We start from the raw sequence: 144,179 nt of genomic DNA, 5'->3' as shown, positions 1-144,179 counted from the left end.
TTCAAATTATGATTGCATGCATTCATTGTGGCAACCAGGGACGGATTATGACTTGCAAAGACCCCGGGGCCAATTATCTCCAAGGACCCCCCTTCCCACCATTTTTTTTACATAGCAACAGGCCCAAAAGTTGTTTGGGGGGGGGGGTTTCCGTTTTCATTGTTGATGGGTTTTCGAGTGGGTGGGAATCGCCAAATTGGATCGCGCAACCACAAAGACCCAGGGACCACTGCAAGATTTATGAGCGTTAATATTGTAATGTCTAATAAAGACTACTAAAAGTGCGACTAAAAGCTAATACCAACATAATGTTGTCCATAAAGTCTCAAAAAATACCTTGTGTGTTTGAATAAATACATTTATCTAAAAAAAAATTACAGGACTGCTCCTTCAATTCATGCAAAGTAAACCAGAAATTTGAATGGTTTTAATGGGAATTATATTGATTTTAATGGGAACAATAATGTCCCTGTGGGTCGCTATTGGCGGCATCTTATGTCTAGTGGATACCATTAGGGACTAATGGCAACAAATACAAACCATTAAATCCTAATGGAATATGCCCCAAAACACTGCACTTATAATGGTATTTGTAGTGGAACCCATTACAATTTCTGTTGTTTTCTTCAGCAGGGATGTACAGCAAAAAATTTTGACACTCCGAAATGCTGAATTCAGCATACTGGAGGTTCTGTTCAAAGAGCCACATTAAAGGTCTGTTCCAAAACTTAGTGAGCTGCCTACACAGGCAGCTGTCTTCTATGGCAGCATCCTTACTGAAATGATGCCTAATAAGAGAGCAATTTGGAACGCTCTACACAGGCGACATCATTCAAAAAGAGTTCCTCACGTGCAGCACATGAGATTCAACTCACAACTGATTTCAATACAGGTGACTCGAGAGAAATGACGCGATTCTCTAATGAGCCTAAATACGCACGACACACACACATTTTGTGTAAAATCAGGGCCGTAGCATGTAATTCTGGGCCCCTTTACTACATATTGCCCTGGTCCCCTTACCAATTAAAATAATGCAGTTTTGAATTTGTCGTGGGCCGCCCTGGACTTTTGGGCCCCTAGAATTGTTACCACCTTTCACCCCACTAGCTATGGCCCTGGGTAAGATAGTTGGTTTTGAGGCATATTAAACTGTTATTTATCAATACTTTTCAATATTGAATGGATTATAAGGATATTTATAATCTAAATTTCTCTCGCTTCTTCCGCCATCTTTGACTTATTTTATCCACCGAGCTAATCACGGTGCAATCTGGGATCGCCTACATGGGGAAGGATACATAGATGCTATCTTCAAATTTGGCCAAAAAGAAATATCGTAAGAGGCAGCATAATTAAGATACCTACCTTTTGGAACAGACTTTGCATCGGGAGCGTGCCTATGATGTCTTAAAATGCTACATCAGGAGGACGCTCACTAGGTTTTGGAACAGACCCATAGTTCTCAATTTAGAACCCTGTAGATCAGAGAATAAAGCTGGTTTAGAATCAACATTTCATACCAAACATTTTTACTTATTAAGACTAGTTAGGGGTTGGAATTTGGGCTGCAGTTAAATCTTGCATTAATGTATTTATACTGCCATATCAGTTCACGTACAAGCAACCTGCCCTAAAGTGAGACATCTTGTTTGTTCATGACCAATTTAAAAGGCAGACTCTTCAGACCTTGCCAAAGCTTTGTGTATAGAAGACACTAAATGGTAATCTTCCATAATTGTGAGAAATTAATTGGCCCACAAAAAACTATTTGCTACAAAAGCTGTGCACAAACAGCCATTAATGTCCAGCACAAGTACAAAATAAACAGCATTAATAAATAATATAATTATAAAAAAAGATCAAACATTCATGTTTATATTTTAAATAATAAAAGTAGTTACAGTACATATATGGATACATTGACAAAGAGCTTTAAAACACTAACTTGGAGTATCCAGTTAAAAAGCAAATAAATAAATAATCTCACTCACTTGTCCATGAGTCCCATGAACAAAAAAAATTATGATGAATGAATGATGAATATGAACTAAACTGTCTAACTGGCCACCATTTTCTGCATTCTGTTCAAGTTGGATGTCCCGAGATAACACGCTTGCACTCTCACCACCAAATGTTCCTGCTAGTGTGATACTGCCATCTGTAGTATGGTGAATATGGATTCTCTCTCCATAAATATTTAATCTCTCTCTCTCTCTCTCTTTGCCACAGACACGGCCGGCTCTCTGACACCTACTGCGAGTCACAGATGGTCCCTTAATGACTGAAATTGCTGTAGGATCAGCCCAATTCATTTACAGCCTATTTTCTGGCCGGGGTGCAGCCCTTTCGTTAGAGAACTGGAGAGCTCTGACCGCACGGACCACCTGGATCTCATTTAGCCAAGAGAGAGAGAGCCAATGAAATTGATGACAGTAAAACATATATATCCAGACACACTCCCAAGTATTCACTGCTCAGTTATGGGAACCTTGCAGTTACAAAAACTATTCAGAAGTTTTCTTTATAACCATATTATACTTTTGTGTTTGTCTGCCATATAAGTCACCCTGTAACCTTCTCGTACCCTTCAAATGAGGGCATAAAGGGGCATTAAATGACTAGTATTGACCTTGATAGTGCATGTATGTCACAAATACATCTGATGTGTGCATTTTCATCCCTGTTGGGTGTTAGAACGACATTCAGCGCAACATTTTTGACTAAGAATTGATGTGAATCTGCTCATTTTAAAGGACTGTTCTCTCAAACATTTAAATTCTGCCATTATTTATCTACCCTCATGTTATTCCAAATACTTATGACTTTCTCTCTTCTGTAGAACACAAAGTGAATGTTTTAAGAATGCCCTGGCCGTTCTTTTCCATAAAATGAAAGTGAGTGGTGACTCAGTGACACTGTCAAGCTCAAAAATGACAAAAGGATCATAAAAGACTATAGACCTTATTCACGCTAGCCATCTTAGATTTTTAATGGGAATGACAACAAGGTTGTGAGGGATAGACTTACCATCTCTTCAATAGCACGAATGGTATAAAGCTGTATAAAACTACTAGATCACATCTGATTTTCCACAACTCATGTTGTCTGTAGTTCTTTGTATACTGAATGTTCTTGGACAGATATTTTATCAATGTTTTGTCTGTGGAATGATCCAGAAACACTCTAAACTGCAGTACAGCCCATTGAAGAGACTGTAAGTCTATCCCTCACAGCCTCGTTGTCATTCCCATTAAAAATCAAAGATGGCGCTAGCGTGAATAAGGTCTATTGTGTTATATTCCAAGTCTTCTGCAGCCATGCGATAGCTTTGTTTAGCTTAGTTCCTTTGAGATGTTTATCAGAAGTTTGTACACAAATATGATGTTTTAAATAAGAATATCTGGGATGCTGCTCATAAGAATGTGATGCCTTGTCAAACGTCTCGGCAACATACCTGATTGGATTAATTATATGGTGGGGCTCCAATCTGTCAATTAAAGGAATAATTCACCCAAAAATATTATTTCTATTATCATTTACTTACTCTCATGCCATCCCAGTTCTTTCTTCAGCAGATCACAAATAAAGATTTTTAGAAGACATGGATTTAATCACTGGAGTCCTATGGATTACTTTTATGCTGCCTTCATGTGCTTTTTGGTGCTTCAAAGCTCTGGCCACCATTCACTTGCATTGTATGGACCTACAGAGCTGAGATATTCTTCTAAAATTTTTCACTTTCAGTCTACAGAACCATGAAAAGTCATATTCATCTGGGATGGCGTGAGGATGAGTAAATGATGAGAGAGTTTTCATTTTTGGGTGAACTATTCTTTTAAATGTTGCCAGAACAACATTTATTAGCCACTTAGCATCATGGGTGTGTGTAAAACAAGAGAAGAGATTATGAGAAAAAGCCATCATTTAACCAGTTTTAAGTTCAGCTGCTTCATGAATGCCTGAAGTCATCGATATCAAAGACCCCCTCAGACTAAGCAGCTTGCTGCAGTAGCTAAAGAGTGTATGGCTTATTAGCTGAGCATATTAGAACATTCATAAACATAAACATAAAAAATGTCAGTTGCTCAAAACCTTTAAAAGCTACTAATGAAAGAAGAGGAATGCATAGAGTTTACACTTGCAAGTTGCCATTAAATGTAACACTTTGTTCTATTATCCGTGAATGGACGTCAAATACCATCATGCCTGTTCATGACCAACCACACCAACTGCCGGAAATAAAATGGAGAACTATGGAAAAGTAAGGATGTTTTCACACTGGAACGTGATGTCGACCCGAATACCTGCAGGGTCAGGGGGAGGGAGTTTGAATCAAACCTGAATCTAACAGGTTCCGACCAAGCGATTGAGCAAATCTAAGAGTGAAAACAGCCAAACTGTTCTGAACACAAAGACCAACATAAGGATATATATTTAAACAAATTCCATAATGTCTCCCTGCAATGCCATGTTACTGCTAATTCGAGGTAAGCCAAAAGCAAAATGCAATAAATGTATCACATACACGTATGTCAGCAGAATGGACATTCTTTCCAAAACATTGAGCGACAACTTCCAAACACATCTGGTTAGGAGAATAATTAATATGGTTGTAAAGGCTAAAACCTGAGTTATTCAAAATAGTTCATTAGAAAGACCACGACAATATACACTGAAAAAGTAAATTGTGTACCATTGACATTTAGATTATTTGCATGACTATAGTTACTCTATATACTCATAAAATGTATATCCTGTTAAGTATACCGATATATTGTTATTTCATATATGACCATTTCTGTGTTTTCTTATACGTTTCGTTAAAGGCAACCTGATATTGCAGGCATGACTCTTTCGTAAACACAACGGTCTCTGCTTGTGATTGACAGCTTGTGATCGACAGCTAGTGATCACTGCGAGCAATATGTTACTTAAAAAATGACAAGTTGACGACTGTTTGTCAACAAGAAAAAACTATTTTACAGAATCAAAACATGTCCTATTTGTCATCTTCACAATTGTTTTAGTACATCTGGCATCTGTTGTATTCACTTGTTTTCATCTCTTGTGTGTTACCACTTGGAAGTGGTCTAACTCCACCACAGAGAGTTGATAAACAATAGTTGGGACACAACAAAGGCAGCGAAGTGGCTGTTCGTCTCCTCTCATTGTCCTCCTGTTCCTGTCCTCCGAAATGAAAGCTGTTTTGGTGGAGTTTTACAGTGGGACGTTCTGCCCGCAATGCTACACCCTGACCTACATAGGGTCACAACAGATCTTCATAGTCGAGGAGTTTTGAGTGCTGCCTTGTTTTCCAGAGTCGAAATAGACGGAAGTCAAAGTACATTTCAATCATCTCTTTGCCTGAAAGAGAAAGAGAGAGTTGAGACAGGGAGGGATAGAGAGAGAGAGAGAGAGAGAGAGAGAGAGAGAGAGGAAAATATGATTCTGGACCACACCAGGTGAATTAAATGTGACCATTGCCCTCTATGCGATGTTCATCAAATTCAGATGAACACACATAGATTTGCTCAGGCGGTTATTGAAAAACTGCATGCAGAAAGAGACAATACAGAAAGATCTATCTATCTATCTATCTATCTATCTATCTATCTGTCATTGTTACAAAACTATCAAAAGTCATATATACTGTATATATATACTGTATATTACTTTAGACTATAAATTCTTATTTCTTTCATCTGATTTTGGAGTGAAATATGATCACATGTTCTTGACAGGTGGCATGAGATTTACCATTAAAACGTGCACTGTGTGTGTGTCCGTATACTGTACCTGTATATTTCCTCTACTGACAACCATTCGATTTCACAACAAGCAAGAGTGTGTGTGTTTACATGTTTGTGTGTAGGCGTGTGAGCATAAGCACATTTCTGCAGTTTACTGCAGACTGTCTCACCCTGAGCGGAGAGTTCCAGCGGTGACTCAAATGTGACAGAATAAGGCCTCATCAGGTTCTTCAGTTTCTGGAACAGCTGTTGGCACATGATAAGCCAAGACATTAATAATCCCCTCACCCCGCTCTCTTTCTCTCTTTCTCTCTATCTTTGACTTGAGGAGGTTTGTTAGGGATAAAGGCAGCCTCTGTCTTTATGGCCCTAAACAAATCTCACACCCCTTTCTTCTCAGATAGGTTACTGGCAAGGCAAAAGCAAGAGCCTTCAAAAGAACCCAGTTAAGATCTTTCCATCCATGCTCTGCTATAAGTGGCTTTAGAACCCGGAGAGAGAGAGAGAGAGAGAGAGAGAGAGAGAGATTAAGAGGCGGTGCACACCACACATTTTCCTTTCCAGTTCAATCTGAAAGACAAATGCCTTCCCATGTGAATAATGATAAGAACATGAGAACGTGACCACAACGCTGAGGACCGCAGGGCAAAGTCTGGACTGGAGGATCACTGTATAATACAAATGCGGCATATTTATAGACCTCAGCTTTAAGCTTAAAGGGATAGTTCATCCAAAAATGAAAAGTCTGTCATCATTTAGTCAATCTCATGTTGTTTCAAACCTGTATTACTTTCTTTCTTCAATGAAACACAAAAGGAGATAAAAGGCAGTATGTTAGTCTCAATCACCATTCACTTTATTTAGAGCTGTCAAAATTAACACGTTAACGCATGCAATTCCTTTAAAATGCTTAATGAGTTCATTTTTCTTAATAGCGATTAAAGCATTTACTGATTTGACATTTCATTCAGCTCCATGTGTGCTCTAAACACTGGTTGGAAAAGGGATGTGTCCATCCAGGGTCATTACACTGAAATACACACCACAACACACATACAACAGTGATTCTGTGTCAATGATCAAGTGATTGAGAAAGCACATCTTTACTGTATTTTTGGTACAAAACAAACTCAGATGGAACCTGTGAAAAGCTGCATTCACATGACTCACTGGAGTGAAGTATCAGAGTTTCCCTGGCACTGTGTTGCACTTCTGTCTTACCGGACAATTTGGATAAAGTATAATTTACGTGCGCAATGCCAGTGCTAAAAGCAAATCAAGATGTTCTCTGGAGTTCAAAAAGGCAGGAATCATGTGAATGCGACTTCATAATTGCTGTAGCAAAGTGGATAGCCGTGATTAATATTGTGGGGAATGAGAGTTTAAGAGATTTAATGCCTATTGCAATGAATCCTTAACCTAGTTTTTTCAATAAGTCAGCCTCCCACTTTTACTTTGGAAAATGTTGAAATATATTGGAACTTGTGCTATTTTAGTGCATTTCTGTCTTTATATTGTGGAATATTTTGTTTGAAAAATGTCAGTAAAACATTACTGTTAAATATCTTTTCTAAGAATGAACTAGATGCATTTTGACAGAAAAAGAAGTATATATAGAGTAAAATTTTCACTTTCGAAATCTGCGATTAATCAGGATTAACTATGAAAAATCATGCAGTTTATCACCATTAAATATTTTAATCGACTGACAACACAACTTTTATTGCATTTGTTTTTTTCGATACAATGAAAGTGAATGGTGACTGAGGCTTATTCTTTATAACATCTCATTTTGTGTTCCACGGAAGGAAGAAAGTCATACCTGTTTGGAACAACATTATTGTGATTATATAATGACAGAATTTTCCTATTTGGGTGAACAACCCCTTTAAGCTGTACATTTCATCAGTATGTGCATTCAGCAGGAATTCAACCCAAGACCTTGGCATTACTAGCCTGAGTACACTTGAAAATGTTTTTTTAAATTTTTCAAATTTAATAGATTATTATTATTTTTTTGTTTCATTAAAAAATAATATCATCAGCATAACATTTTGAATGAGATGTTGAATTAAAAATTTCAGAATTTCTTAGTATTTGATATGACCCCCTTTTGCTTTAATGACAGCATGCACTTGAACTGGCATGGACTCCATAAGAGCAAAACCTGATGATTCATGTTATCCAACATTGAGAAAGTTCCAAAGAACATCTTGTGTGTTTCAATAGAAGCAATGAAATCTGACATTTTGTACAAAGGAGTCACCACAGTCACCTATACTGCAGAATCGTAAATATTTCTTATTCATTTTACATCATAATACTTCGTTGTTTGAAATTTGTCAGATTCCTAAAACGTTCAGTTTATTTCCAGGTTTAAATCAGATTTTAAATTCCAGATTTTCAATGTGGACTCAAAGTTTTAATCCCCTTGTGAAGACACAAATGCTTTCGACTGATAACCCAGCATGCGTTCACAAACTCTCACAAGTCTGTTATCATCCACGTGTCAATCACACAAATGCACTTCTTGGGAATGGCGGCACCTCTTAGGCACAGTGACGCACAGTGAATGCTATTTACGCCAAACCCGTCTCCATAGAAACGGATTTGGAGGTTCCAAGGGCGCTATCAAAGTGTCCTTGCTGTGAAATCTTGGGGCTCAGTGGCTACAGGGCTCTTTCATATAACACTCATCATAACAAGAAACAGATGTAATGTGCCGAAAGTCAAGGCCAACCCTAGAGGATAGTCAATGATTTGCCTTTTTAAAGTATTAAGTCCAACATTTAGACAGCATACGACATTACAAAGATCAGAGGTTGATGATCAGTGTTCCTATAGCTCAACTAGTTACGCATGGAGCTGGCAATGTCAAGGTTCAGTTCCTAGGGAATGCATGTACTAATAAAATGTACAACATGAGTACACTATGCTATTCAAATTAATTGTACAGCCTTATATACACTTTGGGCTCTATTTTCGTGAGCATGCAAAACACAACACTATGTGCAACGATGGTGTGCAACATCTTATCCAATTTTCGTGAGAGCGCTAATTCTAATCGCAATTTTCGTGCCAGCGCAAAGCGCAAGTGGGCGTGGGTGGGAGTGTTTGCGCTTTTGTGGGTGTATGCGCGAAACTGTGGGTGTATTGTTTGTTAATTGAAGTGGCACAAAGCGCAATTTGCTATTTTCCTGAGAAATAGGTCGTTGCGCTAAGAAGACATTTGAAAACCACGATTTAAACTCAGTTCCTGCATTTGCAGTTTGGAGATTCCAGCAGCAAGTGGTAATAAAGTATAGTGGAACATCAAATTATTTCCCTGACAATCAGAGTTCTTTTTATATATATATATATATATATATATATATATATATATATATATATATATATATATATATATATATATTAAGAAAAAAGTATGAGATTTGTGTTAAACTATATATAGGTCATTGTTTATTTTCATTTAGTTTGAAGTGTAATTTCAGTTTCGAAATATTTTTGGTTTACTTTTATCGGGTTTCAATAAATTAATTTAATTGATCAAAATCGACCGGTAGAAGTGAAGTGCATGCCGATACAATCACTGTTAATACCAGCCATGATCTGTGTGTCAGTAGATGAAAATGATTAATAATACTTACATTCCCTATAATTTAACTGAGCGTACATCCAAATTCAGATGAGAATCACATTTTCTATGCGTATAAAAGGAGCGTGTCACATCAGAAATATGCCTGACATTCATCAAGGTCGCAGTTAATGTACAATTTCTGTTCCTCTAATTCATTGCATTCAGTCCATTTACACTACCAAATTCTTATGAATGTGCTGCTTGTGTTTATATCACTGCTGTTTGTCAGGGTATGGACTATAATAGGATGCAGACAGTGGAAATCCCAGAGAAGAACCTAAGAATTCAATTGCACTTAATCTAGCCCATTTGCATGTTGCGCGGGCGATTTCGCCAAACCTACTTGCGCCTAGACTTAGCGCATGCTTGTAAAATACCAAAATTTCATGGCCATGCCCACTTTGCGATTATGACTTATGGCATAGCACTGCGCTTAACGCTAGCGATCTTAAAATAGGACTCTATATGTAATAATTGGTCTTCTTTGTGATTATTTATAATATGATGTGATCATTTTTAAATGACTGATTTTTAAAGGGAATTGTGGAGAAACATCTGAGACAAAGTTGAAAAACACTACTGGCAATGCCATTAAATGAAAGCACTATAAAAGAGCAACATTTGAGCAATAACATTTTCCTCAGGTTATATATCTCCAAAGAAAGGAGAACAGTACAAGAAAGAGTTATTATAAGTTACATAACTGGCAGCAAAGCTTGTCAGGCATGATGGCGATAGACAGAGAGGTGTGATATAGAAAAATGGAAAGATGGAGTTAGTGCATGTCTGTGTCTAAAGAGATTAGAACTGAACATGGCAACTGCAGGCCCAAGAGGACCCTTTTCTAAATATAACGCTGAAACTCAAGGTTTAAGCATTACGTAAATACAGACAATCCTAGGCCTGGCTGCTTCAGTATTTGACGTACCTTTTCTCCATTTGGATTGCCCAGGACATAGCAGCCCATGATGTGGATCAAGTTTGGCTCTGGGTTCACTTTGCTCATAAACCGGCTTAGTCTTTTCCAAAACCTACAAGTGCACCACACATACAGTAGAATATATAAAAAGCATAAAACATGCAAAAGCACAAACACACACACACATTGAAGCTAGTCAGTAAAAAGTTCCTCGGGGCAAATGTGCATTCAAATTGTCCTTGATCTTTTGAGATACAAGAGCTTGATGTACAGTATTATGAAAACATACTGTAACTTTTAGGACTCAAAACTTCCTAAACGTCCAAATAGAATGCCATTAAAATGCCAAGATTATGCCGTAATTAACCCTTCACTAAGCCCCGCCTTAAAAGTGTCTCAATCCTGTTTTAGAGACTGTTGCAAAACTGTTGACGTGTGCAAGGGTTCTCTGACAAGCGCTTGCTTTTTTTCCAACAAGAGCCTTAGGGGGTGATGCACTTTTGAGCAGTTTTAAGTGGAATTTTACAGAAATTATCCACAAAATGTAAAACACATTGTTGCTGGGTCTCTTGTAACAGTTAAACAAGGTACCTAGAGAGGATACACAGTGTTTTTTCATTCTTTTTTGCAAAAATCTTTAAATAAATCTTGAGAGGAGCATGCTATGGATTAAACTGTCATTCCTCATTCCCAAATGAACATGTATAACATCAGCGAGGACTCCTACATTTGCTCTGAGGTAAATTAACGTTAATTGATTTACATATTGATTCAAGTCTTAGTAAAGGTGACAGTAAATAAACAGTTCACAGCATCATAGTGTGTGTGTTATGAGATGTCAGGGGCATTACTACAGGAAGGGCAGGGTGGGCAGCCACCCTAGGGCCCGGGGTGAGAAGGGGGCAGCAATGGTTGACCAAAAGGAACCATAAAAACGACCGCATGCCCGACAGACGATAAAAAATGACTGAGGTCCTCCTAGGAGGGGGCCTGTAAGATCCAAGTTATGCCACTGCGTGATGTTATAAGCAGTTCTGTTCACTTACACTAGCTTTTCTCATTTTATGTGACTGTGATGCTCATTTGTCTTAATTCTGATTCACAGTCTCCACAGTCTTCAATCAAATCACTGTGTAATTTAATTTCTTTTACAGAAAAACGTCATAAATATGCTTTACAATGTCACTCTTCATTCCAGCCCACGTAAGAATATTGTCAATTCCGTTTATGAGAATATTTTCCAAAATATTCACGGCAATCTCCCATTCAATCCTATGGGGAGTTCTGCAAAGCTTGTCAGAGCAAGCAACCATAACCAACAGGGGCGGAGCTTAGCGAAAGGTTAATTAGAATACTACTTATAATATTCAATAATAATGAATTAGGTCATGGTGATGGTCTGGGAGTTGAGAGAAAGATTTGATTTGGCAAAAATTAACCATGGTTTTACTATAGTAATATTGTAGCAACCATGTTTTTTTGGCGGAAGCCATAGCTTTAATGCAATTAACCATGGTGTTAGCACAGTAAAATGGTGTTAATATAGTAAACCATGTTTAATTTTGTGGTTACTGTGATTTTACTACAAAATACCATAGTGATACTATGGTTACTGTAGTAAAACCATAGTTAATTTTTGTAAGGGAAGGTTAGGATTAGGTTTAGGGGTAGGTGTAGGGTGTCTGTCTGCCTATACTATATGTTAATATTTAATTAGGAGTGCAAATAGTATCTGCCACTATTTGCACTTAGTGCAAAGAAAAATGTTTTTGTTGCAATTTACACTTATAGCATCTATCTGTCAAATAGCCTCTGCCTAAAAAAATGTAGGAAATTACCCAATTAAAAAAAAAAAAAAAAAAAAAAAAAAACAACATTGAAAGAAAGGAAGTAGAGAACTGTTAATCATACTCACTGGCTCATGTCCTCCTCTTTCTCGACTTTGGCAAAAGTGGCTACTTTATTTTTCAGCAGGTACAAGTGCCCTGGGCCACCCTGAGAGAGAAAATTCACACACACACGCGTGCACACACACACACACACACACGTTGGTGCGGATTCTCCATAGACATAATGATTTTTATACTGTACGAACTATAGATTCTATACCCTAACCCTACCCCTAAACCTAACCCTCACAAAAAACTTTCTGCATTTTTACATTTTTAAAAAACATTGTTTAGTATGTTTTTTAAGCGATTTTAATTATGGGGACACTAGAAATGTCCTCATAAACCACATTTATAGCATAATACCCTTGTAATTACCAGTCTGTAACCTAAAAAAATTTCCTCGTAAACCACCCAAACCCACTCACACACACACATATTTGAACCGTTATGTAACATCAGCACACACACACACACACACACACACACACACACACGATTGATCACACAACCATTACACAACATCAAAGCCAAACCTTCCAGTATTATTGTCCTTTGTTGTACAGACACTACTAATTCACTCTGATGCTCTCACAGTCTCACTGCTTGTCCTTGTGTGTGTATGTGTACCCATTTGTTCTGTCCTTGTCTATCTCTGTGCTGTAACTCTCACCTGACAGAAGATCAGCATGCGCCAGATCTTGGAGCCTCTTCTATAGGCCGTCAATCTCTTCTCAATCTCCTCTGCATACAAGATACACACACAGTCAAGACAACCAGCACTGCAAGTAACATTAAATGTGTTTGCATGCATGATCTTACACTTATGATGCTTAATAAGCTGTGTAAGGTCATGTAAACACCTTGAACCGTGTTCTTTTGTTGAGGTACAGTAAGGTCATAAACTTCTAAACAGGTAGATTTTTGCCAATAACCCTGATTTCGCTCTGCATGTAAACACCTCTACTGGCATTCTTTTCAGCTTTCAGCATGCCCGTTTACATTTTAACATCAAAAGCAGAAAATAATCTAAAGATTTCAAGGCTTATGCACTATAAACTCAGATTTTTTTAATAAGCTGATTTTTGGTGGTTAAGAGAATAATCGTGTGCATGTAAACATGCCCATTATCATTACCATAATCACCTCTTGATGTAAAAAAAAAAAAAAAGAAAGAAAAACGAACAAAAATTATTTGATGCAGGTGATCTCATTTATGATATCAAAACACAGTGGGGCAAAATAAACTTCTAAATTAGTCAGCATAGCATCCACAGATAATCTTATATACACAGCAACTGTTAACTGCTTTAGAAAATATAAGAGGTGCTCTGATCCAGCATCATTTATCAGGAATCCAATTGATTTTTGTGTTCCTAATGCTGACTGGTGCAAAAATCAATACAAAGTCCACCATCATTCCACACTGAAATAATCAGGCATGGAGAAAAGGGCTCAAACAGACCAACAAACACAAGGCAAATGGCAAACACACAATGGACAACACACACACACAAAGCTACATACCCAATATATCGTCAAACGTAGCATGCTCATGATCCTGGAAATAAAAATTATAAAAGCAATCAATAGAAACACACAGATAGGACTGAACCAGATTGCAAGACTAATTCTGAAGGGAAAATGTTCTTTGTATCATGCTTACAGTTTCCAGATAACAATACTTACTTTGTGTTGCTGAGGACATGTTGTTATTTGCCTTTCTGCTTGCTATCAATTTGGTCATCACTTGTCGATCTAAACCTCTGGATGTTATTTTGAGAAATGCCTTGCTGTATCTCATCCTACACAGTGGCCTGAATTTGACTGCGCAGGACACAGCGAACTTTTTATACTGTACTGTACTTTGTCTTTTTTTATTAATTTAATGTTCCTTGAGGTTCACTTATAGCAAAGTTTTTTGTTTTTTTTGCACAGAACTACAGTCATATATTTGTAATACATGATCATTTTCCACCCTCATTCTGACCCTCTGTCAGAAACGCTTTGTTAGAAGACTGAGTGGTGGTGGTGTAATGTGCTAAAGCACATAACTGGTAATTAGAAGAATGCTGGTTCAATCCCCACAGCCATCACCATTGTGTCCTTGAGCAAGGCACTTAACTCCATGTTGCTCCAGGGGGATTGTCCCTGTAATAAGTGCACTGTAAGTCGCTTTGGATAAAAGCATCTACCAAATGCATAAATGTAAAATGTAAATGTAAGACTTGACAGTAAACGCCCAGTGTTATGATTGGCTCTCTGCTTTTAGCTGACCTGCCATCTCACAGCTCACCACTACTGGGTGGGGCTACAAAAGTAATAAGACACAGTAGGCATTTATATGTTGTTGTGGAGGCGGTCAGATGCAAATTTCTACCACAGTGTGACATCACAATGTGGAGGAAGTAGAGAGCGAGTAGTTTTGGCAGCTTGGTTTCAACAAATGTTAATTTTGCAGTGAGAAGGTTTTTTTTTTCTCCCCTTTTCTCCCTAATTTGGAATGCCCAATTCCCAATGCTCTCTAAGTCCCCGTGGTGGTGTAGTGAGTCACCTCAATCCGGGTGGCGGAGGACGAATCTCAGTTGCCTCCGCGTCTGAGACCGTTAATCCGTGCATCTTATCACGTGTCATGTTGAGCACGTTACCGCGGAGACATAGCGCGTGTGGAGGCTTCATGCTATTCTCCGCGGCATCCACTCACAACTCACCACACGCCCCACTGAGAGCAAGAACCACATTATAGCGACCACGAGGAGGTTACCCCATGTGATTCTACCCTCCCTAGCAACCGGGCCAATTTGGTTACTTAGGAGACCTGGCTAGATTCACTCAGCACACCCTGGATTCGAACTTGTGACTCCAAGTCAGCGTCTGTTAATAAGAAATGTCAGCACTTTTGGAACGCTGCTTGTCTAATCAATTTAGAGGACAGGAATTACGGTTTAACTGTCAGATTGTAAAATTATCATTAATTAATTATTAATTAAGTCATAGCAGTATTTATGTAGATCTCTATTAAGGCGACAGAATTCAACTTAGATATACACTGAATACTCACACACTCCAGTGAACGAGTTAATTGAAATAAACCTAAACAAATGAACTGTCTCGCTAAATTAATCTTGAGAGTGAAATTAATTTAGCTTTGTTTAACTGCTTGAGAGACACATTGTAGGAGTGTGTGTCTCATTATTCCCTCTGCTTGCTCAGTTATAAGGCTGCATGTGCAATTATATGTGACTTAAAAAAGCAATGTAGTGTTTTGTCACACTTCACTGCTACTTGTTGGGAAAAAAATAGCTCATTACTCAAAAAGCTACACAGCTTTTGAAAACAGCCGAACTACTGTAACAAAGCACTGAGAAATGTTAAATGTACAGTACCGAAAACTGTAAAAGTGTAATGTTTTTATTGTTATTCACCGGCACTGGTTCCTATAGGGTCTGTTCTAAGAAAACTTGTAAGCAATGAAATCAACCCATTCTCATTCCCTAAGCGTCCAATTGTGACACTTGTGCAGAAGCCATCCGCGTCTGCATGATGACGCCAAAGGTGCCCCCGGCGTCCTCTCACTGACACGGTGAGAAACCCCATTGTTTTCAATGAGAAAAATGTTGTCGTCAGTTATCAATCTTTGAATATTATTTTATGTGTTTAACCTGAATGTTTTATTATACTTCTAAATACTGTATATTAGTGTGATATTACAATATACAATCATATATAATATTTTAGATCCTCTTACGCAACCCCATATCTAAACCTAACCGATAATCAACAATATAAAACATGAAAGAGACACTTTGATATACATAATTTGATAAACATTACACTATTTATAGATATTTTAAGCACTCAACCGCACATTTATGCCTAAACCTATCCAGTTCTCAACAATAGAAAAGACGTAATAAGATAAAGTACAGTCACGATCATTTAAAAAAAAAAAAAAAAATGCACTACAATAATATTCCAAACCATACGATGGCATTGTGTGAGTAGCAGATTGAAACTGAAGGTTTTAATCGGTGAAAATATTCCTCCTCCGTGAAGGCATCCTGATCCTGTGTCATCCTGATTCTACCGGCATGTCTCATTCAAAAAATACATGTACATTCGAATTTAAGGTCGTTGTAATTGGTCACAAGACATGCGAGAGCCAGTAATCGCTGAGTCTCTGATGTCAAACACGTGTCATTACGCTTGAGGCGGCAAATTTTGAATGTGTTATAACGAAACTTGTGCAGGATGTGTTACGGTGGATGCCGGGTGACTGTGATCGGTGACTAAAAACGTACATTTAGGTTTGTTCTTCACATAAAATTATTGTAAGACTCGGAATACACCCGGAATGAAATGGGTCACTTCAGCAGGGCAGGAGGAGTACAGACAGATTAAATAGAAAGATAAACAACTAACCACTGTGAATAAATGTTGCTGATTTCAAATGAAATGAAAATCATACCCCCAACATGTCACAATGACAAAATTGTACCCCAACCTATAATTAAACCATGCTAAAATTCTAATGCCAATCAAGTCAGTCAGTTGACGTCAAAGGGTTCTCGTTGAAAAGAACGCACTTGCCAGATGCATTGCAAACTGACGCCAGAGGGCACCTTTGGCGTCTGTAGATTGACGCACTGGGCTCTTGCACAAGCGTCAGTCTTTGATGCCTTGGCAGTGAGAACATGTTGATGAAATGGATGTCCAGAGGTTTAGATAGCAAGCTTAGCATAGAGTTTATAATATACATTTATTCACTAGTCATTCTCTGTTATAGCAGATAATCCACTTGTAATGATCTAAAAAAATTTTGAAAGCAGTTCAACAGAGAGCCCCCGTCTCACTATCAGCTGTAATAATAGTACTAGATGGTGGAATCGTAAGTAATTGTACGAGTTAGAATGGACAAAAACATACAACTTTTACTCTTACAGAGATAAACAAATGAACGGACAACGTTATTAAGATTTTTCCTAAGTTTAACCTCTACCCAAACCTAACTATAAAGTATAACCCGTGCCCAAACCCTAAACCTAACAATGATTTTAAAAGAAAAAATTTAAGAAAGAGAAACATCTGGGTTTTTTAATGAGCATTTACTCCCTTAACCCAACCCCAAACCTAAACCTAACCATAAAGTTTAACCCCTTACCTAAACCCTAAATCTAACTATGATTTTACAATGAACATTTTTTTTGTGTACCACATAAAAGGGAAAATATTGGGGTTTGAAACGAGATGAGGGAAGCGTATTACAGGTTATTGACATACATCAGTCTTTTGTATTGCATAAATAATCTGATGCCTGTATTATATTGATTTAAAATTCTGTTTGTTGATTGGTTGGTCTCTATGGGAATATAAGTTGTCCCTTTTTGTATGAGCCAAGTTGTAAGATCTCTTATGATTTCACCATCTTGTATACATTATTACAAGTTGTCATGAGACTATGTTGGAGAGCCCTACAATACATGCACATGTACAACAATTAGTGGTTGATTTTGAAACAACAGTATGCTTTAGGATAGCTAGATGACTGGGTTTACTTACGTAGAGAATAGGTATAATAGAAGGATCATTCCTTCGAATAATGTTGGGGACGTATTCTGCTTTAGGGACTTTAGATGATATCAACTAAAAGATGCAACAATCACAGATATAGAGATGATTAATAGAATAGAACAGAATAGCATAGAGTAGAATAGAATGTCTGAGACAAGCGCTGTGAAACTGACAATAATTTTAGGGGGTATGAAGTCGCCCCCCTCACACGCCAGTCTCTCCATCTCTCTCTCCTCCTCCCAGTCCAGGTCTTCACATCCACCCTCATCTGGAGTGCAACAGGTCATCTGCAGATCACCACCTGCAACACCACACAACACAATACAGATAGACAGTTCAGCAGTGGACAAAGAGAAAATGGGAGAAAGAAGACCAATAGGAAAATGAGGGAAATATTAACATGGGCATTTGTTTTGACTGTTGATTATATACACCGATCAGCCACAACATTAAAACCACCTGCCTAATATTGTGTAGGTCCCCCTCGTGCCACCAAAATAGTACCAACCCGTATCTCAGAATAGCATTCCGAGATGCTGTTCTTCTCACCAAAATTGTACAGAGCGGTTATCTGATTTAACGTAGACTTTGTCAGTTCAAACCAGTCTGGCCATTCTCTGTTGACCTCTCTCAACAACAAGGCATTTCTGTCCACAGAACTGCCCCTCACTGGATGTTTTTTGTTTTTGGCACCATTCTGAGTAAATTCTAGAGACTGTTGTGTGTGAAAATACCATGAGATCAGCAGTAACAGAAATACTCAAACCAGCCCGTCTGGCACCAACAATCATCCATGCGATTATCTAATTAGCCAACTGTGTGGCAGCAGTGCAGTTCATAAAATCATGCAGATACGGGTCAGAAGCTTCAGTTAATGTTTGATCTCAGTGATTTGGACCGTGGCATGATAGTTGGTGCCAGACGGGCTGGTTTGAGTATTTCTGTAACGCTGATCTCCTGGGATTTTCATGCACAACAGTCTCTAGAATTTACTCAGAATGGTGCCAAAAACAAAAAACATCCAATGAGTGGCAGTTCTATGGATGGAAACGCCTTGTTGATGAGAGACGTCAACAGAGAATGGCCAGACTGGTTTGAACAGACGATGTTTACGGTAACTCAGATAACCTCTCTGTACAATTGTCGTGAGAAGAATAACATCTCAGAATGCTATTCTGAATGCTATTCTGAGATGCGGGTTGGCACTGTTTTGGCAGCACGAGGGGGACCTACACAATATTAGGCAGGTGTTTTTAATGTCGTGGATGATCGGTGTGTATATATATATATATATATATATACACACACACACTGCAATTTGTTTAATAATATAACTAGCTAGTGTTATAAATGTATTGTCAAGTGAGAGAGAGCTAAGAGGAGGGACAAAATCCAGACAATACCAATCTTAACATCATTTCACCACAAAATATCAGGCAGCTAAAGAGAGAGAGAGTAAATAAACAGAACAAAGCCAACATACAGATAATATGACTGTAAATTACACATTCACAGTCATTCAACAGGCTCCCCAAAGACACATATTCTTTAAACAGGTGGCAAGAACAGACAAGGTGACAAAAATAAATTACACAAATACAAACAACACACAAAGGATGAAACATGATGATACAGAAATCTAATGTGTGCACACAAACACATTCACGCACACGCTGTCTCCAGAGTCCACACGCTCCAGGTAGGACAGATACTCACAAAGAGAGAAAGAGAGGAGCACATATTTGGGATAGAACCATGCTCAGCGAGACAGACAAACAGCATCAGCATCAAGAGCAGAGGAAGAACGTCACTGCGAGACTGTTTGTGTGTGTATGAGTGTGTGAGAGTGTTCTAGAGGTGTTCCATTTGGTCTGTGAAAAGGTTTTAGAATTTTTAATGTAATAATATGTAATAACATAATTATAGATGTTTAACAACATAGTACTATGTAATACAATTATTTGTTTGTTTTAACAATTTAATATTGTTTTGAATTTAGAAAGCATTTATATTACATATTACATAATTTTTGCATGCATTCCACACATGTTTTCTGAAATATGCAAATGTTCTGTACTTACATTATGTGTGTAGAAGTGGCCTGAAGGGAGTGTTTGCATGTTTTTGTATGTGTGTGAGTGTACAGGTGGACTCACTGTCTTTTGAGTCGTGAATGGAGTCTTGTTTAACAGGGGTCGGATCGCTCCAGGATCGGTTGAAACTCTTCGCCCTGCGCTCTGCAAATGCTAGTGAAGTGGAGAAATGGTCACACACACGCTCACACACATGCAACCTTCCACAAGACTGTGGGCTGCTGCACAGCTGTCAAATCCTGCTCACAAACACACACTTAAACACACTCTCTTCCTTCTGAAAACTTGTAATGTACTGCAACTGTCACACACATTGCACAGACAACCACAACACCAGCCACACACACATTTCTCCTTTCCTTCTTTGTCCATTTGCTCAGTTTTCCTTTGCTACACAGCCACACAGAAACCATCACCCTAAATCTTTGTTTTATCATCACAATGATGTGAATCTGTCCAGCATCCTCCAAACACACACAAGCACACATACACACAGAGCTAACCATGCATGCAAACATTCTCAGTATACACATGCACATGCTGACATACACGCACATTGTAACGCATCACAGGCGCAAACAAAATCACATGAAATACTGATAAACACAAACACAAATGGAGCTGTGTAGTCACACACACGTACACACTCATAGACTCACTTTGTGCTTTCATTCTTCTGCTGCCCACCATTCTTAAGTGTTTCCGGAAATTTCTAGAAATTGGGGGAATGTGGGAGAGAGAGAGAGAGAGAGAGAGAGAGAGAGAGAGAGAGAGAGAGAGAGAGAGAGAATATAAAATAGACTTTATCAGGTAATTGAGTCACTTCTACAGTTTTCTGGAGGAAACAGCAAGAAAATAGTAACTGCACAATTACAGGGGTTCAAAAGTCTGAAATCACATTGAAAATCTGGGTTTCAAAATTTAATTTAAACCTGGAAATAAACAAGTGTTTAGGATTTGTGACCATTTGTAACCATGTTAACTCCTTTGTACAAAAGATCAGATTTCCTTCTTTCCATTGAAGCACACAACATGCTCTTTGGAAATTATCAAATTATTGCAAATGATCAGGTTATGCACAACCTTGTGGAGTCCATGCCAGTTTGAGTTACTAAGAAATTCTTAGATATTTATTTACATTTTATTTTAATTAAAATAAAATTTAAAATTGTAATTTAAAATTTAAAGTAAATTAAATAATAATAAAATGTTAATAAAATGCCTTAATTTTATTTGTTAATTTTATTTAATTTAATAATTTTTAAAGATTCTTTTTTTTTTTTTTACACTATAAAATACAAATAAATCCAAAATGAAGCATTTTCACTTGTAGTCTTAGACTTTTAGACTCTTCGGAATTGTTTGTGGGAAGTTACATCTGGCACTGCTTTTTCATGCAAATGCATGTGATCGATACTGTCAACTAATATTAATTTCACATCAAGAGCTTGAAGACATAGATTTCCCTTGGTTATTCAGCAGTGTTCCTTGAAGTAAACCACTCAATATTTGCACCACGTAGACCGACACCAGCAGACGTCCTTGCTTGTGTGCACTCGTGTGCAATACTGAATCAGAGAGTGAGTTCTTGTAGCCATTTGGCATCATACCAGCAGTGAGCAAGCAGACAGAGAAAAAGGCCACTGCAGTACAGCCTGTCCCACACCTCTAAACACATCTCTTACTCTATGCACATATCCATGACAACATAATGCCTAATGATGACATTTGAATAACAGACAGATAAATAGCAAATGAGGAAAAATGAGGAATGAGAGAGAGGCATCCTTAGTCCAGAAACGTACTTTACGCAAGTACACAGACAGACATGTGAATGCTTTACCAACACTTTGTAAGTGTACAGTCCCGTTGCACTTAACATGTGCTCTTGAGTAACTGTGTTAGTAACAAAGCTCAGTACTCAAGGGAGCACTAGAGTTACCTCCAGTTGTCTGTGCCTTTAAAGGAATAGTTCACCAAAAAATGAAAATTCTCATCATTTACCCTCATGCCATCCCAGATGTGTTTTACTTTCTTTCTTTCTTTCTGCAGAACACAAATGAAGATTGAAGAATATTTCAGCTCTGTAGGTTCATACAATGCAAGTGACTGGATGCCAAAATTTTTATGCTCCAAAAAGCACACAAAGGCATCATAAAATGAATCCATAGGACTCCAGTGTTTTAATCCATATTTTCAGATGTGATATGTTAGGTGTGGGTGAGAAACAGATCAATATTTAAGTCCTTTTTTGCTTGAAATTCTTCTCCCTAACCAGTAGGGGGTGGTATGCATGAAGACTGTGAATCACCAAAAACACAAGAAAGAATATTCAAGTGATCTGTTTCTCACCCACACCTAACATATCACTTCTGAAGATATTTATTTAACCACTGGAGTCTTATAGATTATTTTTATGCTGACTTATGTGATTTGTGGAGCTTCAAAATTTTGGAAGCATAACCTGTAATACCAAAAGAGCTGAGAAATTCTTCTAAAAATCTTCATTTGAGTTCAGCAGATGAAAGAAAGTCATACACATCTGGGATGGCATGAGAGTGAATAAATGATGAGATAATTTTCATTTTTGGGTGAACTATTCCTATAAACCTGATCAACAAGATTACACAAAAAATCAGCATGTTGTTTCCGAAAGATTATGTACCCTAAATTCAACCCCATACTGCTGAATTTCTGACAAGCGCCATCCCCATCAAACATTTTTGCATAAATTTAAATGTATCCTTCTTTTCCTATAGAGCTAAGACACCTCTAAGTAATCATGTTCACATAAACAATGAAAACAATTTGGAGGTCGAATTTTCACTCCATAAAAAAAACAAAAAAACAAAAAAAACAATTCCACTTAAGATTAGGTTTAAAGTTGTGGTTTGTGTTAGGGCATATGGTTAATAAAATATGCATTACTGTTGACTTGGTTACATCATTTACATCTAAAAATTCAACTCGCTTTTGGCGCCACTCTGTGGATATTTCCCCTGGAAACTGGAACTCGTCTGTGCCCATACGTTCAACAACACTTCCAGCTTCTGCCACTAAAGGGCACTGATTCGATTTCAGCAGCAAAACTTTCGACATACTGTTGCAGAATTAACAGTGTCAGTCTCACCAGATTATTTATTCAGGTAGCAAGCTACAAACATGTCTGCAGTTTCACTAACTTTAACTAATTTGCTCAGCAAGATTCACTTCAAACTCTCCAGTTAATCTGAAAAAGAAAATTTACTGTAGAAGAAGACAGTTTATGCTAATGTAGGCTTTTCTGAAAATATAAAGCCTACCAGCGCTGAAACTTGAACAAGATGTGATATTGAGCTTGCTTCGCTAAAAGCGTTTGTGTTCTTGTACTTTGTATTTTTCTGAAGAGTAGCCTACTACTTGCGGAAAGTAATTTGTCTATCCACACTGTAACATATTTGATGTTTAATATAAAGTTATGTGGAGTAGGACTTTAGAGATTAACTCTTTTGTCGCCTCACAGCTGTTAATAACACTTTAAGTTCCTAATTTCACACAAAACAGACAGTTCTTTTCTTTAGCTAGAATTGGTCTGTGCTTACCGAAATTTGGAAAAACTGCCCCCAGTGGCCAAAGCGGTAGGTGTTGTTGGGCATATGGGCACGTGTGAGCTCCATTTTAAGGGTGTAATGTCCACGGAGGAGTTGGAAGCAAGTTGTTTACAGCTGTACAGGCAGTAATACAGTGAAGAGGACTTCATGTTTTATAAACTGTACCCCCACCCCAAATGCTTAACATAAAGCTAACCATTAGTGGAGTAAAAATTTAATGTTAGAAGGAAAAATGGCGAATGAAACTACGAATCATGTTCATCACTGATTATGCGAATATGATTACTTCCTGGTTTCAACACAGTATCCAAACCCAAGTCTTCCACGTTGCTGACACAAAACGTTTCCAGTCGCACCACAGGGGAAGGTAAACATGCTGGAACTGATGCAAACATGTCTGATAGGAGATGCTGCTTGTCAGTGAGTTGGTATAATGTGACTGATCCTAGGGTACCAAAAGTATCGGAAACAACATGCCGACCTTATAGTCTTAGGAGAATGCCGACCTTATAGTCTTAGGAAAATGCAATGCTACACATGGTTAACACACTATAGGGATTCTTCTCAAAATTTAGTTTACACTCTGAGTGTTTATGAAGTGTGTGTTTTTCTCCAAGTGTTCTGTTCTGTGACATAATTATATTGTACCAATTGGAATGGCAATAATATGTAGACAGGAAGAGAGAGGCAGAAAAAGGGAGGTAGATGGACAAATGGCTCTGTTTACACGTGACAGAGCTGTGCCCACCTGTCTTAATGCTTACTTGTGGCCACTTGCAAGAGAGAGAGAGAAATAGAGAGAAACCTCCCTCGCCCTCACAGCCAGCCGAGGATGAGTCAGAGGCTGTCACGGTCACTCTGTCAGTCTGGGTTTTTTTATGACAGGACCATGGCATTATTGTCCCATGTCTGTCTTGTGTTTCATTGTCTGTCTTTGTGTGGGTGCACGGTTTCGGTTGTATTCCCTGCCATGTGCTCTTCGATCTGTCTTGTTTCATGTCTGGAGTATGGTGTCTGGGTCCTGACTTCCTGTCTGGTTCGGTTTCAGTCAGCGTCGGGATCCGGACACTTATACTCCATGTCTGTCTGTTACTGACTTGGGTGCATCGCGCTTATGTCATCTTGGCAGCATGCACTCGCGTCAATAGTTTATGTCTGTCCTTCGTGAACACGGGAGTGCCTCGCATCGCGCTCGCGTTGCACGCCTGGATCTCGAGCTGTCTTCATATTGTGCTGAGGTTCGGTCACTTCGGTCTAAAGTGTTGGGTGTGTGTGTGGCTGAACTCTCGCACAGGTGTCCTGTCTTGTTTTTGTCACCTGTTGCGTGCATTGTGTGGCGTTTGCCTTGCGATGTACACTCAGGTTTCGTTTAGCGTGAGAATGCGTGCCATCGCTTTGTTTGCCGTTGCTACAAATTCTCTCATCTTGTTTGTCAGTTGGCTTGAGTGTATATTGCCTTATTGTCTTGGCGATGTGCACTCATGCCATTCAGGTGTTTTGTCTTGTGAGAGCACGTGGCTTTGTTTTGTTTATGTATCGCCACGTGTCTCTCTGTCTTACGTCATACCCCGCCTCCTTGTTTGCCCATTATTATTTTATTAGTCACACCTGCCCTGTCTTGTTAACCTGTTGATTTCTCTTCCTATTTTAGTCTTCTTGTGTTTGCTGTCCAGTGCCAGTTCGTCTTGTTTCCAGTCTTGTTGGTTCTCTCGTGTCGGTCTGTTTCCTCCTTCCCTGGTTCCCGTAGCCCAGCCCAGCCCAGTCCGGTCAGTCCTGTTCCCTGTTTCCCCTGCCTGGATTACTTCCTTTGTTGTTTTCCCCCTACGGGTTTGTTTATGTTTGTTTTTCCCCCTTGTGGGAGTTTTGGTTTGATTTTTGCCCTTTTGCTGTATTAAATAAACCTGTTATTTTTACTCTGCTTTTGGGTTCTGCCTCTTATCCTTACAGAGGCTTTCTCTTTGTTTTTCTCTGTCTATCTCTCTGTCCCATGTCTGCAAACTTTGCTCCTCGATTGGCCTTTACAATTTCATCACCTTCTTTCACACTCTGTTACATAATTCTATTTGCTGAATCTTTCCCCTTTTCATTAGTTATATTTCACCCAAAATGAAAATCCTGAAGAGAAAAAAAAAATGCTTTCCCACCCTTATGTTGTTCAAAACTCTTGTGATTTTCTGTCCTCCACGTAACACAAAAAGAGATGTTTTGCAGAAAATCCAGGCTGCATTTATATATTTGCAAATCTAAATCTAAATTCATAAACTTACAACAAATGCTTCATTACACGTTTTGCTGCAGTCCCCGTGAAATGTCAGCGGGGGCCACTTAAAGAAACTGAAATGGTGTTGTAATCATACAAGGTTTTAATGAGTAAATGTTAGATAGAGGTTTTTAATGAGTACAATGTACCCCCCTAACCAAAAACAAGCAAATTAACAGCAAATTAAAGGGTTATCAAAACAGACATCCTTACCCTAAACCAACACCTAAACCTAACCGATAATGTCCTAAAAGGTAATTTGATAAGAAAAGTGAATTGTTTTGATGCAACCATGACATTTCGTGTCGCTTCTATGACACTTTTGTCTCACGTGTAAGTTTGTGTTTGTAGCTGGGCTTGAGTCTACAATCATCCAAATCCAAAGTTTCTTACTCTTGAAGCTAATCACATTGGAATAAGTATCTAATGTAGGTGGGTCTGTAATACAAGCGTTAAAATGTATTGTTTTTTTAAATGATGCATTCGACAATGTGTGAGTAATAGAGCGAAAAATAAGTGATTATATGTCATAATCAGCAATTGTACTCTTCATTTGTGTGAAAGTGAATAAAACCGACAGTTGTAGTAGCGTCCCTAGCTTTAATTTCACCAGAAAGATGCGACAAAATGTAGAACACGTAACGTAAAACTTAATTTGCAAAAACGGAGTTAAAGTAATGTTCATTCTATAAGACGAGGTTGCATGTTTCAAAGAAAAGCCCAATGAAAGTGAATGGGGACTGCAGCTGTCAACCTATGAAAATGACAAAAATAAGCACCATATAAAGTGGTCCATTAAGCTATGGCAGGGGTCGGCAAACTATGTGCCAGCATTGGCATGCTGAGGGGCAATCCCTGGCACGCCAGAAATGGGAAGAGAGGAGTAGACCATTTTATTTATATAAATTCTGGACCTGTATTCCAATCTACATCTTGATATAATCCTTCCTCAAGATCACGCAGCGTGTTTTCATGAGCTGAATGGGAGGCTAAAAAAAAAAGTTAAAATGTGATGAAACTGCAGTATACCCAACAGACTCGTGCAGCGCCTGCAAGCCATTTGCGCATCACGAGCCGGCAGTGCTTCGCTTTTGTTTACTTGCGCGAGTCAATGCACCCGCTTTGCTTCAGGCTGCGCAGGTGTTTCATTTGTTTCTTTTTCTTTCACTCAACACATGATGTAATAAGGAAAACACCACTATTAATTCTTGAGATTTCCAACCCAGCATACAGGTACACCCTTCTTAAACCATGGTCACACTCAAAATTACATTAAACGATTACAAGAGAAAACATAAACCCACATCGTGGAGTTCAAAAATCTTTGTCTATTCAAAATATAAATTAAACCTGGAAATAAAGTTTTAGGATTTTGCAGGTGCGATTCACAGAAAAGGGCTAAATAGTTGATCAGCTAGTGATGTGCGAATGGCTTGCACACGCAGCGCGAGTCTCGTCACACTTTAATAGTGTTTAGACTCCCACTCAGCTGATGAAAACATGCTGCGTGATCATGCGGAAGGATTACATCAAGATGTAGATTGGAATGCAGTTACAAAAAACTTCATATAAATAAAATAGCCTGCTCCTCTTTCGCTGTTGCTTGAGAGTGTTACTATAGTGATTACCCCTCTGCGTGATTTTGAAAAAATGTTTGGCAGAATATAAGAAATATTTACGATTCCACACAATTTCATGATCAGTAACTCATTTTGTACAAAAGGACAGGTTTTCTTTTATTAAAGCACTTTCACAAGATGCTCTGTGAAAATTCACATGCAGGATCATGATTATATCATAATCATCGGGTTTTGCACAAATGTTTCACTCAAACTGTTATGCTGATAATATCATTTGTAATGAAAAATAAATGATTAAATTAGAAAAATTAGAAAAATGTGGAGCTTTAAAGTCCCAGTCCCCATTCACTTTAATTTTTGGGCAAAGAGCAGCCTGGTCATTCTGTAAAATATCTTTCTTTGTGTTACACAGAAAAAAAGAAAAACATACTTGAGATGAAGATGAGGTTGTGTAAATGATAACAGAATTAATTTTTGTTTGATCTAATCCTTTGAGGAGAAGCATTGCTGGTGTGTGTTGTTTCAGGTCACCGCAATTTTCAACCACTAATCAGGTGTTTTCCATAACAAACTATCTTTCCTCTAAGCAGCTGTGCATTGTGAGAGACATCTGGCTGTACTGCTCCAGACTGCGGCTACTGTCCAATATGACTTCGGCTGTTCCCATCCATCCACACCCACAGGAACAACTCCGATTACGTAATCATCTGTTTCTCCTTCTCTCTCTTCCTTTCATCTCTCTGCCTTCCATTATTTCTCCTTTGTCCTTCACTCCTCCCCCTGATAGTCTGATCGCTGTGTATCATTTGTTCTCAGTGGATTGACTTTCCAGAGACTTTTCACACAACCGCTGTCCAACATTGCACTCCCAAATCATCTCTGCTACTGTAACCATTTACTACTGTATTAATAAGACTTTTCTGCCCTGATTCTAAGAAATTACTTTGAATTATATATTTTTTATAAACTCCAAATATCAATCAAATCGCTTAGTTTCAAAGCACTTTTTATTTGCGTTTTAACAAGGGGTGTCAATTAAAATGATAAAAATTTTGTATTACAAATAAACGCATACATCGATATTTGCTGAGAAAAGCCCCTATATGGAGATATTTCAAAAACATTATTGTGACAGATGAGTGAAGCATTAAATAGACATTAGTTAAAGTGGTTTTAGAATTAATATATTGATTGTTTTATTTCCATATAATTTAGAAAGCCAATCACTGGCCTATATTGCATAGCAATCCATTTTGCAATTGCATTTGTCAATTTGTCCGAGGTAGATTTAAGAACAGCTCACACAGGACACATTCTTACATTCTATCTGCACTATTTGTTAATTATTGGTGTATATACACATGCAGACAGATGCATTATGCTGTTCTTCAGCATCTTGTGTCATGAGTGCCACATTTTTAAGAGGCTGTTAAAAGTAGTTCAACTTTGAAAATGTTGAAGTGAGCATTCCATTCTGTTGTGCTCCTATTTTTGTGTTGTGTCAGTTGACAACTGATGAAACATTTCTTCTCATAGTTTAAAATATTTCCAACATAGTTCCTAATGCATTCAAAGGATGCAGACAATAAAGGACATACAAAAAAATCAATTGCATTTTCCCTCTCATCTCGCATAGTTCAGTCGTGCCTCAGTTTCACAACATTGGAAAGCAATTTCAAGATGTGTTGTAGCCATAGTGGTGAGACATCAAATATGACTCCCATTTCAGCCCAACCAGACAGCAATTGGAAACTAAACTGCAATGCTTAGGTTGTTCACATCCTAGAATGAAGGTGTCTATTATCTATTTAATCCTCAGACAACAACATATTTAGTCAATGCCAGTCAACTAAGAATGGATGGATGGATGGTTGGATTACCCAACTAGTTAAAATGGCACAAATCCTGAAAGAGGACTGTGCATTACTGCCAAGCAAAGGCCTTTCCTCTCTCTGTTTCCGACAGGGATAAAGACAGGGATAAAAGACAGGCCTACAAAGTACCTCTGGATGACAGCAGCTGACTCCACCTCCCTCTTTCTCCTCTTTCTCTCTGCAAGACTCCGGAAAGCCCTGCCAGGAGGCGACAACTTTAATGCCAGTGAGGGCGAGAGCTCACTGAAGTGCGGTTAGCTGCAGAGGTTAGAGTCATGCTCATGATGGGGCAAGGTTAGCCTGATGTTAGGCAGGAAGATCTCATTTTGGTTAAATACACTAGGTTTAGCCACTAGCAAAGCCTCAGAATGGATTAAAGTATAATGAATGGGATTCATGCTGACGCGCGCAGCAGAAAATTTTGGAAGATGTTTTTTTTTTTGACTGTGTTGAAATTTTCCCATGCTCTTTTATGTTATTTTTGGATCACAGTAAGGCTGAGTATCAGCAACTCTCTCACTATATAAATCAAACTGGTCTTACAGAATCACTATGCTATACCTATACATTACTATATTGTACATTTTCACAAAATAATTTAACCCAGCTCCCTGTACATATCAAGGTACTTTTAAAGGGAAATGAACAGTAGAGGCGTTACAACAACACAAATCACGGGTAAGACAGCTGATAATCAGTGTATAAACACTTAGTTTTCACCCTGTTCCTCACACAATGCTGTCATATCTACACACTTTTACTATATTGCATGACTTGCATGGCAGAAAAAGGTTTTTAACCTGACAACATGATGGACAGATTACAACCTACAGATTTATGCTAATTCCTTATCCCACCAGTCAGAGTTTCCATTTCTCCTTCAGTTCAATTAGATCTAAAATAAACAATGTGTCCGCCATTTTCTAAAACGACACAATACTATAGAATCTTTTTGCCATTGGATACTTCAGGAATCCAACATGGAGACCCAAGTCAGATCAACTTAAAATCTAAAAAATGAAATACATCAGCATCTGCCAACATTTCTAAACCATCTGCGTCTACGATAATCAGAATTATCAAGAGGAGACAGGCCTATGAAATGTGCCTCAAAACCATTTCCTGATCAAAAAGTATGATAGATAGATAGATAGATAGATAGATAGATAGACAGATACTGTAACTTTAAACACACTTGTTAGTGGTACTAAAGGGATGCTTGGATGGACTGGGGGAATGCTCGCATTTGTCATTTGGTGACATTTAAAGAGTACTAAAGTGATACTCACGAAATCCTGGAGAGTACATAGGTAAGGCAGACAAAAAAAGAGAGAAAGAAAAGCTTAAATAACAACCATGTTTGGGAGAAGTGTATGTATGTATGTGTGTGTGTGTGTGTGTGTGTGTGTGTGTGTGTGTGTGTGTGTGTGTGTGTGTGTATGCGATTACATGGATACTCACGCCTGCATGGTTGTAGTAGCAGTCTGAAAGCTGAACATGTTCTCTTTTGGGAACCAACTGTTGTCATCTGGTAAGAAATAGATATAAGGGACCACATTAGTACAATTGTAATGATGCAAATCTCTGCATTTGAATAAATAAAACTGCGTCAAACGATTTGACACATACAGTGCCCCCAAAAGTATTTGGACACTTAAATGTGCACTCTGTGACTTTTATCTTTGTATCATCTTGGACTTACACTGACACCCAGAGGCTTGGATGCAGCATAATTTAAAATCAATATTTTTCAGTTTCAGATGCCATTGTAGAAATTTAGTATTCACAGTCAGCCATGATTACTTTAATAAGTGAATGAAAGTGTCAAATAACAGGACGGTTACTGAGATTAAGCGAGAAGTGTTCGGCTGGTCATGTGATTCAAAAATGGCAGCCCCCAAGTGCGGACCCTGTCCATGTAGAATAAAACAGCTTTTATAAGGTTACTGATATGACTGGAGTCTTCATTTTAATGTGAGAGCTCAGGATTTCCTACATATATAGTAAAATTACAATTCATGTCTTTAACTCATTAAAAAAGTTAAACTTTTTTAATAAGGAAAAAATGACTGAGTGCACCTTTAAGCCACACTTAAAAATGTTTGTTATAGCAAGAGATATAAAAATATCAAACCATGGCATATCAAAAAAATAACAAAGTGGCATTTGCAAACAAATGATGTTAGATCTTTTCTCAGAACTTACTTCACTTTTCGCAGTCTAACCAGCTGGTTCCAAGGTGATTTTTAGACCTTTGATACTTGCATTTTTTGTACTGAGACAAGAAGTCAAACCTCTTTTCACTAATTCGCAGGTTTGAGTTTACCAAATTTTATATGAAGCAAAACATGAAACTTCTACACATAAACTTGTTTTTTTTCGCTCTCTCATGTTCGCTTGTGTATGAATAGAAATAAATGGAGCACAGTGTCTAGTGTAATGGAGCAATTTTAGTGTAACGCCGACTTTAGTTTGAGAACCAGAAACTGTCCAAAGGTGATTTGTCTTGATTTTAAACAGTATATTTATTGTCCTTACCAACTTCTTTTTGTGAAATGTTTTGCTTGAAAAGTCTTTCTTGAAAATAAATGCCTTATGGTTGATATTTTGTTATCTAATGCAATGCCATTCATGCACTTTTCAGTGTGATTTTAGTGTCAATATACTTGAGAGCCACAGAACGCCTGTGTTGGGTAAGATGCTCAAAGAAAGTAATCCAATACAAACTACTAATTAATGATAAGATTACTTGATAACTTACATTACTAAGTACACTTTGTTTTTAAGTTATTTTCTAAAACACTTCTCACAGAAAAGTTTGTTTTTCTGCTCAACCAATACAAAATAATGGCTATATTTCCTGCTTCTTCAATTTCACACCGTTCAGATGTCACAGAAATGCAAACAATCACACATATTAACATAAATAATTTTTTTAATCTATTTTGCATACTGCAGATATTATTTTTTAGAAATATGTGTAACCCTAACAATGTATTTAAAACAATTACTGGTAACTTAACTGGGTATCACTTTAAAATAAGGTTCAATTTATTAAAGGTAGCACTTTTTTACAGTACTTCTCTGAATTTACGTACTATTTAATTACAACAACTACAGTAATTACTTGGTACTAACCTTAACCCATATTAAGTACATGTAGTTACCTAATATTACTCAGTACTTTCTTGGGTAAGTACATTATAAGTATACTGAAAGTACACATACTGTAAAATAAAGTGCAACCTAGTTAACATTAACAAGAACAACAACATTAGTTAACATGAACTAACAATCAACAACTGCATTTTTATTAACTAACATTAACAAAGATGAACAAATGCTGTAAACATATTATTCATTGTTTGTTCGATCCCTAATGCATTAACTAATGTTAACAAATGGAACCTTATTGTAAAATGTTACCCTTAATTGAAAGTCAGTAACTGTAATCTGATTACAAAATCAGATCAGAAATGTAAAAAGTAATGCCGTCCACTACTTTTGACTTAAAAAAGTAATTATATTTCTGTAACTAATTAATTGGTAATCAGATTACACCCAACACTGCAGAATGCAGATCCACTTCATAGAGACTACACACACACACACACAAACACACACACACAAGTTCACTCCATAGAGGGAGAGAGCACAAACCGACACACAGGAGAGAGGAGAGAGAGACAGGAGAAAAACAGACCACAGCACATCGAACATATCGACGCCCCCTGCTTTAGGCTGAACCCCACCCCCTCCCTTTGGCCAGAGCCTTTCTCTCTCTCTCCCTCCTCCTGCTCTCCCCCTCTCACCTCGCTCCATCCCAGTCACCCGGTCCACACTGCACATCCGCTCTAGTGGTGGCCGGCACTGCTTGCCTGCCTCTCGGGTGCTGCTCTCCAGGTCCAGGGAGCCCTGGCTGCGTGACGGAGCCCCGGGACAGGCCTCGCAAGCCAGGCCACAATCCTTGCCTTCGCCCCAGCCATGGATGTTATGTGCGCTGACCGAACTCTGTAGCGGCTGGGAAAGGTGACGGTGGTGGTGCGTTTCTCCATGGTGATGATGCGATGTTCCTGGTCCATTTCCCCCGCTGGTGATGTGCTGGGTGTGGTTGATTCCACCGCTTCCACCTGTGCCACTGCTGCTGGTGTTGCCGTAATGGTGGTTGCCATGATGATGGTTGCCGTGGTGATGGTTGCCACTTCCACCTACATGGTGGTGGTGGTGCTGGGTTGGAGATGACAAGTTGGAGGAGGTGCAAGGTTGGGAAAGCGTTTGGGCATGGCACGCTTCCCGTGCTCCTTTTAAGACCTCAAGTTCGAGGTTCTCCTTGCTTCCCTGGCTGGTTCCCAGCATGCCGCACTCTCCAGTGATGGTGTAGACTCGAGCAGGCTGCAGGGCACACTCCACACACTTCTGCTCGTCCTCTTCGGCCGAGAAGCTGCGTTCCAGGGACAGGCGACTCTTGGAGGACGTTGTCGGAGGAGGGGGTTCCAGGTGGCCCAGGGCAGGGTTGATCAGGCTGGGGTTGGCGCTGACAGTGGAGCCCTGGAGGGTGTAGGTGTGAAGGTTGTTGTTCTGAGCGCTCAGGCTGTCTGGGGAGTCAGAGTCGTGGCCAATGAGGTTGTCAGAAAGTAAGTGATCTTTAATCACACATTGGGACAGAGAGAGAGAGAGCAAGAAGGGGATAGGAAATGAATGAGAAACAGGTAGTGAGAGGGGTGGAATTCACTAATGAACAGAGTGCAACAGTCTGGTTTTGGAAGCAAAAATACCCTTTATTTGTCCATTGGTTAATTGATTTGAATGATAACTTACAAACCTTAAAAGGCAGACCTACCATTAGCCCTAAGGTTGCTAATCAATGGTGAACTTGGAAATGGAAAACTCCTCTTTTATAGAAAATTCTGTTTTTCCATAGGCAGTGATTGTGCAACATTAACTGCTACAGAGAAATAGCATTGAGTTTTTTTTAATAAAACAAAACCTAAAGAGCCTCATTTAAATAAAAAGGAGGTGTGTTTGTGCTGAAAATGACAAACACTTAATATAAATATGACGCAGCACTATTTCAGTGCATTTAGTGTCTGGTTAATCTGGATTGCAGGTGGTTAGTGAATACAACGCAGGTTTTTGCGCAGGAATATCATGCACAAAACTGCCACAACTGTTTAGTGAATTCGCCCAACAGAGAAAAGACAGATGAGGTAACACACTACATTAAGAAGCTGCACAGTTCTTAATAAATCAGTAACATGCCTGGAGTCTTATAAACTCATACTCAGATGCTATAAGGAGATAGACCAGAAAGAAGAAAAGCAGAGACAAACAGCAGAAGGAAAAGAGGAATGGGGTAAGTAGATGTCTGACCTGATCCTTTGCAGTTCTCAGGGTGAGTGTGAAGGTACTCTCCAAATGCACGAGCTGCTCTGCAAAGACACACACAAACATTGTTCATATGGCTACAGGACAACAGAAGCATGACACCACAGTTTAATCCACTTTTGAGGAGGTTTTATGATTTATAAACTGGATCCTAATTGTAGCACTTTTTCCAAATCTATTGTTATTTGCTATTGTTGCTGCAACCCTTATTGAATTAACATTAACCTGCATTAAATTACTATGTTATTGCCAAGATTTTTGAAAGGCTGCTTTATGGTACAATGCCTAAATTGCTGTTTGGCTATAGATTAACGTTAAACAATGGCCCACAGGACCAAGGTGAAGTCAGCCAAAAAGGAAAGATGTTTCAGAGCTGGAGCAAGTTTTTACATTTTGATGGAAATTTATATATACTTTTTTCTTTGGAATAACATGCACTGATGCATTGAACACAATAAGACAGGAACATGTATCAATAAAGCAAATAGGGTTAATTTTGACTTTATGTTGACTTTAAAATCATAACTTACTGATTGCCCCTTTCTTTAAAGACACATTTTCAAACATATACCCACTAACACAAGGAAGCTCTTCACACTAAGTCTAGCTTGACGATGATCCTTATATATCCTTAACTCTTCCTTCTTCCAGATGTCGGTGTCGGTTTCACTCACATCTTTTTTCTATTTTGAAATGACATGCCAAGTCCGGTCTACTGTTAGCCTCATAATATCACCTGCTAAGCTGACAGCAGACTCGTGTATAAAGGGCTTTCACATGGATGTAAGTAATACACTGTATGTATTCTGCAATAGTCTATATTGGGAGATTGAAAGCTGGACTCCTCAAACTGGAGAATGTGGTTCAGCCTCTGCAGTGTGAATGCTGAAATGAGGGGCAGGCATGTGGAATCGCATGTGACTGTGAAAAAGAGGGCATATGGCAGAAAGAAAGGTGGGAATATGAGAAAGGAGGAGAGGAGGAGGAAGAGAGACACATGCAGTGTAAATGTGATTGGTTGCTTTGTATTTCCGTGCCACCCACAGGTTCAGATGTAGCTTTTTTATCTTTCCAGTCCAAGAGGGAGAATGCGGGAAAATGGTGGATTTAGAGGGTGCAAAGGGGAGGAACAAACAGAAATGCGGAGACAAATAGAGATATGGAGGAAAGAGAGATAAGAGGGCAAAGCAGGAAAGCAGGAGGTAGAATAGGTGAGAAATGTGCCACTAGTGTGTAATTTCTGCACCACTAGCTTTACCAAATATAACTGCCAAATATTTATGCATTTGGCAGACGCTTTATTCTAAAGTGACTTACAGTGCATTCAAACTATATATTTTATCAATATGTAGGTTCACTGGGAATCAAACCCATGACCTTTGCATTGCAAATGCCTTGCTCTACTAGTTGAGCTACAGTAACAAAAATAATGAATGACCAACATTGTCACACAGGAGGTCTTCATATTGTTTCCAAAACTTCAAGTACCCTAGGATTGGCCACATTATGCCGACTTACTGACAAGTGGCATCTCCTACCAGACATGCTTTCATCGGCTCCAGCATGTTTACCTTCCCCTGTGGTGCGACCGGAAGCACGCAGGATCAGCAAGACGAAACCAGAAAGTAAATGCATTTGCAAAATCAGTGACGAGCATGATTCTGAGGTTGCATTCTTTCCTCTAACATAAAATTTTTACTCCACTGATGGTTAGGGTTAAGTTTGGGATTTGGGGTACAGTTTATAAAACATGTGTTCCTCTTCACTGTATTACAGCCTGTACAGCTGAAAACAACTCGCTTCACAACTTGCTTTTGGCGCACTCCGTGGACATTTCACTCTGAAAATGGCGCTCACACACCCAACAACACTTACTGCTTTTGCCACTGGGGGCAGTGTTTCGAATTTTAGTAAGCACAGACCAATTTTAGCTAAAGAAAAGTCAACCTACTGCTTCCGATTTCAATGTGAGATCAGTCTGTTCAAACAGATTTCATATCAACAACACCCATATATAAAATGTCTGTACTGTATATGTATATGTCTGTGTATGTTATAGAGAGATTCTATTAAATATAATGGAAATATCTCCATTAGTTAATGTAGAGAGCTTTGATTGGCTCAAATTAAAGGCTCATAAATAACAGTGAGGAAAAACATCAGCTTTATAACCTCAAGAGACCCTCAAATCATCCCTCATTACATCAAAATAACCACTTGTTTGATACTTCATTCACCAGTAGCTGTAAAGAGAGAGCATCATAGAGCAAGAAGAAAAAACTGCTATACAAGCTGTGGTAAGGTCTCTGACATTCTTCTCAAGGAGGAAGGAGGAAGCGGGAGCCGGGTTAACATCCACACGTAAGACATTTATTGTTCCACTTTTCAGTGTCACACACCAAGGGTTTGCTTTTCAGCACAATCCCCGACACACATAAACGACAGCCTTGCTTTTCAGCAGTCACTGTAACATCAACAAGCATACACACACAGCTTCGTGCATCTCTCTCTCTCTAGAACTGGTGCCCTGGCTCCTCTTTATCTCTCTCCCGGCTGATTGGGATAATTCTCCGCCAGGTGTCCATTCTTGCTGCTCGGCCATGCCCTGCTCACCACACAAGCGTCACAACCTTCCCCACAGGAGATATGTCACTGCTGGCTCAACGCAAACAGCAGGAATCGAAGAGACAGAAAGAGAAACATTAATTAGTTTTTGCCTGAGGGGCTATCATCATTAACATCAATTACACCTACTGTGAATCATGGGATGCAGATTTAGCCAATCAGAACCACAGATATGATTTTAATAAATGATGAGGCTAGCATGATTGAAGACCCTTTAAGAAAAGTCAATTGACTGAACGACCATCTTGGAAGCAGCCCTAGGCAGCTTTTTTTTTTTTTTTACCAAGTCCTGTAAGTACCAATGCTATCTTCTTGAATGGGGAAAGAAATCTCTGGAGAAAAGCTCAGCAAGTTACATTTTAACAATGTCAAATCAGCAATGGTCACATCAATTTTGCTCAAATTGCAAAAAAGAAAAAAAGCTGGTCTAGCTATGTGTATTCTAGAGTAAAAAACAGACAATGACTCTGTCAAAAAAGCAAATGGCTCTTGTTCCTGAATGGTAAGACTTTCCTTTTTACAACCACCATATTGAGCTTTACAGTTTCTCCTATTTATTTTTTTGCAAGTGGTATGTCGCTTCTTTCTTATGTTTATTGTATAACAATGACATGACATTTACTCATTTAGTAGACGCTTTAATTCAAAGTGACTTACAGTATAGTACATTCAACCAGTATGTGCATTCCTGAGAATCCAACAACCTGGTCTCATAGAATCATGTTACTATAACTACATTTTTGCTAAATTAGTTTCATGTGGCTTGTTGTACATATTGCGGCAGTTTCCTGGTGAAATTAACATTAGATGTTCTACAACAACATTGACTTTTATTCCTTTTATTCACACAAATCATGAGTAAAATGACAGATTATCAGGTTCATAAACACATTTTGCTCTGTTCCTCACATAATGCTATCTTATGACATGAAAACACTTTTGCTATAGTGCATATAGGTTATGAGGCAATACATTTTACATCTGCATTACATAACCAACTAAATAACCTTATTTCAACATGATCAAGTTGCAACAAGTTGCATGGTAGCTCATCTGATAGAGCATTGTACTTGCAACGTGAAGGACGGCAGTATGAGTCCAGCAGAGCAAGCGAGCCAGAAGTCGACACGTGAGCCAGAAGTGTCAAAGTAGTACCACAAAATGATGTGGTTGCTTTAGCAATTGCTTTTTTCTCTTCAAATGTGCTTTTATGATGCTAATTAGGTTTAGCAACACACAGTAGGCATTTTACCTCAGATCCGATATGTGTAATAAACCACAAAATTTAATTTTGCAAAAATGTGGCAATAGTCACATCATTTTCTGAGGTCAGGCTGGTATCTAACCATTGACCTTGTGTTGCTAGCACCAGATGAGCTACAGTATCATAAATGTCATAGAAATGGCATATTTTAAGGGACACTTACAAATGATCCCATTACATAAACTGATTAATTATTTTGCTCTTCATGAGCATATACTGACGCCTCGATAATAAAACGAACAACAGCTTATTCTGTTCCTCATATGGTGGCTTTGGCACAAGGAACTGTGTAAATCTCTGGGTGAGTCATTGCATTTCATGAAGCTGATTCAATCTTGTAGGAGACATGACGGTTGAGGCCTTAATGTGCTTTGGCTAAACCTGTTTTTGCCACACAATCAAATATTTGCACTAACCAACACATGGCAGTCAAACCTTGAATGCAACTACCAAACCTGTTTCTGCACAATGTATGGCCCACATATGATTACATGCATTCCTGCAAGCACCCCACATGAAAAAACCCAATCTCAATATTGCAACCTCCTCCACAGAAGCTGTCACCCGCCCTGGGATTGTTCCATAGGAATCCCTGGTGGCTTGCAGTCGCCCTCGGCTTTCCTGACGTAACGCTCAGTGACATGACTGCGCTATTATTATTCGGTTACGTCATAAACACAGGTTGTGTTGAACCAGTTTATTCTCGCTCATCTCATAACAAGCATCCTCCAATGCAAGAGGGTTAATTGGAGTGCCAGTTTAGTCTGAAGAGCCACACAATCCAGCTGAAGACTCTTGCGGCAAGGGGGGTTACAGAAACAGGCAAGGGCAAATGATACTTTACCTTTGGAGCATAAATAGCTAATGACACAGTGCTTCTGTCATAACAAACGCTTCTGCTTTCAACTTGCTTTATGTGTTGCATATCATTAGAGATAAGTTCTGTTCCAAAACCTAATGACCTGAGAATCTAAAAACAGTGGGGGGAACATATTATCAGCCTGGCTCATGAATGTTAATTAGGTGGCATAATGTTCACTTAGTAATTGGAATTGACTGATATTAGTCAGATAGTCTTAAGTAAATGATTGGCTAAAAAGCATTTGAGTAGGCATAACTGGCCATATTAGGATTACTGCTTACCAACTGTTCAGTACCAGTTATGTTCAATCAACAGCATTTTTAGCATAATGTTTATAAAAAATAGTAATAAAAAAATCTACTCTTTCGTCATTTCTTTAAAAAAAGAAAAAAAAAGATATTAAAGTAGGGCATTTTCTGTACAATGGAACTGAATAGGGTAATTCCATAAACATTAAAATACACGTGGTTTCAAAAGTATATCCAAGAGATGTAAACATTATAAGTGCTAGCGTAATTTAAAATCTCTTTCTAACCATATCTGTGTAAAATTCTATTCAATATTAAGACTTCATTTCTATGACTGTTACGCTGGTAAACCCTGTAATCGATTTTATTACACTAAAATCTTGTAGAACAGACATACACTAAAATCAAGCTAAAGGATAAAGCTTATGTCTTGTGGATATGCTTTTGAAACCAAGTGTATTTGAACATTTATGGACTGGCTCAATTTACTTCCATTGCAAGAGCCTTACTGTAACCAACATTTTTTTTTTTTTTTTATCAAACGAGGGATGAGTAGCCTAGGAGCCCTCCCTAGTTATAATGGTTGCTACGCCCTTGCTTCTAAGGCAGCTAAAGCGGTCACTGAATCTCAAGTGACCGATTTGAAAGGCTCTACATAAGGGAGAAACTCTGTGCGCCACACAAATTGCACTCCACATGGGAAACTTGACTCATAATTGACAATTTAACAGAGTCTGATGTTAGCATGTTGCTAAGCTAACAATTCAGCACTCTAATATGCATTAAAATACACAGCACATACACAAATTGGGCAAAATAATAAATGTTTTAATAACACTAAACTATTTTTTGTCAATATGTGTTTATTTATAATTAACAATTATCTTGTTTTATCCACCATCTTGGATTCACCTGTATTTTTTTCATTAAGCTCATTGTAATGTATTCTGGAATTACTTTCTCTGCGAAGGACATGTGTGATACTGCATTAGAATTTGGATAAAACTTAAGAGGCACCTTAATTAAGATGCCTAGAACAGCCTTCACGTCTGGAGCTTGCCTATAATACCCCAAAATTCTACCTCTGCAGGCAGCTCACCAAGTTCTATCTCTCTCGCTCCTAACGGCTGATAGGACTATAAGCAAAAGGTAATTAACTATTCACTCAGATGCACTAAAATTTAACACGGTTTGTTCTACTGAGCTTTGGTTAACATCAGCTATACGTCCCAAGCCGGGGAGTTGTCATATAAATAAAATATCAGAAGCACTACAGGAAGATGAGACAGAAGGTTGTGGGGGGGGGGGTTCACGGTAAAGATGAAAGAATAAAAGGAAGAAAGCTTGCTCCCAGACATGTGACTGATAAAGATAAAACATGGAAGCATTTGAAATAAGATCAGAGAAGAGAAGATAGTGGAAACTAGTGGAATTCAATATGCCAACACTTCTGAGATTTACCCAGTTGCACCACTGCAGGCATCCAAATCTTCTCTGAACCATTTAAAACAAATATAACCATTATTTTGTTTAACTAACATAATAAAAAAGAACAGGGGTGAATGTACCGAAAACTTGTACTTGTCACATTTGATTTTGGGAAAAATATGTCCCAGACATGTTCTTGACAATTTTTGTGAGATTAACCCACAGAGATCTTAATGCAACCTAGTAGCAGCCATTCATGTCTTTACAGTACTAAGTTCAAGTGTAATTCTTACAGTAATGAATGTTGAGAATTCATCACACAGACAGGTACTTCCGTACTAAGATAATTACTTTAAAATGACTTTTTTTAAAAAAATGTAATACTGTTGAGGCTTACTTTATCATAATGTAAATTTATTGCATCTAGTCTATAACTATATTACTCTTTTTATTCTCCTGTTCATTTAGAATAACCATTGTGCCAGTTTGTGCAAAGGTTTAAGGCCTCTCTCTCTCTCTTTCTCTTCTCAACAGAAGCAGCCGATAAAAGCTTGGGCACAGAAGGAGGGTACAGAATCCATGACACTGTACTCAAATACTCTCACACACACAGCAGGCATTCATGCATAAAGCACACACTTGAAAAGTCACATTTAAAACCACTCTCAAACACAATATTATCATCATGCAGTACTCGGCAGTTTTTGTTTAATCAAAAAATGTGGTTCCTTTTGATTTAGAATCACAAGCGCAGATTCAGAAAATGGGATAAAAGGTATGTAAAAAATAAATTAAAAAAATCTAATAATTAAAGTTGAAGTGTGTAATTACTGGGCCACTAGCATCACCAAACGGAATTGCAAAAATAAACACTGTTTTCAAACGGGCTGTAGAAAACTCACAAGCAGATGGTCCCCTGGGCGAGCCAATGTTGATGTGTCGTGTTGGACGGGACACTCAAACAAACTGAAAAAGTTTTCTTGGGACACAGTGTTACACCTCAAGGTGAAATCTACCAACAAATGGCTTTAACAAAACAAAAGAAACGACAGCAATTTATCAAATTAAAACGAATCATGTTGTACTGATGAAGTATGCAATTATTCAGTTAAACTGCCTGTCTAATACTATACACTACAGCATCTTCCTTTTGAGTGGAGACAGTTCTTATAAGGGCAGACACTTCACTGGCAGGATTCCCAGGGATCCTTATGTATGTACTTTAGGAAGACAGGTCCTTGAGAACAATTTTAAGGTGAGTGGATAACCTGCATTCAAGATGCGCTCCGGGAGAACAAAACAGTCGAGCATTTCTGATCCGTCTCTAACAGATGGAATGGCTGGTCCTTTGACATTTATTTCCTCAGATTTATCCTTAACTAGTTTTCCCCAAGTGGATACAGGAGCATGGCAGAGGCAGATTAATAGCATGTTCTGGAAGGGCATGTTTTACAGCATATGGGACTTGCACTGCTGCAAATACCACAGATTAAAATGTCACCCTCCTCCCTCGAAGTCTTCAGAGCTGGGCTTAATGATGTTTGGAACACCCAACTTTGCACACAATGTACCCTCTCTTCAACCCTTGCTCTACCCTTCTTCTCTCTCTCTTGCATAACAGCAGAGACAACAATGTCAAAAGCATAATGGCAGAGTGTCAGAGTCATCCTGAGATTTGCATTATCTCACACGATCAGACTAATTACAGTACACGCTCTGATCTCTGCCACCAGAAAATAAATAGAGCAGGAAGGGGGAAGATGTAGCATGCACTGAATTCTTTAAGTGTATAATAAGTCAAGTCTCCTCAAATGGGTTTACAATTAATACTGTTAAAACTCTAAGAAGAAAGATTAATCAGTTTCGCAAACTTGAGGGTATTTACTAGGATTTGTTCTTCTTGTTGAGGTGCATAACTCATCAGGAATCGTTTGTGTTTTCACATACTTGAAATTGTGTGGTTTTGTTCAGAAGATATGTACCATTACTTTTCTATGCGATCAGACTTACAATTTTCAAAAAAACTGGTTAATATACTTACACTGACTTACATTAAAGTAGGGACCAAGCCATATTTTGGGTCCAGAATCTCGTAGCGACTTGGGGGTTGGCTCTTTTGACTTGGGCCAGTAAGCAACCACCTAGCAACCCCTCAGAACACCTTAGCAACTGCAATGCCCTGACAGCCACCCACAACATTCTAGCATCGTGGTGGCAAGTTTGCTCAGGCAAGCACCACTCACATTTTCTTCAAAGAAATTTAAAACTATAGAATTTGGTTAAAATATCATACTTTACTTGCTGAGGGAAAAAATGCTTTGAGCAGTTTAGACCAGCTTAATTCCAAGGTCTTAACTAATGCTAAATAGGTAATGCTGTTTTGTTATTGGCACAGTTAAGCTGGTAATTGTTGCAAGAAGACAAGATTGACCAATATAAATATGTTGGGTGACCCTGACCCACAAAACCAGTATGAACATGCTAAAACATATATTGTAATGGTAACCAGCAATATGGTTTTAACTTGGTCTAGTAATACTGCAGCTGTTCTAGGCTAAATAAATACAAATAAATCAGTAAATAAACAAATAAATACAGCTATAAGTAAAAATCATCATAGGTTTCCTGTTTTGATATTTAATATGAACATCTGAGCTTCTTCTAGAATGGACGCAGGGTACAGCTCTAGAAGCTTCCTACAAAACTCTTTGAGAACTTGTTGAAATGGCAGCATTCTTATCCATGCTCAAAGGTCAATGAGTCACTTCTCATCAACCTTCAGAGTGTTGAACAAAAACACACTAAAAAGAGCCTTCCATTCAATATCTCGGCTTACACACAGAAGTCTCCTCAGATACGGCAGGCATGAGAGTATGTCAGAGATGGATCCTTAAAAGGTCCCACATAACAGATCAATGAGTTTCTGAGTCTGTTTTAAGTGCCACAGTTAGAGATTATGCTGTACTGATCTTACACAGCTAAAACTGACAGTAGTCGTCTCAAGGCTGTCACTGAGGTCAAACTCATACATTTCTCATTATGTCTCTTTTGAAAATAGAATTTCTTATATCCACTCCTAGAAGTCCTTGCACTTTATGGCAACCAGCAAAACAGAAAACTTTCTTAACCTTAGCTTCTAATTTAAAGTCTCCCTGTTAATGACTTTGGAGGTTTACAGAAGTTTTCACATCACACTGCCAAAATGATCACACAGGAAATTGACATGTTGCTTCCAAATGCACCCTGAAATCGACCCCCTTCTGCCGAATTACTGACAAGCGTCATTCCCCGTCACACATTTTTGCATCAATTCAAATTTGTTCATCTTTCCGACTGCAGCCTCGAAGACACTGGTTCTAGTTTCATGGAAACCATACAGGAAGAAATCCCATTCACATAAACAACAGCTTTTGACATTGTTCACTGTTTATAATGTTCTGGTTTGGCTACAACTGTAAACTGTTTCCAACTTAAATGAATGAGAAGTCAGAATAATGAATGTCTAACTCAAAATCAAGAGCTTCCCAGGTGCATTTGAAGCCAGCATGAGATACATCTGACTGCTTTTCCCCAAATAGCATCTTCCTCTAATTCTGCTGCCCCTATTTTTCATCTTTATGTTAGAAGCTGCAGGCTGTCCGAATAAACTCGCGTATAACAAAGGAATTACAAATGGATCTCTGCATGATGTGCTTCTTCAAGCAATAGAAAAAAACTTGTAATTGAAATAGCTGCATAATTTACATTTATGCACTTGGCAGACCCTTTCAACCAACATGACCAGTAGCGGTTTTAACCACTATGCAAACCACACAATTACGTGGGGCCCCGGACGTCGGGGGGCCCCAGCCCCAAAAGGAAAGCTCCGCAAAAACCGCTTGAGGGGTGACATGTCGTTCTGGGTACAAGTGCGAATAAGCTGTTGTCAGCGCTCTTAGAGAGGTTCACGTTATAGGTAGGTCGGGTTCGGGTCAGTTTTTCAAGTAGGACTTTGGGTTCAGGTTTGTAATTTATGAAAAAATATACAGGACTTCCGAATTTGTTTTGCCCATGAGTTAGGGACCGTTCACACCGAAAGTGTTTTTGCGTGCGTCTGCTCTGATTTATGTGCTGGACGAACATCCTTGACTGCTGCATCGCTTCTCGTTGTTTCTTCAGTGTCTCACGCAGGACCGGCACATTTTTGGACACTGTGTCAAGTTAAAAATAACTTAGGTCTCAAAAACACACGTCAAGACACCTGTGTTCTGTTTCATTCATTGCGTTGCGTCTAGGCTGTTTTTAGCACAGGTCTCACAAAGGTTTAACATTTTGAACAAGTTCAGGTTGCAAAGAGGTGACTGTTACAATGTTTAACATTATTCCAGATTATTTTGCACCAAGCAAAGTTTCAGCGCTTGATAAATGGCAATGCTTTTTTCCCTTCTGCTCCATTGTGCTGAGGGGCCGGCGTGCCTTGTATGTTTACTGGGGCTGGTTACTGTTATGAATGTTGCCTACAATGCTTACATAAAATACAGCCTTTTGCAACATGGTAAACAATACACTGCAGTGTCAGAAAATAAGCTCCAGGTGAAAGTAAAGTAAATAAGACAGAAATATATTACTATTGTATACAACAAATCATCAAAGTAATAATAATAATTCATTCTGTATTATAATGAAAAACTGGACGACAATTAATAATTGTTAGGTTATAATAATAATAATAATAATAATAAATAACAACTGAATTCCAAAAAGTTAGTGAGTTAGTAGGTTTTGCACACCCTGTTCATAAAAAAAAAAGTGTTTTGTAAAAATATATATGTAGGTAAATATGCTTTTTTTGTATCACTGTTGAAAAAACTGGAAAACATGCATTAATTATCTTGAACTAGAATTTTATTTCATTAAACATTTTGAATGTACTTGGCTAAAATGGCTGATAGGATGAATTTAAAATTATGATTTAATATCAATTTGATGTAATTTTTTAAGTAACATTTTCGGGGCTCTGGGTTGGTCAGTTGCAAGTTGGGCCTCAGAAAGTGTAAACCCGCCCCTGAAAATGACTTAAAGTGTATTAAAGATACACTTTTTATTAGTCGCATGTGTGTTCACTGGGAATCAAACCTATTACCTTGATATTGCTATACTGCAAAAAAAAAATCTGTATTTTTGTCTTACTTTCCCATATAGGCATCAGTTCATCCTTAACACACAATACATTTAACTGAAAAGCAGAATTGTGTAAGATATTAAGACTTGTTTTCAGAGAATGTATCTACTATAGGTTAAAGGTGCTGCTGTTTCCAAAACCCTGGACATCAAAGATACCTTTGAGACCGGCACCGAGCAGAAGAGCAGCATTAGTGCGTGTTCCCACGGTTGTCAAACACAACAGTAGTAAAACAGCACCCTCAGCTGAAAACTTTGATTCTGGCATGAAGCCTCAATGATCTGCTTCAACTACAACATTTTGGGAGCGTGCAAAAAGGCCGCAGCCCGCGGACATATTATATCATATTATATCAAGTGATATCTTTCAGGGAGTAGGACCATATTCTGCATACCATTCCATAAATAAAATAAAATAAATAAATCGCTTACAGCACCATTAAGTTTATTTTTCTTACACCACTGGCATTTTTTTTTTTTTTTCTTGTTTTAATATAAACCTCAATATATTTTGTTAGATTTATGCTTGAAACTAGATAAAAAATGTTTTAATGTTGCAAGAAAAATAAACTTGGCTCATTCGACTTAATGTATTTTATTTATACTTTATATTAAAGTCTTAATATCCTATGCACTTTTGCTTATCAATTAAATGTATCTTGTTTTAAAGATCTTTAGACATTTTTACTGGATAAGACAAAAATGCTTGCACAATTTTATATAACGTAGTGCTAATCTCTACTAGTTGAGTAACAGGAATTAAAAAAGTGATGAGCCAGTTTGATAGAAGCATAGCTGGTGACTCAGCCTCTCAGCCCATAAATCTAAGTGGATGAGTATCAAGTGGACTCTGCAGATCCTTCATGATTAGCATACAAATACTGTACAGACCAGGCTCTTCATGCTGACCCACTGGCCCTGTGAGCCTCAAATCCAAAAAAATTACTCAGACAAAATAAAACAAAAGGCCATGAGAAACAACTCGTTGCATAAACCACATGAAGCAATTCTAAGAAGAACAGGTCTTTACCTATCAGCATACAACTGTGACCAATAGTTGTGACCAATTGGTCAACTGTGTCCAATTGGTTTCCATGACTTTCACACCACTTTGTCACGTTAAAAGAATAGTTGACCGAAAAAATGCAAAGTCATCATTTATTCAACCTCCCTTTGTTCCACACTCGCATGCTGTTATTTTTTTCTGTGGAACACAAAAGTAGCAATGTGATCACACAGGAAATCGACATTTTGCTGCACGACACAGGTTTTTGTCAAGTGAGAACCAGAAAGTAATCATGTTCATATTAACAAAGGTGAGCGTGATTCTGAGGTTGTATTTTCCCTCAACATTACATACTCCAGTGACAGTCAGGTTTAGGGTTGGGGTTTGGGTTAGGGGGTAGAGTTAATAAAATATGCAATCCTGTTGAATATACGTATATCAAAATTTACAACAAAAAATACTACTTGCCTTTGGCACCACTCTGTGGACATTTCACCTGGTGCTGAAACTGGTGCTCACACATTCAAAAACACTTCCAGCTTCAGCCACTGGGGGCAGAGATTCGAATTTCGAATGTGGACTTTTTGGTGCTTTTATGGTGTTTATTGTAGTTTTTGGACATATGTGCTGCATTCGAAACCACGTACTGTCAGAGTATGTACTGTATTTGATGAAGGGCACACTTATCTGCCACCAAAACAGTACATTCTTTTAGGTATGCATGCGAGTAGTATGAATAGATTTCGGACATACTTCATCCGGGGATGTGGGCATTGACCCGTGACCCGAATATATGATGTAAGAACAAAAACCACGAAAATTATCTGCTCTGGTTTTGTTAAACAAGCACCATTTAGGCACAAGGAACAATAATCTTGGTATATGTAGCACTTACAGTTGAGAGGAGCTGCCTGACTCTTGGTTCACCACCATTCTTTTAAATCCAGCATTTTGAAAGTGACGATGCCTCAGCTCCCAAGGGAGTATGGGATCATTAAGTGTCCAGTCGATCGGCACTTCAGAATCTCGCTGGAAATAGTAGGTCATCTGGGTATTTCTCGCTTACTGCTTTATGAAAACTGTGGATTCGGACATACTACTCAATTAGCATACTGTATTTGGCATACTATATAGTAGAGAAGTCTGGATATTCGGACACAGCCACTGACATTCTTTGTATGGAAAGAGTTGTGCGAAGATTCTTCAAAATTTACTGTTGTGTTCCACTGAAAAAATAGCAGCATAAGGGGCTGGAATGACATGAGAGTGAGTAAATAATGACAGAATAAAAACTTTTGGGTGGACTAATCATGTAATGGACAGTCCCTCAAAGTGCCATACTAAAAAGTGGTGCAAGCTCAAAAGTCACCCACTGAGGAATTCAAACCTGCTTCCAGTTACCAGCACAGATCTTTAACCACTATGCTACAACGACCCCACAGAACTAAGCCCAGCATGCTGTTCCTTACGTTGAAGGCTAAACAAGAAAAATAAAAAAAAACACTCCACACGTATAAATATGTACGATGTGGCAAGGATTTTTGCAGAGATGAGAAGAATCTAAGAGTTGAAAATCAGTGCAGGTAGGGTGCATGATTACTTCATGTACTTTAGTGTGTCGGAGTGGGTGGGGTGCTATTGATCCTCTGTGTAGTCAGAGAAAATGGTCCACCCACCAATCATGCCTTTGAACAGCTCTATGGTCATGACCCAGTGTCTGGAGGAGAGCTGATTAACAGACACCGCCTTCACCCGGTGCAACAGTATCCCGAGAACAGGACTGAGAGGGACTTTCAATAGAAAGTCAGCACAAAGCGTACACATTAATTCAATCTGTGCTGAGAAAGACCAGCCTAGGACATAAAAGCCATTGCTCTGACAGGTGTAAAATCACAACATGACAGTGTTTCAAATTTGGGATTGACCAACAATTATCTGATAGCAAAAACCCTCTATGTTTCCTCGAAACTGCTGTAATTTATAACCTATAACTACACTAACAGCTGCCAAAGGTCAATGACTAATTTCTTTGCAAATGAGTAGTCTTTTTTGCTGCAAAGCAGCCCATTTAAACAGGGTTACCTCATTGCAACTTTCTTTAAATTTCCAAGGCAGTTTGGAAGCAACTTTGATGATAGATTTATGTTGACAGAGTGACAGACCCCTACAGTGCTTCTCATTAATTAATGAGTCATTTCCATTAATTAGTCAAAATAAAAACTGAGATTCATTTCAACATATGTAGATTATTCATGCGTTCCCTCTTTATGAATTAATATTGTTAATATTGCGTAACTCAGTCAGGGATGTAACCAAACACTGAAAACTGAATATAAACTTTTAAAGGGATAGGTCACAAAAAAAAAAAAACAACAACAACAAAAAAAATTTCATGCTGCACAGATCAAAACCCATATGACTAACTTTCTTCTGTGGAACACAAAAGGAGATGTTAGGCATGTTAGTCTCAGTCGCATTCACTTTCATTGCATTTTTTATCCATACAATGAATGTGAATGGTGACTGAGGATAACATTCTGCCTAACATCTCTTTTTGTGTTTCTTGAAGGAAAGAAAGTCACATAAATTTGGAACTACATGACTGAACTTACATTTTTCAGTGAATGATCCCTTTAAGAAGAGATTAAAACGCCATAATTGATCGACCATTAACCTTACAGTAATATTGGGGGTTGCAGCCCTGAAGTCAGTACTGTATATTTGAGAATGTGTGTCTATGGCCTAAATGTGTTGTGTCTGCTTTTAATTTTGTCTGTCGTTCTCTGTTAGATGGGTCATTTCTACTTTGCATGCAGAGCTGTGTTCTCTGATATACCTGCCCTGCATACGTAACAGCTTCTCTCATACACACTTATGACCAAGGGCGTAGATTTGACATGAACATTGGAGAGGTTGCAGTGTGAAGCACTTACATGTTTCCATTGATCATGGTATAAATATTGGGGGGGTTGTTATTACCCTGCCCCCCCCCCCCCCCCCCAGGGATTCTACGCCCCTGCTTATGACACAAACAGAAAGAGGTACAGAACTGCCATCCCATTTTCATGAATGAAGTAGTACCCTCAATCTAAGCCTGAATCGTCCAAATCTACAATGACATTGAGTTGACAAGGTCATTTTGATGACTTCTGTCTACTAGAATGACACTGCCAAAGTTTATCTTCTTGTAATGCAATCATAATTCATTCTTCAAAACCTATATAAACATTAAGGATGCAATGACTCACAGCATCCCAAAAGCACCAGGGGCTAGACAATAAGGTGAGAAAGTGAGCAGCTTGCTATCTTATGAATTATGACAGATATGGTACACATGGAAGCTAGACTGGCACTTGTAATGTAAGTACATGTAAAAAGTGAAAACATAGAACAGGATCTTTTCTACCCATATAGCGTGCTGTATTCGAATAACATGTTGGCTTAACAGTTTAATCGCATAGCCAAGACAAGATATGCATGTTCTACGGAGTCTAAATCCTTCTTTTGGTCACAAGACTCTCATAATGCATCGATCTGTGATCGATTAAGTCACACGTCAGCCAGGGCTAACTGACAGATCGAGTCGCAAGCATCGCCTGTATCGTGTGCACGAGCGGTGAAGGACGACTGTCAGTGCCTTGAGCAAGTCCGTTTATTAAATAAACACATATGAAACCAAGACACTGGAAAAGTTATGACCTGAATCAACATGTTTAATACTTAAATGTTCGTCCTACACCTGCACATAACATGTCCCACATGAGTTCTTTCAAAGCGCGATCACGGTTGACCTTTCCATATAGCCAGGAACGAGTTAAAGATGATCCTCGAGCGCGTTTTGTAACTTCAGTGAGCGCACGTACGAATGCAGAGCTGAGCTGACGGGCTGCATGCGGTGTTTAGGGTAAAAATCGGCCACTCACCTAACTTTGGCTGCCACCGAAGAAATCGCATCATTTCTCAGATTCTTCCTTTTGGACACTGCAGTTCCCATGCTGGCATGGAAACGGCGCTTGCAAGAAAACAGCACATTCCAAATGTCAAAGCATTGGAGAAAACGCGTGAAAAATGATGGGAACAGGTAGTTTTTGCGCACTGGTGCTGCGTTCACATGAAAGTCTGTTTATGTCATAACGCACAGTCTGGAGGTGATGCAGAACAGAGGACGCCGCTGTCTCTCCTCTTCCCAGTGTCAACTAGTTAAAGAAAAATTACGCGCGTGTACATATCCCTCCCCTCCTCTTTCTCTCTCTTCATTGATAGAGAAAGAAAGGATGGCTTGAGGAGAGTGTTTATGGTAGTGGGAGGGTGTGGGCAGGGGCGTAGTTTCCAGGGGGGATCGGGGGAAGTAACCCCCAGGAAGTCCAGCGCGTCAGTATACGGAGCGACCACTACTCCAATTCCACCCACTCCTGTAGCAGGTCCTGCGCAAATGTCAGGTATAGGGAATGTGCACATGCAGATGTGCAGAAATACCAACGTTTTTCAGGAGGACGAGAATGCAAGTCAATAACCATAATGTTTGAAGAATATGAAGAATATCAACATATGCTTCAATTTTAACTGTGCATAGCCCACTGTCTAGAGCAATATTATGAAAAATATTTATTATTATTTATAATTATAACATTTAATATTAAATAACAATATAATCTATCTATCTATCATCTATCTATCTATCTATCTTTGATCTATCCACTGTGACAAAATCCATCCATCCATCCATCTGGTAACAAAATTCATCCATCCATTCATCCATAAACAAAATCCATCCATCTGGTAACAAAATCCATCCATTCATCCATCCTGTAACAAAATCAATCCATCCATCCATACTGCAACAAAATCCATCCATCCATTCATTCATCCTGTAACAAAATCCATCCATCCATCCATCAACAAAATCCATCCATCCATCCATTCATTCATCCATCCATCCCATACAGTAACAAAATCCATCCATCCATTTGGTAACAAAACCCATCCATCAAATTCATCCAACCTGTAACAAAATCCATCCATCGGTCCATCCAGTAACAAAATCCATCCATCCATCAACAAAATCCATCCATTCATCCATCCTGTAACAAAATCCATCCATCCATCCATCCAGTAACAAAATCCATCCATCCATCTGGTAACAAAACCCATCCATCCATCCATCCATCCATCCATCCAGAAACAAAATCCATCCATTTATCCATCCTGTAACAAAATCCATCCATCCATCCAGAAACAAAATCCATCCATCCATCCATATATCTGGTTACAAAGTCCATCCATCCATCCATCCAGTGACAAGATCCATCCATCCATCCATCCATCCATCCAGAAACAAAATTCATCCAACCATCCATATTGTAAAAAAATCAAGTCATCCATCCATCCAGAAACAAAATCCATCCATTCATCCATCCTGTAACAAATTCCATCCATCCATCAATCAATTCATACTGTACCAGAATCTATCCATCCATCCTGTAACAAAATCAATCCATCCATCCATACTGTAACAAAATCCATCCATCCATCCATCCAGTAACAAAATCCATCCATCCATCCATCAACAAAATCCATCCATTCATCCACCCTGTAACAAAATCCATCCATCCATCCATCCAGAAACAAAATCCATCCATTCATCCATCCTGTAACAAAATCCATCCATCCATCCATACTGTAACAAAATCCATCCATCCATCCATCCAGTAACAAAATCCATCCATCCATCCATCCATCAACAAAATCCATCCATCCATCTGGTAACAAAACCCATCCATCCATCCATCCATCCATCCAGAAACAAAATCCATCCATTCATCCATCCTGTAACAAAATCCATCCATCCATACTGTAACAAAATCCATCCATCCATCCATATACAGTGGTGTGAAAAAGTGTTTGCCCCCTTCCTGATTTCCTATTTTTTGCATGTTTGTCACACTTAAATGTTTCAGATCATCAAACAAGTTTAAATGTTAGTCAAAGATAACACAAGTAAACACAAAATGCAGTTTTTAAATGAAGGTTGTTATTATTAAGGGAAAACAAAATCCAAACCTACATGGCCCTGTGTGAAAAAGTGTTTGCCCCACCTGTTAAAACATAACTTAACTGTGGTTTATCACACCTGAGTTCAATTTCTCTAGCCACACCCAGGCCTGATTACTGCCACACCTGTTCTCAATCAAGAAATCACTTAAATAGGATCTGCCTGACAAAGTGAAGTAGACCAAAAGATCTTCAAAAGCTAGACATCATGCCGAGATCCAAAGAAATTCAGGAACAAATGAGAAAGAAAGTAACTGAGATCTATCAGTCTGGAAAAGGTTATAAAGCCATTTCTAAAGCTTTGGGACTCCAGAGAACCACAGTGAGAGCCATTATCCACAAATGGCGGAAACATGGAACAGTGGTGAACCTTCCCAGGAGTGGCCGGCCGACCAAAATTACCCCAAGAGCGCAGCGACGACTCATCCAAGAGGTCACAAAAGACCCCACAACAACATCCAAAGAACTGCAGGCCTCACTTGCCTCAGTTAAGGTCAGTGTTCATAACTCCACAATAAGAAAGAGACTGGGCAAAAATGGCCTGCATGGCAGAGTTCCAAGACGAAAACCACTGCTGAGCAAAAAGAACATTAAGGCTTGTCTCATTTTTGCCAGAAAACATCTTGATGATCCCCAAGACTTTTGGGAAAATACTCTGTGGACTGACGAGACAAAAGTTGAACTTTTTGGAAGGTGTGTGTCCCATTACATCTGGCGTAAAAGTAACACCGCATTTCAGAAAAAAAAACATCATACCAACAGTAAAATATGCTGGTGGTAGTGTGATGGTCTGGGGCTGTTTTGCTGCTTCAGGGCCTGGAAGACTTGCTGTGATAAATGGAACCATGAATTCTGCTGTCTACCAAAAAATCCTGAAGGAGAATGTCCGGCCATCTGTTCGTGACCTCAAGCTGAAGCGAACTTGGGTTCTGCAGCAGGACAATGATCCAAAACACACCAGCAAGTCCACCTCTGAATGGCTGAAGAAAAACAAAATGAAGACTTTGGAGTGGCCTAGTCAAAGTCCTGACCTGAATCCTATTGAGATGCTGTGGCATGACCTTAAAAAGGCAGTTCATGCTCAAAAACCCTCCAATGTGGCTGAATTACAACAATTCTGCAAAGATGAGTGGGCCAAAATTCCTCCACAGCGCTGTAAAAGACTCATTGCAAGTTATCGCAAACGCTTAATTGCAGTTGTTGCTGCTAAGGGTGGCCCAACCAGTTATTAGGTTTAGGGGGCAATCATTTTTTCACACAGGGCCATGTAGGTTTGGATTTTGTTTTCCCTTAATAATAACAACCTTCATTTAAAAACTGCATTTTGTGTTTACTTGTGTTATCTTTGACTAACATTTAAACTTGTTTGATGATCTGAAACATTTAAGTGTGACAAATATGCAAAAAAATAAGAAATCAGGAAGGGGGCAAACACTTTTTCACACCACTGTATCTGGTTACAAAGTCCATCCATCCATCCAGTGACAAAATCTATCCATCCATCCATACTGTAAAAAAATCAATTCATCCATCCATCCATCCAGAAACCAAATCCATCCATTCATCCATCCTGTAACAAATTCCATCCATCCATCAATCAATCCATACTGTAACAGAATCTATCCATCCATCCATCCTGTAACAAAATCCATCCATCCATCCATATATCCACCCAGTAACAAAATCTATCCATCCATCAACAAAATATATCCATCCATCCACCCATCCATCTATACTGTCAGAAAATATCCATACATCCATCCTGTTACAAAATCCCTCCATCCCTCCACACATCCATCTATCCATCCAGTAACAAAATCTATCTATCCATCCATCCATCCATCCATCCATCCAGTAACAAAATCTATCCATCCACCCATCCATCCTGTCACAAAATCCATACATCCATCCTGTTACAAAATCCCTCCATCCCTCCACCCATCCATCCCTCCATCCATACTGTCACAAAATCCATACATCCATCCATCCACCCAGTACAAAATCTATCCACCCATCCATACATACATACTGTCACAAAATTCATCAATCCAACCTGTTACAAAATCCCTCCATCACTCCATTCATCACTCCATCCATCCATCCAAAATCCTCACATCACATACACACATTTGCACTTTTTTTTAGTGTTTCAAACACTCATTTGGAATGCACTCTCACACATACAGGTGCATCTCAATAAATTAGAATGTCGTGGAAAAGTTCATTTATTTCAGTAATTCAACTCAAATTGTGAAACTCGTGTATTAAATAAATTCAATGCACACAGACTGAAGTAGTTTAAGTCTTTGGTTCTTTTAATTGTGATGATTTTGGCTCACATTTAACAAAAACCCACCAATTCACTATCTCAAAAAATTAGAATACATCATAAGACCAATAAAAAAAACATTTTTAGTGAATTGTTGGCCATCTGGAAAGTATGTTCATTTACTGTATATGTACTCAATACTTGGTAGGGGCTCCTATTGCTTTAATTACTGCCTCAATTTGGCGTGGCATGGAGGTGATCAGTTTGTGGCACTGCTGAGGTGGTATGGAAGCCCAGGTTTCTTTGACAGTGGCCTTCAGCTCATCTGCATTTTTTGGTCTCTTGTTTCTCATTTTCCTCTTGATAATACCCCATAGATTCTCTATGGGGTTCAGGTCTGGTGAGTTTGCTGGCCAGTCAAGCACACCAACACCATGGTCATTTAACCAACTTTTGGTGCTTTTGGCAGTGTGGGCAGGTGCCAAATCCTGCTGGAAAATGAAATCAGCATCTTTAAAAAGCTGGTCAACAGAAGGAAGCATGAAGTGCTCCAAAATTTCTTGGTAAACGGGTGCAGTGACTTTGGTTTTCAAAGAACACAATGGACCAACACCAGCAGATGACATTGCACCCCAAATCATCACAGACTGTGGAAACTTAACACTGGACTTCAGCAACTTGGGCTATGAGCTTCTCCACCCTTCCTCCAGACTCTAGGACCTTGGTTTCCAAATTAAATACAAAACTTGCTCTCATCTGAAAAGAGGACTTTGGAACACTGGGCAACAGTCCAGTTCTTCTTCTCCTTAGCCCAGGTAAGACTCCTCTGACGTTGTCTGTGGTTCAGGAGTGGCTTAACAAGAGGAATATGACAACTGTTGCCAAATTCCTTGACATGTCTGTGTGTGGTGGCTCTTGATGCCTTGACCCCAGACTCAGTCCATTCCTTGTGAAGTTCACCCAAATTCTTGAATCGATTTGCTTGACAATCATAAGGCTGCGGTTCTCTTGGTTGGTTGTGCATCTTTTTCTTCCACACTTTTTCCTTCCACTTAACTTTCTGTTAACATGCTTGGATACAGCACTCTGTGAACAGCCAGCTTCTTTGGCAATGAATGTTTGTGGCTTACCCTCCTTGTGAAGGGTGTCAGTGATTGTCTTCTGGACAACTGTCAGATCAGCAGTCTTCCCCATGATTGTGTAGCCTAGTGAACCAAACTGAGAGACCATTTTGAAAGCTCAGGAAACCTTTGCAGGTGTTTTGAGTTGATTAGCTTATTGGCATGTCACCATATTCTAATTTTTTGAGATAGTGAATTGGTGGGTTTTTGTTAAAGGTGAGCCAAAATCATCACAATTAAAAGAACCAAAGACTTAAACTACTTCAGTCTGTGTGCATTGAATTTATTTAATACACGAGTTTCACAATTTGAGTTGAATTACTGAAATAAATGAACTTTTCCACGACATTCTAATTTATTGAGATGCACCTGTATACGTCTGGAGTACAGCAGAGTGGCCTCTGTCAATTACAGCATGTTAACTGTCTGCTATTCCCTCACTGAAGCAGACAGATAACAGACAACAGTCCCTCTGCTGTAAGAATGATAGACAAACAAGCACAGACAGAGAGGGCTTTTGTGTATCAGCTAGTAAAACACCCAAAAACAGAATACGTCAGTGACACTATGTGCTCAGGTTTGTGACCCCTTCAAACAACATGACTGTTTTTTTTACCTTTATTCTGCATTTTTTGGTTCTTTACCAAGAAAACACATAGGCCACACACTTGTATTTGTGTCAGGGAGATAGATGGAAAGGAGTGAGGAACGATATACAATACAGGGTTTCTGGGTTTGTCTGTAGCGATTCTAGCGAATGCCATTTTTATGAAAATAATCCGAGGTAGCCCTGGGCTGTAAGTGTGCATGGTGGGACTGCAGATGAAGAACAGCAGGAATAATAGAATGACAAAATGCCATTTCTCTAACACAGCCCAAAGGGCCGCACTATGTATAGCATGTACTGGCAATTAAGTCGATAAAAATGGTTAATTATCCCCACAGTCTGATGTGGATGTTCATATCATGAGCAGTTCAATGTAACAGACTAATTATTAAAATATTTTATAAAGAACATTTCCCCACATTCCCCCTCACCTCTGCATTATTGGATATCTTTCTGATATTTTCCCAACCTACCAAAACATCTGATTTATTACTGGCAACACCATGACAATTTACAATGTCTATACTGACAAACTGTTTTAAGTTAAAGACAAGGAATAACTCACCCAAAATCTCACCATTCTGTCTCACCATCATGTCGTTCCAAACCCAATCTGGTCTCATAGAATTATTTTACTATACCTACATACATTTAACAAAATGATTTTACGTGCCTCTTTATACAGTATGTGTCATGGCACTTTCCTGGTGAAATAAACACTAGAGCGCTACAAAAACGACTTTTATTTTATATTACCAGTAAAAGAGCAGATTATCAGTTCATAAACACTTAATTTTTGCACAGTTCCTCACACAATACTATCTTTTGGCATGTACATATTTTAACTGCATGACTTGTAATGCAATACATTTTAACATTTTTATTACATAATTACATTTACAAGCTTATTCGAGTGTGATCAAGTTGCGCAGTAGCTCAAAAGATAGAGCTTTGCTTTTGCAAAGTGAAACACTAGGATACCAAGTAAGCCAAAAGTGTCAAAGAAGCAACATAAAGTGATGTGATTGCTTTAGCAATTGCATTTTTCATGTCAAATTTGCTTTTATGATACCATCAGTTAGGTTTATCTTTAAGGTTTAGAGTAGGGAGGGAGCCTTTGTTGATTTAAATCATAATAGAGCATTAACCTTAAAAAACTAATCTGTTTGGGAGAACATTTAACTCGCTTTTAGCGCCACACATTGGAAATTTCACTTCACTGACACAATATGTCTAAGGAACCACTGTCACTAATTTTCCTCAAAAAAAGCTGTCCATGCCCATTGCTGTCTTTCATCTGTGGAACACAAAAAATAAACATTCCATCTTTTCCAACAAATGCAGTGACCAGGAGTTAAATAATATTGAAGCAATATGTTCTTGGCAGAATGTTTGGTGTCATCCTCATTGTGCTGTAGACAAAGTTCTCTTTCTCTCTCTGTATTTGTCTCTCATACACACACCTGACTGATTTCTGGAGGGGAGAGCTGCTGATCCCATCACTCAGTTTTCATTGTTTTGCCAATTCACCAGCAGTCCAACACAAACAACCCAGCAAGGTCAGCCAAAAAACTGGCACTCCATTACTCCAGTGGTTCATATAGTCCACCAGAACTGCTCATTGTGTTTGTGCATTAAAAACAGCTTATAATGACATCATAATAATGAAATCTCATAAACTCCCACTGCAAGAAGAGTAATCCTCCAAATCTGTTGAGCTAATTGCAACAGAGTCTAAGGAGTCTATCTTTGCTACTTAGCATAGTTTAAAACTTAATTTGAATAATGCAACAATTGCTAATTATAATACAACAGGCAAGTGATCTTATTCATTTTGTCACAGTCTTGGTTTCAGCCAATGTCTTGGGGAAATAATGGTTTCCACGGTATTGTGATGTGGTTGCTAAGGTGTTCTGAGTGTTTTTTTGGGTTGTTACTTACTGGCCCAAGTCATTTTATCTTCCACCAGGCAAAAAGTCTGCTTTAGCCTTACAAGCAATAAGTTGTAGGAGATACTATTGGCCTACAGTAGTTTGGAGAGATTCTGAACCACAGAAAATTCTGGGCAATGATGGAGGTCTGTTTACATCGCTCTAGACATGACATTAACCCCCAACGTGGGGGTTAATTTATTCCATGTAATGACGTGGAATAAATTATACTAAATATAAAGCCAGCAAAGTAGTTTGGGCATGTAAAAACCTCTTATAATATGTTATAACATTGTTACAAAACATCATTGACTTACAGTAAAGAAGGTGATTCTTTCGTGACAGGAAAAGTCACACATATCATCCTCCTCCTACAGACGACACCACTGTGAGTAGGCAGTGGTGTTGATTTATTTAGAAACACAGGATGTCCACATCATTAAACAAGTAATTAAAGTGCATCTCCGATTACCTTTTGAGTCATATGCACACCCCCAGACTCCCCACCTCTCCTCTGAAACCTGCCACTACAGACCCTCTTTAGTCACAAAGGTATGATGGTAACGGAAGAAGCACCTGATGTGACAACATCACGGCTTTGCAAAAATTGTCGCTGGACAATAATACTGTAGCACATTTGTTATACATGGGAAAGGGATGTTCGATTTTAGTTTTGTTTTTTCACCTTATTAAGAACTTTTTGTGTGTGACTGAGGCCCTGATAATGTCATTATATAGAGTGAGGTGCAAAGGTCTGAGACCACTACTATTTAGCATTTATTTTTCACATTTAACACAAAAAATTTTATTGCAATGATCAGCATAACAATTTAATTAAATTGACAAATGAATCGGTCCCCGTCTCCACCACCACCTGGCTGTTTGTGAGTGGCTATGGGAATAAAAATTATTTTCTCTTAAAATTTGTTTGCATTTATTTTGAATGTAGTAAGTAACTTGTTTAATCTAAATCGATTGTTTGCATATTGAATATATTTAATATGTCAAATGTTGCTATGTACTAGATGTGGACCAATAATTTAAGCAGTAAGACTGATATTGCATGACACTGCAAAATATTGCATGGCTGAAGAGTTTTCATTTTTATGTGCCACATTTCTCAGGTTTTAAGTGTTAAATATATGAGGATGTACATTCATCAACCTGTTGTTTTTTTTTTCGATAGTTAGGGTTAGGAAAAAAGTTTCATACAATATATTTCTTCACTGTAAACCATAGATATCCCTTTATAATAACTTTTATTAACATAAACATTATTAGATTGTATAATGCTTAACATATTATTTAAACTCCAGCACTTCCCATATCCACCTCTAAAAACTACTGTTCTATAGAACCAGGAAGCACAGTTGCCTGCTATTTGAGGTCACTGTAATTTCATCTATGTTAAAGTATATCCCCAAAACCCAAGTCATATAGACTTGGTTTGGAACAACATGAGGGTGAGTAAATAATTACAGCATTTTCACTTTTTCACTTTTGGGTTAACAAGTCAACTTGTAGCACTTTAACAATGTTAACATTTCCGTGTAACATGGTCAATGACACAGACTTGCTTAGATTTGATTAGTGACATAGAAATAGTGCAGAATTGAAAATATTTCTTGTTCATTGTACATCATAAAGTTCCTTTGTATTAAATGGTAAAACATCCTAAAACTTTGTTTATATCCAGGGTTTAAATGAGAAAATAAAAAAATCAAGATTTTGGACCCCACTATAGGTATAAGTATTTTGTGAAATTAACAGCCTTCACTCTGCATATTTCTCCCAACATCCTAAACATTTTTTTTTTTTTTTTTACAGCTTATCAACTAATTACATTCTAACCTGTGCACCAAAGAAAGCCAAAATCAAAAACACACTCTTGGTTTTTTTTTTTAATTTCTTTTTCAAGCATAATAAACCAGTCACAGTTCAGCTAGCTTTACCTCATAGCTTGTAACATCTCTATGCTCTTTCGCTAAGGAAAGACTCAGACAGAGTGCTAAAACCAAAGAACCCTTCAGACAAAAGTACAATGACTGCTGGAGAGAAGGTCAAACTCTCACATTCACTAAACATCATCAGGCTTACTCAGGCTCAGTAGCGGTTTTAACCACCAAGCAAACCATGCAATTGCGTGGGGCCCCGGACGTCAGGGGGGCCCCCACCCCAGTAGGAAAGCTCCGCAAAAAAATGCTTGAGGGGTGACATGTCGTTCTGGGTACATGCGCGAATACGCTGTTGTCAGCGCTCTTAGAGCGGTTCATGTTAGAAGCCGTTGGGGTCGGTACAGGTGAGATTTTTTAAGTAGGGTTCAGGTTTGTAATTTATGAAAAAATATATAGGCCTTCCAAAATTGTTTCACGCATATGCTCTCACTCACAGATAGGCGCAAACAGATGAGTTAGGGGCTGTTCACACCGAATGTGTTTATGCCTGCATTTGCTCTGTTTTGCCATTGTTTTCCTGTATAAACGCGCTGGATGAACGTCCATACCTGCTGCACCGCATCTCGCTGTTTCTTCAGTGTCTCACGGAGGACTGGCACATTTTTAGACACTGTGTCAAGTTAATAAGAGCTTCAGGCTTCAAAAATGCATGCAGAGACACCTGCGTTCTGTTTCAGTCGTTGCACTGTGTCTAGATTTTTTTTTTTAGCACAGGTGTCACAAAGATTTAACGTTCTGAACAAGTTCAGGTTGCAAAGAGGGGACTGTTACAATTATTCCAGATTGTTCTGCAACAAGCAAATTTCAATGTTTTTTCCTTCTACTCTAGTGTGCTGAGGGGCCACCGTGCTTTGTATGTACATAGATTTATGTAGGTAAATATTGCTTTTTTTTTTATTACTGTATTGTGGAAAAACTGGAAAACATGCATTAATTATCTTGAACTAGATTTTTATTTCATTCAACATTTTGAATGTACTTGGCTAAAATGGTTGATAGGATGAATTTAAAATAGTCATTAGTCACTAAATATTCATTCTCATTCTCAGTGGACACAGGGTGCATCTGCTGAGCTTGATTTGACTTTGTTGATGTGGCTTCATTTAGGCTTTCATTCACATTGCATTAATTTAAATGGTCTGCATGGACATTAAATTGAAGCCCAAAACCCAGCCCATAACTGAAACTTTTAGCCTCAGTCGCCATTCACTTTCGTTGAATGGAAAGATGCAGCAATGAAAGTGAATGTGACTGAGGCTAACATTCTGCCTTTTGTATTCCATGGAAGAAAGAAAGTAATGTAGTTTTGGAACATGAGGGTGAATAAATGATGACAGAAATAATTGTCATTTTGGGTCAACTAACCCTTTGATTAGAAGGATCCACATTCATGGCCAAGTAGTAGTATTTAAGTTTTCACAAGCACAATAGTCAATCATGCTACAGACCCACAGGTCAAACGTTCATTAACGATCATGCCAAGCATTTTGTTGCTTATGGCCTCTTTTGATCAACGCAATGTCGTCTCTGCTGCAGCGGCAGGACAGATGTCGTTAGTGCCTGCTGGACCAGAGAAAGGGAGCCCTTGCATCATATGTGAGTCCCATGCCTATCAGCTCCTTGTTTCACCTTGGCACATACCGCAATAACTGAGCACTGTAGAAGAGTGACAGGCAATGGCATAATGTGTGTGTGTGATTCACATGTGATTACATGCGCTGGCCATTGCCTGCATCTCCCCCTGACGTGAGGTTCTAGAAGAATGATGCATGGTGTGTGGAGATTATTGTTTTACACTCTCTCACCCCTGCCTGCTGTTGGCTGCATCCACATGGGCTGATTCCTACGGGGGAGGGAGGAAGACGGGAACAAACAGCTGCATGGTAGAGGAGAGAGAGAACAACAGAGTCGAGGTAAGGAGAGGTGGATGTGTAAAGGTATGTGAGATACAGATGGAGACAGGGAGAGATGAGAACTGGAGGAAATGTGACTGCTAGTAATCACATTTTTTTGTATTTTGTTGCATAAAGCATTTATGAATCATGTTTTCTCTGCTTCGAGAATTGTCAGGTTAAAACATACCCACCTTCAGTCTTTTCAAGTCAACTCAAATCAAATTCTTTCATTATTTACTCACCTTATAATGTCCCTCTAAACTGTAAATGACTTTCTTTCTTCCATGCACAAAAGTCTTCACAGGGTTTATAAGTGAATAGTGACTCAAATAAACTCTGTGAAGACTTCTTAAAAACACATGTTCTTGGTGTTATTGTGAACGGTTCATTTGTGCACATTATTCCAAAGAAAATGTTTTTATCTTCATAATCTTTCAACAAAATTAATATACTAAGAAAAAGAATTTTTGCTGCTTCTTCAATTTAATTAATTAAAATGAACTAAAGCAACATAATTCTAGAATATTTTAGCATAACTTGATTTCATTGCATTATATCCATTTTAATTTGTGAAATGTAAGTTCTCTTAATACATTTGAGTTTGGACTACATGAATACTTTTTGTGGTGTTAATGTTGCATTGATTCAACTGGGCAGGGGATTTCTAGTTCCTATCACACTTTGCATGGGACTCGATAGTGAGAGTAAATGTTAAAATGAAGTGTTACTTTATGTGTTTTCATGCCAGATGATTATAAAAGGTACTCGTACGTTTTTAATGTTTTGTTATGTTGAGATTTAGAAGAGCTTCTCTTCTATTTGGCGGTTAACATTATGGTGAAGAGTAGAACTTGAGCTTAGAATGAGGACGGGTATGTGGCACATACTTTCATTTTTGAGCAATTGCAGTGCTTCCCACCACCATGTATTTAGCATACTATTGTGCATTATCACTAGCCAGTATATAGAAATAAATGAGTTAGAAGTAAATGAGTTACTAGTTTGACATGTCTAATTTTGATGTGTTTACCCAGTTCAATTAGGTTCCCTCTACAGGATATATTTGATTTGAGATTATATAGTTTTTTTTAAGTTAAGAAAACTAATTTCAAACATGTGGAACCAGTACACAATTGAATCAAGTTAAGCCAAAGATTTTATTTTTTTTTAGTGTTACTTGTGTCACCTCTAAAAACTACTTTCATTTTTGACTGATGTCACCAACCCCTCTCCTCCAGCCACCTTACGTAGAGACCACTTTTCATGATCTGATCCTGATCATTTCTCGCTTGACTTTATTTTTCTTTTATCACATTGACTATTTTACACAGCGCGATTATTTGCACTCAAATAGTCTGGTGAAAACACTCAAATTATAAGATAAACTGCATACTCAAGTGTTGCTTCAATGGCATGGTGTGTAAAGACACTGTGGATGTGTTTTTCTCGTACGGATGACCCAGGTTTGATTCCCACTTTTGCCCCAGTTTTCCCCATCCTGTTTCCTGTCCCCACTCTTAATATTTCCTTTCATACTACTTATAATTAATACAATTTATATAAAGGTTGATTTCCACGCAGTGATTTGGTCACTGTGAAGGTCGGGGAGTCGAGAGGAAGGTTTCATCCGGGTAAAATTAACCATGGTGTTACTACAGTAATATAGTGTTAATATAATAACCATGTTTTAATTTTGTGGATCTGATCTGACTCTGAAACATATCTCATTATGGAAGTAAATTGGCTTCGATTGGCTTTCTATGATTTTAAATTTAAATTTTATGGAGCTTAAAAGCGCCATAAAAAACAACAACAACAAAAAAACGTCAGATGGCTACTTCCTGTCAAAGTGGGATGTTTTTGGCCCAAATAAGCAGTAATATGGTCCAGACTTTATGCAAGTAGTCAAAAGTCATGCTATGCACGGCTAACGCAAAACATTATCCATAAAAAAAGTGATTTTTTCAAGGTGCTTTATAAAATAAATTCTAAAGCTGTTTTATAAGTCTAGACAGAGAGCATCTAGAGTTGATTTTCTGTCTTGTGGTTTGACCTTATGCCTCCACCTGTCCTTTATTATTTTCTCCCTTTCTCTAATTCCTCTCCAGTCACTATCTCCCTCATCTTGAGTGGTTTTACAGTTTCCTAGCAGAGTGCTGGAAAAGGCCAGTGCTCATTTGTCTAAATATGACTTTGTGAGTTGAGGCAGGACAGGGAGATGGTCTCACTGAGTGAATGAAATCCTGGCAGCTCTCCCGTATTTGCTGACAGATGAATTATTGAGCTCTGTTTACCCAAACGAGAAACCGTGGTGTGCTCATTCAAGCTGGAGAGGAACTCTGTCTCTGCTGAGGCAAAAACATAGCTGGGTTCACTCTGATACCCGCACTAATGATGTTATCAAGGCTTTTTCATGCTTGCCATGCCATTTCACACATGTATGGATATGATAAACACTAACAAACACACCCACAGACAGTGTTATTATAGAACTGAAAACAAACAGAAAGAAAATGAAAAGATTTTTTTTTTTAATAACTGAAATAAAAGCTAACATTATTGAAAAAATTTTTTTAAATAAACTAAAATACCTCTCCAGAGCTAACTAAAATACAATAAAATGACCATTAATTCAATAATTAATAAATTAATTTCAAATAGTGAAAAAAAAACAAATAATAACTTAAATTAAATATTTAAAGTTACACTATGTAACTTTTTTGTTGTTGTTAAAAACAACAAAATGTTATTAATGAGAGAGTGCAACAAAAATCCATCTTCCAAACCATGTCTTTACCCAAATACACTTTGATAAACCTTTAATAATGATTTATATTTTAGAGCTGTCGGGACGGATTTCGCAGGAAATTGCATACATATGTAATTCGCCCATGCGTGTTGACGTCATATCCATACACAGAGAAAATAAGCTCTGGCTACTGTAGCGCGTGTGTGGGAGTAGCTGAAGCTGCAAGTTTGTTGTCACAATGAACGAGAAAAATTGACCATGGATCATTCAAAACAGTAAACCTCCGGGGAATCACCGGTTGTAAAAACAAAGAAACCCCGAAGAGAGCAGAGTCTACAAGCAAAAAGGGAAAGCGACAGAGTCCACAATAAAACCTGAATCAACATCGGCTTGGCTTTTCAGAGGATTTAAGAGTGACACAAAGATGGCTTTTTTCTTACTCAACAGATAAGATATTTTATTGACATGGTTTATGTACACGTCTGTGTGTGTGTAGTGAAATACAATAATTATACTGTAATCGGTGCAGAACTTTTCACTTGCTAGCACACGTGTGTATTTTTCTTTATAACGGCAATCATTTATATAAATAAATCCTTTAGTCCTAGGCTTGCCAAGGACATGTGAGTCTTGAAATGATGTTGACCACTGGTTGGTACAATGACGATCTATAAATCTATCTATTTGGCCAGAATATCCTGCCGTTATAAAAACTGTACAACGTTTACCTTATCAGACTAGCAATCATTATGTCTAATGTTAACGTACGTACGTTGCCTAACTTTTGTAATGTAATTTATTTCAAAACATCAATGTTTCCAATAAGTCAAAACAACAGCATAAGATATGGCACTTGCTTGCTCAGATGACATGTTTTCGGATATCAGTCTTTTCCTTTCTTTTGTTATTTATTTGTCCATTCACTCTGATAAGATGTCCTGTATCCTTGTGTATACGGTGCCTCGAACCACATTCACCCACGCAGAGGAGCAGAGGCGAAGCACAACTTACCTCATTACCAAAACAATGTTCTTCTGTAAGACACATGCAGTTTTATATTTAACCGCTAGAGGGCCAAAAGTTACATAGTGTAGCTTTAAGATATACAGTAGCCTGTTTTATAAAATTCTAAACCTTTACAACTCCTCTTCATTAAACATGAAAATACCACTATATAGCAGTAGCATTACAATGATATCAGTTAACACATGAATCGATTAATAAATATGGCAGCCTTAAATACTTAAATATAAGTATTAACTAAAATATATATATATATATATATATATATATATATATATATATATATATATATATTTGTCGCAGATCTCTAGCTGTCTTTGTTAAGAAGGAAGCGAGGGCCGGGTAAAAGTTCAATGCAAGTCTTTTATTTGTAATACTTTTCAGTAGGGATGTGCCCGAAGCCAAATGGCTTATTCAGAAAGGCATGGATAATGACTTCAGAATGAATAACGGATTAATCTGAATAATATAAAAAATATTCGTTTGACTGATTATCCAAAAAGCACAAGGATGAAGCAACATTTTCATATCCAAAATTACAACGAATTTATGAATCTGTGCAGACAATATTTCTAAAGTGTAAACCTTATGAAAGAAAATGTGCACGGTGTGATTTCAGATCAGATGGCTGCGGTCTCGACTCTGTTTGCAGTCTCTGTTAATTGTGCGTGTCTGGAGCTTATCAAGTGTAGCATTAAGATACAACATCATATACATTTTCCACTTCTTGAAATGTGTATGTAAATGTATCACACAATTCACATGTGATTCTCATGTATTTATTTATAGCCTAAACCTGAGCACGATGCTAAATTCCTGACCTGAAGTGATGATTTCACGTTGGAGCTCATCTAGCCATCTCTTAAAGCTGAAAACATTTATATTCACATCAGTGATTAAGGTTATTAACTGGTTATGACTTTATTCCGAAAAAAGTTAAAATGCTCCATAAAGTATTCATCTATTAGGAAAACCCTCCTTATGTAAAACGAAGAAACTGAAACATGCTTTTCTTCTTCTTTAAATTGTGCTAAATTTGAAAATGTTATGTGTTCTTGAACTCTGGTAAGGCACTAACATTATTATTATTATTATTATTGTTATTATTATTATTATTTAACTAAATAATGATGTCCTATCATAAAACTTCCTGATAGACTTATGGGACTTTCACGTGTTTGTAGGCTATATTGATTTTATTTTAATTTCTTTTAATGTTTGAATTTGTATTTATTATTCATTGCAAATATTATTCACATTTTGCTTTAAACCCCTTGCCTCCAGAATAATGTTGTTATACATGCACAGACAAACAAAAACTCTGTTTCATGCAGATATTAAAGAGCACCTATTATGGTTTTTCAAATGTTACCTTTCATGTAGTGTGTTATATAGCTGTTTGTGAATGTAAAAAAGTCTGCAAAGTTTCAAAAATCAAAGTGCACGACAAATGGAGTTATTGATTCCCAAAAGAAAGAACCGATTCTGAACACCTGAAACGAGTCGTTAGTAATTCCAGACTTACTTCCTGTACTAACCTACGTAATTTGGTATCAAAAACCCGCCTCTGGTCTTCATTGGTTGCTCGCGAACAGCTTTGACCCGCCCTCAAACACTACACTAAGCGGTAGACCAATCACAACAGCCTGGGACATCTGACCAATCAGAGCAGTGTAGGCTCTCTGAAAGGAGGAGTTTAGAATGAATCCTTTAGAATGGATCATTGAACGAGTCGTTTATGACAATGAGAAAAAAAAAGTAATGCTGCAATTTAAATAATGAGCAAATTAAAGTGTTTTTTGACCTTGGATGCATGTATATTATATGAGACCTTTAAAACAAAATTAGGCTAGTTTAAAAACCATAATGGGTGCTCTTTAATATCTGAATACCAGGAGAAACCACAACATATTCCACAGTTAATATAGCCTGCAAATTCAGCTTCATTTGTTAAGAAAAAAATAATAATTATATATTATTATTATTAATTAAATAATATGCGTCAGGAATTGGTGTAATCCAAACAGTGTGGAAAATGGGACATGGGAGTTAAGGGGATCTGCCAATATCCCTTCGTTTAAATTCAGTGTCGAATAAAAGCCTAAAGATCGAGCAGCTCATCAATCCGAGGCATCTGGTACGCATCAAATTTAGACACCGCACTGACTTTTCTATAATCCACAAAGGAACGGACCGCACTGTCGCTCTTCGGAACCAAAACCACCGGGCTGTCCCAGTCACTGTGGGATTCTTCTATTTCCCCCATATCCAGCATGGCCTTTCATTCTTCCCGAACCACTTTTTTTTTGTGCTCAGGTAATCAGTAGGGACGACTATGTACCACTACCCCTAGGGTCTTCTCGATATGGTGCTCAATGAGATTCGTATGACTGGAAAGAGGCGAGAACACGTCGAAGAATTCTCCTTGCCATCTGGCAACCTCCGTGACTTGAGATGGTGAGAGGTGGTCTCCACAAGTGACTGGGGTGACTTGATCAGTGGCTTTTAAGTTCACCTCCGGCCCGGGCTCCTCCCTTTCCAGAACCACCATCGCCAAAGTCACGTTTTAGGAGGTTGAGGTGGTAAATCTGATGTGCTCCGCCTCTATCCATTCGTTTCACCTAATAATCGATTTCCCCAACTCACCGTGTGACCTCAAAGGGTCCGTGCCACTTGCCGAGTAATTTAGAGCTTGATGTGGGGAGCAATACTTTATCTCCCGGTATAAATTCCAGTAGCTGAGTACCCATATTATACAGCTGGCTTTGACGTTCTTGAGCCTGGAGCAAATTCTTCTGTGTTAATTGCCACAGTGTGTGGAGTTTTGCTCTCAGGTCAAGAACGTACTGAATTTCATATTTGCTGTTTGAAGGTCCCTCCTCCCAATTTTCCCGTAGGATGTCAAGCACGATGCACGGTTGACGGCCATACAATAATTAAAATGGGGAGAACCCCGTTGAGGCTTGCGGGACCTCTCGTACTGCAAATAATAGGGTTTCGAGCCACTTGTCCCAATTTCGAGAGACCTTGTGCACGAAATTACAAATCATATTCGTCTGATTAAATCTTTTGACCAAGCCGTCCATTTGGGGGTGGTAAACGCTGGTCCGAATTGATTTAATCCCAAATAATTTGTACAGTTCATGTAGTGTACTGCTGTACACGGAAGTGCTGCTGGTGTTGTTTCGGGGTATGGCCAACCCATTGCAAGATGGCCCGCTTTAGATCCGTGTACTCCAGGGCATTGATGATCAGAAGTTGTTGGGCCATGAGCTGGGCTTCCCTGGACAGCAAGGGCTGCAATCGGACTGCCCACTGGGTGTTAGGCCAGCCCCACGCTCAAAGAGCTCGATAAAGGCCTCCGAATTGTCCTGTGGCCTCATCTTCATGAGCGTGATGTGGGGTGGAGTCGTGGCTGCAGCTGGGGTCATGGCTGGAGTACTCCTCTTGGCCATCAAGGTCCGCAATACCTGTCGGTCCTCTGCCTGGGCTTGGAAATTGAAAATCAAAATAAAAACTAAATACAAAATTATAACAACACATCCCACATACAACTAGATAAATTAACATCTCTCTCCCACAAACTCTTAAAACAACACAGAAGCTTCGATGCACACATGGGGGTTCGGAGACAGTTTGGATCATAGTGTTTTTCCATGCCTAGTTGTGTGGGTGTGGATGAGTGGACTGTACTAACTTATGTTATTAAGAACAGCAGGTTACGTCTCCTGTCCCCTGCAGTCTATCGGGAAAAGCATATGCTGTGTGTTTGTGGTGACCCAGAACAAGTGGGGGGACAAGATGCTGACAAAGGCCATCATGATCAGATAACACCTGGATTCATAACCCATATCTGAGCCAAAAGGGCAGAACTTAGTGGGCTTCTTCTTTCTTCTTCCTCTCTCTTTGTTCTTTAGTACAAATGTTAGGTCAGAGGAGACTAAAAATACAACTAAAAATACAACTCGCTTCAATACAACTCACTTTAAGCACCACCCTGAGAACATTTCACCTGGAAACTGGTCAACAACCCTTCCAGCTTTGGCCACTGGGGGCAGTGGATCGCATTTCAGTAAGCACAGACCGATTTCAGCAGCAAAACTTTTGACCTCCTGTTGCCGAATTCACAGTTTGATCAGTCTGTTGCTATCACTCTACGCCCTTGAGCAAAACACTTGACCCCAGATTCGACCAGAGGGATTGTCCCTGTAATAAATTTACCAGATCTAATTTTGCATCATTTACTTTGTTCTTGACACCACAAAAAATAAGCAGCACACGACAACATTATCAGTACTGCACTGTGATATTTGCATACGCAACAAATATAGTTAACACGCAATGAAATCCGATGACACCATTTGTGCTGATTAGGACATAATTTACAGATAGGAGGCAGCTGTGCAAAGGTTTCCATAGAAACCAACTAATGATGCAGAATGAAATAAAAGTAAAAGAACATCCAATTTAAAATGTTGAGAACAACACGTTTAGCCTGTGACAGAACAAACCTCAAACACTGATTTGATCTGCCTGCCCTGAAACCCCCATCCCTCTTCAATAAAATGGAGTGAGAGATGCAACCTCAGTGCTCCAGACCAACAAATGAAGGTTTTTTTTAGTGCAGTCTCTGTGCAGGAGAGGAGCAGAGGATTGGTGGTAATAAATTGCTGCTTCTTTCTGAATAAGTTCAGGCATGGCACATCCACTTCAATCCGCTACAGGGAGATTGAGAAAGAAAGATCCGGCCACAGCAGTATTAGTAGGACAACATGTGATTGGGAAATAACCACAAGAAACACAGGTTTAGAGAGAGCGAGACACACAGAGGGAAGGGAAGCAAGCAGATAATCATTACCAGGGGAGGTTACTAAAGGAGTCACTTTTTTACCATAATATTCCCCCCCTGTGTTCCACTTAAAAGGTTTGTTCAAAAACCTAGTGAGCTGTTTCTGGAAGCAGCGCTTTAAGCTCTCAATGCGCCTGTGAAGGCTGTCACAAAAGTTAGGTATCTTAATTATGCTGCCTAATAAGATATCTTGTTTTGGCCAAAGGGATGCTGTTTAGGATGCTGTAGCTAGCTGCCTATGTACATTTACATTTACATTTATTCATTTGGCAGACGCTTTTATCCAAAGCGACTTACAAGAGAGGAAAACATAAGCGAATCATCTTAGGAGACGAAAAGTGCTGTATTACAAAGTATCACTAGCATCATAATAGTATTCAAAACAGAATAAAGTGCAACAGAAATTTTGTTTTTTTTAATGACTGGTTAAGTGCTCATGGAAAAGTTGTGTTTTTAGTTGTTTTTTGAAGACAGAGAGTGAGTCAGCTTCACGGATGGAGTTGGGAAGGTCGTTCCACCAACATGGTACGATGAAGCTGAAAGTCCGGGAAAGTGTTTTGGTGCCTCTTTGTGTTGGTACAACAAGGCAACGTTCTTTAGCCGACCGCAGGCTTCTAGTGGGCGTGTAGCTCTGCATAAATGATTTTAGGTATGCTGGAGCAGACCCAGTGACTGTTCTGTATGCCAGCATCAGAGCCTTGAATTTGATATGTGCATCAACCGGCAGCCAGTGGAGAGAGACAAGGAATGGTGTAACATGTGCTCTCTTTGGTTCATTAAAGACCAGACGTGCTGCTGCATTCTGGATCATTTGGAGGGGTCTAGTTGCACATGCAGGGAGGCCTGCAATGAGAGCATTACAGTAGTCCAGTCTAGTTATGACAAGTGACTGGACAAGCATTTGTGTGGCATGTTCAGAGAGGAAGGGTTTTATCTTCCTGATATCGTAGAGTGTAAATCTACATGATCTTGCGGTCTTTGAGATGTGGTCTGTGAAATTTAGTCTGTTGTCGATGGTTACCCCTAGATTTCTGACCGATTTGGAAGGCATTACTGTAGTTGCACCCAGCTGCGCGGTGATGTTGTGTTCAACAGCAGGGTTGGCTGGAAAGACAAGGAGTTCAGTCTTGGCTGGGTTGAGTTGCAGGTGGTGCTCCTTCATCCAGGCCGAGATGTAGGCAGAAGACAGCAAGGCAGCTCACTATGTTTTGGAACAGACCCATAATGTTAGTCCAGGGTTTTTTTTGTTGCACCAAACACATTTATAATTTAGTTTTTCATCATCCTTTCTTTGACCCTTAGAATAAATTGGCCGTTTTTGCTATACTTCTATACTTAAAGGCATAGTTCACCCCAAAATTTAAATAATGTCATAATTTACTCACCCTCATGTCATTCCAAACTATGACTTACATTATTATGCAGAACACAGAAGGAGATATTTTCATGAATGTCCTGGTATGTCGCTTAAATTCAATAGCAGTTGTCTGCGCCTCCCTTTAAAGGGATAGTTCACCCAAAAATGAAAATTCTCTCATCATTTACTCACCCTTATGTAATCCTAGATGTGTATGACTTTCTTTCTTCTGCAGATCAAAAATTATGATTTTTAGAAGAACATTTCAGCTCTGTAGGTCCATACAATGCAAGTGAATGGGTGCCAAAAAGTGTACGCTTCTGTGGAGGTGCACAGAACCCAAGTCCTCTTCCTCCCCAGCAGTCAATGATGGGAGAAGCACAGTCTAGACCAACCCAGAGCAAAATGCCCTCGTTTGCGGTGGCCGCCGCTAAACATTGCCCTGCCAATCCACAGGGTGGGAAAAAGAGGCGGGCAACCTAGTATCGGGGACATTCATGGGCAAAAAGGGACAGTGATCAGCACTCAGGGGTCTCTGTTCGTATTTCTTTCTTATGAGGTGAGAGATCTCATCCCTCCCCCCAAACAGAGGAAATGGGAGAGGCTGCAGTCGCTCAGGATGACATTAAAAGACGGTTCAGTGGCCATTTCATTTCTTCCGCTAACCAGTTCATGTGGGAAAGTAGCACGAGATCTGAAGGTGCTCTCTGTGTTAAGCCTCACCCCTCCACCCGTGGGGTCAAAGCTGAGGGGAGAGAAAAGTTCTAAAAGCATATGTGTTCAAAATAAAAAATTCTTCTGTGCATCCAGGCTGCAAGCTGAGGACAGAGCAAAACCCAAAAACAAACCCAAAAAATTTCAAATCAAAGCTGCAAACCCCAGCTCTGCTACTAGATGACGCCATCGCACCATCGGTGAGCGGGAGCTGCAGCGGCCCTCTCGCTGTCAAAAAGTAAAGCTGGCTGCATGCGCAGTTCACCCCTGGGTATTAACTATGATAATACAGGGTTACTGACTGCAATTCGTTGTAAAACCACCTCATTTCAACAGTGTGCTAATGTCAACAGCGGAGGAGGAATCATCCCAGATTTTAGAGAAATAGCCTCTTTATTGAGCAAAAGAGTGATACGGGTGGTACTGGCGGAGGATAGCCATCAGGGGTTTACTCCCAGTATTTTGTCATCCCAAAAAAAGGGGGAGGTCTCCACCCCATTCTGGATTTGAAGAACCTCAACAAATACCTCTGAAAAAACAGATAAAAAATGCTCACGCTCAGAGTGCTGTCTCACTCTATTTGTCCCAGAGAATGGTTCACATCAATGGATCTTATGGACACATACACTATATTGCCAAAAGTATTCGCTCATCTGCCTTTAGACGCATATGAACTTAAGTGACATCCCATTCTTAATCCATAGGGTTTAATATGACGACGGGCCACCCTTTGCAGCTATAACAGCTTCAACTCTTCTGGGAAGGCTTTCCACAAGGTTTAGGAGTGTGTTTATGGGAATTTTTGACCATTCTTCCAGAAGCGCATTTGTGAGGTCAGACACTGATGTTGGACGAGAAGGCCTGGCTCGCAGTCTTCGCTCTAATTCATCCCAAAGGTGCTCTATTGGGTTGAGGTCAGGACTCTGTGCAGGCCAGTCAAGTTCTTCCACACCAAACTCGCTCATCCATGTCTTTATGGACCTTGCTTTGTGCACTGGCGCGCAGTCATGTTGGAACAGGAAGGGGCCATCCCCAAACTGTTCCCACAAAGTTGGGAGCATGGAATTGTCCAAAATCTCTTGGTATGCTGAAGCATTCAGATTTCCTTTCACTGGAACTAAGGGGCCAAGCCCAGCTCCTGAAAAACAACCCCACACCATAATCCCCCCTCCACCAAATTTCACAGTTGGTACAATGCAGTCAGACAAGTACCGTTCTCCTGGCAACCGCCAAACCCAGACTCGTCCATCAGATTGCCAGATGGAGAAGCGTGATTCGTCACTCCAGAGAACGCGTATCCACTGCTCTAGAGTCCAGTGGCGGCGTGCTTTACACCACTGCATCCGACGCTTTGCATTGCACTTGGTGATGTATGGCTTGGATGCAGCTGCTCAGCCATGGAAACCCATTCCATGAAGCTCTCTACGCACTGTTCTTGAGCTAATCTGAAGGCCACATGAACTTTGGAGGTCTGTAGTGATTGACTCTGCAGAAAGTTGGCGACCTCTGCGCACTATGCGCCTCAGCATCCGCTGACCCTGCTCTGTCATTTTATGTGGCCTACCACTTCGTGGCTGAGTTGCTGTCATTCCCAATCGCTTCCACTTTGTTATAATACCACTGACAGTTGACTGTGGACTATTTAGTAGCGAGGAAATTTCACGACTGGACTAGTTGCACAGGTGGCATCCTATCACAGTACCACGCTGGAATTCACTGAGCTCCTGAGAGCGGCCCATTCTTTCACAAATGTTTGTAGAAGCAGTATGCATGCCTAGGTGCTTCATTTTGTACACCTGTGGCCATGGAAGTGATTGGAACACCTGAATTCAATTATTTGGATGGGTGAGCGAATACTTTTGGCAATATAGTGTATTTCCATATAACAATTATCCAGTTCATAGAAAATTCCTGAGGTTCGCCTATCAGGGCATAGCCTACAAATTTTTGATGGTGCCTTTCGGCCTTTCATTAGGTCCGAGAATCTTCAGTAAATGTGTGGAGGCAGCTCTGACTCCTTTGAGGAAAGCGGGTCTCAAGAGTGTATGCATATTTAGACGATCTGCTCCTCTGTGCGCCGTCACGGCAACAGGCAGAGACAGACACGAACATGTTGGTGTCTCATACGGAAAACTTGGGTTTCGAGATAACCCATGCAAAGGGCTGTCTGGTGCCATCTCAGGAAATAAATTATCTGAGTATCAGACTGAACTCCAATGTGTATAGAGCGTTCCTTTCGGAGGAACGTACAGAGCATTTCACAATTGTCTATCCCTTTTTAAGAGGGGGATAACAGTCTCTTTCAGGACATGTCTGCGTCTGTTGGGTTTGTTGTCTGAAATCTGGACTCAAGATGGCGCCGAGTATGGCTGCTGCGTTGCGAGCTCCGACACAACTTAGCAATGGTTTGTTTGTTTTGTTTACAATTCTTATGTTTCTTGTCTTGGATGTTGCCTGCCTTATTGTCTACGACAGACAAACACTTTTGGACATTGGCTCAGCGATCTCACACCGTAAACCGGACTTCACATTCCTCAATGCCGACCCGCTGTTTACAAACACGCAAGCGGAGCCCTTTGTCTGGGCAGCACGGCCGCGGAAACGCAGGAGGAAAAGGGGAAACAGAGCCGGCGTTCTCATCAGAGTAAGACGCCGCGCAAATCGACCCCCGCTACCCACTATTCTACTGGCAAATGTTCAGTCTCTGGATAACAAGCTCTGCGAGCTGAAAGCGCGTATCTCTTTCCAACGAGAGACGAGGGACTGCTGCGTTATCTGCCTTACGGAAACTTGGATGTCTGCGGAGATTCCAGACTCAGCCATTGAACCCGCGGGGTTTTCCATGCTCCGAGCGGACAGAGCGAAAGACCTCTCAGGTAAAACTAGAGGAGGTGGTGTATGTTTTATGATCAACAAATCCTGGTGCGATCAGAGGAACATACATTCTATCAAGTCTTTCTGTTCTCCTGATCTGGAATTTCTTATGCTTCTGTGTCGACCATTCTGGCTACCGAGGGAATTCACAGCGGTCATTATCACTGCTGTGTACATTCCCCCACAAGCCGACACAGACCAGGCACTCAAGGAACTGTATGGGAGTATAAGTGAGCAGGAAACCGCGCACCCTGAGGCCGCGTTCATTGTGACCGGGGACTTTAATAAAGCCAGTTTAAAATCAGTCGCACCAAAATATCACCAGCACATTAGTTTCAACACACGAGGGGACCGGGTTTTGGACCATTGCTACTCTCCGTTCCGGGATGGCTACAAATCCCTCCCCCGCCCACCATTTGGAAAATCGGACCACTCTTCCATTCTGCTTCTGCCCGCTTACAGGCAGAAACTGAAACAGGAAGCACCCACCCTCAGAACGATCCAGTGCTGGTCGGACCAATCAGACTCTACGCTACAAGACTGTTTTGATCGCACGGACTGGGAGATGTTCCGGTCCGCCTCTGATGACGACATCGAGCTTTACGCTGATAGCGTAATGTGCTTCATCAGAACGTGTGTAGAGGAAGTGATTCTGACCAGAACTGTGCGAATCTATCCGAATCAGAAGCCGTGGATCAACAGCGATGTTCGCGCAGCACTTAATGTGCGGACCTCCGCTTTTAATTCCGGGAACGCGGAGGAGCATAAACAAGCCAGTTATGCCCTCCGAAAAACTATCAAAACAGCAAAACGCCAGTACAGGAGTAAGATTGAAGGACAGTTTAACACCACCAACTCTAGAAGCATGTGGCAGGGAATTAACATCATCACGGACTTTAAAGGGAATAAAAACTCCGCCATGAACACCGCTGCCTCTCTCCCAGATGAGCTAAATACTTTTTATGCTCGTTTCGAGGGAAATAACACCGCCCTCGCGGAGAGAGCTCTCACGGCCGAAGCTACAGAGGTTAGTTCACTCTCCGTCTCTGTAGCGGATGTAACCCGATCATTCCGACGGGTGAATATCCGCAAAGCCGCGGGTCCAGACGGCATTCCGGGCCGCGTCATCAGAGCGTGCGCGAACCAGCTGGCTGGTGTTTTTACGGACATTTTCAACCTCTCCCTCTCTTTGTCTGTAGTCCCCACATGCTTTAAAACATCCACCATTGTGCCTGTTCCAAAACAATCGAAAATAACTTGTTTAAATGACTGGCGTCCTGTTGCTCTGACCCCCATCATCAGCAAATGTTTTGAGAGACTAATCAGAGATTACATCTGCTCTGTATTACCACTCAATCTTGACCCGCTGCAGTTTGCTTACCGTAACAACCGCTCCACTGATGATGCCATTGCATCTACAATACACACTGCTCTCTCCCACCTGGAAAAAAAGAACACTTATGTGAGAATGCTGTTTGTAGACTACAGCTCAGCATTCAACACCATAGTGCCCTCCAAGCTAGATGAGAAACTCCGGGCTCTGGGCTTAAACAGCTCGCTGTGCAGCTGGATCCTGGACTTCCTGTCAAGCAGACGCCAGGTGGTTAGAATAGGCAGCAACATCTCCTCATCACTGACCCTCAACACTGGAGCCCCGCAGGGCTGTGTTCTCAGCCCACTACTGTATTCCCTGTACACACATGACTGTGTGGCAACACATAACTCCAATGCCATCATTAAGTTTGCTGATGACACGACGGTGGTAGGTCTGATCACTGACAATGATGAAACAGCCTACAGAGAGGAGGTGCACACTCTGACACACTGGTGTCAGGAGCACAACCTCTCCCTCAACGTCAGTAAGACAAAGGAGCTTGTGGTGGACTTCAGAAGAAAAGACAGAGAACACAGTCCCATCACCATCAATGGGGCACCAGTGGAGAGAGTCAGCAGCTTCAAGTTCCTGGGTGTCCACATCACTGAGGAACTCACATGGTCCGTCCACACTGAAGTCGTTGTGAAGAAGGCTCATCAGCGCCTTTTCTTCCTGAGACGGCTGAGGAAGTTTGGAATGAACCGCCACATCCTCACACGGTTCTACACCTGCACTGTGGAGAGCATCCTGACTGGCTGCATCTCCGCCTGGTACGGCAATAGCACTGCCCACAACCGCAAAGCACTGCAAAGGGTGGTGCGAACTGCCAAACACATCATCGGAGGTGAGCTTCCCTCCCTCCAGGAAATATATACAAGGCGGTGTGTGAAAAAAGCTCGGAGGATCATCAGAGACTCCAGCCACCCGAGCCATGGGCTGTTCTCACTGCTACCATCAGGTAGGCGGTATCGCAGCATCAGGACACGCACCAGCCGACTCCATGATAGCTTCTTCCCCCAAGCAATCAGACTTCTGAACTCTTGATCTCCCACGATCAAAATACATCATCCCTGCACTTTATTACTCTTTTATCTCACACCGGACTGTCATAAATTATATTACTGTCATTATATTATGTCTCTCTTAACAACTGACTATCAACCGACAGCCTGAATGTCAATACAGTACAATACTGTACATTCTATATATATACTTTTTTCATATATATTTTAATTTTTATTGAATAATGTGTATCTATATAGTATCTATATAGTAAAAAACAAAAAAAAAACACAAAAAACAAAAACAGCATATTGTATACTGTGCAATGTATGTTATTATTGTATATTGTTGAGTGTAATTGTGTATAACAGATGTTTAAATTGTGTTGTGTTAATTTGATGTTTTAAGTTGTGTAATTATGTATAACAGATGTTTAAATTGTGCTGTGTTAATTTGATGTTTTAAGTCGAGTTTAATTATGTATAACAGATGTTTAAATTGTGCTGTGTTAATTTGATGTTTTAAGTCGAGTTTAATTATGTATAACAGATGTTTAAATTGTGTTGTGTTAATTTGATGTTTATTGTAGATTGGCGTATGTCTCATCACTGTCACGACTGCTATGTTGATCGGAACTGCACCCAAGAATTTCACACACCATTGCACTTGTGTATATGGCTGTGTGACAATAAAGTGATTTGATTTGATTAATGGCCTCAACAGTTTCAGTCATTCCCTTAGGACTATTGCAAATAAGGGAGTTTCAGCACTGGATAGCAACACAGCGTTTGTGTCCTCAACGACACCTAAACCGAAGGGTGACAATGACGTCAGAGGGGATACATGCTCTCCGTCACTGGAGAATCCCCACTTTCCTTCACGAGGGATCCCCCTTGGGGGTGGTCGCCCTGAGGAAAATGGTGATGATAGACGCCTCACTCACAGGTTGGGGCATGGTGTGCGAAGGCAGAATAGTGAATGGGCTTTGGCCCGCACTACGTTAAATGATCTCATTCCATAACAATTTCTTTATGGCAATATAGTTTGGAGATGTTTCGTTTAATTTTTGAGTCAGTCTGCTTCAGACAGCATATCTGCAATCCGGGAATTGTCCACATCTCATAGTGAGATACCGAACGAATGTTTGAAAGAGAACGTAAGGTTACGTATGTAACCCCGGTTCTCTGATAACAGGAATGAGGTATCTCACCGCACTTATGTGGAAGAGATATGCTGAAAATGATGTAATATCAGGTGACGGCGTCTTATATCAGGAAGGCGGGGCTTTCTGGTCACTGCTGTGACTTGTCTGTCATTGGACAGACATGGTGTTAGAAAATTGCATCTATGGTTTTCACGCATGGGGCATTTACCCATAGTGAGATACCTCACTCCTGTTATCAGAGAACCGGGGTTACATACGTAACCTTATGTTTTCATAGTACAATTGAAATCTAATTTTAAAGAAATCAAGGAAAATTTGATTTTTCGAACTAACTTCATGAAACATTGAAACTTTATAGTGTGGCACTTCTCATGCTATAGCCTCAGGATGAATCACCGATGTTGTTGAAATCCTTAATTGTTGTTTTGGAGAAAAGCATCTGCTAAATGAATAATTGTAAATGTCTTGGGAATGACAGAATAGAAGGGGGTAATATTCTAAAATTCCAAACTGTGTTTACTCACATATAATAATTCCCTTACTGTTTCACATCTGTGAAAATCTCATCCTTCACTCTTCAAACTGCAAACAAGGCGAGTAGATGAGTGACAAAGACAGAACAGCTAGACAGATGAATAATGATGATTGTGTCTTAATGCAAATGATGGACAAATATGAGAGAATGAAAGGTCAAATGAATGCACAGAGAGTGGTCACACACACCAGTCTCCTGTGAAATAAAAGCTGCACTGATAACTAACGCATAATATCTGCATGAAAGAATCAGGTTGGAATTTGTTATAACGCAGTGTGTGTTAACAAGTCTGCTTCACTTTTTTTCTGAATAGTTATGGTTTTGTATTTATTTCCCTTTGGAAAGGAGCTCACATGGTGTGTGGTGTGTTTGGAGTGTGTGTGTCTGCGTGTGGCCCCACACATGTAGTGGATCCGTTTATAGATTCTTGATGAGCAGGGTGATGCACTTTCACAAGGGGTGAGTTCCCACCTTTAACAGTGCACAAAAATAGTCTTAGACCAGCAAAAATAGAGCGACAGCCTGATTTAATCTGCAGCTGCACATCTACCTGCTATTGTTCCAACCTTTCAAGTGAGATCAATCAAATCTACCACTCCCATCGCCCCCAAGACACACAAACACAGACATCTGAACACACATAAAGTTGTGACTATAAGTCGTAAACACAGAGACAGAGACAGAGACAGAGAGAGAGAGAGAGAGAGAGAGAGAGAGAGAGAGAGAGAGAAGCAAAAAAGCAAAACTCAAAATCCCTGCTTCATAAAAAAAAGTACATGGATCAGTGCTAAACCAAGGGTCTACAGGATTTTTTTAACAATAAAATTTTTAACCAAGTAACAAGTTTCTGCAGATGTATTTGCACTTCCTTCCTTTTAAACTGTTATAACAATATAATAACATGTTTATAAGGCCATTTCCTTACAAAAAGAAAAGTACTGTGTTAGTGACACCAAAGGACAGTAATGCTATCAGATAGTTCCTTTAATATATTGCATGCTACTGAATGATTACCATATTCATATCCCAAGGTCCTCCAAGATACTTAAAAAACTCAGCCTGATCTCATTATTATTCGTATGTATTGGGATTTGTACATGACATATTTTACATATTTACATTTTTTGGTCATTTGGATAGATGCTGATGCTTTACGTTATAAACAACATTTAAAACGCAAAGATTTTTATTTATTTATAGCTTTAGAAACATAAAAATATATCCGAATCCTTTATATTATAAATATATATACTGGCTGCCAAAAGTTTGGAATAATGTAGAGATTTTGCTCTTATGGAAGTGACATTAAACTGATCACAATGTATAGTCAGGACATTAATAACGTGAAAAAGTACTATTACAATTTGAAAAAAAAAATTAAACTACTTCAGAGAGTTCTCATCAAAAAACACTCCATGTGCAGCAATGACAGCTTTGCAGATCCTTGGCATTCTAGCTGTCAGTTCGTTCAGATACTCAGGTGATTTTTCACCCCACGCTTCCTGTAGCACTTGCCATAGATGTGGCTGTCTTGTCTGGTACTTCGCACGCACCTTACAGTCTAGCTGATCCCACAAAAGCACAATGGGGTTAAGATCCATAACACTCTTTTCCAATTATCTGTTGTCCAATGTCTGTGTTTCTTTTCCCACTCTAACCTTTTCCTTTTGTTTTTCTGTTTCAAAAGTGGCTTTTTCTTTGCAATTCCTCCCATATGGCCTGCACCCCTGAGTCTTCTTTTTTCTGTTGTACATGCAGGGTTGGGGAGTAACGGAATACATGTAACGGGATTACGTATTTAAAATATAAGTAACTGTATTCCACTACAGTTACAATTTAAATCATTTGTTACATTCAAAAAGTATTTTAATTACTGAAGAGATTACTTTGCATTTTATTGTCATTTGATTCATTTAATATTTAGTCCTTTCAGATGGAAAACATTTATACATATAAATGATGCGATCCAAAGTGTATTTGAACAGCGGTGAAATACTTTCTTATGATGTGTTATATTCATATGAGCAAACAGAGAAGTCAGTTTGAAGTAAGTTTGGAGCAGAAGAAATAGAAAAAACCTTGTGTAAATTGTCAGCTTTATGCTAAGTTAAAATGCTATTTCTAGCCATTTTACATGCACATTACCAGGCACGATCATATTTTTTTATCAAGAAAATTCACATTGGATCATAATTTCTTTTTTTTCTAGTAAGACCTTTGATATTAGGGCAAAAATCCTTAAAACAAGACCAATTTGATTTATCTTGTTTTAGAAACAACACTGCATAAGATATTTAGGTTTTTCAGATAATGTATTTTTAACGTGTATTTTGTCTTACTGTACTGGCAGAGTTTTTATAGTCAAAACAAGTGAACAAAATCTACCAGAGCTGAAGAAGTAATCCAAAGTATATAGAATACGTTACTGACCTTGAGTAATCTAAGGAAATACATTACAAATTACATTTTACAGCATGTATTCTGTAATCTGTAGTGGAATACATTTCAAAAGTAACCCTCCCAACACTGTGTACATGAAACTGGTGTTGAGCGGGTAGAATTCAATGAAGCTGTCAGCTGAGGACATGTGAGGCATCTATTTCTCAAACTAGAGACTCTGATGTACTTATCCTCTTGTTTAGTTGTACATCTGGGCCTTCCACATCTCTTTCTGTCCTTGTTAGAGCCAGTTGTCCTTTGTCTTTGAAGACTGTAGTGTACACCTTTGTATGAAATCTTCAGTTTTTTTGGCAATTTCAAGCATTGTATTGTCTTCATTCCTCAAAACAATGATTGACTGATGAGTTTCTAGAGAAAGCTGTTTCTTTTTTGCCATTTTTGACCTAATATTGACCTTAAGACATGCCAGTCTATTGCATTCTGTGGCAACTCAAAACAAACACAAAGACAATCTTAAGCTTCATTTAAAGAACCAAATAGCTTTCAGCAGTGTTTGATATAATGGCAAGTGATTTTCTAGAACCAAATTAGCAATTTAGCATGATTACTCAAAGATAAGGTGTTGGAGTGATGGCTGCTGGAAATGGGGCCTGTCTAGATCTGATCAAAAATGACTTTTTTCAAATAGTGATGGTACTGTTTTTTACATCAGTAATGTCCTGACTATACTTTGTGATCAGTTAAATGCCACTTTGCTGAATTAAAGTACCAGTTTCCTTCTGAAACAGCTAAATCTGTACATTATTCCAAACTTTTGGCTGCCAGTGTATGTGTAGATATTTTATAGATTTTGTATAGATATTTTATAGATATGTTAGATCCCTTAACCCTACCCCTAAACATAACCAATTTTAAACAATATAAAAAAGCGTAACAGGCAAATAAAATTAATTAAAAAAATTGGTAAAAAGCAGGACAGAAGTAATCCAAATGACAGTGTGCTGCATGAAAAGTGATCCTAGCTTAGAAACAAGCTTAATAAGGCACCAGAAATGACACAGTAGAGATTGAAAATGTAAATGCTTCAACAGAGTTGAATAAATGTGATGGCACTTCACATTTAATTCATCGAATTGATTATAAATAATAAAATTAATCTATTTATTCCATGAATTCAATATTGATTGATTCAATAAGGTTTCGAAAACATTTAAAGACATACGTCTCTAAAGTTGTTGTAAAATTATTTACATTTTAGATGCTATCAATACGTCAATATTGTATGTTTCAGAAAATGTAAGTAAATGTAGAACTGCACAATATGTAAGAATACCTATGACCTACTCAAGAGGTCAAGAAAACCTTAGTATTACCATTGTACATGAAAACAAAACATAGTTATCCTATACTGGGGAATAATGGGATGTTAAAGAAATTAGAGATCATTTGCTAAATGGCAAGGCTAGATCCAGCAAAACAGAATCTTGATGTCTATGGGCCATTGGTGAAAAAAAAAAGGGACACCAGACAAGATGAACCTTTATGTACCGGTCATCAGTTCTCACTTTCAACAAACATTAGTCACTGTAATTTAACTACATGGAGATGAACGAGTAATTAATAGAGGAGAAATGACAGTGGAAATGAGCCTGTGTGTGCGCCTGTTTGAGTACGAGAGAGATAGAGCTTATAATGATTCAGTGCATGGCCCTAAAAGCCCCATTTTAGGATCAAACAATTTTGCATACAAAGTGTCCAATCTAGCAGTAAATCCCCTCATGTATGAGAATGTCCCTATAGTGATGCTTTTTCCAAGGGAGGAAGACAAGCCATGATATAAACAAGAGGCAGAACGGTAATCTGGAACATTTTAATTAACTGGATTTACAGTGGAACAAATTAAGCAAAAAAGGGTCAGAGTGACCACAACAGCTTTCAAATTCTCATTTTCTGAAGAGTCCATTTGTCAGCAGTTCACTTCCTTTGAAGGTTGAAGAGATGCTTTCAGGAAAACCATTTTCAGAAAAATGTAATGATTGAATTAGGCATTTGACATGTCAGACCACTCAAACAAACAGAGAAATGTTTTGAAAGCACCACTGTCCCACACTGTTAAATCTGTTCAGAGAAACCATCATAAAAATGTCTTGCGTACAATTGTCTCTGCAAGTTAAACTATAGGAGAACCAAGACTGCAACTGTAGTGAAAGTGTAACTGACCAACTCATTTAATATAAGAGAATTTAGTATTAAGTGTCTGGCTTGACGAACAGTCTCCTATTGGTGACCGCATTCATTGATATAGCAAATGTTAACATAGAGATCAGAATGATCGGCTGTTGCTTTGCTGCTGCTGAGAAAATGTATCTTCTCCTTATGAAAAAGCAAAGTGGAAAGTTTCGGTATAAAAAGAAAATTTAATTCCTTAGTCTGTTCCCTTCTTATAGAGGTTACTAAGTCAAGGTTTCAAAGAAAACAGAATGTCCAATCTCTTAACAGAAAGTTCATACAGACACCCATGCAAATGTAAACAAACATAGGTACAGCCATTCGAAAATGAATATTAACTTGAATGCAAGAAGCAGGGACAAAGGGTCAAGCAACCACTAAACAAATGCTTGTGAAAACACAAAATCCCATTAGAATATAGCTCAGACACTAGTCACATCTCTCATTAGGCTCACCCCAAAAAGAAGAAAAAAAAAAAAAAAAAAGGTGAATCACTTCCAGTAAGACAAAAACTGAATAAAAAAAAAAAGAAATTACTTAGTAAATTGCAAAAGAGAGACAACCAGAACATTCTGACTAAAGTAAATTAATCCTAACATTTCCGCTCATGTCGAAGTTTTAAATGAAACCATCTAATTATGCATTGGCTCTAAAATGAAATGAGTTTCTCGATAATCCTGAAGCTGGGAGAAAAGAAAAAATGCAGCACATTTCCACCTAAATTGCTCGTTTGTCTTGCAGCAATTATTTTTCAATTTTTCTTATTCCAGTTTTCACTCAACGCCTTTGGGAGCTAAAGATTAGCTAAAACCGTTTTCTCTCCTATAGGCCTTTTGTTCACCAATAACATCCCAATCTGTGTTCCTAAACTCACACTAAAACAAATTAGTCTCTATGGATATTATCGGTGTAATATTATCAATTATGTCCCATATGACATGGGACAATGATAATCAGTCATAGATTCAGGATTTTATAATGCTAAATTTTATTTACACGTGTAAATAAAATTTAGCATTATAAAATCCTGAATCTATTTACTGATTATCACTGTCCCATGTCATTCGGGCATAACTGGTTTGGATGATGCTGGTCATTACTTTTAATCACACTGTAAAAATACGGTAACCGTAAAACTGTAAAAATGCTACAGTAAAAAAACGTTAATTGGTTAACGGGTAGTTACCTTTAAATATACGGTACATTTAAAAAAACACACATTGTAGTTTTACTGTAAAATTTTGTAAAAAATTGTTAAAAGTATGATTTTCTGTATAATTAACAGTACAAATTTATATTATGTTTAACAAGAGAGTACATGTACTTTCTATGGTAAATTACTGTTAAAATTACGGTAAAAAACAATAATCGTGTCCCAGTTCATTTCATTATATTTTATGGGAATAGTTATGTTTCTTCTTATTTTTAATATCAGTTATGTATATTGGGGTGTTCTGTGTTATATTTGATGTAGTTTAGTTCATGTTTATTACATTATTTTAATTTCACGTGTTACCCTGATGGTGTTTAGTGTTTGTGTGAGTGACTCTGAGCACTGTCTCTACATGTTTATTGGTCATTGCTCCATGAAGGGCCTCTATTGATGAACTTCATGTTCCCTTCTGTTATTACTAAGGTGATTAAAAATACATCAAGTAAAAACCAGATTTTACAGTTTCAGAAGGTTAATATATCAAGTTTATTATTTAATAATATAAACGACGGTAATGCACCGTAAAATATACAAGCATCAGAATAACATCCTGTAAAGCTTGAAACGTAGTTATCATATTTTTTACGGTGAATTTCTGGCAACCACAGCTTCCAGTTTTTTACCACAAATTTAACAGGATTTTTTTTTTTTTACATTGCAGAATTATTCAGCTTTATAGAAAATCAGCTGTAATGTCTGTAATGTCTCAAAAACATGAATAACTAAAACTCCTGGACACATAATAAACTATTTGATGAAAGAATCTGACTTTTTATAGCTTGTTATTAAAATTTCACAATTTGTCCCACTGTCTACATATGAGGACATACATGTTTAGGAAAACTATATGCTCTAGAATAGCAAAAATAAATAAATAAATAAATAAATAAATAAATAAATATATATATATATATATATATATATATATTATTTTTTTTTTTTTTTTTTTTTTGCTTGTTTATTAGGTGCAACTAGCTTCAAATCAAAAAGGGAAATGGAAAATGCACATAACAGTCACGTGGGGGTTAACACACTTTTGGCTTGTTGTTACAAACTGATGTTTAGTCTAAATTATTTTCTATGGTAATTGATGATACAGATGTCGATAGAGCTCTAAACAGCATTGCTATATCAGACCATCCTATGTGTTTTGTTTACATCCCATTAGAAAATGCCAAATGAGAAACTGGGACAGATTACAACTTTGAAAAACACCCTATAATCAAATGAAGTGCAATTACTTGTTTGTACTAAATAAATCAATAAAACAAAACTAAATAGGTCTGCGTAAATGGTTGTGTGCTGAGCTGAACACACAGAAGAGACTCATTTGAGGAAATAACAGGTCATTAGGTAACACTGAAAATGTGTTCGCCTCTCATGACTGCTGTTCTTATTGTGGTCAGCAATCACGCATGCTCTTTTCACACTGCCTACTCAAAGTCATTAGACGCTAGAGGGTTTTGTTATTTCGAAGAGTTCGTGCACCCATGAGGCCTGTTGATTGAGGTGTAGGAGTGTGTCAGTATGTGTACATGTGCGTCAGAGCTGGAGGGAGATCCGTCTTCTGTAGAGCACTGACCCATTTACCTGTTGTAGCCAGAATTGCTTTTTAAAGATGGGAAATGAAGGAAGGAGAGGGGGAGTGAGAAAAAAACGGAGCGAGAGAGAGCAACCACCAGACAAAAATGGCAAGACCGAGTAGCAGTAGGGAAATAACAGTAAAATGTATGCTATATTGTATCATTAGGTTTGTGTGATCTCTCTTTCTCTCTTTGTATCATTTGTCCTGTGCTTTTATTTAGGCCAAACACATTCACCATCAACCAAAATTTGTTCTCCTTCCCACTCATGAACTAAAAAAATTATTTTCATCTTTCAGAGAGACTATAAGGAGCAGTTCACACACAATTTATGTATGGCTTTCTTTCTTCTGTGGAACACGAAAGGAGACATTTCGAAGGATGTGCTGGTTACTCTTTTCCATGCAATTACAGTGAATGGGGACTGGAGGTTTCAAGCTTCAAAAAGGATGCAAATTACCATAACGTATTATAAAAGTAGTCCATATGACTTTTGCGGTAAATTTAAAATCTTCTAAAGTAATACGATAGGTTTTTGTGCAGAACAGACAGAAATTTACTTGAGAATCGCTGCGACATTTTGTCAGCGAGTTGAACTCAGAAACCAGATCTGAATTAATCATTCAGCTTTTGTAAACCAGATCAACAGGATCATTACAAAGACTTCAAAAGAATGATTTGTTCATGAATCGGACATCATTACTTCTCTCATGAGAGAGCAAGGGCGGATGTCAAGATTTTCAGTGAGACTTAAGTTTCTATGTTCTTCACACAAAGCTAGCGTATATCTTCAAAATACTTTGAATATAGCACACAAGTCATATAGATCACATTTGTAATACTTGTTTTTTTTTTTGTTTGTTTTTTTACATCCTTTAAGTTTGAAAGCTCCAGTCCCCATTCAATGATATTTCGTGGAAAAGAGTGACCAGTACATACTTCAAAATATCTCCTTTTGTGTTCCACAGATGATGTTTTGGGTAAACTATTAGTTTAACTCAGAAATATGATCTAAAAATCACATACACTTGTTAAATACTCCATCTCTCAGAATCTGTGACCCATATTTCTCCTCACAGACTCATTAATTAGCGGTGACGTTTGTGCCTATTCTCAGTGGAAAACAAGACAATGAATTAACAAGCTGCCGAAATATAAGTCTGCTCCAGTGGTGCAGAAAGGTTACACACACCACCTCGTCCGTCATTCTGACAAAAGCTAAACAACAGAGTAAATAAACGTCCTTTACCTGCTCCTAATCACCACACATGATGTGATTGCACACAGCAGTGTAGGAAGCAGGCTGCTACACAACGTCACCTAGTGGAAGATACAGGAAGTAAGGATTACAGTTTTGCAGAGTCATTTTTGCTGTGTCATGTTAGTCAAGAATGTTCAACAGACAGGTCAAAACAGAGAACACCTAAAGCTGAAATTATTGACAAAATAAAGTTTTAATATGAATCCATTTAATAGATCAGGCTGAATTAATAGTAGAAAATTATGGAGTAGAAGATTTTTTCATATATTAAGCAGGACATTAAAAAGATAAAATATGAGCAGTAACAATGTTTAAGAGATAAAACATTTAGCATGCATTAAAATGTAAATCAAAACTATTTCTTGACTAAGAAATCTGGTATAGCTAATTGATTCACATTTATTTGTCAAGTCATTATTTTCATGCTGTTCTGGAAGACATAGGGCGTCTGTTATAATACCCCATTTGTCCACACCAACACCTACTGAGTCGTAGACCACAGGTGACAAAGATACATGGTACCTGAAGAGGCTGAATGAATCAAACCAACTAAAAAAGAACAGCCTATTGAGTCACAAACTGCTACGGCAATGCTACCATTTCTCAAGTCATTTCTCTATTACAATGCTGATGTGTGATGCAGAGCAGATGCTTTTTAAGAATTTGCCTGAAGCAGAAATGGGGAAAAGAGGGATATATAAAGTGATATAAACAAGGCTTTGAGCTTTACTCTTGCAGTGCTTACCAGTGCAAAACTCCCCCCATTTCGACTGTGGCATGATTGTTGGTGCCAGATGTTTTTTATTTTTATTTTTTTTATTATTATTTTCTTTTCTCGCCAATTTGGAATGCCCAATTCCCAATGCGCTCTAAGTCCTCGTGGTGGCGTAATGACTCGCCTAAATCCGGCCGAATCTCAGTTGCCTCCACGCAAGACGGGCTGGTTTGAGTATTTCTGTAACTGCTGATCTCCTGGGATTTTCACAGACAACAGACTCTTGAGTTTACTCAGAATGGTGCCAAAAACAAAAAACATCAACAGAGAATGTTGAGCTGACAGAAGGGCTATGGTAACTCATATACCCACTCAGTACAATTCTAGTGAGCAGAATAGCATTTCAGAATGCACAACACGTCGAACCTTGAGGCGGATGGGCTACAACAGTAGAAGACCACGTAGCGCACTTTATTAGGACCATAGTGTTCCTATAAAGTGCTCAATGAGTGTATATAATAATGTAAATATCATATTTTGTTAAATGTTTATCATTTTATGCTTAATTTATACTATTTACAAGTTTTAAAATGATTTGTAGGACACGTGCTAAAAATCTCTACGGTCTCTTTAAGAAAACTGGCAATTCTGTAAAGGGTGCATATTAAGGAGAGAAGACTCAAATGGCTTTTTTACCTAATCCGTGCTATTCGCGATTAGAATGTTGATGTTTTTCAGTTTTTATTTTTATTTTTTTTATCAACAATTGATTCTAAAAGGACAGAAAGGATATTAACAGAGACATTATTCAATGACAAATGGATTGCGTAGATCTCGTCTTTAAACACGTTACACGGAACAAGTTAAATCAACATTAACTTCAAACACAGTGAAAGAATACTAAACTTTTTTGCCACTATACTACTCATTACTGGTGAGTGACATCTGGACATTTACCAGGCAGTGGCTAATCACAGACATTTTTAGTCGCATAGCGAAAAATTTGGTCTCATTTGCGAGTGATTTACTTGCACAGTATGTGTTACGCATTTAGTAAAAGATTTATCTTTTGGATATAGGATGCTGTTTATTCACATTCACAGTTAGTTTAGTCTTCACAAGTCATTTAGTGTACACTTCGACACTTCCAGCGTAGCCAAGGTGTAACTTTTAATCTCGAGGCACCTGGTTGGGTTAGAAGAAGCTGTCTAAAGTCCACATAATAAAGAGGATGCTTCAGTAAGGCTTCTCTGATCTGCATGAAACAGCCAAGCGTTAGGCCAAATCAATTTGTCAAATTGTCTTTGAGATACACGTGCATTCTGTCGCATTCATTTGCATCAGTTCATGCATTCTCTGGGAATCAAACAAACAACCTTGAAATTGCTTGAACCATGTTCTTCCATTTGAGCTACAAGAACACAAAACTAGCAAGCATGCCCATTGAAAACATGTCCACAAACCTTGAAGTCAGAGTTCATTTCATATGAAAATGTACATTACAGAGAACAGCTGTAGAAATTGTACTTGCAAACAGGTTCCCCAATATTCATAAACTAATAAAACAGTTAATTATACCCTGCCTGTGTAACCGGTCCTGCTCCGAACGGGATTCAAACCGGCGTCTCCGGCATGGAAGGCGGGTGCGCTAACGAAGAGGCTAAAGGCTACAGCCTCTAGCATTAGTCGCTAGTGTGCCTCTTGAGGCCAGGGGAGTGAGGTTTACACATTGCACAGCTACCTACCAGCTGGCTACAGTTACACTCACCCCACTAAACCTCACTCCCATCCGGGTCACGGCACCACTGTAACCAGTCCTACTTGACCCACTCGGAGTGCGATTCGATCTGGCATCTCCAGCATAGGAGGTGGGCATGCTAATGAGGAGGCTAAAGGCTACAGCCTCTAGCATTAGTCGCTAGTGCACCTCTTGAAGCCAAGGGAGTGAGGTTTACACACTGCACAGCTACCTACCAGCTGGCAACCGTTACACCTGCTCCCAGTGCCCTTTTACATGCATAAAACGCATTGCAACTTTTCCACTTCTTCTCTGTACACGTGATACATCTCACATTTGCTCTTTTGTTATTAGTCCCCAAGTTCCCACTATACAAAACTCACTTGATACGTGTGTTGTCTTCATTATATGTCTGAGTGCAGTAAATCTCACATGCACTGGTCTGGTGAGGCTGTTTTGCACAGAGCTGGCACCAAGCTATGACTGAAGACAACAGAATCTCTCTTTGGCAGAAAAACTATGGACTTACTGCCGAATCCCATAATTCATCCTGATAATTACTGCCCAAGTTCACATGTTTCCTGGAGCATAGTGCACAGCAGACATTAAATTTGAGCCTTTCTGCATTATGCAACATATGCAAATAAACATATTTCAAACTTACAAGCCAAGAAGAGAGCAAAATGCACTTTATTAGTGGTTGACATTTTATGAAGTTTTCAAAGTTGCAACTCATGTAATTGGAAAACAAATGCATATTCCTGTTTGGTTGCTCTAATGTCCAACTTGTCCAGTTTCATTACCTTTGTAATTGAACTGACCTCAACCATTCACATAGACCACTGCTGACGGTCAAAACATTAAAGGGATACGTCATCATTTACTCACTCCAAACCCATAAGAATAGAAAGAATGTTAGTCTCGGTAACCATTAACTTTCATTGCATCTTTTTTTCCATACAATGAAAGCGATTGGTGGCTGATGCTAACATTCTGACCAACATCTCCTTTTGTGTTCCATGTAAGAAAGTCTTCCAGGTTTGGAACAAAGTAAGGGTGAGTAAATGACAACAGAATTTTCATTTTTGGGTGAACTATGCCTTTAACGCTTAGTCTGTAGCTTTTTTAGCACAGTGTTCCAATTTCATGCAAAACTATTGGCACATCGCATAAAGATTGTTTCAAAATTATTATAACAGCAGCGTAACCACTCATCTTCACATCCACTATGTCAGTCAATGTAAGTAATGGCTGTATATAATTAAAGACTACATTCAGACTGGTGCTCAAACGAAACTTAGATGTGCGAAACATACGCGTATTTGCAAATGAATCAATACTGGCAGTATTACATTGTTAATATATTTGGACCCATGTGACAGGTGAGGGTGCACGCCTGGTGCTGAGTAGCCCAATCAGCGGGAAAGAGATGAGGAGGAGGAGCCGGGGATGCCAGAGAGAGAGAGAGAGACACACACGGAGCTGTGTGTATTCGTGGTCGACGTCTGTTATTATGTTCCAGTTTGATGTTATAATTAAAGTCTTGTTGAGTGTTGATCCGGTTCCCGCCGCCTCCTTTCCCGAACCCTGTTACAACCCATTATTGTACTACCATTCTCTTGTATGGCTAGTATCGGGGTTAAAAAGGCACTACATTGAGCATGTACAGCAAATATTCACAAAAAAAAAACAAAAAAAACATTACATTTATAAAATATTGCATTGATAGGCTTGTGTTTATGATTTGTATGTTTTTGATCATTGCTGTTAAAGGTAAGAGTAATTTAACAGACACATTTGGTAAGATATCCGACGCTGGTTAGGTTAGATCTGTCTAAAGTCCATATCAGATCAAGTATCCTTCAGTACGGCATCTCTGATCTAAATACAACAGTCATGTTGTACACCAGCAAATGTGGGACATATCAGCTTGTCAGAGTTTAAAGCAAAACAAAACAAAAAACATCTGTCAAAAGAGCTTATAAAGAGAGAACTCTACAAGAAACTCATTGCCTTTGTGATCTCTCAACATTTCACTCTCTTTTTTGCTTCTTTCGATGACAGTAGAAAGACTCTAGAGTACAAGCAATCCAATCTAACCATTTGTAAATACAACATTGTAGTTGATTGTCTTACTCATGTAAATCCCTCCTCGACTGACTAAATGTATAATTAATTTGAGACTGAACAAATTTGGAACTTTGCAATCAAAAATGTACCCAGTCAGCATGATACAGTTGGACATTAAGTTACATGCCATGTTACCCAGCTGTCAGTTGTGTGTTAGTCAGATGTCTTCTTTGGATTTTTTGGGGAAAGGCAATTATTACACAAACTGCCCACTTTCTGCTCTTCAAGGCCAGGAAGGGCTTGGTTGGAATGTGATTGGAATGGTGCGCTAAGGTCTGAAGCCCAAATCTTGGGAGTGTCAAGGGTTTGTACCCTGCAAGGCTGGTATCTCTGGGGCAGGAGGGATCAGGGGTCAGGATGGAGGAGTGCTTATCCGTGTACTTTCCTGGCATGGAGGACTGCCGGAGCTGGAGTTTTGCAGTGTTTTGATTGACACAGGTCCCACATTCTCTGGGTCAGAATGCACAGGCTGTCTGCGAGCCCTCTCAAATTCTTCATCCTAGGCATAAGAATCAATTAGCTTTTCAGTCACGCCAAAAGAATAATCTTAACAACTGGTCAAACAAATCCTTTACAAAGTGCTTTTACATAGTGTCAGGTATAATATTTAAATAGACATTTAAAGGGGCCATATCATGGAAACAGGATTTTCCTTCCTCTTTTTCTATAACAGAGGTCAATGTACTATTTACACATACTTTAACCTTCACAATACAAAGCTCCCTCCTCAGTCTACCCAGCCTATTTATAGAAACTAAGATGCAAAAATGATTCATTCAGAAATAAAGTGACATCACAACCATAAGCACCATAATTTGACCAGCATAAACACCAAAACATGACCAGACACATTATCAAAGACTATTTAGTTATCAGAAACATGGCCCACCATGATCAGGTAACCCAATCCTTACAGAGATCATTTACTTATAGACCTCGTTTACACCTGGTATTAAGATGCGTCCCGAGTGATCCGATCACATGTGGTCAGGCGTGACACATCGCTGTTTACACCTGGTCATTTAAATGCGGCTCCTGTGACCACTAGTGTTCGGATTTCGAGGGGAGGGTCTCTGATTTCATGAGGACATACATCAATCACTATGTCATTGTGTTACTGCATGATAATTAACCACAAAAGTCATAAGACAAAAAAAAAAGCATGAAGAACCGGCATGCCGTTTTTCCAAGATGTAGTTGAAATTTTATCTAAGCACAAACGTAACACTTTGAGCAGAATTCTCATTTATTATAGTGGAGTACCTGTAAGGAGTTTTACATGTGTGTCCTTGTCATCTGTGTGTCTGTAGGTTGATATCAGACACACTGAAGAAGATCCATGAAGTTCTCGTGCTTGTGTATAGATTTGCTTTTTCACATTTTCTGATCGGATGGTTATTTCCTTTTAAAGCTGTTCATAACCGGCAAAGTTTAAACTCTTGTTTTAGCACAGCGGTTGATTGACAGGTGAGGGGTGGCACTTCACTGCTTTCAAGACGCATTCAGGACGGATTACTCTTTACTGTAATTTTATAGTCATTTTAGGATTTTAGTGTTTGTTGACATTACAACGTCATGGTAACAAAGTTATAGCCAGTTTTGCAACTTTACACAGAAAAGGATAGTAAGTGATTTTATCACACTAAAACCATATTTACATGCATATACTTTATGTATTGTAGCTCTACATTTTTGATAATGGGAGTATTTTAATGTTCAAAAATTGGCCTCCCCATTCACTTCCATTGTAAGTGCCTCACCGTAACCCAGATTTTTGCTTTTTGTTTTTTTTTTTTTTTTTTTTTTAAAGGAAGGACAAGTCGAAATTATTTTTTGTGGTAATCAAAATTTTGCCACAAATGCTGTCGATTGAGCTTAACTTGTATTGAACCCAGAACATTCCTTTAATACCAAGTGTAAACAGGGTCATATAAGTCTACAAATACTAATATTGTAAAGGTACAATAGCAGACAGCCAGATTAATTCTAATGGTCACAGAGTAGGTTGGAAAACAGTCATGAAATACAAAATTCTGACTGTTTATGGTGGACTTCAGAAAAAGATTTTATGATACAGAGTGCAGGGTACAACCCCTTTAAATGTAAATGTATGAGACTCACAGTGTCTGCGGTCAGTTCCTCTTCTGTATGTTCACTGTGTTGGTTGTAAATCTCCATGTCTGATAGAGCGCTCTCTGCCATCTCCTCTTCATAGTCGGTTTGATAGTCTGATTCATCTGTGGGAGAGAGACAGGAGGGAGGAAGATTATCCTAATGATGTATATGTTTGTCCAGAAACCACATAACACTAACTGACATCCAACTGAGAAGCAGCCAAACAGAGATCAATATGCTGGGAATTTAATTGTCAGTAGGAATCATGCCGAAAATCCCTGAAACAGACTGCCAAATATCCTCAGAAGGGCTTGAGTGAATTTACAAGGATCTCAACACCATCACCTACCATCCATATGAGCTGTTTTAACTGGTTCAATGCGAGAGACAATCTCAGCCAGATCAGTGAAGGAGGCATTTGGACAGGTCACCACCTGCAGAGACGACAATAAATTAAAGGGAAGAACTGGTCTAACACATCACACTACCAGAAAAAAGTTTGTACACACTTAACTGAAATGTTTCTTATGATCTTAAAACCCTAAAACCCTAAAGGATTATACTTGCATGTTTGAAATTAGTTTTGTAATATAGAATGAGTAGGTGTGTCCAGAAATTTCTCTGGTACTGTATCTCTAGCAATCGGTATTAAAATCCTTTGGGTTGGTTTATCTCTAGCTCACATTATTGCTTTGAGTTTTGTGGAATTCCTCTTGATGTCTGTCCTTCATCATCTTTTCAACCACTCCACTCCTGCACCACACATCAAACACTGTCTTCCCATGATGGTAGCCCACTTCCTGTTGAAATACAAACACATGGCAAGCCAAAACAAGTCAGAAAAACGTCATAAGAACGATTAAGAGATTTATGGTGCAGGAAGTAGACTGTGAAAAATAAGAGATAAAAGACTCACGCTGATCTCATCAAACTTGCCGAACTCGAGCGTGCGGTATCTGTCGATGGGAGGTCTGATATATTCACAGTAGTCGCTGCTTTTAACTGACTCAAGCTGTCTCACAGAGCATACGTAAGCCAGCCGGGCCTGGATCTCAGTCATGTTCAGCACCTAAAACATGGGCACACAAACCCTTCGAAATCTCAAATCAAAAACAACCTTAATAAACAAGCTAGATTTTTACATTTTCAAAAGAACCTGAGAGTGGAGCTTGTGCGGAAGAAAGACACCGCCACAATGCTAGGGTGTTTGGATGGTTGCAAGGGCATTGCTATGCAGATACTAAGTTTCTCTGGGTGGTTTTAAATGTGTTGCTGTCTCCAACATATGACTCGGCCCCTACTTCCATGTAAGTCTTGGGATTTCAAATAAATGAACAATAGTAAATCAGAACCACTAATTAGGTAAATACAACACTCAGCTAATGTCTCCCTTTACCTTGACTTTCTCAGCCAGTGGGTTGAACCGTTTCCATAGCAGCCACCATCCGGAGAGGGCATCCCCATAGTTGGTGAGGTTGGTTTCATCTTGGCTGCCCACATCGATTGCAATCACCACCTTGGCGCCCATGGAGCGTGCCACGTCCGCTGGATCATGGGAAGAAGACACTATTTCAGCAGCTTTACATGCATGACAAAGTGTGTTTTCCATGGCATATTTCAATGTCTGGTGGAGGGTTTCAAGCCTTAGGAGCTTATGTACAACTACACGGTTGACGGTTGCAGGCGGTATCGCAGCATCAGGACCCGCACCAGCCGACTTCATGACAGCTTCTTCCCCCAAGCGATCAGACTTTTGAACTCTTGATCTCTCACGATCAATATACATCACCACTGCACTTTATTAGCCTCAGACTGGACTCACATTTTATACTTCTCTTAATAACACACTGGCAACTGACTATCAACTGACAGCTGAATGTCAACACAACACTTATATTTATTTCCACTGATTGCGTGGGGGGGTGGGTACAGTGTATTTTTATTGTATACAGTCTTCTTATTCTGTGAATATACTGTATATTATTAGGTGTATATTGTGTTGTGTAACAAGATGTGTAAACTGTGTTATGTGTAAATCAAAAGTTTATTGTAATTGTCATCCTGCTATGTTGCTTGGAACTGCACCCAAGATTTTCACCCACTGTTGCACTTGTGCATATGGTTGAGTGACAGTAAAGGGATTTGATTTGATTTGACACACCTGGCAGGTTGTTGATGTAGCCTCCATCCATGAGCAGGTGTCCATCTTTTGGATCACACAGTGGTGGCAGGTAACCAGAAAGAGACATGCTGGATCGCACATACCTCCACAGAGAGCCTGACAGAAAGGAGCAAATTTTAGACATTTATCCTTGTTATGCAGGAGCCAATAAACATAGGTGGACAGTGTGAATGTACCAACCATCAGTGTGCACTCTCATCGTGGAGGCGGTGATGTCTGTGGTGATGTTGAAATATGGGATCCAGAGGTCCTGTAAGAAATCATGGTTAAGCCACTGAGTTTGCTGATCGTGATACCTTAGGAGCCAAAAAGAGACAGTTTCCTACCTCTATCTGCTTGTCCTTAAAGACAGCATTAATGCTAGAGTTGAATGCAGCTCCGGAGAACATAGAGGTGACAGGGTAGGTCAAGTCCAGCACTTTCTTAAACACTGATGTCATTTCCTGGAGAGGAGGGGGAGAGTTAGCATTCTGTGCTCTAAGTGGTTCTTTAATTGGACCCATGGGATAGGAAAAGGAAAAGAAAGGAAAGAAAAGAAAAAGGAAAGGAGAGGAGAAAGGAAGGAAAAGGAACAGGAAAACGAACAGGGGAAAAAAAGGAAAACAATAATAATAATAAAACTAAATAACAAAAAGAATAATAAACATAGAAAAGACAAAACAAAACAAGAAAAACAAAAAACAAGACAATTAAAATAATATCTAAACTAAATAAATCAAATAAAACAAAACCAAAAGAACAAAAGTAAATAAAACAAAAACAAATAAAGACTAAAAACAAAATAAAACCAAAACAAAAGTAGGGACAAAAACACTCTCACCATGGCCCACTCTCTGGCTCTGATCTTCATCCTGCTATAACTGCGGTCCTCTGCATACAGAGCGCCCATCATGGAACCAATTGAGGTGCCACCCACCAGATCAATGGGGATTCCCGCCTCACTTAATGCACGAATGATGCCCACCTGAGAGCAACCCCTGAAAGTGGAAAGACAGGATGGACACAGGGTGAATGGGTAAATAAAACCAGTGATACACAGCCTATATGGAATATAATCTTTCTGTTCTGCACTATCGTTTCAACAACTATCCATACTGTACTATCATTTAAAAAAAATGATGATGCCTGGCAGTATTAGTAATAACTACTCTGACCCTCTGTTGTAAGCGATAAACAAGCCTTCTGTTGTTCTGTCTTTGTAAAGCTCTAGGGGGGCTTTCTATCCTAAGGGAGACAAAGCACTATTAACACTGTACACAGAATCAATCACAGGTTAAGGCACTAGGGAAACATGGAAGAAAATAGCAACCAACCTTTAATCACCTCCTGAAAAACCACAAGAAAGACAGAACAGACAAACAGAAGCCATCATAAAAAAAAATAAATAAACACAGAGAGAGCAAAAGAGAGCATGCGAGATAGAAGGTCAAACAAAGACTTGATAGGGAATGGGAAAGGGCTTTTAAAGAAAAAGGTCCCAGTAGTGTAAACAAGAGTAAAAGTGTTTTTTTTTCTCCATTATTACAGATCTAGTTTTAAGTATAAGAGGTGGATACCTTGCTCCTCCTCCCCCCAGTACCAGTGCAATGGCGTTGCCTGTCAGTACGCGGGCCAAGCGAGAAAAATCAGAGTGACGGTCAGCAGGTTTCAGGAACACACGCTGATACATCTCTCTCTGATGGAGAAAAACACAATGACTTCAACCAGAGCAAAAGCCACAGAAGACTAGCAGTGGACTGGTGTAAGGAAGTAGATCATAATGGTCAGAAAGCATCGGTTTTCTCAAATAAACTTTCTAAAAGAAAGATTCATCTTTGGTTCTACTTATCTTTTCTTTTGATATCCTCAGACTAAGATTTGCCAGAACATAACACAAAAGATAATGGTGCTAAAGGACACTGCAGCACCAGTCACAGAAAGCAACTTGACAGGAATATCAAGAGTTACTTAAATATTTAGAAAGCTAACAAAAGTATCATAAAAAGCACTAGTCGTATTGATGGAAAAGTCGACAAGACAAAAATGAGAACTACTGGAGCCACATGTAATACTGAATGTGTTGTACCAGTTTTGGCAGGCTCCTCTTGGAAAAGACCCTGCGGGGGCAGGACAGGTGAAGGTGTCTGGAGATCCAACTCCGCATGTTCAGCCATTCGGCTGTTCCTTTGGGTGGAGGGCCGTCCTCGCGGTGCAACAACACCAGCTGTTTCTGCGCCCTCACCGCACTTACTTCTAACATACGCTCCAGCTGAGAGACAGAGAAAGAGAGAGAGTAAGGTCTGAATATCATCCTTTAATCAACTACGCTGTCTAAATGCATCATAATAATGAAATTATGTTCTTAAAGGGATAGTTCACCCAAAAATTCAAATTCTCTCATTATTTACTCTCATTTCATCCCAGATGTGTATGACTTTCTTTCTTCAGCGAACACAAAGATTGTTAGAAGAATATCTCAGCTCTGTAGGTCCATACAATGCAAGTGAATGGCGAACAGACCTTTTCAGCTCCAAAAATCACATAAAGGAACCATAAAAGTAATCCATACGACTCCAGTGTTTAAATCCATAACTTCATTAGCAATATAATAGGTGTGAGTGAGAAACAGATCAAAATATAAGTCCTTTTTTCTGAAAGTTAAAGTGGAGATTTAGAGTAAGAAGGACTTGCATATTGTTCTGTTTCTCACCCACACCTATTATAACGCTTCTGAAGATATGGATTTAAATACTGGAGTCTTATGGATTATTTTTATGTTACCGTTATGTGATTTTTGGAGCTACAAAGTAGGGATGTGCACGAGTAGTCAAATACTCAAGTATTCATTCTGCAATAATTATTCAAAAAGTTAAAATACTATTCGAATCATATATACAGTGAGATGCATGTTAAATCCTGAACACACAAACTAAAACTGGCAGTTATAACAGAATGCACTGGGTAGTGCTGCTGAGTGTGGACACAAGTTGATCACATTTGATGAGCAAACCATTCTGTCAGTATGTTTAGATGGACACCAAAAAAGCAGGTTATTGTGAAAATGTGGCTTACTGCAAGAAAGCTGGGTTCCTGTTTAAATGTACTGGATAAGCAGTGTACACTTTACTCCCTTATATGTGCAGCTCACCAGAAAGTAGTGTCCCCTTAGCAACGTAATCTCCCCGATGCTTCTGTAAACAACAAACATGGCATCCGAGAAAGACTTTGCTAGCTGAGGTAAGGGACATTCCGTCATTTAAACTGGTGTGTATAAATGAGTATAGTTTACTGAGCATGTGGATATGCTTGTTTTTCCTCAACAAAAACACGAGATACAATATAAACATAACTATTATACGTCAAGTGTTTATACTCATCCTGTACTTTAACTGCGTCAGTCTACTTCATTAATGGTTTCTTTTTCTTTGCTTTGCATGAGCCTAAATGCTTTCATTCTATACTTTTTTGTTTTCACACATTGCTTGTTTAAATATATATAAGAAAAACACAGGACATAATATAAGCTTGTTTTGGATATAATTAGAAGCTTGTTTTTTTTTTTTTTTTAATGGTGACAACCTTTATGACTACAAAAATTATTTTACAACGTCTCTTTCTCATTAATTACCTTCATTTAAATAATAGAATATTCGAATATTCGTTTTTTATGAGCTTAAATATTCGAATACAAATTATTGATGAATGCCCATCCCTACTACAAAGGTCTGATCACCATTCACTTGATTTGTATGGACCTACAGATTTGACATACTCTTCTAAAAATCTTCTTTTGTGTACTGCTGAAGAAAGAAAGTCATACACATCTGGGATGGCATGAGGGTGAGTTAAAGATAAAGAGAACTTTTATTTTTGGGTGAACTATCCCTTTAAATTAAATTCTTTAGATGCACAAACAAATCAGTTTCTTTGGGAAGGTAATTTCATTCAAAAGAGCAATTATCAATCTGTTCTCTGGACGGGTTGGCACGCATTCAAGAAAACATCCACATACTCTCTTATTTTTATATGAATACATTTGCCCACTTCAGACCCTTTTAACACATGAGCTTAACATCTCTTATTCAGAGATCAGCGCTGTAGCAGCCGTACCCTTTAAAGCCAGCAGAATACACATGATCAATGAGGATGTTGCTCTAACCTGGACCTGCGATCCAATTCAAACACACTGGCTTGATTGCCGAAACCCTGGTAATCTAAAAGCATTCTCCCTGCTGCACGTAAATGATTAATCTCTCACTCTCAAGGAAAAGAAGCGAGTACGACCTGCAGTTCAACTTGGTCTATTACTGTATGCTTAGTGTTCCTGTGATCAGGGTAGTTCTGTGGTGATTTACAGGACAGAAGATAAAAACTGCACCCTCAGTAAATCTGGAACAGTATTAGCCATTTTTAGCCCAAAGTGTTATGGTTCAAATGGCTTAATTTTACTTGTGTTCAGCCTATAAAAATACCTGTCATCCTGTGCGAATGATAAATTACAGACACTGAAGCCCATTTCATTAGAGTCTATTGGACTGAAGCATTTTTATATTAAAAGATTCTTCTTCAATATTAAAATGTTTCCAGCAACTTTGCAGTAAGAAGCCATGGATATACACTATATTGCCAAAAGTATTCGCTCATCTGCCTTTAGACGCATATGAACTTAAGCGACATCCCATTCTTAATCCATAGGGTTTAATATGACATCGGCCCACCCTTTGCAGCTATAACAGCTTCAACTCTTCTGGGAAGGCTTTCCACAAGGTTTAGGAGTGTGTTTATGGGAATTTTTGACCATTCTTCCAGAAGCACATTTGTGAGGTCAGACACTGATGATGGACGAGAAGGCCTGGCTCGCAGTCTTCGCTCTAATTCATCCCAAAGGTGCTCTACCGGGTTGAGGGCAGGACTCTGTGCAGGCCAGTCAAGTTCTTCCACACCAAACTCGCTGATCCATGCCTTTTTGGACCTTGCTTTGTGCACTGGTGCGCAGTCATGTTGGAACAGGAAGGGGCCATCCCCAAACTGTTCCCACAAAGTTGGGAGCATGGAATTGTCCAAAATCTCTTGGTATACTGAAGCATTCAGAGTTCCTTTCACTGGAAATAAGGGGCCAAGCCCAGCTCCTGAAAAACAACCCCACAACATAATCCCCCCTCCACCAAACTTCACAGTTGGCACAATGCAGTCAGACAAGTACCATTCTCCTGGCAACCACCAAACCCAGACTTGTCCATCAGATTGCCAGATGGAGAAGCGTGATTCGTCACTGCAGAGTCGCTTCCACTTTGTTATAATACCACTGACAGTTGACTGTGGAATATTTAGTAGCGAGGAAATTTCACGACTGGACTTGTTGCACAGGTGGCATCCTATCACAGTACCACGCTGGAATTCACTGAGCTCCTGAGAGCGGCCCATTCTTTCACAAATGTTTGTAGAAGCAGTCTGCATGCCTAGGTGCTTCATTTTATACACCTGTGGCCATGGAAGCGATTGGAACACCTGAATTCAATTATTTGAATGGGTGAGCGAATACTTTTGGCAATATAGTGTATGTAATGCAGTACCAGTGTAACATAACCAGCTCTTATAAGACAGTGGTCTTTATTCTGAAAGTAGGGATAATGTAATGTCAAACCTCTCCAACAGCTGGGTCCTGCTCTCCCAGTCCAACGATGATAATACAATCTGCCTGTCTGATGCAGCGTTGAGTCCAGGGGGTGAGTGACACATCTGTCTGGTACAGGACTATGCGATGGATGTCTTCCTGCTGACCCAGCCAACTCGACAACCTGTATTCATGCACACTGGGGTAGAGTGGGAAACAATTGAACTTTCAGGTGCTTCTCAGGGCATGTGCAAGTAACTTGATTTGTGCAATATTTTTTAAGTTGCTTTGGTAAGAAACAACTCCTAAAATGTAAATGTGATGTTATGATGTTTATATAAACACGTCAAAATTGGGTCAGGTTGGAGTCATCCATATTCTTGCTATTCAGCATTACACTGGACTGAGAATGCAGATAAAAGAAATTACTACAATGAAACATAGTTGAGTCAAATCAGCACAAAACTTTTTCTAGCTGCTTGTGAGTAATGGGTAGGGATTTTCCGAAACGCGTAATAGAGAATGCACTAAATTAGATGAATTTACAGCCTGAAATATTTCAGTGCAGAGTTAAATAAAAAAAATAATTTATTTACTTTATATTTATTAATTATTTATTTTCGTGGCTTTTAGATTCCCTGATATTTCCAAGGTTAACATGACCAGAGGAACCCTGCAGATGCTGATTTATAGCAGTAGTCGAAGATCTAAACTTCAAAAAGTTTTGTACTTTTCCACTTCACCCCTGTAAACGAACATATGGAGTGTTTACGGTAGACAGTATCCCAGTACATATAAACTCAGCAAAAAAAGAAACGTCCATTTTTCAGAACACTGTACCTTAAAAATAATTTTGAAAAAATCCAAATAACTTAACAGATCTTTATTGTAAAGGGTTTAAACAATGTTTTCCATGCTTGTTCAATGAACCATAAACAATTAATGAACATGCACCTGTGGAACGGTCGTTAAGACACTAACATCTTACAGATGGTAGGCAATTAAGGTCACAGTTATAAAAACTTAGGACACTAAAGAGACCTTTCTACTGACTCTGAAAAACACCAAAAGAAAGATGCCCAGGGTCCCAGCTCATCTGTGTGAACGTGCCTTAGGCATGCTGCATGGAGGCATGAGGACTGCAGATGTGGCCAGGGCAATAAATTGCAATGTCCGTACTGTGAGATGCCTAAGACAGCGCTACAGGGAGACAGGAAGGACAGCTGATCGTCCTCGCAGAGACAGACCACATGTAACAACACCTGCACAGGATCAGTACATCCGAATATCACACCTGCGGGACAGGTACAGGATGGCATCAACAACTGCCCGAGTTACACCTGGAATGCACAATCCCTCCATCAGTGCTCAGACTGTCCACAATAGGCTGAGAGAGGCTGGACTGAGGGCTTGTAGGCCTGTTGTAAGGCAGGTCCTTACCAGACATCACCGGCAACCATGTCGCCTATGGGCACAAACCCACCTTCGCTGGACCAGACAGGACTGGCAAAAAGTGCTCTTCACTGACGAGTCACGGTTTTGTCTCACCAGGGGTGATGGTCAGACTCACATTTATCATCGAAAGAATGAGCGTACACCAAGGCATGTACTCTGAAACTGGATCGATTTGGAGGTGGAGGGTCCATCATGGTCTGGGGCGGAGGGTCACCGCATCATCGGACTGAGCTTGTTGTCATTGCAGGCAATCTCAACGCTGTGCGTTACAGGGAAGACATCCTCCTCCTTCATGTGGTACCCTTCCTGCAGGCTCTTCCTGACATGACCCTCCAGCATGACAATGCCACCAGCCATACTGCTCGTTCTGTGCGTGATTTCCTGCAAGACAGGAATGTCAGTGTTCTGCCATGGCAAGCGAAGAGCCCGGATCTCAATCCCATTGAGCACGTCTGGGACCTGTTGGATCGGAGGGTGAGGGCTAGGGCCATTCCCCCCAGAAATGTCCGGGAACTTGCAAGTGCCTTGATGGAAGAGTGGGGTAACATCTCACAGCATGAACTAGCAAATCTGGTGCAGTCCACTCTGATTATTTTGGGGAATGTGTGTTGTAGCCTTGTCTATGTGGATCTGTTGTTGTTAAAATGTCAAATAAATGACGGATGTACTGCAGCCTGTCAATAACACTGATAGAAACAAGACCAGAGTTCTTTGAATTAAATCTATTCAGAAACACAGCAAACTCAGTCCACAACAGAGACAAACATCAGCATTGGAGATCTCACACCGAGTTTGAGGGACATGACTCATGCGGCAAATCAGAGAACTGTTTATTTATGGGGTTAATTGTGTTGTTCATTTGCACATCACAAAATACATCTCCTTTCATCTTCCTCTTCAAACAACTACTGTGCTGAAAAAAAAAATAAATAAATTTCAATGAGCTAAAAACATTTATTTATTTTACAATCTGCATCCATTAAATGGTGAATTTGCATGTTCTAACAGACTGAGTGGGCATACGTTTATAAACTAATATTTGACGCCACATTATCAGGCTTTCCAAATATTTAGTCGAACAGTATGAGGACTTTTCACTATTTGTATCACTCCGCTTGTCTGTGTTCACGGCATTCCAGACAAGCTGTTAGTCTGTGAACTGATCAGCAACACACAAAGGTTGAAATATGCACTGACTTTGTTTGAAACCATTTTCGCTAGTGGAGCAAAAATAGACTAAATAAAAATGTAGGTTTCTTAACATCAACTTATTGTTTATCGAACTATTGCGTAAAAGCAATTTCACACTCACAATCATGCTGATGTGCTGAACATCAGAATAGCTGCTGATCTGTGCAGATATTCAGTACAACAGCCATCTAGCTTGTTTAATTTTGCTTAATTAACTAATAGTTGATGTTACTTTGATGTAGTACCTGTCTAATGCAGCAGATCCAAGGCGCTGTTTGATGCTGTCACTAGTCAAAAGAAGAGTAGGACCTGGCAACACATTAATAAGCACATAAAAAACATAAAACAGTGATTGTCAGCAATAAAATTTCACTCAATATATTTATGAAGCTTTCTTCCCTACTGTACACCTGCTTATTTCTTTTTTATTTTTGATTATATAATTTACAGTATATGGCCCTGCCTCTTGTAGTCCCCACATTTTTTGCTGACAGATTTTCCAATTAATCTATTTTTTACTCAATGCTAAGTTTGGCACCAAAATCTTTTTACTTGGTGTTGAGAATAAAAGTTTGGTTTGACACATCCAATGTAGTGTGTCGAAAGATGAGATCCACTCTTATCCATTTGCCACTGAATAATGTCTCTTTTAATACCCTTTCTGTTCTTTACAGTTTTTTATTAAAAACAACAACAAAAAAGAAACATTATTTCTAATCACACAATGCACAGAAGAAACTGTACACGTTCTCTCTTGTTAATATAAGCTCACTGGCTGAACAATTGGTAGGCTTAGAGGCAGTACCATTTCAGCTCGTTCAACTGTACATATAAATGTAAATACTTGTAAATAGTACAAATTATGTATGCAAAAAATAAACATGTAATAAAAACATATGTATGCAATACAATGTCATTTCTAGACATTATATGATGGAATACATTGTACATTTAAAAATACGAAAAACTAATATAATACAATTTGTAAAATTAATATTCGTAATATACCAAGTTAGAAGGTCCCCTTTATAATTGCCAGCATTAGCTAAAATGTTTTTCATATGTCAGCAAATTAGACATCATAACTGAAATATAAACAACTTAATCGGAACTGAATCAGAATCTAATCGAATCAGGATGTCAATAGATCAAACCAATACTAACTGATCAATAATAAACAATATTAATGATGATGTGAAATGAAATACTGTAGTCTTTGGTACACTTTTGGTTTTGTGTTGATGAAGGGGTACTTCAGCCTTACTGATGGTACTGTGGGGGTAGGTACGTCAAAGTTTAGGAAACACTGCACTAATAAATCATAAAATGACAAATGGGTCTCCCTACGGTCTCGTTAACTTTATGGAAATGCATACAGGACAGCCACAAGACAAGTCTATTAAGTGTGTAATTTGAGAAGGGGCCTCACCGATTGCCAGAAGTGCATGCTGAAGTTCTAGGGTGAACGCAGTCAGAGGGACCTCTTCCGATACTGGTAGCACAGTGATGGTGGAAAGGTTTGAGGCAGGGTTCCCTGCATCCCATTTACTTCCGGGAGTGTGCAGAGCCAGACTGCGAGCTTTAGTAACAAAGATGAATGTTAAAACAGCACCAGATACACAGCAGTTATTTTGCATCAGCCTGGATCATCAGTAGACTGGATACTTCTGGCTCTGATGGAGCAGGTAAAGATTGAACACTGATAGTTGTTTTATACACACACCTGACAAAGGTCCATTAACCTGCTGGAGGATCTTCTGTCCGAGCAGGTGAATTAGCCTTGTGACTACCTAATGAGATCAAATAGACAGATCAGAAATAAGGTTAAGGGTCTGAGGGAACGCTCATCAGTGTGTGCAGCAGATGTGGTGTGGTTGACGTACTTGTGGGAATTTCCTCTTAATGGAATTGAGAGCTCCCTCAGGTAGTTTAGCCAGTTCTGAGTCTCGAACAGCATGAACAGTAGTCGCTCTGTTCTGATGGGTCAGAGCTTCCACCTGTATTCACACACAAACACACAAGATAATGAATGTAAAAACAATGCAGTATTTGATTTTGAAGCTTGCTTGGGCACAACAGTTTACATTATCAAGAATAATGTATTGTATATTTTGCCTCATTTAAAAAAAGAGAAACCAAGATATTAAGATACCATGAATAAAAATAGTTCACCCAAAAATAAATAAATGTGTCAGCATTTACTCACTTTCTTCCAAGGAAAAAGAACGAAAGGTCATAAGGGTTTGGAGTGACACGAGAGCGAGTACCATAAATGATGACAGAATTTTGGGTGAACTATTTCTTTAATTGCACATAAGAGCTAAAATCAGCACCAATACAACTCTAATTTCAAGAATAGAAATGGAGTCAATCTATGACGTAGAGGAGGCTAAATCAGGCCTTCATTCACATTACACAGTGCCATGGACAAAGCATCACCTCTGTACCCATGGCATTGACATGGATAGGTATTCTTAGCAGCATAGGCATCACCATGGATACGCAAAAGATGCTGGCCAATCACAATGAAGAATAAATGAATAACGAGATTAAGGGATCTCCCGGGAGATACTGTTATCTAAATAAGTGAGTCTGCCCTCTCTGATGCACACCTGTGGCACGTATTTGTAAAAGAATACGTCAATGCCAGTGCATGCCACCAAGACTATTTTGAGACATAACTGTACATATAATGAGCAGAGTTCCGATAGCAAGTATGCAATCATATGCAATATGGAGTAATAATGGCTTACGTGCCCATAAAAAGACAGGAATAATCCCTGTCATATAACCAAATATAAGGTTATAGAGGTTTGTGAATAATGGGCAAAAATTGGCAGGAATAATGACATTATAATACATGGCTCAACAATAAGGATTTTCTCAGCCAGCCCAGTGAAGCCAGCAGTTCAGCCATTTTCATTGGCCACAAACATATGAAGGCTTTGAAAGCAAATATGACAGCATTTTATAAAATTACAAATATATATATGTGTGTGTGTGTGTGTGTGTGTGTGTGTGTGTGTGTGTGTGTGTGTGTGTGTGTATACAGTTGAATTTTACATACACCTTAGCCAAATACATTTAAACTCAGTTTTTCACAATTCCTGACATTTAATCATAGAAAACATTCCCTGTCTTAGGTCAGTTAGGATCGCTACTTTATTTTAAGAATGTGAAATGTCAGAATAGAAGAGACGATCATTTATTTCTCACATTCCCAGTGGGTCAGAAGTTTAACCGAGACAGGTTTGTAGGCCTCCTTGCTCACACACGCTTTTTCAGTTCTGCCCACAAATTTTCTATTGGATTGAGGTCAGGGCTTTGTAATGGCCCCTCCAATACCTTGACTTTGTTGTCCTTAAGCCATTTTGCCACAACTTTGGAGGTACGCTGGGGGTCATTGTCCATTTGGAAGACCCATTTGCGACCGACCTTTAACTTCCTGGCTGATGTCTTGAGATGTTGCTTCAATATATCCACATAATTTTCCTTCCTCATGATGCCATCTATTTTGTGAAGTGTACCAGTCCCTCCTGCAGCAAATCACCCCCATAACATGATGCTGCCACCCCCATGCTTCACGGTTGGGATGGTGTTCTTCGGTTTGCAACCTCATCCTTTTTCCTCCAAACATAACGATGGTCATTATGGCCAAACAGTTACATTTTTGTTTCATCAGACCAGAGGACATTTCTCCAAAAAGTTAGATCTTTGTCCCCATGTGCACTTGCAAACAAAATCTGGCTTTTTTATGGTGGTTTTGTAGCAGTGGTGTCTTCGTTGCTGAGCAACCTTTCAGGTTATGTCGATATAGGACTCATTTTACTGTGGATATAGATATTTGTCAACCTGATTCCTCCAGCATCTTCACAAGGTCCTTTGCTGTTGTTCTGGGATTGATCTGCACTTTTCGCACCAAACTACATCCATCTCTAGGAGACAGAATGTCTCCTTCCTGAGCGGTATGATGGCTGCGTGGTCCCATGGTGTTTATACTTGCGTATTATTGTTTGTACAGATGAATGTGGTAATTCAGACATTTGGAAATTGCTCCCAAGGATGAACCAGACTTCCACAATATTCCATTTTTTTTTCTGAGGTTTTGGCTGATTTCTTTTGATTTTCCCATGATGTCAAGCAAAGAGGCACTGAGTTTGAAGGTAGGCCTTCAGGTGAGTTTGAAGGTACGTCCACAGGTACACCTCCAATTGACTCCAATTAGCCTATCAGAAGCTAATTGGCTAATTGTCTAAAGGCTTGACATCATTTTCTGGAATTTTCCAAGCTGCTTAAAGGCAAAGTTAACTAAGTGTATGTAAACTTCTGACCCACTGGAATTGTGATATAGTCAGTTAAAAGTGAAACAATCGGTCTGTAAACAATTGTTGGAAAAATTACTCGTGTCATGCACAAAGTAGATGTCCTAAACGACTTGTATAAGTAAAAACTATAGTTTGCTAATATGAAATCTGTGGAGTGGTTAAAAAAAATGAGTTAATGACTTCAACCTAAGTGTATGAAAATTTCTGACTTCAACTGTATATACTGTGTGTGTGTGTGTGTGTGTGTGTATATATATGTATTATAACTCCATGACAAGAATAAATTAAACACACTTCTGCTGGAAAACTATGGTATATGTGGCAAAACATCACAGATTTGTTTGAAATTTTCAACCAAGTCATCTTAATGCTTCAAAAACAATCACAAGTTATTTTTAAAATGTTAGCCAGCTATGGATAATGTTATCTGTGGGACATAATGTTCAATAAAAACATTTTTTATATAATGTCTGCAAGGCATGAAAGCACATGTAGATGACTGACAGACATGAAATATAGTGAAAACTCAGCACTGGCCCAATTCACAGTTTTCCTGGCTAACTACTGGGTGCCGTCATGATGATTCTAATTGCCATTGAACTGTTTTCTAGTTCCAGTCTCCATAAGAAACACTGCATAAACTACCTATTCACGCGTTCCAGAAGGAGAACATCAACCATTTTAAGAGTTAGTTGGAGTAAAAATGAGTTCAGGATCAACTTGTGCAATTGTTGACTTAAACTTTGACAGGTGAGGTACTGTAAAATCGCGACGGTCATTGGCCCTAGTGTTAATTTTTGCAATTTGTTTGTATTTCAGTCATAATTTTGGTTTTTAATTTTAGTCATAATGTTTGATATAGCAATATCAATATTTCGCCATGTCATAATCATTCATTTTAGTACATTTTTAGTTTATTCAATATTAGTTAAGGAAAATTACATTTTAGATGACATTAATGTGCAAAATGACTAAAACGTGTAAAAAGACCAAACTTTAACCAATTCAAACACCTACATCGATCAGCCACAACATTAAAACCACCTGCCTAATATTGTGTACGTCCCCCTCGTGCCGCCAAAACAGCGCCAACCCGTATCTCAGAATAGCATTCCGAGATGATATTCTTCTCACCACAATTGTACAGATCAGTTATCTGAGTTACCGCAGACTTATATTGAAATATGAGATATTTTGTGTTTTTGGCATCATTCTATAGTAAATTCTAGAGAGTATTGTGTGTGAAAATCCCAGGATATCAGCAGTTACAGAAATACTCATACCAGCCCCTCTGGCACCAAATAATCCATGTGATTATCTAATCAGCCAACCATGTGGCAGCAGTGCAGTGCAGTGCATACAATAAAGCAGATACGGGTCAGAAGCTTCAGTTAATGTTCACATCCACCATCAGAATGGGGAAAAAATGTGATCTCAATGATTTGGACTGTGGCATGATTGTTGGTGCCAGATGAGCTTGTCTGAGTATTTCTGAAACTGCTGATCTCCTGGGATTTTCAAGCATAACAATCTCTAGAGCTTACTCCGAATGGTGCCAAAAACAACAAACATCCAGTGGGCAGCAGTTCTGTGGACGGAAATGCCTTGTTGATGAGAGAGGTCAACAGAGAATGGCCAGACTGGTTCGAACTGAAAAAGTCTACCGTAACTCAGATATCCGCTCTGTTCAATTGTGGTGAGAATTGACACTGTTTTGGCAGCACGAGGGGGACCTACACAATATTAGGCAGGTGGTTTTAATGTTGTGGCTGATCGGTGTGTGTGTGTATATTATATTATATTATATATATATAAAATTATATATAAACATATTATTTATGTATAATATAACATTTAATTAATTAAACATTTATTTTAAAAGGTGAACCCAGTAATTTTTTCCTCATTAAAACATTTTAACTCCTAAAGACATTAATTGTAATTTTGCAATATATGTAGGAAAACATGGCCACTCACATTAAAATGAAGTCATAGCAGTCACCTTATAAAAGCTGTTTTATTCTACATGGAGACGGTCCACACATGGGGGCTGCCATGTTAGAATCACATGACCAGTCGAATACTACAAGCTTAATCGCAGTAACCGTCCTGTTATTTGACATTTCACTCACTGATTAAAGTAATCATGGCTGACTGTGAATACTACATTTCTACAATGGCATCTGAAACAGAAAACTATTTATTTTAAATGATGCTCCACACCACTAGATTTTACTGTTAGTCCAAGAGGACACAAACAGAAAAAAGTTACTGAGTGCACCTTTAAAAGTTTATCAACATAAACAACATGAGAAAACAGCCCTGAAAACAGTTGAAAACATAATAGTTTTAGCTACTTTTAAGAAGTTACTGTGTTTATAAAAGCATTAAAGCACTCAAGGGTGTGCTATATTGTAAATATAGTCACAGCCAATAGGGTTTAAGGCACTATGCAGCCTGTCATGCCTAACCTGAACAGGTAACAAATGGAGGTAAAAAGTTAAAGGCAAGAATAAGATTACTATGACAGCTTAAAATTCTATTCAAGTATTGTTGTGCATGTGTAAAAGCTCACCACTCCAATGAGATCCCCTCTGCCATACTCTCCCGTCAGCTCCTTTTTCCCATCCTCCTTCCTGATGACGGAACGCAGGCGGCCACTGAGCACTATAAAAGTACTGTCAGACGTATCACCCTGCCTGGGGGGGGGGGGGGGTTGTGTGTCATAGAAGATTTATGAGATGCTGAGAGAGCTTATCTGTCTAAGCCAGAGGCCTGAAGAGAAGAACTCGGCAATTTCATTAGATTGTATTTTGTCCAAAACTCTGACTAAAACGATCATGGGCTCAGAAAAATATCACAATAGAGAGCTTATCTGGAAGATGATCTCAGCTGAGCTAAGATTTCTGCATGGATGTAATTTAATACTAATACATACATAATACAAGGTACTGTGTTTAACATACCATTCTAAAAAGAAAGAGGTAATGACAGAGGGGCAAATATGGAGAAAATATACAGTATATCCATAAAGTATTCAGACCTCTTCATTTTTCTCACATTTTGTTATGTTGCAGCCTTACGCTAAAATGCTTATAATTATACATTTGTTTTACATCAGTCTACAATCCATACCCCATCATGACAAAGCAAAAACCAGATTTTTGATAACTATGCAAATTTATTAAAAAGAAACTTGTGAAAGAATCACATAAGTATTCAGACCCTTTACTATGACACTTGAAATTTAGCTTAGTTTCTACACTTTGATTGGAGTCCACCTGTGGCAAATTCAATTGATTGGACATGAACTGGAAAAGCCATGGAAAGACATACACCTGTCTATATAAGGTGTCACAGATGAAAATGCAAATCAGAGCAAAAACCAAGCCATAAGGTCAAAGGAACTGCCTGCAGAGCTCAGAGATAGGATTGTGTCAAGGCACAGATCTGAGGAAGGCTAAAAATAAATTTTGGCTGCATTGAAGGTTCCCAAGTACAAAGTGGCCTCCATAATTTTTAAATGTAAGTGTGGAACAACCAGGACTCTTCCTAGAGCTGGCTGCCCGGCCAAAATGTGCAAACAGGGGACAAGGGCCTTGGTAAGAGAGGTGACCAAGAACCCGATGGTCACTCTGGTTGAGCTCCAGAGATCAACCATGGACAACAATCACTGCAACACTCCACCGATCTGGTCTTTATGGCAGAATGGCCAGACGGAAGCCTCTCCTCAGTGCAAAACACATGAAAGCCCACTTGGAATTTGCAAAAAAGCACCTAAAGGACTCTCAGACTGTGAGAAACGAGATTCTCTGGTCTGATGAAATGAAGATTGAACTGTTTGGCCTCAATTCCAAGTGTCATGTCTGGAGGAAACCAGGCACCGATCATCACCTGCGCAATACCATCCCAGAAGTGAACCATGGTGGTGGTAGCATCATGCTGTGGGGATGTTTTTCAGCAGCAGGGACTGGGGGACTGGTCAGGATTGAAGTAAAGCTGAATGCAGCAAAATACAGAGATGTCCTCAATGAAAACATGGTTCAGAGTGCTCAGGACCTCAGACTGGGCCGAAGGTTCACATTCCAACAGGACAAAGACACTATGCACACGACCAAGACAACACAAGAGTGGCTTAGGGACAACTCTGTGAATGACCTTAAGTGGCCCAGTCAGAGCCCGGACTTGAACCCAATCGAACATCTCTGGAGAGACCTGAAAACGGCTATCCACTGACGGTCCCCATCCAACCTGACAGAGCTTGAGAGGATCTGCAGAGAAGAATGGCAGAAAATCCCCAAATCCAGATGTGCAAAGCTTGTCGCATCATACCCAAAAAGACTTGAGGCTGTAATTGCTGCAAAAGGTTCTTCAACTAAATACTGATTTAAGGGTCTGAATACTTATGTCAATGTGTGTGGAGGCGAGGGCATGGTCGAGCGTTCGTCTGGAAAGAAAGTAAGCGGTAAGGGTTCTCACCTGAGATGAATTGCTGGTAATTGCTTGTTTCTGTTTTCACAGTGAGAGATGGGGGAAATAAAAGGGCCAGTCCTCAGAGTGTGAGAGGAGGAGAGCCCAGCTGAGAAGCTGTTTGTGTGTTGGCCACTGCCGTTGAATTGAAGCTTCACCGTTACACGAGCCGAGGAGGACAACTGGCGGGTGCTGCGGAGCTTAGTACCCCAGGAGCAACGAACCCTCATGTGCTGCTAAGAAAATGGGGTCCCAAGATGATCCGGAGGCCTACCCTGAGCTCTTTGAGCACACAGCCAAAGCCCTGAGATGGCCAAAGGAACAACGGGCAGTACATCATCTTCCGCTGCTGACCGGGGAAGCCCAGATCACAGCCAACAACTTCTGGTCGCCAACCTCCTGGACTACGCATTGTTGAAGAAGTCCATCCTGCAATGGGCTGGCCGCAGTCCAGAAGAACATCACAAGCACTTCTGCTCCCTGACGCGGAGTGAGTTTGGCAGCCCGTTTGCCTTTGCCCAACAGTTCCGTGATGCCTACCAGCGGTGAGTGCTGGCTAAGGAGGACAGCAACGCCGATGATGTCATCAACTTGGTGGTGCTGGAGGGGATGGCCGAGTGGGTCCAGTGCCAGTGGTCAGCGTCGCTGGACAAAGCGGTCCAGCTGGCAAAAGACCATTTGTCGGCATATCCGGGGGCCAGCGCACCCCATGCCCTCCCCCCCGTTGTCTCTTCCCCCCTCCTTCCTTCTGCCCTATTCCGTTCCCCCGGAAACAGGGGAACATTCTCCCGAAACTGGCTTTCCTGTTCCAACAAACCCTGTCTCTCCCCTCTCTTCATCCCAGGTGAGGGAACCCACTGCCTCAGGTGTGGGCGGAAAGCTTGGGCCGCTCTGCTGGAGTGGCGGGAAGCCAGGTCAGGTCCGAGATCAGTGCCCTGTAATGGAGGTGGGGGCCTTGATCAGGGTCCCCGACACTCCACAGACCGCCCCCAAGGGTACATACCAAGCCTTGGTGGATTCAAATTGTAATCAATCCTCCATTCATCAGTGCTTGGTTCAAAACAAGGCATTGGATACAAATAATCGGATGAAGATGAGGTGTGTGCACGGGGATATTCATGATTATCCTGTAGTGACTGTCACGATTATGCTTTTGTCCCTGGTACATTATGTCGAGGCGATGGTTAGTCCTCGCCTCACCCATTCACTAATTTTGGGGACTAATTGGCCAACTTTTCAATTATTATTGAAGGAGTTGTGTGTGGATGGGTCCTGTGAGAAAGTGAGTCAGTGTTGGATGTGCGAAGCGCTGGCTGGGGAGGCGTGGCCTGGGGCGTCTACGTCTGCTCTGTGTTATACCAATTTGTGACCCTTCCTTTTGGTTTGTTTGGGGCATGGCTACACTTCAGCGTCTTATGGACAGGGTCCTCAGACTGCACACTGTGTATGCCACTGCCTATTTGGATGACACCATTATTTACAGTAATGATTGACAGCAGCACATGCAGCATATGGGGGCCTATCTGAGGTTGCTGCTATAAGCAGGGCTCATAGCAAACCCAAAGAAGTGCGCAACTGGGCGGGTGGAGGTACAGTATCTGGGGTTGGCCAAAAAGGAGGCGAGACAGTTCCTGGGGCTTACTGACTATTATTGAAGGTTTGTGCCTAATTATTTGGACGTCACCAGCCCACTGACTGATCTCACTAGAAAGGGAGCTCCAGACCTGGTCCAGTGGACGGAGCCGTGTCAGCAAGTATTCACACAGGTAAAGCTGCACTTTGTGGAGGGCCGCTTCTGCATTCCCCTGACTTCTCTCTACCTTTTGTTCTGCAGACAGACGCATCAAACAGGGGGCTGGGTGCTATACTGTCCCAGGTGGTGGAGGAGGAGGAGCGCCCGGGGCTGTACATTAGTCGGAAGCTCTCTATAAGAGAGACTAATACAGCACCATAGAGAAGGAGTGCTTGTGGGCGGTCCTCACTCTCCACTACTATTTGTTGGGATGAGCATTCACCCTCTGTTCGGACCATGCCCCACTCCAGTGGGTCCTCCGCATGAAGGATGCCAATGCCCGCATCACCCGTAGGTATCTGGCACTCCAGCCATTTAAATTCAAGGTGGTCCACAGGCCGGGGGCCCAAATGGCTGTCGTGGACTTCCTCTCCAGACAGTCTGGATGGTTCCCCGGCCTGAGTCGGGCGTTGGGGGTAAGTGGAGGCGAGGGAATGGTCGAGCATTCGTCTGGAAAGAGCGTAAGTGGTATGAATTTCTGGTAATTGCTTGTTTCTGTGTTCACAGTGAGAGACAGGAAAATAAAACAGCCAGTCCTCAGAGTGTGAGAGAGGGAGAGCCCAGCTGAGAAGCTGTTTGTGTGTTGGCTGCTGCCATTGAAATGAAGCAGCACCGTAACGCTTGAGCAAATGCGTTTTGTGTATCAATAAAAGTGACATTCCTGAGTTGGAATCGCCATCTCCCGCTTCCTCATTTCATTGAACCCGTTACAATGTGATATTTCAGTTTGTTTTTGTTTGTTTTTTTACAAATTTGCAAAGTTATCAAAAATCTGGTTTTGCTTTGGCATTATAGGGTATGGAGTGTAGATTGATGTGGGGAAAAAAATATTTAAAGCATTTTAGCATAAGACTGCAACATAACAAAATGTGAAAAAAATTAAGGGGTCTGAATACTTTATGAATGCACTGTAAGTGGTAAATATGACAGCAAATGAAATACACCTGTAGACAGCTCTGCCCGCCTCCACAGCCATCCAGTCAAGGGCAAAGTCAATCTGTCTGACGAAAGATGACATCCTTCTTACGACAGTATGAGCAACATTCAGCACCACTGTGGGTTCAGCTCGCATGATCCTGACACAATACACACATAAATATGGGACATTGTGTCAATGCATCTGCTGGAGAACCACTCAATTAAGCCTACCTGTCAATGTTGAGAAGGGCTTCAAATAATTATATCCTAAATTACACAAAAGGATTGTTTACCCAAAAATGAAAATTCTCTCATCATTTACTCACCCTCACTTCTTTAGCAAAACACAAATCATGATTTTTAGAAGAATATCTCAGCTCTGTAGTTCCATACAATGCAAGTGAATGGGTGCCAAAAATTTGACACTCCAAATAGCACATAAATGCATAATAAAAGCAATCCATAAGATGCCAGTGTTTTAATCCATATTTTCAGAAGTGATAAGAGAGGTGTGGGTGAGAAACAAATCAATATTAATTCCTTTTTTGCTAGAAATTCTTCTCCCTGCCCAGTAGGGGGCGATATGCATGAAGAATGTAAATCACAAAAAGTACAAGAAGAAAGTGAACTGTTTCTCACCCACACATATCATATCATTTCTGAAGACACTGATTTAACCACTGGAGTCTTATAGATTACTTTTATGCTGACTTATGTGATTTTTGGAGCTTCAAAATGATGGCACCCATTCACTTGCATTGTATGGACCAAAAGAGCTTAGAACTACTTCTAAAAATCTTAATTTTAGTTCAGCAGATGAAAGAAAGTCATACACATCTGGGATGTCATAAGGGTGAGAAAATGAAGAGAATTTTAATTTTTGGGTGAACAATCCCTTTAAGATACTCAGATTTTATTTAAGGCTCTTGACAGGCCTGACAGAAATTCTGATTACAAGGTTTACACACTTTTCTTCTCATGTTTTTCAGTGTTTACTGTACAGCTGGTCACAAGAGTTTTTTTCCATGGCAATCTACTATTGTATCAACTATTTCGGATAAACCCACCCAGTAACAACAAATAAAAACAAAACAAACGGTAACTGGTCACTTTAAATATTGGTTGGTCAGACCGTATCTGTCCAAGCGGGTTGTTCTCGGCCAGAATAAGCTACAAAGTGGAACAAACTTTATGCTGATTACAAAAGTCTGTCTATGTGAGACTAGGAAAACGGTCAAGTAAATTACTGGAGCAAGTAACCAAACATCTTTCAACATTATAAGTGCACACAAGTTACAAAAAGTGAAGAACAACCCTTTAAAGTGACAGTGTTTATGTGACCTACTCATAGAAATGTGTTTTAGACATGGACAGGAAGCTGCAGTCACGATGTGCCCGCACAGTGAAGATGAGTGGCTCGCCCGTCAGCACGGCCAGCTGACCCACCAGCTCTCCTGGGTGAGCCACGAACAGACACGTGTCCTCCTCTCTGTCGATCATCCGCTGGTACACATGGAGCGTGCCTGAGATCACAAACTGCACACTCACTTCCTGAGGAACACACACCCACATGCAGTAAAAAAAAAAAAAAAAAAAAAAATATATATATTTTTTTTTTTTTTTAAAGTCATTTGGTCAGGCTAACACATTAGAAAGAAGAAATCTACAGAAACCGCTAAAGTTGTGTCAAGATAAAATCATGCTCTATTTGTATATGCCCACTCTGAATCCACACACACATTTTAAAAATTTACTGAGCTGACTGTGGATGAAAATCAGTAGATATCTGAGGATTGGATTTAACCCTTGTGTTGTGTTTGTTTTGTGCAAACACATTTTGTGTTCCCGGTCATAAATGACCAGTCCAGTAAGATAGTTTATAAATCTCTCATATTGCATTTATCATCACAATATATTGCATTAGATCTTTTTATCAACTTTTTTTAGTAATTATGACTCCTTTTTTTAAACATCTTTTTTGAAAATATAAATTTTTTACTGAAAGAAGGAATAATTGAATTGAGCTTATTGGGCCAGTGAGGGGCACTCCCTGCAGAATAAAAAACAAAAAACAAAAAAAACAACAATAATTACATAATAAATTAATAACCACTTGCTTAATTGAGCTGAACAAAATAGGGTGTCATTTTAAAGCTTTGAATCTGGATTTTCAATGCATATAGCTGATCCTGCCAATTCTTAAATAATGCTTTTCAATTTGCTGGCAAATAAAAACTGTTTAGTTCTTATTTGCAAATCTGTTATCACAACAATTATATTCAGAGCTGATAAAACCATAAAAAAAGATGAGATAGCCATGTATTATATATCGTTGGAAAGGTCTCAATTATTAGAATGCGATGAGCAAATTTGTTTCACTCAGAGGCCAAACTGCAGTAAGTATTAGGGTATGAAATTCCCACTGACACGCATAAATATAATAAACAGCAGTGTCTTTTTGACACATTTTTCCTTATTACTTCTTGGAACATACATATATCATTGACAATGACATATCGTAACTTACAGCAGACTATCCCGATTCAAACGACACAAACACAACATAATATGATAAGTAGATCTTGAATTATACCTCAAAGAGTGTACATACATGGAAAGACAAAGAACAAAAACATTGTGTGTGTGTGTGTGTGTGTGTGTGTGTGTGTGTGTGTGTGTGTGCGTGCGCAAACACACATGTGCTCATTTAAAGGATTGGGATGCACCTGAACACTTAATATCTCTGTATTTTGTAGTCTAATCCATTAATTTCCAATGGCCAGCCATTTCTGACCGGGAACACAAATGTAACAAAGTAAAATAAAACAAAATACATTTTGCAAAGAAAACGGTCCAAATTGTTTTGTTTTCAGATACCATATTTGAACAAAGTCAAGAAATTTTATTCCAATTGTATTAAGAAAAAAAAAAAAAACTTTGTCCAGGTCATAAAGACCAGAACACAACATAAGGGTTAAACTTGGTGAAATGAGCTAATCAAAGCTGAGAGTACAACAATGTTAGCATAAAGCATTTTCAAATGATAAAACATTTGAAATAAACAAACATACCGGGGAAAGGGGATGTGTAGAATTTGTGAATGAAGGGTATTCAAATTCTAGTCTGGCCTAGTGATCAAATTAGCTTCAATCATTGCCCATAATGTCTTTATAAAGGAAATCAAACACACCCACTTTTGATCACATGATCAGTATGCAAGCATTCAAACTGTGTATCAAAACCTAATGAGCCGCCTACCTTGACAGCATTTTTGGGCATCACTGCTATGTTCAATACATAAAGACTGTCTGAAATTCTAGATAGCAATATTATACAACCTTCTAAGATACTGTACTTTATTTGGCAATATCACATACAGTAAATGCTTAAATAACCAACCCACTTGTGATGATATCTGTATAAACAGGTTCCCATTTAGGCAGCAGACGTTAAACAAACATACTAGGGTTTGAGAAACAGTCACTGTTTAAGATATCTCACCTGATCTCCTTGGCGAGCTACAATAGATCCAGCCTTAACCTGATGCAGTGTCACCCTGCCCTCCAGCAAACTGGGGTCCTAAACACACAGCACAAGTGAAAATATTAAAAAGACAGACACGTAAATAATTTACATTTAGAAAACACATTAAACATGAACACATTTCTCAGTGGTGGTGGTGTATATTGACCTGCAGCTGAAAAATACCCAGCAGGTCTTTCTTGGCGGCCTGGAATATGGCTCCTACTTTACTGGGGGGCACGTCAGAGCGTGGTGCATTGTCCGTGTAATGAATCACAGCGGATGGAGCATGCTGCATGGTCACACTCTTCTTCAGAATGGACTGAAGAAAATATAAACATGCATGAAAACACAAAAATGACCTTAAACGTTCAAAAATCTAGAGATATTTGAAGGAATTAAAGGAGATGAGAGAGGTGAAATGGAGGGGGAACAACCTTGTAAATGACAGGACTGGATGGAGGTTCATCTATGGTGACTCGGGCCCGTTCGCAAGCCATGTTCAGGTCGTTTCCTGCCACCCCTGCGTACCCATACAGGCAGAGTTTGAGTCTGGTTTTTAGATTTTCTGATTCAGTTTTCTTATTAAATTAGGTCATTTAAGATAAATAAATTCACAGAAAAATGTGCAGCAAAATTCTGATTTGTTTTGTTCAAATCCAATCTTCAGGATTGACTGTTATTACGCAAGAGATGAAATCTGAACTGTGTGTTCAGGGTTTGTAGTCAATTACAGGGTTTATCTACATTGGTTGCTAAAGTAAAAATGTAGGAATCTCTACAATGCCAGAACACTTAACTTCTAAAGCAACTGAGAGTTCAAGCTGTACGTATAGAACATTTTAAGTATGGAAAGAAGACTGCAGATGGAAACTGACATTTGTCCTCAGTTTATGTCTGACATCATAAGGCTTATGAGACATAAGCAATGGAGGAGGCCTTACCAATATCCAGATACTGCTCACAGTGTATGATGCTGAATACAATCAAGTCCCAAATGATGAAAAAAAAAATTATTTAATTCTGCTCTGACAGCCCATACTAAAACCCATGGTAACACTTTCTATAAAGCCCATGTTTATAATGCATTGTAAAGGCATAATAAATGCATTATAATGCATTCTTATTGTATAATAATACCTTATAATACATTATGCTTCTCATAAACAATTGTAACCACAATTATAATGCATTATAATACTTACCTATTCATAGTTTTACCTTAGAGTATAATGCATTATAACATGACTAAAATAAAAAAAATTTATCTGCAGAAGTTGACATGCTTTAAGTGACAAAAGCAATGTCTTCTTTTAAACATCAATACTATATTTTCAGTGTTTATAAGACATTACAAATCAAGCTTGTAAAATGGAAGTTATGAAATCACTTTCCTCAAGGGACTAAACATTTTGTGGTAAATTCAACAAGGAGAGCTTGTTAAGTCTCTATAATCCTCTTGATTTATGACATATCTGATGTTTTATTATACATTTTTATTAGGCCTATGGTCTACTTTCCACTTAAATTACACCCTGTTGGGAAAAAAATATACTGGAAATGTATTATTAATGTCTCAAATTTGCATTGTGAACATGTATCCTTTGTATTCTGTGCATTTTTATATAACTTCCATTATATAAGCTTGACTTGTAATGTAGTGTAAATTAAGTTTGTTATGGTTGTTTGTAAGACATTGCTTTTGTACCTTTCCTTAAAGCAGTCCAAAACAACTTATAATGGTATATGATCGTGTCATAAAGCCAATGACTGTTTACACTATAATGCTGCTTTTGCAAGACCGCACTTAAACAATATCAAATATATACAGTATATTACATTACAACTTCTGCAGATGAAATTGGATGTTGTGTTATAATGCATTATACTCTTTAAGGTGTAACTATGAATATTCGAAGTATTATGTATTATACCTGTATATACAATTATGTATAAGAAGTTATAATATAAGGTGTATTATGAGACATTATGAATGTATTTTAATGCCTTTACAATGCATTATAAATATGGGCTTCACAGAAAGTGTTACCAAAAAAATATTTTTTTGCAGTTCAGACTTACACATTTATCTGATAATGGATTTGATTCAGATATTTACATTTACATTTATGCATTTGGCAGACGCTTTTATCCAAAGCATCTTACAGTGCACTTTAAACAGGGACAATCCCCCTGGAGCAACCTGGAGTTAAGTGCTTGCTCAAGCAACCTTCTGATTACCAGTTATGTGCTTTAGCCCACTACGCCACCACCCCTTCAAAATACGATTTGAGCTGCCAATTTGAAGAAAGTCTTGCGATACTGAAAAGCAGAATCTGTGTGAGTGGTGAGGGAGATGGTGGATGATCTATCAGATAGTGAGGTGTTACCTGTGCTCTCTACAGGCATCGAGACAGAACGAGACCTCCGCGCAACTGACGATGCGCTTTCATATGAACCAGCTTGGCCTCCGTCTGAGTGATGAGAAAATTATATCACACTAAAAACAGCCATGTATGACCAATATTCCTTTAAATGTGTTTTTGTTTGAAAATAATACTAGAGCAGAATGACGTAATGAAGTGATGTGTGTGTACCCGAGTCTGTAAAGTGCTCTCCAGAGCTGTGCAGGGGCTCGTCTTCTGATGTTGTCTGAAAGTGGGGTCTGCGCGGGACTCTAATGGGACTCCCCTCGGCGAGCACACTGTTGACTGTGAACAGCGGCACTGCTTGTCTGTCCTATGCGCACACGCACACACACACACACAATTACAAGCATCTGGCACTGGCACACATAAAACAACTGTACAAGACTTAAGCAAAAGCCATCAAGTGTTTTGCTATACTGAAAGACTCAATAGACAACATCTTACTTTACAAAGTTTCATTCTTAATTACTCATTTTAAAGACTTATGGGTCAATGAAGTGATGCTAACTTGTGTGTTCTATTAATTTATTCAATTCATACAATGACTCGAATACACCACTTCCATACGTTTTCAATTTCTGAATGAAATTTCATTTTGATATTTCTTTGGTCATAAAGTCAGAAATGTCATGGTGGTATAACCCTCCTCAGATCATAATGAAAAAAAGAGACACATTAGGCCGAAATAAATTGTTTTTTTTTTTTTTTTTTTTAAATACACTAAAAAGTTATTACCGTTTCTTTAAAGGAAATGAAGCAGTTTTGGTATTAACATTTAAATCATACATATAACAAACACTCAGGAAGCCATTTTATTGTTGTGTTATCAAGAAATAAAACAGGAAATTACATCACAGTAAGGAACTCTTTTGATCCTAATGACTGTGTAAAGGTGAGTAAATCTCTAAAAGATATCAGATAATTTGACTTTGTGACATGGTAAGGTTGGCTTAGGTTGTCAAATGGTATAACCATAAGAAAACTTTGTGTTATTCATGATTCAAAAGTTAGTATTTGTACAAAATATTTGTTTTAATTTTTTTTTATGCGTAAACTCACATTCAAGGTAATTTATGGAAAATATTCACGGTATTCAAGGAAAATCTCATTACATTTCACTTGATGGTTATACTACTCAACCTTTTAAGGATTATTAAATTAACTTTTGTTGAAATGGTGTAAAAAAAAATTAAACCGCATGAAACCAACATGGTCACAAATATTACATTTTTAAAACACTTAATGCATTTTTAAATTGTGAGAAGACTTTTCCTTTTCATCATTTTTTTGTCACTGACCCAGAATAATTTTTTTCAAAACATAATTTGAGCTTTTTCAGAACAACACAACCCAAATTAGCAGAATAAAAGTGAAAAGTGATAAATGTGAGAATTTGAGATTTTCTGCTCTGTTGACACAAAACCTTGCCTGCTGTCAGTACTAAGTTGTATTTTTAGTAGAAGGAAGAACCAAATTCACAGCAGAAGCCAAAAGTACTCCTGAAATCAAAACAGAAAACAACTCCCTCGGCCTGTCTGTGCTCCCTAGATGTGTATGTAGGGTTGTACTGTGCCATGCATTGGAGGTTGAAGGGCGATTTTTGCCCCAGAGGGAAACACTCCGGACTTCAATCTAAGTTTTACGGCTCAACTGCAGGAGTGATAATCCTGATGGATGAGGGTTAATGTAGCATGAAATAACACAAGTGTGTATAAGAAAGCACACGTATTTTAGAAGTGATCGAGTGTAATGCTGAAATGCATGTGTACTCTCTCTAACCTGATTGAAAAGCTCAGTTGTCAGTCCCAGGTAGTTGTGAAGTGCCAGGAAGGTGACTCTCTGCAGACGCACCATGATTATCTAAACAGACAGATAAAGGAACCAAATAGATGGTTCTGACATTACAACCATGAGCACATTAAAGACAACATGAAATCTAAATGGACCATATTTAAAAGTGCTGTAAGTGATTTTAGCGTTCTGAAGCTTTCAAGTGACTGAGCCGTTGAATTAGCCATGCCCCTCATTCCAAAACCCCGACCTCCAAAGATAATTTTAGACCAATACTGAGCAAAAGAGCAGCATAATTTGTTTCTGTGGCTGTTAAATTCAACAGTGGCACAATAGCGCCCTCAGTTGACAAACAGTGAATCTGTCATGGCTCAGAGTTTGCCGGTTTGCTTTGTATGTTTTGTTATTTTCTCTCTCTCTCATGTCTTGCAGGCGCTGCCGGCACGCATGATCGGCATTTCCACGGAAACACTGATTGTCACTGAGTGCCGAGCAACACCTGTTCTCCTCTAATTCACTCCCTTCTTAAGCCCTTAGTGTTCTCGGTATCTTGGCTAGATTGTTGTTGGTGTGAAGTAACTAAACTCACTCTCTCTACCTAGTTAGTCCTGTCTCATGTATCCGTTGGTTGCGTATCGGGAGTGTGGTTGCCCTCCAGTTTGCTGCGTGTTAGCTGGGTTTCCACGGAGGATACCTCATCTTTGCCCGAGTGTCGGAAGCTAGATCGCCCTACCCTGATGGGCATCGTTCTGCACTTCATTAAGTTTCAATGGAGGATTCCACTAATCTATTCCTGACTTCCACAACGCACACACTCATTCTACGAACAAACTCTTCACGGATTGCCCTAGGCGCAGCCACGGCGCGCGAGCTTCTCTGTCATCTCTCCCCAGCGCTGCAGCTGGTGCCAGGATCCTCGACATCCACAGTGACTGCTCACATTTATTGTAAATAAATCCTTTGAACTGTTCCTCTGCATTTGGGTCTGTTTGTCTCGCTATCGCTCGTTACAGAATCATAGCCTCGATGATCTGCTTCAAATACAACACTATGAGAACAAGCAAAATTGTTTGACAGGTGAAAAGCATCAATGTCTGCGGACACATTTTTGTTTGCGGTTTACAAAGTCCACAGCTTTCACAGACACTGGTGAGATATCTCAGGACACTTATTTCATTAATATCTTTAAGGAAGTAGAATTTTTTTTGCATACTTTTCCATGAAAAACAATCAATACAGCACCTTTAATTTCTTAACACACAGGACGTATTGTGTACAACCAGGGTATGAAATTAGCACCCACCACATGCGGGTCTTTCCTGTTACAAATGACAAGAAAATCCATAAGACAAAAGGAAGCACATTTGAAGAAGCACACTTGACTATATTTTGAAGAACAGATGAAAGAAAACATGTTAAAAAAGCATCCACAAAAACCTGTCACTCGTCAATTGTCGGTCACAGCTAATTAGGACAAAAACTCAGATTCATGTGAAAGAGCTTTCATCGCTCGTTACTTTATTAAACTATGCCTGGTTAGAACATTGTGTAAGACTCGGAGAGAGGATGGAAATGCTCATGGAAAACTAAATTGACTGTTTTGGTGCAAGAAACCTTAACTAACATCAAAAGATGACTTCAGTCAAAAAAATGCTTAAAATGAGTGTAAAATATAGCCCCTTTCTGTACAATATGGTTGATGTTCAGTCAGACAGAGGTCATGAAGACGCAGACTCCATCTGTACCTGTATGACTCTCACTAGTGTCTCTGGGTATTTCTCAAACACAGACTGGAAAGCTGAGGCAGGCAGACGCAATATGGTGGACCTGACAGCTGCACGTGCTGACACGGTCTTGTAAGGAGCAGGATAACCCTGGAGAATGAGGAGGGAGAGAGCAGCATCAAGCATTAATCTCCGTGCACTAGAACTGGATAAGCAGTCAGAAAGCAGACAAGAGAACGCACTGTGATTATGTCCAGAATGCTAAGCAGACTGTGAACACTGTCCCCGGGCAACACGTCCTTCACCACAGGCTCTGTGCCATCCTAAAATAATAATAAAAATAAATAAAAAAATAAAAAATAAAACAAATCACATATACACACAAAGAAGTGAAACTGTATAGGGGGTATCAAGTTCAACTTCCTAATTACTCATTTGCCTCAACTGGCATTTTGTATGCAAAGTGACTTTCACACCAGATTTTAAAGGGATAGTTCATCCAAAAATTAAAATTCTCTCATCATTTACCCACCCTTATGCAATCCCAGATGTGTATGACTTACTTTCCTCTGCAGAACACAAATTATGATTTTTAGAAGAATATTTTGGCTCTGTAGGTCCATACAATGCAAGTGAATGGGTGCCAAAATTGACACTTCAAAAAGCACATAAAGGCATAAAAGAAATCCATACGACTCCAGTGTTTTAATCCATATTTTTAGAAGTTATATTATAGGTGTGGGTGAGAAACAGATCAATATTTAAGTACTCTTTTGCTTGAAATTCGTCTCCCTGCCCAGAAGGGGGCATTATGCATGAAGAATGTGAATCACCAAAAACACATGAAGAAGAATGTAAAAGTGATCTGTTTCTCATACACACCTATCATATCGCTTCTGAAGATATTGATTTAACCACTGGAGTCTTATGGATTACTTTTATGCTGACTTATGTGATTTTTCAAACTTTTGGCACCCATTCACTTGCATTGTACAGACCAAAAAAAGCTGAGAAATTCTTCATTTGAGTCCAGCAGATGAAAGAAAGTCATACACATCTGGGATGGTATAAGGGTTAATGAATGATGAGAGCCTTATTTTTGGGTGAACTATCTCCTGATCCTTGCAAGGTTCCTATCTACAACCTTTTGGTTAGCAGCCCAGATGTACTAAGCCATACCAACCCGCTTTAAACCAATTAGCACCACTTCATTACTTCAAAGTTCAGGGCTATGTATGTTCAGAATAGTATACTAGCACAGAACTCTGACAGATTTTGCAGTATGTATACTGTGCACAGTATGCAAATATCCTGTATGAATGGAATCCCAGATGATCTACTACATTGGCAAATCTCAAATGGAAATTCTGTGGCTCATCCTTACAGGCTCGTGGATCCAAAGCTCCAATCTTCCGTCCTGAACGACAAAGATGCTGTCATCGTCATCTCCCGGCCTAAACAACCCCTCTCCTTCCTGCAGCTCCACAAAGACCATGTGCCTACACAGCTCCAGAAACAAGGGCTTCTCAAAATGACCCAGTACCCTGAAATGCATTGACATAATATAAGTGTTTGACAAACTTACAACTTGATACTTATGTTTCAACATAAAATTAACACAAGACTCTTCAATAAGATACACATATCTCTATTGAAGGGATAATGTACATCAACTGATAAGTGATCATCAGTTCTTGTATCACCCTGAAGTGCATAATTATGCGATTACAGCCAGCTAAATGTACATTATCGGCCACTTATCAAATAAATAGATAAATAAATAATGGACATTGACAAATCATGATTTTATTTGAAATCATATTATCATGAGAAGTGACACAAGAGACATGAAACTAAGGAACTAGTAAAAACGTTTGCCTGGGACAATGTTCAATTATGTGGTGAATAATTAAGTGATCATTACACCAAAATATCTGACTGTAGAATGGTAGATGAACAGGCACATGCAGATGGGGTGGCTCTGGGAGCTCGAGCCCCTGCTCTTTTGCATGAGGTGCCCCTCAAAGCCACCCAAAATGAAAGATTGCACACGTAAATGAAATGACTTTTTTTGTTTTATAATAGCATTTAGGGGTGTAAAAATGCATCAATATTATGTTGAAACTTCGATGCATCTTTTACGGAATTGTAGAATCAATTATAATGACTATAAAATTATACCCAATGTGTTACAGTGACCCTCTCAGATTACACGTGCACTGAACAAACAACAGATGTGGGGCGCATGACTGAGGAAACAAACATAAAGTATTTTTCTTTATTATGAACCAAACCTAAGTCCAATGGAGATTTTAAAACTGTCTGTGCACGTCCCTGTTGACAAATCAAAATCAAGTATTCAACAGAGCTGTTTAATAACAGTGCATACATTACAAACAGTTGAAGTCAGAAGTTTACATACACTTAGGTTGAAGTCATTAAAACTAAGTTTTTAACCACTCCACATATTTAAAATTAGCAAACTACTGTTTTGGCAAGTCGTTTAGGATATCTAATTTGTGCATGACATGAGTAATTTTTCCAGCAATTGTTAACAGACAGATTGTTTCACTTTTAACTGACTATATCACAATTCTAGTGGGTCATAAGTTTACATACACTAAGTTAACTGTGCCTTTAAGCAGCTTGGAAAATTCCAGAAAATTATGTCAAGGCTTTAGAAAATTAGCTTCTGATATGAGGTGTACTGAGTGCCTCTTTTCTTGACATCATGTGAAAATCAAAAGAAATCACCCAAGACCTCAGAAAAAAATTGTGGACCTTAACAAGTCTGGTTCATCCTTGGGAGCAATTTCCAAACGTCTGAAGGGACCACGCTCATCTGTACAAACCATAGTACACAAGTATAAACACCATGGGACCACGCAGCCATCATACTGCTCAGGAAGGAGATGCATTCTGTCTCCTAGAGATGAAAGTAGTTTGGTGCGAAAAGTGCAAATCAATCCCAGAACAACAGCAAAGTATCTATACCCACAGTAAAACGAGTCCTATATCAACATAACCTGAAAGGCTGCTCAGCAAGGAAGAAGCCACTGCTCCAAAATTGCCATAAAATAGCCAGACTACAGTTTGCAAGTGCACATGGGGACAAAGATCTTACTTTTTGGATAAATGTCCTCTGGTCTGATGAAACAAAAATGTAATTGACCATCATTATGTATGGAGGAGAAAGGGTGAGGCTTGCAAGCCGAAGAACACCATCCCAACCGTGAAGCATGGGGGCGGCAGCATCATGTTATGTGGTTGATATTCTGCAGGAGGGACTGGTGCACTTCACAAAATAGATGGCATCATGAGGAAGGAAAATTATGTGGATATATTGAAGCAACATCAAGACATCAGCCAAGAAGTTAAAGCTCGCATATAGGTCTTCCAAATGGACAATGACCCCAAGCATACCTCCAAATTTGTGGCAAAATGGCTTAAGGACAACAAAGTCAAGGTATTAGAGTGGCCATCACAAAGCCCTGACCTCAATCCGATAGAAAATTTGTGGGCAGAACTGAAAAAGCGTGTGCGAGCAAGAAGGCCTACAAACCTGTCTCAGTTACACCAGTTCTGTCTGGAGGAATGGGCCAAAATTCTAGCAACTTATTGTGAGAAGCTTGTGGAAGGCTACCCAAAACATTTGACACAAGTTAAACAATTTCAAGCCAAAGCTACCAAATACTAGTAAAGTGTATGTAAACATCTGACCCACTGGGAAAGTGATGAAAGAAAGAAAAATTTAAATAAATCATTCTCTCTACTATTATTCTGACATTTCACATTCTTAAAATAGTGATCCTAACTGACCTAAGACAGGGAATGTTTTCTACGATTAAATGTCAGGAATTGTGAAAAACTGAGTTTAAATGTATTTGGCTAAGGCGAATGTAAACTTCTGACTTCAGCTGTATATATACTTTATTCTACTGACTTCACCTGACATTCTTGAGCATGTAGAGCACCTCTAAGGGCAGGTTTGAGTTCTGGACATCAAACTCTGTGAGATCCGCCTCCAGGAGTGAGGGAGGGGGCTCTTTGGGCTGTAAGGTGGGAGGCTCCTTCCTAATCCGCAGGATCCTTTATGACATCATAGCAAGTATCAAACAATGAACTTTGATTGGACACCTCAAATACTGAATTACTGATACAGTCCTGAATCTTTAGAAATAACCAGAAATATTGCAGAATCTAGAAATGTTTGTCCTTAAACTGTGTGTGAAAGAAACTAGAGGTGAGGGCAAGAAGGTGGTATGTTCTATAAATATGGTGGTAAACAAGGGAATCTAAAGAGAAAACAAACCTGCGAGCTATACTCAGAACTTTAGGCCTCTTTCGAGAGCGCTGTTTAGACATTGAAGTGGAGGAAGGTGTGGAGGACAAGGTCTGGACCTGAGAGAGATGGAAATACAAAAACCAAGGGAGGAAGGAGAGTAAATAAATAAATAGACCAGGCTGTTAGTAGAGCAGATTGTGAACAGTACAGTGCATACAGGATGGTCGTATTTCATTTGACAAACTCTATGCTGCCCTCCAGTGGAGGTAGTGTAAATTGACAGTAGCTAATGCACATATTAATTAAACTGATATAAATAAATGTTTGAGCACTGCGGAGCAAATCTCCGCAGGGATTTCAGTCTTGGCTATTTATCTTGGAAATGGAGCACAAATCTGAAATATGAATGTGACTCTTAATCAAAAGCTGAAATCAGGGTATAAATCACACCAGGCAAGCACGATTCACCTTTCTCATGATTTTCCTGCCATAGAAGAGCACTTTATCTCTCTTCCTGAAGCGATACCGAGGGACACCGGCCTGCTGACCTTGAAACACAAACATTGAGAACTGCTGTAAACAAAAATGCCAAATCACCAACTGACCTCTTTATCACATGCTTGGGAGATGTTCCATTAACACAGCATAACCAGATTCTTGCAAACTGAAGACATTTAAAAGGGTGAACATGTAAAATATAGATTTTTTTTCTTGATCTTCTGAAAACGTTTAATTATGTACACTGGCGGCCAAAAGTTTGGAATAATGTACAGATTTTGCACTTATGGAAAGAAATTGGTACTTTTATTTACCAAAGTGGCATTCAACTGATCACAATATATAGTCAGGACATTAATTACATGAAAAATTACTATTATAATTAAAAAAAAAAAAAATTAAACTACTTCAAAGAGTTCTCATCAAAGAATCCTCCACGTGCAGCAATGAACTTTGCAGATCCTTGGCATTCTAGCTATTAGTTTGTCCAGATACTCAAGTGACATTTCACCCCACGCTTCCTGTAGCACTTGCCATAGATGTGGATGTCTTATCGTGCACTTCTCACGCACCTTACAATCTATCTGATCCCACAAAAGCTCAACTGGGTTAAGATCCATAACACTCTTTTCCAATTATCTGTTGTCCAATGTCTGTGTTTTTTGCCCACTCTAACCTTTTCTTTTTGTTTTTTCTGTTTCAAAAGTGGCTTTTTCTTTGCAATTCTTCCCACAAGGCCTGCACCCCTGAGTCTTCTCTTTACTGTTGTACATGAAACTGGTGTTGAGCAGGTAGAATTCAATGAAGCTGTCAGCTGAGGACATGTGAGGCATCTATTTCTCAAACTAGAGACTCTGGTGTACTTATCCTCTTGTTTAGTTGTACATCTGGCCTTCCACATCTCTTTCTGTCCTTGTTAGAGCCAGTTGTCCTTTGTCTTTGAAGACTGTAGTGTACACCTTTGCATGAAATCTTCAGGGTTTTTTTTGGCATATTCAAGCATTGTATAGCCTTCATTCCTCAAAACAATGATTGACTGGCGAGTTTCTAGAGAAAGCTGTTTCTTTTTTGCCATTTTTGACCTAATATTGACCTTAAGACATGCCAGTCTATTACATACTGTGGCAACTCAAAAACAAACACAAAGACAATGTTAAGCTTCATTTAATGAACCAAATAGCTTTCAACTGTGTTTGATATAATGGCAAGTGATTTTCTAGTACCAAATTAGCAATTTAGCATGATTACTCAAAGATAAGGTGTTGGAGTGATGGCTGCTGTAAATGGGGCTTGTTTAGATTTTATCAAAAATGTTGGTGCTGTTTTTTACATCAGTAATGTCCCTGACTATACTTTGTGATCAGTTGAATGCCACTTTGGTGAATTAAAGTACCAATTTCCTTTCGCAAAATCTGTACATTATTCCAAACTATTGGACGCCAGTGTAAATTGGAGAATTCAAAACTTTACGTTTACAGACTGGCCCCATTCACTTCCATTGTAAATGAGTCCCTGTAGCCCAGATTTTAGCTTTTTTAAAGAAAAGGAGGGAATTAAGTTGAAATACATTTTTGTGGTAATCAACATTATGCCACAAATGCTGCTGATTAAGCTCAACTTAAAAAATTACATAAAATGACCTGTTAAGAGAGAGGGTAGAAAAATGGTCATGTAAACTAAATTATGACTGTTTTTGGCACAAGAAACCTTGATTATCACTATAAGTGGGCCTTAAGGACTTAATACTGATGAAGTTATTATTAAGTTCAAAAACCACAGCTGAAAACAAACCAGTAAACAGTTCCTTGGATTTTTCTTTACTATAAAGAAAAACATATCCAAGGAGGAACTATAACAAACTTTCCGTTTATGGGCATAGAAGTAAAACTTACTCGCTAGTTTGTATCTGCGGTAGATGAGAAGCACAGAGATTCCTATCAGAAACACAGCCACCACCGCACCAATCAATACACCTGTCAGCTACAACAGACAACAATTACAGCCATGTAAGATAAAGGAATTTATCCGATTTTACTAGCAGACTGAAAGATCTAGATGAAAAATAACCTTCTCTGCTACTGAATGTCATTAAAAACATGTTTTCAATCATTTTAAAACTAAAAGAGTTTGCAACATGGGTGTTATCCCATGGGTACACAGTACAAAACAATAATCCCATTCAACTGTTAGCCAAACATAAAAGACCAAAGTTTTATAAACCTCTGTAACATTTAACATAATGTGTGATATTTGATCTGGGTCAGTCCGAAGTCTTTCCCCCCTGCTTAGAAAGCTGCATGGGAAACTGATGTGGGAAGAGATGCTTTCAGAGTAATTCTGGGAACATAGCAGTGAGTTTCTGTACCATGGTGGTCTGCATCCTCTCCTCCACAAAGTGCTGCAGACGGGAACGAATATCATTTGTAATAGCCTGTGGAAATGCACATCAATATAAAATATACATACAGTGGAGACAAACACACAGTTAAATAAATTCAATCCACCAATAAAACAATGCATGTCCATGTTTCTGTTTAAAAGTGAAATGTGTCATTTCTACGCTACTAACGAAACTGAATTGTAAAAATAATGACTTTTTTTTCCCGAACACTCCCCCAGTTTTTCCATCGGTCACAAACAGAAGGGTCAGAGTTCATAAAGTTACACCCCAAACTAATGCCATTGGTTGAGCCAATGCTACTTTGTCAAGATGCTCAAACAAATAGAGCAATGTTTTGATAGCGGCACAAAGACATAGTGATTACACTTCTAGGGGACATTCACCTATGAATGGCTTTTATATTTGTTTCCCCATATTTAGCTAAGCTTCCTGGGATGGGAGAAAGTATTTTAACGTAGAAAGAACTACACACATCAACTTTAAAGATAAAAACCCAACACCCCTGGATATGATCTACTTTTATACATGTACTTCTAATTCATTTATGTGTTCCAAAGATCATTACATGTAGAAAGAAAATCCATGACCGATGTGGATTTTCTTTAAAATCATCATGTTTATTGTTCTAGTACAAACCTAATTGTTACGCTTAAATGAAACTAAAAGGGGCCAGTACTTGTTCAGTTTCCTTCCTCTCTTGCACAACAACACAAACAGTGCTGCTCTTCACACACAAAAACAGAGTAATGTGACAATTAAGATCTGTCTACTCAACAACCAATTCAGTCTCCTTATTACAAAATGTGAAATCTGCCCAGCACAAGCACATGCTGATAGGGTGCACCATGAAGCAATTAAGTTAGACATAAACAATAAAGATCTGGGCATATTGCAATTTTTAATAAACAGGTAGTGGACAGAACACAAAAAAATTACTTGAAAATGACATTCATAATGTTACATTAACTAGGCCTAAGATGACAACTACAACAAAAAAATTGTATAAAGACATTACAATCTTAATATTCAGCACTGCTTTTGTTATTTCATTCAACATATCTTTTATTCATCATTTGTTATACTTCTTTATTGTTATTAATCTTATATTAGGTGTATTTGTTGTTTATACTGTATATTTCCTATCTGAATATTTTTTAGGTCTTTTTCCAAATAGGGGTTTCTTTAATTTGCAACATTTAATATACTTGTTTAATTATCTATCACTTTAGATTTACATTCAACACAACAACCTGTACAAAGACAATAAAGAGCTTGACTTCAATTTAAGATGTTTGGGTCATACTTACAGGATATATACACTGGTCTCCATCCTCCTCATTTTCCGCCATTTCTAAAAAGACGTAAATCAGTTAATTGATAGAGAAAGCAGCTTGTTTTGATATTTAAACAGTGGCATGCCTCTAGTCTGTTACTATTAATTAAGACTTATTAAGACAAAAAGTCTACATGCTTATGAGAGTTTAACTGCATCAGTTCTCTTCTACCAAGTGCTGATAGATGAGCTTCTGTTCATGTTCTTAACATGCCTTGCCAAGTCATTTAATTAGGTAGGCTGTTAAAAAAATAAGCATATTCAATTGTCAGTTTAAGATGTCCTAAGTTTAATGTTGTCAGATATACTGAGGCAGTGTTGACACACTAGCCTACTGGGCGTTTCAGTTATTTAATGTGTAAACAAACACGTCAGAAAGTACAAACACTTGAATTCTGCTTCGGTTTAAACCATCTACACATAAAAACAATTAAAACATGCATATCTTATAAAACGGCAAATTAAACTGAATTTGCAGGTGTTTAGTAATGACAGAGCAATATGCTAATTAGCTAGCAAACTAGCTCGAGTTGCACTTACTTTGGAAAAACAGCGAAATTGGGAACCGACACTCCAGTTATAATCCAGTTACAAAGAGTTTATTTATCCCACAGCTGCTCGCTGGGTCACTTTCTTGTCATTTAAATGCAAATTTCACTCCATCTCAAACTTTGGGAGCCCCATTTCGCACTATGAAATCAAATCTGTGCTGTTGCCTTGACAGTCGTCCGCTTGGCAGTGTTCTTCATTTCCATTGGTTACAGGGAACTTCAAATAGCCAATCAGAGTCGTTATTGTTGATTGTTCATTGACGCTTGTTGACAGGAGGGAAGGTTGTGAGACGCAAATTTCTAGAAGTGTATAGATTGACCAAACTCAATAGAATAAACTTATTTTGTTTTTCATAAGAATTTTATTTGTTCGCAGGCTGTTTTATACATACTGAATGTTTCAAGAGTAGTTCTTAAAAAAAAAAAAAAAAAAGTATTAACGTCTTTTGACATTAGTAACATACATTATCACTTGTAGAGTGCTTTGTTTTCTTTCTCATGGGGTAGAGTTGCAGACCAATTATGTCTTGTTTCACACGGTTTACAAGAACAATATTCACAGACTATTCCAAAAGACCTTTACATAAAAAAAAAAAAAAAACTGTGACAAATGTGATACATTTAAATACTACAAATGGCAGCAAGACAGGCATCTTATATTCACAATTGTGCTTCCTAAGTTTAAACGAAAACAACCCAACCTTCACCAATATTCCAGATTATTAAAAGTCTCATTGTGAATACATTTTTAATAAAAGCAGTTTTATGTTATAAGTATACATCAGTCATCTTTAAACTTTCAAACTTTTTTTTACAGTAAATTCTAAGCAATCTTTGCCCCATACCCTCCTCCCTTTGAAGTCCAGTTCTATTTGTTGAGATATTTGGCTACTGAATGGTAGGCATGCAGGATCTCCTTGTCTTTTGGACAGGTGAAGTTGAACACATCCTCCTTGTATGCTTTTTCCAAGTATTTCGTCAGGCCTTTTAGCTCTGCGGGGATCTCAAAACCACGATACTTCTTACACACCACCTATGAAGTGGACATAATGTTTAGACCTATAAATGTAAACTACTTAGCACAAAGTACAATGATCAACTGATTGCACTAATAGTAAATGGCAGTACACTGTACTGTAATAGTACAGTTCAAAGCAAATTTGACAACAATCTGTCAAAGAGTAAACTTATCTGGGGGCAAGGCATATCCAGGAAATTACTTTTGGGTGGGCCTCAATAAAAATGGATTTTTGGAATTTTTTTTAAATCAAATTTTCCTTAACAACAGAGAAACGGCACATTCTGCAACTGATCTGTTCTATCACAGAAATCAGAATTTATGCATTCTGGGCCTGGGTCTAATTTGGGTGGACCCAGTCCCACCCCAGCCCACCCTTGGCTACTGTCTTCTTTATTTTGAGGTCCACTAATAATGTTGATGTCCACATGTAGTATATATATATAGTCCACACTATATATATATATATATATATATATATATATATATATATATATATATATATATATATATATATATATAGTCTTAATTTTGCTGCATTTGCTGTCTGAATGGAATAAAGTGTAGGAACCTTGACAATGTGCAGTTTTGGTAGCAAGTTGCAGTCTGCAAGAGTTAATGAGTTTCCGTCCAGGTAGAGTCTTGTGGATTGGGCTGCATCTGGATTTTGGTCCAGTTCATTAGGAAGTGGAGTCAACAGGTACTGATCCAGCATCATCAAGCTCTTTAGAAATTTCTTCTCCAACACTGAAAGGTACAAAATCATCAAGGTGTTTATATTACACTGTATTCTCTACTAAAAAGACCAGCTTAACCACAATGCAATTCCCATGATGGTCTAGGCTTCTTTATGCTGGTTAGTGCAGGTTTGGTGCTGGTCTAGCTTGTGCACCATGCATCCATCCATGCATGCATCCATCCTTCCATCCATCTATCCATCTATCCATCTATCATCTTTATTTAATAATGCAAGTAATGTAAGCATTATTTAAAATGTAAATGCCTAAAGCCTTGAAGCTATTTTTAAGGTTCAGCACTTTCTTATCAGTTACAGACTTCTGGTTACTGGCAGTATGTTAACACCAGAGAAAAATTACTCTTACTGTCATTGAGGCCAGGATTGGGATTTTTGATGTATGCTGAGAATTTGTGAAAGATGTCATCTCCAGCGGTGTTAGACTCCTTATAGCGGCAACATAACTTGGGAAACCTGCATTAAAAAATGGTGGGGAAAATGTTTAGTGTGTCACACAAGCACCAGCATGCTGGCATCATTTATTGTTTTTTATTTATTTATTTATTTATTTTATGTCTTAATGGTTTTGGTATGCAGTGGAACAAATCTAGGCATTTTCTTAAACTGTGAAATAAACTTTCTTTTAAAATCAGGATGTCTGAACAAACTAACTGAAGTTAGTCTTTGGTCTAGTGGTACAGTATGAGTGCATACTCACTGCGGGGGAGCAAGGGTCTCTTCTAGAAACTCTTCAATCTTGTTGGTGTCAGTGCGGACCTCTCCGTTATAGATGAGGAAGGGGGGCTGAGAGCCTGGAGCCAGGTCCTTAAGTACCTCAGGAGCTCTTTAAAGAAGGAAAACAATAACCAGATTATTTTGTATCAATGTAACATATTTTGGTAATCCTTAGGGCTTAGACCATTGGATGGGGTATGGTTTGACAGACAACTAAAGGCAAATAAAGTAAAATCAGGCCTGGCTCCACGGGGGATCCTGGGTGGGCCTGGCCCACCTAAATATGTGCTTGGCCCACCTTGACAACCACACCCCCAACCACCACTCTAACTGTTTGGTCCACCCGGAGGATTCTATGACCCACCCTACACCTTAGAGCTGGGCATGTGTAAAATGTTCAATGTTTTAAGAGGACTATCATATTTCCATTCCTGCAATGCTGAGACCCTTTTATAAGACTTTTCTCTGACTGGAGAAACTGATCCATGATACTTTAAAGAACAATATTTAAGGTATCTATACTCCTCTAAAATCGTTGTGGTCAGAATACCCCAGAGGAAATTTTATTACTCAAAGGCTGCCCTTTCATAGAAGTCATGTTTTATTTAAGTATCAGCATTTTCTTAAATGTTTCTCCTAAAGTTCCTTTGTAACAGTACAAATAAACACAAATGTTGACACACAGTAAGAGTATAGAGATATAAATGAATACAGATAGCATAACTCATAGGTCTTGTATGACAAATGTTTGGAATGTTTAGAATTGGATGACAAATGTTTGAAATGTTTAGAACTGGATGACAAATGTTTGGAATGTTTAGAACTGGATGACAAATGTTTGGGTTCATATTCAAATCTCTGAATTTTGATTGCAGACTTTGGTATCCTAGAAAACCTGAGCACAGTTTAAGACATTGTTGAGATCTCTCAGACTGAACTCTATGGGAGACACTACTGTATATGAAATTACTGGGGTCTTTTTCTCAGGAGAAAAATCTGAGACTGCAGCAAAAGTAATTGCTGTCTAGGAGAAACAATTGAGATCATTCAAAATTGTTCGGGACTGAATCTGAATTGTCAGTGTTCACATCAAACCTTACAGAATAAATCTCCAATCATGCAGAATAAACTGCACAGAAGTATAGTGATCTGAATCGCCATCTCTCACCTTTTCATGTCTACTGTGGTAAGGGTGAAGTTTGCCCCTTTCAGCCAGAGAATCATGAAGAGCCGCTGACAAAACGGGCAGTTACCAACACTCTCACCATCATCACTTGCCTGGAGAAAACATTCAGTTACTAAACCTTAAAGGGACAGTTAATGCATCAATGCAATAATTCAAAGGTACATGGTACTAATACCTGAAAAGTACTGACAAAGTGACAGTTGTTCAGATTTAGCTTTTGTTACTTTACATTACAGACATTTCACCCTTACTCAAACACGTTTTAGAAATCCTATAATTACTACTAAATTCAGTGTGAATTTATCTGGCCACAAATAAACGTTTAAAAAAAAATCAGAAATGAATAGCTAGATCACAAATTTTATATCTTTAAGAAATCAGGCAAAGCAAATGCCAATAAGAAGAGTTTGTTTTAACAAAATATTAAGTGGCGTACATTGACTGAAATGTGTTATTAAGTTCTGACCTTGACAAAAAGTTCAATCTTTGGTGCTTCAGCCATTTCTCCTCCTCCTCTTCGTTGGTGTCTTAGTTGCCAAAGATCACTCACTGGCCCAGGAGTATAAGGTCAGTTTACATCAGTCCACCTCAGAGGTGTCAGCAAATCCACTTCAGCATGAGTTCACACCTTGATCTGTCTGCTTCTATTCCTGTCATCAAAGATTAAGCTGTATCGATGAGGCACTAAAAGCAGCACCTTTCCTTGTTCCTCTCCCAGCTGCAGTTTCTGTTGCTTACTTTCAGAACCCAAACTCCCACCACACCCCATTGGTCTAGGGTGTTCGGAATACCATCCCACTGGCCGAACCTGTCCAACCTGTATCTTCCTTCATTCTTGGTGGCTTTAGTCACAGTGAGTTACTTTCCAAAACTGTCTTACTCCCATCATTCTTTGCCTCTAGACACTGTAAATGGTGGCACAGTGTCTTAAATTCACTTTGTGTCTACGATTTACAATTAAAAAGAAGTAGGGGAGAACAGGGCTAGTTGTCACACAGCCCGACACAGGGATGTTGTCAAAAGGGCTATATACCTGTAACACACATTATGGTCCAAGAACATACATGTGTGTTTTCTCTAACAGTGTATTTGTATGTTAGTTTAAAATACCTAGTTAATAATCTGTGCAAATTCTGTTCTCCAAGCTAAAAACCATATATCATATGTTGGCAATAGCTGTTGGGTGAACACAATAAAACCACACTGGCATACATTCAAGAAAGGGTCAACTATATAATGAAGGTTTAACTGTGTTCAAGAAAATATTATTTTTCATAAATAATACTAATAATAATAATATTAATTTTTATTTATATAGTGCCTTTCCAAAGCTCAAGGACACTTTACAATAAAAAAATTAATAAAAAAAAAAAAATACACACATAATAGAATAATATCAATTTCAGTTTAATATCTGAGAGAGAAAATTATAGCAAACAAAAGACAAAAAGGAACAGGATTAACAATGGAAAGAGGAGCAGTTTTGTGAGAATAGATGTGTTTTGAGCTGAGTTTTAAAGACAGAGATAGAGGTGAGCCATGGGAGCCATGACAGCAAAAGATCTGCCACCAATAGTAGAAAACCGAAAACAAGGTACAGTGAGTAGGGCAGAGTCAGAGGACCTGAGAGAACATGCGTTGGGGTGTAAGGATGAAGCAGCTCCGAAAGGTATTTGGGGGCAAGGCCATGAAGAGATTTAAAAGGTCAGAAGGAAGATTTTGCAATGAATACAGGCTGAGACAGGAAGCCAGTGTAAATTATATAGGGTGGGTGTAAAATGGGTGAACCGCGAAGTGTGTTTGAGAACTCTAGCAGCTGAGTTTTGAATGTGTTGAAGTCTGGAGATTTTAGAAGGAAGGCCAATGAGAAGGGCATTGCAGTAATCAAAGCGTGAAGTGATGAAGGTGTGAATTAGAGTTTCAGCATCTTGCTGATTAAGCATATGGCGAAGGCGAACTATATAGCGGAGATGGCAGAAAGCAGTTCTAACAATGGAGCTGATATGGGGTTCAAAATTGAGGGAGGGGTCAAATGCAATGCCTAGGTTGCAGATGGTTTTAGCAGGTTTAACAAGTACTCCATCAATGTAGATGGAGAAATCAGCGTACTTAGAAATCAGAGTTTGGTGTCCAATAATCATTACTAAAGTACTGTCTGTTGCAGAGGAAGGATTCAAACCACGAGAGAGCAGTACCAGATATACCAATGGATGAAAGCCTAGAGAGAAGTATGAGTGAGAAATGGTATCGAATGCAGAGCTGAGGACTAAAAGAATGAGTATACTAAAGGCCCCAGAGTCCGTGGAGGAAAGGAGGTCGTTCAGAACTCTAGGGAGAGTTGTTTCAGTGCTGTTGAAAGGACCGAAACCTGATTGGAGGGGGTCGTACACATTATTGGAAAGTTCTAAAAGTTTTGCTACAAAAGGGAGGTTGGTGATAGGCCTGTAGTTGGCAAAGTCAGTAGGGTCTAATCCAGGTTTCTTCAAGATTGGTGTTATCGTTGCAGTTTTTAGGTTGAGAGGGACAGTAGATTCAGTCATTTGAGAGATCTACTGTATTTATCAAGTGAGAGAGGGGAGTAGAAATAAGAGAAAGGCAAGTTTTGAGGAGAGATGTAGGGGCAGGATCTATTTGACATAATGATGAATTAGATTTCAGTATCATTTCTTCAAAAGAGGATAGACAGGTGGGAGTAAAGCTGGAGTGACAGGAAGTTGAGGATAAGAGAGGGAGCATATGGAGAGAGGTATCAGTCTTATTTGTGGGAAATAGTCTATATAAAGACATAACTTTGTCATGAAAGAAATCTAAGAGAGAGTGACAGAGTGATACTGCCAGAAATATTGTGTACAGGAGGTTTTGTGAGTTTACTCATGGTGGCAAAAATTGTTTGGGCCTACTGCCAGCATTATTGATGAGTGTGTAGAAAAAGTAAGACTGTGTGGTGTTGAGGCAGTCCTATACAATTGCAAGTGCTCAGTATATGCTATGGAATGCACAGTTAGTCCAGCGTCGTCCGGCAGCCTTCATTGCCCAGAGCTCAGGAGTAAACCAGGGAGAGGAATGAGAAGAGGGCACAAGCCTTGTCTTAATGAGGGCATGTTCATTAAATGTTTGAGAGATGACAAGATTGTAGGAAGAGAAGATCTCAGAAGAACAGGACAGTTCAACAGAGGTGAGAAGAGAAGAATTCTGAACGTAGGACTGTCCTAGATATTGGGACTACTTCTTTAAGTTTACGGTATGATACAGTGATTTTCTTATTAGGCTTGTTTACAGGAAGAGTAAACGTAAAATTAATGAGCCTGTAGTCTGAGATTCCCATTTGCGAGCCAGAAATGATTGAATCAAGTACTGTATATGGCCATGGGAGAGGGTGGGAATGTTCACATGTTGCTTAAGAAATTATTTGTTTTAGCACAGACAAAGTCCACATGGATATTGAAGTCCCGAAGCAACATCACAGGTGTAGATACAGAACATGGAAGAGTGAGTAGTTCACTAAGTTCTGATAAAAAAATCAGGATGCAATTTTGGAGGTTGGTAGATTAATAATATGATAAGCGGGGTAGGTCCAACAACTTTAAAGGCAAGATTTTCGAATGATGTTGTAACATGGAAATCACAAGTTACAGTTTTAATGTTAGATCGGTAAACAGCAGCAAGACCACCACCCCTTCCATGAAGCTGTGGTTTTGACAAGTATCTGTATCCATTTGGTGTAGCTAGATTCAGTTGTAAATAATCAAGCACGTGCCAAGTTTCAGTGAGAAACAACATATCCAAACTTTTGTCAACTATTACATCATTTAGCAGTGAAGCTTTGTTCGTAAAGGAATGACAGTTTAACAGAGCACAGTTATTTGTAAGACAGGCAGGGATTGATGCATTGTCACAGAACTGGTTGTCATTATCCACATATTTTAGTGAGTCAGAGTATAGTTGTGTTAGATAAACAACTTATTTGGTCATGTTGTTACATGTGTTTTATATTTGATACATTTCATACACTTTAATAATTACAACATTTGTTGGCCAAAACAA

At 38.9% G+C, this 144,179-nt stretch overlaps 3 protein-coding genes across 4 annotated transcripts in view; all 3 read right to left on the bottom strand.

Annotated features, from left to right (window-relative positions):
* LOC127430615 (NMDA receptor synaptonuclear signaling and neuronal migration factor-like) overlaps positions 1-51,312 on the bottom strand; it is a 55,628-nt gene extending 4,316 nt beyond the window's left edge. The window contains exons 1-17 of the mRNA XM_051680507.1: positions 51,068-51,312; positions 34,537-34,595; positions 33,297-33,809; positions 32,979-33,239; positions 30,628-30,694; positions 30,456-30,461; positions 29,296-29,364; positions 20,522-20,574; positions 19,926-20,015; positions 17,943-18,070; positions 17,758-17,841; positions 13,726-13,759; positions 12,872-12,942; positions 12,225-12,304; positions 10,319-10,421; positions 5,924-5,999; positions 1-5,367 (exon numbers count right to left, since the gene is read on the bottom strand). The exon at positions 1-5,367 is cut by the window's left edge and continues 4,316 nt beyond it. Of these exons, the coding sequence (XP_051536467.1) occupies positions 5,270-5,367; positions 5,924-5,999; positions 10,319-10,421; positions 12,225-12,304; positions 12,872-12,942; positions 13,726-13,759; positions 17,758-17,841; positions 17,943-18,070; positions 19,926-20,015; positions 20,522-20,574; positions 29,296-29,364; positions 30,456-30,461; positions 30,628-30,694; positions 32,979-33,239; positions 33,297-33,809; positions 34,537-34,595; positions 51,068-51,138 (1,863 nt within the window). The 5' untranslated portion in view covers positions 51,139-51,312 and the 3' untranslated portion in view covers positions 1-5,269. The remainder of the gene's footprint in view (positions 5,368-5,923; positions 6,000-10,318; positions 10,422-12,224; positions 12,305-12,871; positions 12,943-13,725; positions 13,760-17,757; positions 17,842-17,942; positions 18,071-19,925; positions 20,016-20,521; positions 20,575-29,295; positions 29,365-30,455; positions 30,462-30,627; positions 30,695-32,978; positions 33,240-33,296; positions 33,810-34,536; positions 34,596-51,067) is intronic.
* A 41,115-nt stretch (positions 51,313-92,427) lies between these two features.
* Positions 92,428-136,632, bottom strand: LOC127430576 (patatin-like phospholipase domain-containing protein 7). 2 transcript variants are annotated; one of them, XM_051680425.1, is made up of 36 exons: positions 136,450-136,632; positions 135,884-135,927; positions 134,396-134,606; positions 134,068-134,155; positions 132,146-132,225; positions 131,705-131,793; positions 131,341-131,481; positions 128,777-128,936; positions 127,635-127,715; positions 127,414-127,542; positions 125,657-125,737; positions 124,046-124,187; positions 123,839-123,922; positions 121,886-121,971; positions 121,618-121,770; positions 121,428-121,505; positions 119,272-119,477; positions 117,953-118,084; positions 113,322-113,445; positions 108,305-108,418; positions 108,145-108,211; positions 107,851-108,000; positions 106,667-106,730; positions 103,806-103,974; positions 100,248-100,430; positions 99,739-99,857; positions 99,003-99,159; positions 98,509-98,625; positions 98,363-98,432; positions 98,162-98,278; positions 97,397-97,545; positions 96,917-97,069; positions 96,684-96,800; positions 96,350-96,434; positions 96,007-96,122; positions 92,428-94,384 (listed from the first exon to the last, which is right to left on the bottom strand). In XM_051680425.1, the coding sequence occupies exons 2-36, from the start codon at positions 135,913-135,915 to the stop codon at positions 94,238-94,240; spliced, it is 4,191 nt and encodes a 1,396-aa protein (XP_051536385.1). In that variant the 5' UTR covers positions 135,916-135,927; positions 136,450-136,632; the 3' UTR covers positions 92,428-94,237. The 2 variants fall into 2 exon arrangements, with proteins under 2 accessions (XP_051536385.1, XP_051536386.1); XM_051680426.1 differs by having other exon boundaries at positions 134,541-134,606.
* A 179-nt stretch (positions 136,633-136,811) lies between these two features.
* LOC127430608 (chloride intracellular channel protein 4-like) lies at positions 136,812-140,865 on the bottom strand. The gene is made up of 6 exons (XM_051680499.1): positions 140,602-140,865; positions 140,118-140,227; positions 138,933-139,058; positions 138,582-138,688; positions 138,050-138,225; positions 136,812-137,493 (listed from the first exon to the last, which is right to left on the bottom strand). The coding sequence occupies exons 1-6, from the start codon at positions 140,635-140,637 to the stop codon at positions 137,329-137,331; spliced, it is 720 nt and encodes a 239-aa protein (XP_051536459.1). The 5' UTR covers positions 140,638-140,865; the 3' UTR covers positions 136,812-137,328.
* Positions 140,866-144,179: the final 3,314 nt, after the last annotated feature.

The sequence above is a fragment of the Myxocyprinus asiaticus genome, chromosome 40 (genome assembly GCF_019703515.2).
Source record: "Myxocyprinus asiaticus isolate MX2 ecotype Aquarium Trade chromosome 40, UBuf_Myxa_2, whole genome shotgun sequence".
NCBI lineage: Eukaryota > Metazoa > Chordata > Actinopteri > Cypriniformes > Catostomidae > Myxocyprinus > Myxocyprinus asiaticus.
Note: the sequence above shows the minus strand (reverse complement) of the source record. Positions and strands in the feature narration are given on the sequence as shown.

Coding starts and splice junctions, on each gene's coding strand:
- LOC127430576 (XM_051680425.1), bottom strand. CDS start 135,915: ATGAGGAGGATGGAGACCAGTGTATATATCCT. Junction 123,923..124,045: donor AGAGCACTTTACAGACTCGG/GTACACACACAT, acceptor CTCATCACTCAG/ACGGAGGCCAAGCTGGTTCA. Junction 96,123..96,349: donor TAAAACAGCTCATATGGATG/GTAGGTGATGGT, acceptor TCTCTCCCACAG/ATGAATCAGACTATCAAACC.
- LOC127430608 (XM_051680499.1), bottom strand. CDS start 140,637: ATGGCTGAAGCACCAAAGATTGAACTTTTTGTCAAG. Junction 139,059..140,117: donor ACCACAGTAGACATGAAAAG/GTGAGAGATGGC, acceptor CCTTCTTTAAAG/AGCTCCTGAGGTACTTAAGG. Junction 138,226..138,581: donor CAATCCTGGCCTCAATGACA/GTAAGAGTAATT, acceptor TGTACCTTTCAG/TGTTGGAGAAGAAATTTCTA.